The sequence below is a fragment of the Cinclus cinclus genome, chromosome 3, assembly GCF_963662255.1.
Source record: "Cinclus cinclus chromosome 3, bCinCin1.1, whole genome shotgun sequence".
Taxonomy (NCBI): domain Eukaryota; kingdom Metazoa; phylum Chordata; class Aves; order Passeriformes; family Cinclidae; genus Cinclus; species Cinclus cinclus.
In genome coordinates, this window is record NC_085048.1 from 54666044 (window position 1) to 54809630 (window position 143587).

The window sequence follows — 143587 nt, forward strand, 5'->3', positions numbered from 1 at the left end:
CATCTGTTAATAATGCCATAAATAAATTCTCTAAGTAGACATTTTTCTGTTTTGCTATTGTCCTGCAAAACTGCAATGTGGGTAACAGGCAGATCCCCTCTGTAACCTGGCTCAGATTAATGAAAGATGGGGATTTATTTTTCTTTCATGACATTACATTTAATTCCCAGTAGATTTTGAGCTAAACATATCTATGCAATTTAGGGGTTTACACCAACAGGAAATAAAGTGTTTGTATTCCCAACACCATTATTTTTGTTTGCTGTATTAATTCATTTATCCTCCTGTATAGGGGAGTTCTTCTGGTGACTTAAGGTAGACACAAGTAAAGTTGTGCCTCATTAATTCCATGTTGGGCTTAAATACTGATTGAAGAGAGTTACTATTATTATTAATTATTATTTATTAAATTATTTATTATTTAATTGCTTTTATTCCTCTGGGCTACCTTTACTAAAGCAACAACAGCAAAAGACAAGCTCAAATTTTGTCAAAGAATTGTTTTCTCCTGTTGGCAACTGAGGAAGTCCAAAGGTTATGGGACGCACTCTTTTTCAGTGATTCCTCTCTGACAGACAGCTTTTAGTCTGTATGCTATGAGCAGCCAGTGTTTAAGGAAACTGACTTTTCCTTTACCTATGGGAAAGAAAAAGTCAAGACATCTAGGAGCAGCCTGTGGAGTTCCCATTGTCTAAGTTACTTGTGGATCCAGTTTCTTAAGAAATGAAAAATGAAAAGAAAAGAAAAGAAAAGAAAAGAAAAGAAAAGAAAAGAAAAGAAAAGAAAAGAAAAGAAAAGAAAAGAAAAGAAAAGAAAAGAAAAGAAAAGAAAAGAAAAGAAAAGAAAAGAATGAAAACAGCCTTTGTTTTAAAAGCTGTTGCATAATCATTTCATAGAAAGATTTTCAATTACCCATGCAGCTAGTTGGATTTAAAGTGGCAGCATGAAGGTGAAAAGATTTTATTAAAAAATCTACAAAGTAGGAAATTAAATGCACCTGGTTATGCAAGACCATGTAACATTATGCAAGACTCAGTAAACAGTATGGGAATTGAATTTCACAGAATCACAGAATTATTGAGGTTGAAAGGGTATGTTCTGTCCCATCATCCAGATGTCCCAACATCCCATCAATGAAGATGTTGAACCGGATTGAATCTAACATTAATCCTTAGGGTAGATCACTAGCTGCTGGCCTTCAATTAAACTTCATGCCAATGATCAACACCCTCTGGGCCTGACCAGCTTCCAATCCACTTCACTGTCTTCTTATCCAACCCATACTTTATTACCTTCTTTGTAAAAATCTTACGAGAGACAGTGGTGAAAGCCTTCCTGAAGACTAGGTAGAAAATAACTGCTCTTCCTTTGTCTGCCAGGCCAGTCATTTCATCATAGAAATTAATAAACTTTATGTCTAATGAAAACAGATTAGTGAAAAAGTGCTTACAGGTAGGCAGAGTATTTTTCTGAATTAAGTTTTCAAGTGCAGTGTGCGGAAGTAGCATCATAGACAACAAAGATGATCAGAAAATCTGCAGAAATAGAAGAATTTTCTAGAACACTGTGTCTAGTGTTTGACTGTATCCAGTATTTTCTCCCTTGTTGAATGGATATTAATGCATTGCAGAGGACAGAGAGTGCACAATGTGCACTGCCTTGATTGATTTAAGAAAAGTCATATACGTTGTGTAAATAAAAATATTTACACATTTTGACAGCTCTTTTTTTTCTGTTTGAAGACTACACCAATGTATTTTTTTTAATCTAGCAGTTTAAAATAGTCCATTTTGGAGTGGCTCTTTCTTTTCTGAGGTTTCTGGAAGGGTTCTGCTTGGGCAGTTGGTGCTCCTCCTTTTTTTCCCATCCTCCTGCCTCTGGTATCTGATGGACCATGAGATTTAGACACAGGTGGCACCACCATGCATGAGGTGCTATACCAAAACATGAGGCACTAAGGCAGGATACAGGCAGCAGTTCAGGACTCTGAAAGTTGCTGTTAGTTTTGTACAAAACATAGAAAGTAAGTGACATTGCAAACGGTGCTCCCTGGTGACAAAAGGAACAGATGCAAGTTTACTGGTGAAACAGAGCCTTTCATCATGCTGGATTAACTGCTTTACACAAGTTTTTGGGAAGTTAAAACATCTGAAATCACCCACAGGGGAATAATTTGTTTTGCAAAAGGTAGTCATCTGGGAAGTGTTTAACAAGGTCACTAATTAAATGTGTTGATAAGGAATTTGACAATACCCTTTGCACTTCACTTGCATTGTGATTCTTTGAGATTGCAGTAAGGTATATTCTGCTCCACCAGACCTAACTCATAATCTGATTGGACAACAGCATGAGACATTTTTCTTATGCTTTCCTAATTTATTAATGTCTTGGGTTCAAACAGAGTCGCTGTGGCCTCATTAACACCTCTCATGTGCACATCACCCTCCCAGTGGGAAATAGCCTTACTCTGTCTGTGATTAGAGCTAATGAGAGAAAGTAGCCTGGGACTTCATTACAGTCACTGTGCTAGAGAAGGCTCTCTGTAAATAGAAGGCGAGGAGGCTCTTTGGGAAAGTGCCACCTTTAGGTAATAGGATATCAGAGTAAAAATGTTATTTCTGAAACTTTCTGAGTTGAGCCATGCACAAAGCTGGCTTATATTTTATATATTTTATATATTTTATATTTTATCTTATATTTATTAAGAGCAAGAAGGACAGCCTTCCAGGTGTAGGTGAAGGTCACCAGCAACTGGTATGTGGAAACTGGAAATGAAACAGATAATGGTGGACATGCAGGTACAATGTTTGGATGCCCTCTCTATTGGTTTCGGCTGAGAAAGGGTTAATTTTCTCTATAGAAATTTGTGTGGTGTTGTGTTTTGGATTTGTGATTAAAACAATGTTGATAACTCGCACACAACCCTGGTTTAAGCTAAGACTGAGCAGTGCTTGCACATTATTAAGGACTTCTCTTTGAATAGCCAAGGGTGCTCAACAGTTTGGGAAAGGACATCTGAACCCAGCTGACCAGAGATACTCCACACCATATGATGACGTGCTCAGCAAAACCTTGGGGGAAGAAAGAGGAACTGGAGTGATGAGAATTACAGTGTTTGCTTTCCCAAGAAACCATTACACATGGTGGAGTCCTGCTTTCCTCGAAATGGCTGAAGATCTGCTTTGCAGCTGGGAAGTAGTGATAAATTCCTTAATTTGCTTTACTTACATGCATGGCGTTTGCTCTACTTATTAGATTGTCTTTATCAGCATTTTTTCTCACTTCAGGAGTGTGGCTCTGGTTTCTATGGGTTTATAACAATTAGCTTTGCAGGAGGGTCTAAGCACTGTCTTCAGGGACATGCTTTATTTGAACTACAGTCTGTCCTGCATGCAAGTTTGGATCCTCCTTATTCACAAACTTCTCCTGTGACCAGAAAACAATACCTGAGAGATACCACAACAGATTACGAAAAGAAAATTTCCAACTGTAAACTCTGATAGAGCTGGAATTGTCTGGAAACACAGTAATGTTTCCAGATTTTCAGGGAGATACAGCTTTAAGAAAGTAACACTGAGTGTGAGAATACTGGTCATGAATAGTTCTGCATCCAGCTGAGGACCCGTTACCAATGGTGTCCCTCAGGGCTGTGTGCTGGGGCCAGTCCTGTTCAATATTTTTATTGATGACATGGATGAAGGTATTGAGTCTTTCATTAGTAAATTTGCAGATGACACTAAGCTGGGAGTGTGTGTCCATCTGTTGGAAGGCAGGAGGGCTCTGCAGAGACATCTGGAATGGTTGGATGGATGGGCAGAGTCCAATAAGATGAAGTTTAATAAATCCAAGTGCTGAGTCCTGCATTTTGGCCACAATAACCCCCTGCAGCGTTACAGGCTGGGGATGGTGTGGCTGGACAGTGCCCAGGCAGAAAGGGACCTGGGGGTGCTGGTCCACAGCTCACTGAACATGAGCCAGCACTGTGCCCTGGTGGCCAAGGAGGCCAAGGGCATGGTGTGGCCAGCAGGAGCAGGGAGGTCATTCTTCCCCTGTACTTGGCACTGGTGAGGTCACACCTTGAGTGCTGTGTCCAGTTCTGTCCCCTCAGTTTGGGAAGGACATTGAGACCCTTGAGCACATCCAGAGGAGGCAACAAGGCTGGTGAGGGACTTGGGACACAAACCCTGTGAGGAATGGCTGAGGGAGCTGGGGCTGTTCAGCCTGGAGAAAAGGAGTCTCAGGGGTATCCTTATCACTCTCTACAGCTCCCTGAAAGGTGTCTGTAGTCAGGTGGGGTTGGTCTCTTCCACCAGGCAGCAACTGGCAGAACCAGAGGACACAGTCTTAAGCTATGCCAAGGGAAATACAGGTTGGATATTAGGAAAAAGTTTTTTACAGAAAGAGTGATCAAGTACTGGAATGGAACATACAGGGAGATGGTGGAGTCACCATCCACTATCCAATAAATTGGATGTGGCACTCAGTGCCATGGTTTAGTTGAGGTGTTAGGGCATGGGCTGAACCCAATGATCTTAAAGGTCTCTTCCAACCTAGTGACTCTGTGAATATTAACGACAGCAGGGCCAGACTCGCTGGAGATGAAGGAAGAAAATAATTACTCATTATTTATCAGAAAGACTTTTTTAAAATCTTGCTTTATTTTGTGAGATTAAGCATTAAAGTAGTCATATTGTCATTAGCAGGAATCCACAGTAGAAGTGCTGATGTGGTATATGTTTCATTGTTTCTTTTTATGTAATTTTTAGGAGGGCAAACTTTACCAAGTGGCAGTTAAACAGTAAAATACACAATTTCACATCCTGATACTTTGCCCTGCTGAAATGTGTCATTATTTAACTCCTAAGTTTTTCAGCACAGACTGCTTCAGTGTTCTACAAAGTACAGAAAACAAAGACAAGATACAGATATGATGCACTTCTACAGGGAACATGAAGGGAGGACATACTACTGAGTATAGCTCTTACTATCATCAATTTCTCTCCATGTTCTCTTCTCAGATACTGATCATTTCCTGCCCACTCCCAGTACTGTTCCTTCATGATCCAGCTGAGTTCAGCCACAGGATTTCTTCACAGTTCTCTATATGTTTTCCTCAAAAGCTCTTACAGCAATGGCAGAAGACAAAACAACAACATGTTCAAGCTAAAAATCTTCTCTAAGATGCAAAGTAGCAAATAACATTTTACATCTAAATACTCATTAGAAAGACATAATTTTCTGGAATTCTCAGGTGCAATGCAGCTTTTTTGAATTGCTTTTCACTTCATACTTCATATTTTTTTTCTTGCCTTTGATCTTGTTAAGCATGCTTTTGATCTCATTAAGCAGCAAAGCCTTTAAGTGACAAACTCGTAAGTGACAAATACTAGTTGAAATGGAAACAGAAAGAGAAGCACAACTTTTCTCTGCCTCACCTTCCCTCCATGGAGTGTGCTGGTATGGCTGGTTATTGGCCTATTTTGAGCTCCGCACACATATGGAAGGGGAAGGACAAAACTTAGACAGCTTTGGGTTATTAGCCAAGGATACCAAGAAATTCAAAGGAAAAGGTTTTTCTGCTCTTTCTAGATGAGAACACAAATATGTAATATAAACACACCTTGTACAAGAAATTAATCTGTTGTGTCAGAATACTTTTTTAATTATGAAGATCAGGGATACAAACTGCTATAAGTTTTTAAAATGGAAGTCTTGCTCTTCTGTAAATTGCAAATGAACATATAATGAAGATATAATCAAAACACCACATACAAAACTCAATCTGGAACAAAAGGACATGTAAGGCATAATGATTGCTTATCTTGTTGAACAAAATTTGGTTAATAGGCAAATAGGCATTTCCTTCCTTCACAGCTCATACATCTGGGAGTTCAGCCTCCAGGCAAAAGTTCAAAGCTGTGAATCCAACCATTTAAAACACATTAGTCTGAAAACAAACGAGTCCTGGAAGAGTCCTGTTGGAAAATTTTTCCAAACAGAATAATCTTCAATGCCCTGCGAAACCACATGTAAAAAAATGCATAAACAATTGGGTTAAGTGTGGAATTTAAATAGCCAAACCAAACCAAAGCATCAATGAGAACAGGAGGTATCACATAATTCATAAATGGATTGGTAGCTGTAAAGAAGAAGAATGGAGTCCAGCAGATGAGAAACACTCCCATTATGATGCCTAAAGTCTTAGCAGCTTTCCTTTCTCTGCAGAATGAAATGTGGTGCTTCGTTTCAAATTGCATTTTTTTTCTGCTAATTGCATTGATGGATCTTGCCTGCTTCTTGGCTACAGAGTATATTTTCCTATAGATGTACAACATAACAAATCCAGGGATATAAAAAGACACTGTGGAGGCCACAATACCTGAAGTTTCACTAAAAATGAGAAAGCATCCTCCTGCACAGTGGACATGATTATAAATCTTTTCTGCCCCTCTCAAGTTTAGGTCTAGAAAGATCATCCCAAAAGCAAAAGCAGCAGGGACCATCCAGCTTATACACACCATGACCATGATGACGAAAGCATTTATCTTTGATTTGTATCTTAAAGGGTCACACACAGCATAGTAACGGTCGACAGATATGAAGGAAAGATGGAAGATAGAAGCTGTGCTCAGCATAATGTCAGTGCTTGTGTGGATCTTGCAGAAGAACTCTCCAAAAAACCAGCAGTGCTCAACAGAGCGCACCATACTGCAAGGCATGACGAAGAATCCCAGCAGGAAGTCTACGGTAGCCATTGAAAGTATCAGGAAATTTGTAGGCGTGTGGAGCTGCTTGAAATGTGATATCGAGATGATAACTGTCAGATTTCCAACCACTGTGGCCAGAATAATGCTAACCATGAAGATGTACATGGAAATACGGATACTATTTGACCAGCTGCTCCTTATGCAAGTGCCATTTATGGATTCACAGCACAATTGCATCCTTACTGAGGTCTCAAATACACCCAGATATGCAGCACAGGTACTGTTTTTTCTAATTCTGAGGTACGTTTATGACTGATTTTCCATTTTCTAGATGGGGAGAGCTGTAGACAGGAAAATAAAAGGGCATTGTAAACACCTCCATTTGGTTGGATGTGTAGGAAATTCACATCCCTTTATTTATGAAGAATGAAAGTATTTTGTAATTACATTTAACAGAATAACAATTTTATTATCTGACTTCCCTGGAAATGAGAATCTCCTTTGATTAAATAAACTGCATAAGGGAGTGTCCTCACACCAAGACAGCAGTGACTCTGAGAGGCTTGCACTGGGCAGTGCCTTGCCCAGTGGGCAGATGAGAAGCTCTTTTCAATATTTCCTGTCTCCATTTTCAGTCCTAGTCTTCTTCATCAGTATTGGCTGGAGTCCTATATCTCCACTTTGCTCTTGAAAATCAGTAACTTTAAATTCTGAAGCTCCCTCAGCTTCTTTTTTGCATACATAAATCTAAAACCTACAAGTCTTAAACAGAAGGCTAAAGTTGAGAAGTCCATGCGTGACCACTCCTCCAGCCCTATCCTGATAGTGATGAGTGGACAGATCAGGTTTTACTGGGAAATCCTTGCAAGCTCTAGCTGTAAATAGAGATACAAGGAAAATATCTAAGAGAAGAAAAAAACTTTTCTGCCCTTTTGCTGACAAAACAAAATGGAAGAATCTGACTAATCTAAAATATTATCTGCTGTATAAGCAAATGTTCTTTTCTGTCAAGCTCTAGTTTTTGTCAGTGCTAGTAGTTTAGCATTACTCTGAGTATTGATTATATTAATCTGTTTCATAGCTAAGGCAAAAATATGGAGAGAAACATTGTCAGAACATAGGTTTAGTTTGCATCTACGGACACAAATATCACTGTCCTCTTGTGCAGGCAGCTGCATGCCCCTTTTGCAAGTTGCTCTTTTTATGAAAACTTTTAATGAAAGTACTTAAGCACTTAGCCAGCAGTATTTATTTTTGAAAAATCTGTTTTTCTATTAAATTATATAAAGATAGTGCTATTGTGAAAAATAAGTATCATTAGCATATGCTGTTCACTAGCGCTATCATTATGGTATAAAATGGTTGTCATAAAAAAAAAATACTGACATGACAATTCAGCCAGTACTGATTTAACCCACTTTCTTTGGGATTTAGTTGCCACTGGTTATTCTGGATAGAACACAGCAAAAAGACCACCCCAATTTCTTTCCCATACTAAACCAAATGTTATTACAAGTACACCATGGCACTAGAAAGTAATGAATATAGACAAAAAAACTACAGCCAGCAAAACCTAGACAGCTACATCTAGAGTGATTTTGCAAGTAGGGCCAGGCAGTGGCACCCAAGTGCCGGGGACAAGGTTCACCCAAGGCACTCTCAGGAGTGGGGGACATATGGAGTCTGACTATATTTATGTACTGTTTGGGGTGCTTTTCACTTCCCGTTTTGTCTGCCTACTAACATTTAACACCATCTCTGCTCTTTTTCACCTCATTTTAATTATAATTTCATATACCTTTTCCTTCTATTTTTGTCAGTCTTTTGTCATGTTTCTTTTCCTGCCTGTCATTCCTTCTTTCAGCATGTTTACACCCAAGGCAGAGAAAGCACAGCTAGATGAATATTTATTAATTCAAATTTTCAATTTTCACAGTAGAAATAATTAACCACCAATTTAATTATATCCACTGGGCTTCATTATAAAAGTTCTAAGCCAATTAAGATTGTAAATATGTATCACATAGATATTGAACTTCATTTGTTCTGTATAGAAGTATAAATAAACTAAACAACTGTGGTAAAACATTAAATCTATTAAATAAATCAAAAAGAATTAACATGTTATCTCTAGTTTTCCTTAAGATTTAAATTATTAATAACTTCTCTGTTGTTTTCTGATAAACTGTTTAGTCTAAAGAAGTATGATCTGCCCTGAAAACAGGTTTTCTTTAAAAAAAAAATCAGGGAAGTTTTTTTGTATTTATTTTAAAAGAAAGTAGAAAACTCCAGCCAAAGGATGGAGCAAACTGAGATCAAGTGCATGGCTTTGTGTTACATGGAAACTAAATAAATCAAAACACATGTAGCAAACTGCTCAAGTGAGATGAACTCTAAAGAAGTTTTCAAGAAGAAAGCAGAATGCTTTCCTTCCATACACAGTGGCAAAGGTTAAAATGTAGTAAGATGAAAATAGAAAGAAGCATACTCTTAAAAATCTCTTACCTTTCTCACTTCATGCTGGGTGGAAATCTGCTCTTGGCACTCATTTGCTTTCTGCTGGTTGAGTTGCACTTCTTCCTTTTAATGACCATCTCAAAAGGCAGCTGATCCTCTTCACCACCATTACAGTTCTGGGTAACAAATTTTGAGAGAGCAGGCTTCTAATCCACAGCTGGAGGATCCTCCAGAAACCCCCATGTATTCCTGGGGGATGCTGATGTGATGAACAGCATTCTGGGGAGTTTGACTCAGTGGCAGCTGTTGATGCAAATAGCAGCTCACACTGTTTATTTTGTCACCCACATAGAGAACAAAATCGTGGCTGTAGCACTCATACTTGTTTAATTGGCCTTATGATTTGAAGTACGTTTACTTGTTTGGTTAAATGTTACAGTCATACTGTGAGTGGCCCAGTATTATTTAAGCAAAGAACAAAACACACCATGTAGTCTACCTCCTGTAAGCTTTTAAAATATAGCAAAATACAGAAGTACGGGTTGGTTACATTTCCTTGGAAAGGTATAATGTAGACAGAGTGACATGTTGTGTATTTCCCAGCCTAGTTATGATTACTGAACAAACAGGTTTAATCTAGCAGCTCATCAGCTAACAGCTATTTGCAAGATACCACTATCGAAAAAGAGTTTTATGTAAACACCTACTATTGGCTGTACCAGAGTCACAGATGAAGAGCATCAAAGTTTTGTTCCACAAAAGACAATGCAGCCTTTTAAAACACTGCTGAATGTAAGAGAGCATTATTGTGATGACCGTCAGCTAAAGCCCAGCTAAGCTGGGTGCCTCAAGGGCAAATGCAACAAGGTGGGTTAAGATACTACTTCTTGCAAATTCTTCTGATGACCTGAGTTAGCTACTTTATTATGTTATGTGCACAAAAATCAAAAAAGGGGTGCATACAAATCAGTTATTTTATTTTATTTTGAATCTGCTCTCATTGAAAGATGGGTTTTGCACTACAAGGTTCTCCTTGATATAGCAAGAGAGTTTAGCAACTAAAAAAAGTGCAGAAACAATGAGAAAGAAACCACTGGAGAGTGTTGGGAGGATATATTGAGGAGTCTGGTCCAATCCTTCAGCGCTGGGGAAAAGTGAAAAAAGACATATTAGGTCCTAGGTACTGGTCTGTGAAAGTGGCCTTCACCCTTCTGACATGCTGTGTGCTTCCTCAGAGACAGGCATTTCTCTGTTAGGAGTGAAGGTTTAGGCCTTGGTAATTACTGTCTTGACACATGTAGATTTTATAGGAAGGCAAAATTTGGGGGAACAAACCCATGTCACATTACTCTGTACAACTCGTTGTCATAAAGAAGTCTGGCAGCCAGCTCATTATGGGCACGCAGTCCAAGGCCATCCATGCATGCACACAGTGCTCACCCACCACACTCTATGCTCTCTCCCTTGAGTAACACAGGGCCAAAAATCGAGGGCATTTTCTGGAATGGTAGCTCCAGAGGCAGCTCCCTGGTGGCAATCTGCACACCTCTGGGGGAACCCCTGGGGCTGGTGAGCCTTCCCCTGCCCTGAGCAGGTCTGCCCTGCTGCATGGGGCAGGCAGCAGCCAGCCATGGAGTGTGGGTTTGGCTTTGCCTCCTCTTGTGCCCAGGCTGTGTGTCTGGTCAGGCAGAGCATCCCTCCATCTCCTGGCTTGCAGTAGAATTGTACAGCAAGACCCACACACATTGGAAAGGAGTGAACCACAGATCTAGGAGGAGCTGTGAGCATGGGAAAGGGACTATTTAACGGTGTGTTGGCTGAAATGAAAGCAATGCAAGAGGCTTGGTATATCAAGATAATTAAGTAATTAAGCAGGCCAAATTGTCAACTAATTTAGAGTGAGAGGTACACTGTAGTAGCAATCTTTCACTTTGTTGGTGCAGATGCTTCAAATAGGCATTTTCTTGTGCCTTAATGCTGATGTGGATCATGAAAATGTTCCCAGACTTGCTACTTAAAATATCAAAGAGAAACATGTCAAACTGTTTTTGCAACAACGGAAAGCACTTATAAATTGTCAATGTTTAGCAGTCTTTTGAATCCATAGTACAGTAAAGCAGTTATGCACCAAAATTCAAAGCAAAAAAAAAATCTACTTTTCTACTTCTTGTTTTGGCTTTTTTGTCTCTAAAAAAATTATATTTCTGCAATAAGTAGTTTTCGGAGTTTTGGAAAGCCATGAAAGAGAGATGTCACAATGCCTAGAATACTGTGGATCATCTATTCTCTTTTTGTTTGTCTTTAAAACTTAAAATAATTCAAATGGAAAACAGCACAGAAGGGAATGGACACAGCACTTTTTTCAGACATAATTGAAAAATGTGTTGAAAAGTTATCATGTCCTTCTTACACAAAACTGTGGAAAGGACACTGGAAATGGGGAAGGACAGAAAAGGACTTGAGAATGAGAACTGTGGAAAAACCAGGAAAGCACTGGTTTCTACTGTGATTCGTTTAGCTTGCATTTCTGTGAGTACTGTTTGGTCAATCAGCAAAGTTTCTCATTTTAACGCAGTTAATTTTAAAAACTGTTTCCTTGTTAGGGGAACCATGGATTTATAAATACTGGAGGCTGAGGTGATCCTGAAGAGGGGTTTTGAAAGTGTGTAACGCCACTCACTTTTATGAAGTTTACAGAAAAAAAAAAAAGCACAATATTAAAAAAAAATCCTTTTAAGTTTCCATACATGTGCTTGAAATCTAGGGGTCAATGGCCAAATTCCCAACAAGCTATTAGTACAAAATAATTATTTCTTTATAGGAGTCAAACAAGATCTATCAACTACTTATCTGAATGCTACTTCTGCAAACCTGCTGCAATTCCACTGAAGACAGCCTGAAATTAGCCCAGATTTCTACCAGAGGAATTTGGAGAACAGATGAGATGATTGAGCTCTAGGCATTTTCCCATGGTTTCTTTTCCTAGTTTTCAGTGGAAAACATCCCTTTTCCTTGCCAAATAAAGCCAGATGTTTATACAAAGTAATGCAATGTTTGTGCTCTTTCTGCAAGTATACGCTTAGGATAAGGACTATAAATCTAAACTCCAACATAAATGCAAATCTCTGGAATGTACAGCAGAGTAAGAGATTCCAAGAAAATAGTGTTTTAATAGCAAAGCAAAACACGTCCATCCAAAGCCAAGAAACTATCTCTGCACAGGGTGAGGGATTCTACGTATTTGGTAGTCTCAGTAAGTAATGCCATAACATGGTCCATTGCCTTCACTCTGCAGCAAATCTCTCAGGGCTCCCGAGGGCAGGAGCAGCCCCTTGCCTCTCACTCCAGCAGGGCAAGTGAATCCTTGCAGCAGCTGCACAGAGCAGAGGCACAGCGGGGCAGGTCCCTTGTGCTTTGCCAGTGCTTCTCTGCACCCATAAATCCAACAGGAACAAACTGCAGTTACTGACTGTGATTACTTTCTTGATAATCTGCCGGCCTCTGAACACCACCTCCAAAAAGAAGGCAAACACAGAGGAGGGAGGGAGGCACTGAACAGTGAAAAGGTATGATGCCATTCTGCATCCTTATGGCCCTCTAATAACTCCCCAGAAAGGAAAGAACCTTACTCTGAATTCACAGCTGTGTGTGAAAAGAGCATTGCCCCCTAGCTACGTTTCTCTTTCAGCCATTGGTAATGAATGGCTTTTCAAATAATGCTTTAAATCGTACTTACTGCTGTTGGTGCTATTGCTGTTCACTACAGAAAGAACTGTGCAGAAAAACAACTATTATCTTCAGTGCTAACCGGAGGAGATTCACCTTTGAAAGAAAATTATATCCCAGAGCAGCATATTAGCAGCTCACTGTATTCCAGACTGCATGACTCGGAGATGATAAGGCACTGAAGTCACTTCCTCATCACCAACCAGCACAGGCTTCAGATCCAGCGTGGGACTGACTCATCCCACACCAATTCTCCCAACTAAGTGGCCGCATGCTTGGTCTGACTGGTTCACAACCTGCTGGGAAAATCTCATCAACAGGATGATGTAAACCTTAAATATCCAGGAAGGATAAGCGTGTAATAAATCTATTCTGACACAAGCCACTTGCATATGCAAAGATGAAGCAGTTTGAAGTAAGCTAAAGCCAGGCTGCTCTCATGAAAAGAAGGATGCAAAGTGGAGGAAATTTTTCTTATGGTCAAGGAACAGACAGAGCTAATAGCACTGAACTGTTTTTAAGATTGCCCACTATTTCACTTCCTCCTTTCAATTTTGTGTAATGTTGTGTAATGCTGTCAACATTACAACACTTGCAAATATTTTTTACAATTTTATTTGCCTATCTCAGACTGGATATTTTCCAAAAACTCTAAACACAATACCTTGACAGTGTCTGACAACAAGACTGATTAAAAGATACTGTTTCCTTCTAATGAAAAACTTTGCTAGCTCTTTATTTATGATGCTCTGGTGTTTATATGACATGCTTTGTAGCAGTGACTTCAGAGCTGTTGCACTCCTATTTATATTTTCCTATTTATACTTTTACAATACCAGAGAACTGCACCTGCAGGCCATTGACGGCATCCAGCATCTTCAAACAATAGTTTTAGTATTGTTGTGGAACCCAAAAAGGAGCATCCTTCCAGGAAAACAGTAACCCCAGAGAAAAGAACTGACCCATTTTGTGTGTGTCAGTTGGTGGGCTGCATTGCTGGAGAGCCTTTCAGCTCCTGCTCCCCAGAGGTTTCTCTGAGCCTGTAGCAGGACCTGTGGGGCTCAGCCTGCAACTTCTCCCCTGAGTATTTGGGGTTGGGATAAGCTTGGGACTTAGGAAAGTATGGCATTGGCAAGGTGCCACAAAGGACATGAGGCTGAAGAAGAAGGACAGGTCATGGTGAAATGAAAGTCTTGGAATGTCACATTCTGATCTGGAAGTGTGGCTAGTCTACTGGAGGGCACTGAGAGCTAAAATTGCTAATAAAGACTTATATGTCAATAAATTATGTCCTCTAGCTTGCCTTCTCATGGACTGTTCTCTGTTCCTTTCACAAATGCTGGATTTGACTACAGCAGACACATGCTATTTCCCCAGAACTATTGATATGACTGTTTCTAGTAGACCATTTGCAAGCCCAACAGTCTGCAGATGCCAGTGCTAATGCACTGTGGGCCATTTTTAAGGAGGCAACCTGCCAGGGCCATCTTTTGCTTCTGCAGTCATTTCTAGCTACAGGAAGCAGCAATGCTATGCATGAACATCAGTGGTACCCCGACCCCGCAGAAACAGCAACACAACTTGTGCAGAAATTACCAGCATCAGAGGCTGTACCCTTTCTTGCTGACCCTCTGCCCAGGAAGACATGGGGCAGCCCATTTATTTCACTGGAAAAGCTTTATTTATCTTGTCAGTAGGTGCTGTGTATCAATTGAATATTGGGTCACTGAAGAGGTAAGGGTGCGCTGAAGTCGATTTGAACTTGATTTATAACTTGTTATTGAGTTCTCACTGACTAACTAGCTCCTGCCAATACCCATGACACTGAGAAGGAACAGATGGCAACAGGAGGCTCAGCTGTTTAAATGTTCCTCTACCAGTTTACATAACATTTTGTCCATGCAGGTGAGAACTGGTGAAGAGAAAGCATCTCCCTCTTCTCCTCCCTCCACTTTTTAGCCTCTGTAGTTCATTTTGTTCTTATCTTCAGATGTTACCAATTCTCCCTTCCACTTGCAAATGTTTGCAAGTCATCAAGATCTAATGATGAGCCATGGCAAATCAGGGAGGAACACAGGTCACTTCCTTGGTGACAGAAGGGACAACGATGTATAAGAAAAGGCTCAGCAGAAAACAACTAGCATTGTTAGATTCCCTTAGCAAAATACAGGAGTGGTTGCATTAAGTGTTACACAACCCTCAAGTTTTCCTCCGGTTTTTGATTAGTCTCATGCTGAATTTGGAAGAATTCCTGTAAACAGAGGTTAATGTCAACATGAACAAACAATTAAAAGGCCTAGTGTATCATTAAATATAATCTCATAAACTCTTCAACAAAATAAATGTTTAAGTTCATTGCTAGGTAATGATGATTGATTAAACTTAAGCTTTTATATACACACAATCCTCATATATACAGCTATCTGATACTCTTAAGGTACAGCTAATTGACACTAGTTATGAAAAGACCACACATAATTTTTTACTCACACCTGCCAAAAACTTTCTGTCTTTCAGTCTAGCTACCAGGAAGTACCTCATTGTCTATTAATGGCCTTGTTTTCATAGTTCACTCTTCCCTCCTGTATCTCAGTGTATTTTATTTATTCTTAGGCAAGAATAATTCTTCTTTTTTAAAAAATGTCCCCATGATTGAATTACAATGTGTTTTCACACACAGTAATATTTGTTTATAATAGCTATTGCAGCCAACTTGGCACAAGAACATCTCTGAGAAAATTGGAGACAACCACTTAACAAGAAGGGGATGGGAAGAAAATAAAGGTTTGTACATATTTTGGATCAATTTTTGTATGCTTTGTCAGCTGAGTGACCAACTAAGGCACTGGGAATTTCACAGGATCAGTGCACCTGACTTTTTTTTTTTTCAGGACGGGAACTGTATCAGTCACTATCTCTGAGCTCTGAAAGTTGTGACTTTCAACCACCTAAACCCAGTCAAGTTGTGTGAGACCTTCCATGCAGAGGGAACTGAAAAAACCCACAGATTATGACTATTTGAGTTCAAAGCTAAGTGTAGAACTGTTCTGTTTCTGCAGATGCACAATCAGTAGATGCAAACTGATGTAACCACCACTGATTTTAGTGGTAGTACAGCAAACTCACTGCACTCATTTGATTTTATGGGACCTCAATGAAAAGTCAAGATTTCTGGCTCCTAGTGGAGACGAAAGGAAAGGAAGAGAGAGGTTTAGGTATTGTATAGCAGCACTTAGCCAGCACAGGAATAAATGCTATATGGAAAATTTAGCAAGGTCTCTAAAATATATGGGAGAGTATATCCTAGAGTCTGTAAGTAACATGGTAATGGCACAGGCCTAGAGTTCACTGCACATTCTTTGCTCAATGTAATGGAAACTGTCTGTCAGTATTATACTTTGTCTAAGAATTTCATAAATGTTGCATAATAAACTCATCCATAAATTTGACAAGAAAGTCTTGCCTGAACCACCATGCCCCCCCCCCCCCCCCCCCCGCAATGAATTTTCCTTAGAAAGCCCTAACACTAGAACTTAATAGACCTTTTTCAGTGTTCAAAAATTAATCTCAGATGGCTGGAAAACACATCAAGCTGAATTGAAGAATAGAAAAATAACCATCTTGTAAAAAACTGACCTTAATGTTTGCATGTATTTTACTTTGATAAGTTCAAATGTGTCTCATACTCCTAATACTCATTTAGAAGTAAATGTCTGAAACTGCTGTTACAAAAGTCATCTCTTGCTCTTGAAGACAATCTCAAAGGTATTCATTTTTTTTTTAGTTTTATGTTATTATGTTTTTCATTACATAAACTGGGTGACCAACTGTATGCAAATATTCAATCTCCCTTTTTTCTGAAAGGGCATTTCCTAAGAATGACTATATGTTTGACATTAAAATCTATCCCTGCTTTGTATACTCCCTGCTAATCTTGCATCCTGACACTATCACAGCTCCCAGACTATGAGTTCATCAATTAACTTTAACATTAGCAGCAGCAAATGAAGATAGATAAAGTTAAAATCATGCAGTTACAATGCATTTCCTGTATTGTGTATATTTGTAGTAGAAACTCCCTACTGTCATGAGAATATCTGAACATTGATTATTTCCCTTGAAACTTTATAGTAATGAGTGGCTACAAGAAGTATTTTAATACTTTCACAGCTGCTAATTTATTTTTTTTTCCAGAATAAAAGAGAAAGTACTGTCAGTATGCAAAGTTTCTGTTTCACCAATCAGCTGTGCCTGATTCATAGATAGACAACACTTGGTAATGTTGTCATGCTCATCTGTGGCTTCAGTAGGACGTGGTGTCCACAGTGTTAAAAGTATAATTTTTAGAAGGTGTACTATAATTACTTCTTTGTTGGGGCTCCATGACATCTCATGGTCCATCACAAGCCACAGAGAAGCATTACTGTATTAGCTGTGGTAAACCTTGTTATAACTTCTGCTCTCTTTATTGACCTACGCAGGCTATTTCTCTTTTTCAGCTTTGCCGCCCTTATGGTGGTCAGTGGCATTGCAAACACTGTCTGGATGAAGTAGGGTTATAATTCAATTGTTGGTTAATTAGAAATTATGCAGTTCAAATTCAGGTCATTGCCATTCTGTCTGTCACTCACTATATCTGCCCTGATTCAAGGTGCCTAGGAATGGTATCCCATAATGTCAGTAATGCACCCATGATAACATGAGTTGTTCATAAACATTTAGCTTTGAATTACTTGGTCTAAAAGTTGCATGACCTCTGATTGTACCTCAACGTACCACATTATTTAATGCATGACTTGAGATGTAATTATATGTACAAGGACATGATTGAAGAGTCCTCCTCTCTTTAAAACTCCAGATTATTAAGATGTTGTTTCCCTGTTTTTTTCCCGAGGCCTCCTTACTTTGATTCAATATGTAAAATAAAGTACATTAGATTTTATTCCAAATTTCCCCAAAATTGTTATGTTTTACTTAAGTTAGTGGCAAGGTTTGGATCATATTTGTTTAAATGGAGTATTTTTCTGCCTTGATCTGAAGTCTTGCATCAATAATATCTATTATAAACTTGTTTTTCTTTCAGTGTGGTTAGAAACACTGTGAACAGGTGGGTCTTGTTTGCTTTGGCCAGCATCAAGGTGTAAGAAAGAAATATTGATGTATGAAGAGCACACTTTTCCAGCTCAGAGAGGGATGGGTCTCATTAAGATACCATCTGTAGTAGTGTTAGAGGTGAGGTCATTGACATGAATTGCTTATAAATTAATTTGACTTTTCTCCTCTGGCACATCTGTTCCAGAGTCAGTAAATGCTGCTGCTGGTAAAGATAAATGCCATTTGTTGCATCGGGCATTCATAACCTCTCTGCTTCTCTATTCTGAATGTTTCTGTAATTTGCATCATTTGAAATTTCCTTTTATTACAAAACCTTGCATTTCCTTAAATGAACTTTGTCTAGTCACTTGTGACCACCAGCCACTGAGGTGAAGATCTTGCCTGGTTTTTGCAACCCCTCCAGGGAATCCTCTCCCAAAAGCAGGGTTCATGCTTCTTGTGTATGGAAATGATGGTGCTATTCTGAGGCTGCTGCAACAGTCCACACAACTTCATCCTCTGCTTGTTCAAATTCTTGTTTTGTCATCTGAAATGGGGAAGGGCTTAATAAACTCCTCAGTAGTTCATTGTATGGCACCCTTGGAACCCTCTCAAGGAGAGGAAAGCTGTGCAGCACATCTCAAAAACTGCAGGTCAGCCGTTTTTCAAATTTGCTTTTAGTGTCATTTTGAAAGAATACTGGACTTCTGCACTGCTAATGGATGAGATACGAAAGTCCTTTCCTGATATCCTATATTTAACTCACAATATTTATTGTATCCTACCTGTGTCCAGCTCTGACAACCCAAGACAGTCAGCTCTGCATGTATGTGGGAAGTACCCGAAACTTCAGAAATGCCAGTAAGCAGTACATGAGAGATTTTTGTGTTCAGTTGTGAGGTGCTGAACAAGGAACCAGCAAGCACGATTTAGAATCCCTGTCTGTTTTGATAAACTGCTCCCAAGTGGGACAGTTTCCCAAGGAAATAGTTCAGCCATTTTATTTCCTGGATTAAAAAACTCCCAGAAAGTCTCCCTAAAGTTGCACACTGAGAAGCTGCAGCACAGGGAAAAACAGAAATCATCTGATTTCAACAACTTTTGGATAACATACATAGATGTGCGTGGGGTGGGAAGCCACAGTGTTCCTTCCATGCCACATTTAGCACAGATCAGTGCTAAGCATGGTGCAGGCTGTAAGAATGGCAGTAGATGCAAAATGTTATGAGATAAGTGTGGAGGCAGGGATACAGGCAAATTTGATGCAAATGAAGCTCATTTGCTCCATAACGTGATAGACAGAAAGGAGGCCCAGGGCTGCCAAGTTTGATATATCATTGCTAGAAATCCAAAATAAGGCCCATTTCTCATGCTACAGGGTGAGATGTGCTTCAGGTGCTATAAGATTGCCTATTTCATATGTCTTAACAGTTTTGGAGAGATTATCCATATACCCAGAAGCCAACACCTGGCTGGGTTGTGGAGGACCATATTCTCTCTCTAAGACTGAACCTAAGATAATTTCAAATCTGGTTTTCTCTTTATTGTACCTTGGTCAAAATGGGGCCAAGGTTCATTGAGTGTTAAGTAGGCCCAGTTGATTGGGCTGTAAGGCTGAAAAATGCAGAAACTTAATGATTATACAGTCTGAAAACAGGAAGGGGCAAAAGGGACAGAAAGGCTTTATTGGAGAGAATTCATTCCTCAACAAAATGACAAACCACATTTCATAGATTTTGGTATCAGTCTTTTTTTCTACTGTAATCATAACAATCCATATGATATCTTGGGGGAAACAAAATTTCTTATTAAAAGGTTCCTGTGACAGATCATGCACACTAAAAAATAATTGCACTGGCTGAAGCATTGTTAAAAAGGCATGCACAGTAGAATGAACACATCACTTTCTCCCAAATAAGCCCAACTGCCACAGCTGCTGAGCAGAAGTACAATATTGCAGAACAGGAATCATACAGGGCAACTGCTATGGCTCAGGAAGAAACTCCCTTCCTGTCTCTGGTGAGTCTGTAACTCCTAAGAGGAAGTTAGGGGAAGTTAGTGAGGGGAAGTTCGCAGAGGATGTGGCGGGTCCTTCTCATAAAGCCTCCCAAAAAGCGTTGCTGTTACGAGCGGTTTCGACGTGCCATGCTTGCTTTTCAAACGCCCATCACGTAGCACCTGGTGGAAAAGAGAAAGAATGGTACTAATAGTCAACTAACAGAGTAGAAATATTGCATAGTACAGAAAAAATAGACCTTAGATGCTGAATATTTTCATGCAACACTTTTCAAAACAGTCATGATAGTGAAAGAACACAGAATTCTCTCTGGCTCTGCCATAGCCTCTCCATTATAGCCTTCCCACATTTCCTTGGACCCAGAAGTCCTTAAACCTTCCTCTGTCTTTGGAAAAAAGATCATTTTCTGCACCTCATAAGAAGGTGAGAGTGAAAATAATTAATTTGTAAGGTTATCTTTAGTTACTCATACAAGGCAATGAAGGTTATATACTCATCTAGGACATACTTGAAGCATTTTTTGATTTATAGACCATCAAAACAAACTTCAGATGGAAAAAGAGAATTTCAAGCTACTGGTCATATGTAGCTGTTCTTAGTCACTTTTTACATATCAATTTGAAATCACCATTCACCAACTGTGAACACCTGTAACAATGGGGTTATTTTGCCTCTGTGAAAAAAGGTAAGCATGTATTTGTTAATACAACCTATTGTTTTAAAATTAGACCACAGTCATATTTTCAGCATACCAATAAATTATTTGATGTGCCTATTTTTCATAAATGTCATTCGAAAACAAGTATGAAGGGTGAACAATGCTTTTCAATTTCATGCTTTGTTTCCTCCAGAAGTTTTCAAGTCTTTCTCACTATCTTCATTGTTTCTTGTAAGCTGTTAAATACTTCTTCCAAATCAATTAGGATTTCATCTAGTTTGTTTCATGAAACTAATCTAAGGTTAATGAATAAAAATCATCTTTTGGCAAAAATAAAAGATGAATATCCAATTAAAAAAACAAACCCCATAAACTGCTCAAAAATCACCTTTAACATTCTTAACTGCATAGAATCTCTGCTCTTATGCATGATACTTCTAAGTAATTTTTCTTGTTTGGACAATTTCTCAGAGTATTTTGTTTCATTTTTTCCTAAAATGCCATCATGAGAAAAATAGCTCCTTGAAAGCTGTGGTTTATTCATTTGTGACCTGAAGTGGGAAGGCAGATTTGCTGAAGAAAACACTGAAGAGATTTCCAGGTCCAGGACTGGTATGTTCTCATCAGTAAGGATTTATTCAATCCACCTGCTTAAATCTGTCCCCTTGGGTTACAGTCTGCAGAACCAAAGAAAGTGGTTCTTGGCTGGGACTTTGCTGCAAGATCAGTTTTCAGCACCACATGGTGAAAAACCTTGCAACAAAGAGCTCCAGGGTGTCCCATTACCTCGAACTCCCCAGGGGCCAGCTGCACCCCGCTGTACAACACTTCTGGGAAGACGTAGCTGGTGCCAAATGTGCCACTGAGGGAGAACATCTCAAACTTGGTCTGAGCCGTCTCCACAGGCTGCCCACACGTGCTCAGGTTCGTGCTTGGGCATTTGAGCAGAGTGCAGATCTGTGGGGAGGAGGAGATAGAAAGGCAAAACACCACTAAGCTTTCAGCAACCATGAGCTGGATTTGACAGCAAGAAAATCCAGGATGCAGTAATGGACATATGTTTTTAGGTGGTTGACATGTAGCCACATTCACCTCTAAAAGTGGAATTACCTGCCAATGGTATTTTATGAGAGAACCATGAAGCCCATCAAATGCACCCAGGACGTAAACTTCATCTCTCCTCTCGTCTGACATCTGGTAGACCAGATGACAGCAAAGGTCTCCTTGGCAAACAGTGTAATTTCCATCCTTGTGCCTGAGTTCACTGAAAGTGAATATATCCCTCCGGACAGCTCCCAAGAAAGTGTCGTTTTCTCCAGGAAATTTCCCGATGCTTGTGGCATACGAACTCCAGTTGATGGCAGGAGGGTAGGTGGGGGAAAGACGGGGGCGTGTGCTCAGCTCTGCTAGCAGGAGACGTCCCTCCTCGGTGGCACTGTCGTAGTGGTAAGCAGCAGGTCCTTCTGGCGTGAACAGCCCACTGCCTGCCAAGGACACCACCAGCCCTCCTTCAGCCAGCACCACACAGCACGGCTTGGCAGGGCCACCAGCCACCCCCACACCACACTGGCATTGTTTTTAAATGATACTCACTTCGTTCAACACGTTACTAAGAGTTTTGGAATAATTTTAAAGCACAGAACAGCTGAAATACCCATCCTAGTGCTAAAACTTAGGTTCATTTGAAAATAAATCATGGCTCTTGGAGTGGCATATTTGACAAAGGAGGCAGTCACGGGGGTAGTTATGTTTCACTGAAAGAAACACAGGGCTGTGGCCTGAACTCAGCTCAGTCTATTTAGGGCAGGCAAAAATGTTCCTTCATAGTTTCCACTTTGCTTCAGGGGAGAGTAACAGATGCAGCTACGTCCTTTTCTCAGTTAAGAGGAAAAAAAAAGGCAATAAAAATATATATTCAGAACAAAGCAAAACATAATACCTCTAGGTCTTCAGCAGCCCCCCCAAAAAAGAGAATGTTTTATTCAGTATACAAGTGTACTGAATAAAAGAAACTTTATACAGCATACAATTTGGTTTTGCACTATTAGGTACTGATTAAAACATTTTTTTCTCCATTTAACTGCTGAATGAATTTTAAACAGAAAATCCTGCCTCTAGATCAGAGACTGAAAATTTAAGTGAAACTCTGTGCTATTTTTGAAATAAAATTTCACTTTTAAGTTATCAAAAATTACTGTCTTGGGATTTCTATTTTTACCTTTTTCAGAGCATTCAACATTTTCTTGCCTGAAATTTTTGCCTGCTTCTGAATCTGGGAATAATTTCCCTGTTCCTGAATGCAACTCACCTGTCATTGCCGTGCTGGTGTTGTGAGTATTTGCTGAAAGTAAATTAACACGCATGCCCATAGCCCAGGCAGAGTGGAACTCAATTGCAGTCAGAAAGGGCAGGACATTCATCCAAGCTGTTGGGAAGAGCATGGTGTCCACCTGCATCTTGCTCACCAGGACCACGGCAGGCTCATAGAAAAGGATGTCAAAGCAAGTGAAAATGCCAAACTTCCCAAAAGGAGTCTCAAAGGTGACAGCTTCTGGCTCTTTCGGGTAATTAAACTGAGTTTCACCTCTAAACAGATTGTACTGCAATTGAAGAAAATGGCATATTGGAAACTGAAAATAAGGCAAGATTATGAACAGCTCTTGCATCTGAGATACACCTTAATGCAAAATTGGAAGTAGAGGTACCTGAGCTGGCTGGCACAGCTAATTTGTACCCATCCAGCTGAATCTCCCCTGCAAAAATGGGGTAGGTCTGCCCTATCTAACTCCTGAAAGCAATGCCCATCCAGTATTAGTTGTTAAACTCCAAGACCAAGGGCCAAGATGTTCCCTGCAAAAGCACTGTCTAAATTGGCTGTGAAGGTATCAAGAAAAAGCTAATGTTCACTGAGTATGGAAAATTCTGTCATTGCTGCTTTACCATTTACTGTCATAAATGTAGCCCTCAAGTGTTTGGCAGCTGGCATGTACTCTGCAGCTGCAGTGCTCCTGGGAATAATTTGCCTAAATGGTCAAGTTATTGCTTGGTTTTCCTTCTGCCCATATGATCATCAAATCATCTTGGATTGGTTATCACTTTATAATAATGTAAAATTATTGCATAAACCATCTGATACTGGCACCAGATAACTGAAAAAAATTATTGATAATAAATTAGAGGTTGATGCTGAAGCACCTCCTTACCTTGTGGTAACGAGCCACCAGTTTCCCCTGTGTGTCAAAGACGACGTCCGTATTGTACTGGTAGCGACCGTCCCTGGGGCACTTGGGATCGCTGGAGTCACACGGCTTCTTGTCCCCGATATTGGCAACCACATAGATGGAGTTATTTCTGGCCATGCAGCTGAGTCGTTCCTGTACTGGTGCTGGACCAAATCTATTCCATTTTTAGTGCAAGAAAAAAAAAATCTTTTAGAAGTTTAAGTGCCCATGTAGAAGAAATGCATTCAGAATTATTACTCTATTAACTGCACATCCCCAGATGCTGAAAAATAATAGATCAAATTATAGTTTCTGTTTATTTTCTTCACTGTTTATAGCATCGTTTTAAATTGCCAGTCTCTTTTAGCTTTAAAAAATGGTCTTCCTGTGTTTCTGTACCCTTTACAATGTTATTTTCTGTGTAGACAGAATTCCCAGCTAATGTGCATACAAAGATGTGGAGAGTTTCACAAAGCAAAGACAAGAATAAATCAGTGCAGATACATAAATCTTAAAAAGCTTAAAAGCAAACTATCAAGCAGCTCTAAGCCCTGGTTCAGAAGACAATTTTAGCCTTTTTTAATAATCATTGTCTGTAAGCCTTTAATAAAAAGTGGGCACAGCATTCACAGAACTGAGGACTCCTGAAATCTAGCTTCATAAGGTCTCAGAAGAGAGCATAAAAGCTTAGCTTAGACACGAATTTGGTCTTTTTGGTGTCCCCAGTTGACACACATTGGTACCACCTCTGTGTGTAACACAGCAGACTGTGCAAGTAGCTGCATTTCCTAAAGATATTTCTTTCAGATCTAGATTAGTATTTTGTGCAATTTGGTTTAGAAATCACTCAGCCACCTGAACTGAGGACTGATTTAACATGCATGAATAATATTACCTAACATGATAATAAATTAGCTTCTACTTACAGAAGGTTTTCACAAGTGATCTGAATTGATAAAGTTGTATGTGTCTTTAATTATTTTGCCTACAAGTCCTCATTTTTGTCCTTTTGCAAGTAAAGATGTCTCAATGCTTTTTATCTGACATATTCCCATTGCCATTTAATTAAGAATTCTTTTTGATGCATCTCATTTCTACAGTACATGTGATTTTTTTATAAATAATTAGCAGTTCTTAGTACTTTAGTGTGAGCTGCTCAGGACTCCATCAGGTAATAGGCTGAAAGCACATAAACCTCTGCAGAAGGAATCACCTTGAGGGGTCAGTGCAGGGAATCCAATTCACCACTGGATCAGGGATATCCTCCAGGTAGGGGTAGATGGATTCTCTTGTGAATCGCCAGCCATAGATGCCATCTTCAGGAGTCACAATGATGTGGGCACCCTGTCACAACAGGCTCCATTTAAAGCTCACCCATCAACAGACATCCAGGAGGGTCAGCAGGAAACGGTGATGGACAACCCTCAAGGTACCCCTCATACCTGCTGGGCAGCTTCCTTGATGGCCCCTTCCAAGACATCCATGTTTTTGTTCATCAGGGCCAAGGCATCACTGGGAGAAACGGGCTGGTCGGTGGGATCTGGCAGGATGACGGCGTGCTCATAGACGGCTGCCATGAAGGTGTTGGAGGCGAGAGCCTGAAGGGCTGTGAGTGCAAACACCACAGCAGGCAGGAGAGCCTGGGAAGGGAGCATGGCTGCAGCCTCCCAGATCCTGGAGCAGCATGGGGAATATAAACCAGAGAGAAAGAAGAGGAGTAAAGACTAATAAATTTCCTTTGGAAATAATCTTCTGTTGAGTAATCTGAGAAGATTTCTGCCAAAAAGTCAAACAATCTTTACTTGGAATATGATCTTGTTTCCAACGTGAAGTGTTTTAAATAAAAGTAGAACAAAAGGCCAAGAGAGCTTGTCAAAACCCATGTTAATCTACATGGGGTCCATTGGAAGGAGCACTTGCACATTTCACTTGTACATCCCTCTCCAGGCTTTTAAACCCATCTTGGGGCAAGCCCAGACTTCCCTGGTTAGGATACACTCCCCCATATCACCTTACTGCACGTGGCTGCCATCAGTGAAAACTTCAGCCAATGCTGAAGACAGACCACCTGTGTGGGGTACAGTTCTCTTGCTCCAGAGAGCAGATAATTCAGTGATGTTTAAGAGACATGTGGTCCCTCCATACCTCCTGCTTTTGGCCAATGGCTTATTATAGTTCAAGTGGGTACCTTGAGAGTGTCCTCCCCACTGGGCTCACACTGCAATATAAACTATCCCTTGAATTCTGCTGACCTCTCTGCCTAGAGCTAACAGACTTGCTTGTTCTGTGAGAAAGAATTCAACAACACAATTTTCTTTTATGATGGTCCTTTCAAAAGGAGGTCTTTGTACCATAGGCAATTTGAAATTTCTCACGGAAAGCAGCAGTTTTTCCTCATGGAAAGAAATTTTTAGCACAGTACTTTGTAAAGATAATACTACTACTATAGTTTCAGATGATGTCTAGAAAAACCTTAGTTAGGACCTGTGCTGTATCAGTGAGGGTAAACAAACATAACCTGACTCATTATTTACCACTCAGCAAGAAACCAAAGAACCCTTCTTCCACCTTGCAAAATCTTCCTCTTCACTATGTAGTGTCACCCAAAAGAATGATTCTTCTCCATGAGAACCAAGGCCTCCTCAGGAAAAGCCAACACTTCAAGTCTGTGATTCTAAAATGTCATTGTGCTCACAGATGGCTGTAACATCTGTGTCCTGGCCACAGTTCTTCAGAGGAGACAGCACCAAAAGCACAGCAGAAGCACAAGTTTTAGGAAGTCCCATGTCTGGAGCCTGAAGTCACCCAAGAGGAGGCCACAGGCAGGCAAAGGCAGGGGACTTTAAAAAGAGTAAGTCTTGCACAAAACCTAGAAATTCCCCAAGGTGTCTGAAAGCTGACACCCATCTAGCGCCGGCACTGAGCAATTCTGCCTCACAGCACCTGTGACAAGGAAGTCACTGAGAAGTCACCACTGTGCTTGCAGCTGAAGAAACATGTTACTTACCAGATAAACAAAAAAATCACTCATAGTATTGCTGTAGTAACACAGTTCAAGGCAAGCCTCGGTTCCAGAAGGAAAACAACTTTGGGAAATCTCAGTAGAGATCAGCATGGACACATTCTTACCCTAAGTCAAGAGCGTGTGGTGCAGGCATGGCTGGGGGAGGCAGGTGGCCAGGTCCTAGCATGGATAATACCTGTGCCAGCCCAGCTCAGCACAGCACAGCTCAGAGTTGCAGTGACTTTGGGGGCTGCTGCACGTCCTGTGGGGAGCTGCTGGGCAGGCTGGTTGTCTGAGCAAAGCCATCAGCACACCCACCACTCAAGAACCAAGCTCCAAAATCTCTGGTCCCCAAAGGTCTCTGTAGGAAGACCGTCGTGAATAGGAGACACACTTTCTAGATTTTGCCTGCTTTCTTATGTCCACAGATCACTCAGCAGAAATCTTGAAGCTAAAGCTGCACGTGAACAAAAACAACTTGTATCTGGAACCCAAGTTTCTTACCTTCTTCGGTCAGACTGACTCAGAAGTCAGGTAATGAACAGGCTTTTTTCTGCACTGCCCTCGAAGAAGTGTTATCCTGGTTTGAAAAGACAGGTATTTACTAAGAAAGGCAGAAGCCTCCCTTTGAAATTAAGAGGGTGATCGTTCCTCCCTACAAATTATAATTTTGGAGTTAAGGAAGGTCTCGGGCAAAGATATGGGGATAGGAATAGCAGTTCTTTACTAATATATCTAACAAGACAAACCACCCCACTCCAAAAAAAGAAACAAAACAAAAAAACAAAAAACAACAAAACCAAACCAAACCAAACCAAAAAGAAAAAAAAAACAACAAAAAAAACACCACAAACACAAACCAGCAGCTATGAAATTAGCCACAAACAGAACAGTAACTCAGTCCCAGTGTTTTTTGGCTGCAGGCACCTTTTCCCTGAGCTGCAGTTCCCGGTGCTGGGGGCGGGCAGGTCCCGCAGAGCTGCAGGAGGGCTGGGGGTGATGGCAGCGCTGTCCCAGGGGGAGAGAGAGATGGAGAGAGAGCTCTCCGCTCACAGTGTGGGTCCCGGTGATCAGTAGAGTGCTGGATGGTGGCAGGAGAAGCCGAGAGTTCGACAGCAGTGAGGATGGCTCCCGACGCTGGGATGGCAGGGATGGGACACAGACGGCGATCGTCCTTCTCGTCCGAACTCCGCGGGGGAAATGGGGGACGAGCCAGAGCCTTTCACTTTCGCATTCTCTTCTGGCTGTTTGAATCTCGCGGAGTTTCCCTCTTCTCTCCCCCTGCCCCCTTCCCCCTGCCATTAGGGCCTAATCAACAGGTATCTTAGCATGACAGTGAGGAAAAATTCCACAGAGGGAAAAAGGAAAAAAGACCAGCCCCCGACAAGTGTTTGTTGTTGTCGGTGGTTACACGCAGCCGTGTCTTTATACAGAGTGAGTTGGTATGTGGGTAATGGGTGGACTTGCATAGGATTACTTTCTGTACACTTGACTCATTTCTCACAATAAGACATTTCACAATGACAAATGTTATGCAATCTCTGTAGCAAAAAGAATTCAGTGTCATTATGGCTTCTCTCAGTCTTCTGTACAAAAATACTCAATATACAAATATACCTTAACCAAACCACAATGGCCTTGAACCAAATCCTGGATTCAAGATACTCACCACTTTCTGGGTTGAGATCCTACGCTACCTGCACACACATTCCATTATCCAGAGCACTGGAATCAGCAGTGAACAAACCTGAAGAAGCCACCTCTCAGATTTGAGACTGGCCGCACACTCCGGCTGAATCCTTTCTGCAAGATGAAACCTTCCTACATGCCGTAACATCCCTTAAATCCAGATCCTTTCCTTGGGAGAGAGTTGTGGTATCACCTACCAGGTTCCCTGGGGACAAGTACAGTGTCTGCACTGAGTTTGTACCTATGGGAAGAGGACCACACTGGATAATCCCTTGCTGGACTGAGATCAGTCTGTGGTCACACAGTAACTGACTCAAACAGTGAACAATGTTATAAGACAGTGTGGCATTAGCAGCAATAATGTTGAGCTTCCATGAGTCAGAGTACATTGTCTGAGGCTTTTAATAAACATGTCATTATGTGAGACAAGTCACTGTTATGTCACATGTGAGTATCTATTTACATTTGGAAACAAAAATGGTCATATGGTGCACAGCAGCAGTAAACAGTGCTGAAGTTTGGAGAATATTTGCACTACCAGTGTCTCACCAGCTCCTGGAAAGTACATGGTATTGAGGACCTTGAAAGCATCATGGTGAGGCACTGGGTCCTGCACTTGGGTCACAGCAACTCCAGGCAGTGCTACAGGCTGGGGGAGGAGTGGCTCGAGAACTGTTTGGCAGAAATGGACTCGGGAGTGCTGGCTGACAGCTGGCTCAGTATGAGCCAGCAGCATGCCCAGGTGGCCAAGAAAGTCAGTGGCACCTGGGCCTGTATCAAGAGCAGTGTGGCCAGCGAGGAAGTGATCATCCACTGTACCCAGTACTGGTGAGACTGCACCCTGAGTGCTGTGTTCCATTCTAGAACTCTCACTTTAACAAGGACATTGAGGTGCTGGAGCCTGTCCAGAGAAGGGCAACAAGGCTCCTGAAAGGTCTAGAAAACATGTATTATGAGGAACAGCTGAAGGAGCTGGATTTGTTTTGTCTGAAGAAGAGGAAGCTCACGGGAAACCTCATCACTCTCTACAACTCCCTGGAAGGAGTTTCCAGTAAGGTGAGGGCCAGTCTCTCCTGCTGTGCCTGCAATGAGAGGACTAGAGGTAATGGCCTTAAACTGGGACAGAGGAAATTCAGATTAGATATTACAAACATTTTTTTTTAGCTGTTCAGGTGGTCAGGCATTGGAATAGGTTGTGAAAGGAGGTAGTGGAGTCCCAGAGATGTTTAAGAGGGGTCTGGATCTGGCACTGCATGATGGTTTAGTGGTTATGGGGTTGCAGAAGCAATGCCAAGTTTTCAGCTGGACTGGATGATCTGAAAGGTCTCTTCCAGCCCTGAAGATTCTATGATTCTATGGTGAGACCAGGAATGGTAGCAGTATGGGGAAAAGAAAGGAAAAATTACATGAACAGATGTCCCTGGCTACTCCTAAGAACACAGCCACAGAACATGCACATCTTGATACACTGATTTGCTGAAAGAAGGTCACTAAGGTCCAGCAGCATCAACAAAACACAGGTCACCTGGGAGAAGAGAAAGAAAAAATGAACAGTGTCATCTCACCAGGACTAGCTGGCCTGAAATAGAATTCTAAATCCTAAATTCCTAAAGAAAATTCATCTGCAGGCAGCACCACCCAGCATTAACAAGAAGGAGCAAAGGGCAAAGCTTATTTCCCATACATAGGTGTTAAATGACTAGAAAGAAACTAAGAAGATGAGAGGGAGGAGCTGCTATGAGATACCAGTGACTTCTTTACAGGTTGCAGTAAAAATGTTGTCACTGAGTAGAATCCAGTGCAGTCAGATGTCATCAAGCTGTTTTTCAGAACTAACAACCAGAATAATTTGAGGTTTCAATTCCAAGTTTTTTTTCAGAGAGGTTTGATGTGAATAATGATTCAAATCATGTTCTGACCAAAAAGTGGTGGCAGATTTTGTTTCAGGAGGGGTTTTTTGACTGGAGTCCTTGTTCAGCTTCCATGATGCACTGTGCTGCCATTTCCTACATGATATGCAACAATGGCATAAAGGATATAAAACAAAAGCAACAGAAATAGGTAAAAAAAAGGTCTAATTGTGGTAAAAGAACAGACTGGCACATATCAGCACAACCTGTATTCCAGACACAAAGAAATACTGAGCATGAGACCTGCCACAAATCACAACTTTCACTGCTTTATTTACTGGTCCCAGAAGAATCTGCAATGAAAAAATATGCAATTCTCTTTTAAAAAGAATGTATACTCTGGACTACAATTCAGGTTTTCTGAGGGATGGAAAAATAAAAATCCACCAAACAGAGAAAAACATTTACTGTTTTGAACTAATAAAATGTTAGTAATCTTATGACATAGAAAGAGTTTCTTCCCAATAAATGGTAGCAATAAGATAATACTGCCACATTTTTACTAAACCAAAACGAGTTTTTGCAACTGGAAATGAGAAACATAATCGGGATTCTTGTTGTAGATGATGCTGTATCTCATTTGGACATAACAATACCAGTGTAGAGCTTCAGTTACGGAAATATCATGGAGAGACCTGTTAGTTGTTGGTCTTGTTTCAGATGATCTCTTTCATATCACCATCCAGAAAGTATCACAGTAATGACTGGTTTCATTGGTTTTTTCTTACTTCTCAAGCATCCATCATACAGGATCTGCTTGGAAAATGTGAAACAAGGAGTTTAATAGAGGAGTACTTATATAAACACAATAAGAGCTCAGAAAAATATGACAAAACAGGAAGAAGGTACATCAGGCCATATGTCTCACTGAAACTAGTGAATTCATTAAAATGAATTCAATAGCTCTGATTAATCACAATGAGCAGATTCACTTTGGCTGCTTTGAGACAGTTCATTCCATTGCTATCCTGCAGAGGACCTAGAAGGACAAAGCTCCAGGGTGTCTTAAAAACCTCTTTACTCTAGTATCTTAATATTCCTCAATTCCTGTGTTGTCAGTATATGCAGCTTGCTTCTGAGTTTCTCTACACCAAAGAAATTGCATGAGCATCTCACTGTGCTTAGATATCATGCACCCAGCATGCCAGCAACAGAACTGTCCCTTGAGTTTATCCCAGCGTCTCTGCCAGTCACTTCTGTTTCACTGGGCGTCACTTTCCAGCAGCCTCCCACCAGAAAATATCCATCTGGACAGAATTTTTCCTCTGAAAGAAGGCATGTAAGTACGTCATAGCCTGAAGCAGAAGAGCAGGCTATGTCACCAGGTGCAGTAGCATGCCTGCTCCTCTGCACACCTTTCTGTCCCCACGAACACGCTGACTATGGGGAGCCTTCACTTTTAATCTTCAACTCATTTCAAACCCATTTGTTGCTATGACATTCTCTGTTTTTTGACTTTCTAGTATTTGCAGTTTTCTCCTTTGGAACAGGCTATCTGAGCAGTGGGAAGCAGAAGAGGCTGTCTGCTTTCAGCTACAGCAGACTATCACTACAGAGCTGGTTCACAAAAGACAGACCTGTGGATGAATGCAGATACCACAGAGCTCTCTCAGAGAGTAGTGCTGACTGAGGGTCTCAGTCATTAGGAACATTGATTTTTACCTGGGGATGTTCATCCCTAAGGACTTCTCTACACACATTACTAGATCCAGCATGCTCATTTAGTAGCCTTAAACAGAAGCCTTTTAAAAGCTGTCGTAGAGATGTCAATGCTAGCTGAACGAATGCAACTTTGAAGCCTTCCGCCTTCTCTGCCTCACTTCTGTTACCAAACGAAAGAGTGGTTGAGTCACATTAAGCACAATCAGACATCAGTGTGGAGGAGGAAATAGCAAATGCTCCCTTGCTGAGCACTAGTGAGGACGTCAGCCAGAAAGGTGACTGCCCTGCCAGGGCTGAATTTACAAGTGCGGTGCCAGGGGAATGCCCCGCAGAATTCCAGTCCCGCTGGCGGGACGAGGTGCAGCGGAGCGATCCCCGCTCGCCTCCGGACCAGCAGGCGCCGCTCCCAACTTCCTGCGGAGCCGGGAGCAGGAGCCAGGAGCCAGGAGCCAGGAGCTGACGCTGCTCCTTAAACAAACAAATCCGCCGGACAAACTGGAGAAAACTGCAGCGGTCCGGCCGGTTCGCGGCCGCGGACAGGGGAAGGGGACGCTCATCCAGAGCTCGGCCTGCTTTGCGCACCTCTCCCCTCCCGATCCGCTCTTCCCATCCCTGTGCTGCACCCGCCCCATCTCCGCTACTGCCCGACGCTGGGGGCTGCCTGAGGACTCACCTTGTGAGCGGGATGCAATTCGGTGCTAAATCAGCTTAGCTGTAGGCGGAGTCTGTCACGCTGAGGTCCGGCTTCTGTTCTTGTGCCTGGCGAGAGCCCGGTGAGGAAGACTACTGCGCGTTCCAAGGGTTAAGCTTTCCTGGAGCAGGCGGTGTGAAAGGTCACTCCGGCAGCCACGCAATCGCTGCCGAGCACCGAGTGCATGAGAGCGGCACTCAGGAAGTCAGAAGGCGCTCGCTTCTGGCAAGAGCACATAGTTATGTTACCTGTGCCGTGACAGGACACCTTTCCCTAGGGCGCAGAGAGAAATTTAAAGATACACTGCTTTTCCTCCCCCAAAAGTAGAATGTTTGCCATTACCTCTATTATAGGAATTGTAGAGGGTTTCAGTTTGATGCTTTGTTGGGGGTTGGTTTCTTTCCCTTTTTCCCTCTGTGGAATTTTCCCCATTGTCATGCTAAGATACCTGTTGACTGGGTCCTGGTGACAAGGGGGAGGGGACGGGAGGGAAGAAGCAAGCCCCGCGAGATTCAAAGAGCCAGAAGAGGAAGCGGAAGGCTGGGCCTCGGCCCATTTCCCCTGCGGAGTTCGGACGAGAAGGACGATCGCCGTCTGTGTCCCATCCCTGCGTCGGGAAACCACCATCGGACCCTGCCCTGCTCCCTTCTCGCTGTGAACTACCACCATCCAGCACTCTACTGATCACCGGGACCGACACCGTGAGCGGAGAGCTCTCTCTCCATCTCTCTCTCCCCCTGGGACAGCGCTGCCATCACCCCCAGCCCTCCTGCGGCTCTGCGGGACCTGCCCGCCCCCAGCACCGGGAACTGCAGCTCAGGGAAAAGGTGCCTGCAGCCAAAAAACACTGGGACTGAGTTACTGTTCTGTTTGTGGGTAATTTCATAGCTGTTGTTGTTCTTGTTTGTCTTGTTAGATATACTAGTAAAGAACTGTTATTCCTACCCCCATATCATTGCCTGAGAGCTCTCTTAATTCCAAAATTATAATAATCGGAAGAATCACAATTTTTTTTCAGTCCAAGGGAAAGCTTCTGCTTTCCTTGGCAAACACCTGTCTTTCAAACCAAGACATGCTTTCAGATACTAAAATCTAATTTTTTACACATTCCCGTTGTTAAAAACACCCAGTGTGGTTTGCCTCCTATGAGTCTCTATTTTTTTAATGATGTTGGTCGGATTAAGTGTAAACAATGTTTGTGCTTCAAAACGAATCTGCAGAACGAATAGCAGAATTAGGCACACTTAGGCATCTTAGCTGGGAACACGAAGTAACCCAGTAGTGCACTTGCCTAAGAAGTAGAGTGCGCAGGGCACACATCTGCACACGTGCCAGCGTGTCCCACCTGCTCCAGCTGTGCACTCCCCTCACCCAAAAGCTGTGGCACAATCCCGACTCTCCTCGCCCTGGCACGAGCAACCATTCCATGGGCAGACAGACCTGCTCTGGAGAAATTGCTCCTTTCGAGCATTTGTGATACAAAGAGTTATCAACAATTCTGTGCTAGGGAGATTTTCCACATCGTAAGAAAAATGTGGCCAGAAAGATTAGACCACCCTCAGGAAGTACCTATGATGGTATGGCATTAGAATATGTTGAGTTGAAGAGATGTTTTTTGAAGGAATGTGTTTTAGGCTTTGTTTTCCTTTTCAAAGGAAATGAGAATCTTCAAAGCTTCTGGTAATCTCATGTTTACAAAAGTGCCTGTTCAGAAATGGGGTGGGAACAGTGTTGTGGAAATGGCTGCTAATACTCCAACTAAGATTTCAAATAATTAAAAACTAGCTTTTATTGGGGCAGAACTCACTGAATCCTACACCACTAAAGTCAAAGGAATTTATTTTCTATTGTTCCCAGTGGTAAGGCCAAGCCGATGCCAACCAAAGCTGTCATATAAAAACACATACACAACAGTCCAGCAGTGTATTGATTTTTGCTGCAAAGCCAAGTCAATAAATCAATGTGCAGTGACTGTGCTGCTAGATAAGGCAACTTGAGAAGCAGAATGCCATTTTAATTATGAATATTAGTATTAATTACCATTATTTCTAGTTAATTAGTGTTACAGAAACAAGCAGATGAAAGCTTGAAGGATCTGCAGTGCTATCATGGTGAAGCTTGATGTGTCTGTGGAGGGTCCTTTTCATACCACCTCCCAAAGAGTGTTACACTCAAGACTGGCTTTGATGTAGTATTTTGATTTATCAGACGTCCATCAGTTATCACCTAGTTATGAAAAAGTTAAAGAAACAGGAGCATCATCAGAGCAGTACTGTTGCATGGCAAACACAAAATAGTATATTCATTCATTCATTCATTCAATCTCAATTGGAGCTGGCAGGAAGTCTGAGAAAAACTACATTTTTGTCATGAGGGAGATCTTATTCTAGAGGATTTGGAAGAACAGGGCAGAAGAGAATTGGCAAGGTGGACCTACTATATGCATAAAACTAGGAAAATCCAGCAGAACTAAAGCTGCCTTGAACTCGAGGCAGAGGACAGAGGATGCTGATAACAACTGATAACTGATAACAAGTGTGTCTTGTAGTGGCTTTTTGACCACTGATGTCTGACAAATCACAAGGGTGTCCCATTACCTCGAACTCCCCAGGGGCCAGCTGCACCCCGCTGTACAACACTTCTGGGAAGACGTAGCTGGTGCCAAATGTGCCACTGAGGGAGAACATCTCAAACTTGGTCTGAGCCGTCTCCACAGGCTGCCCACACGCGCTCAGGTTCGTGCTTGGGCACTTGAGCAGAGTGCAGATCTGTGGGGAGGAGGAGACAACAGTGTATTTAGCAAGATGATAACACTGATAGGAAAGCCTTGTGCATCCAAATCTAATGTATGTCAGAGCAGGTGAGAATCACGCGTTATTTTTTGTAATCCTTTGGCAACTCCTTTTCAGTTGTAGCATATTTTTTCACCCCCTGATCTGATTAGAAGTATTCCAGACCTGCATTGCCTAAGCTTTTTAATTCTATAAAGATATTGTCTCTGACATAAGTGCAGCCAGGCCACCTTATTTCATCTCCGAAGCCCGATCCTGTCCCTTCCACCAATCCTTTCTATCACCAGATCCTTTATTTGAACGTTTCTTTCCCACATGTCTTAGGTAGATGAGTTTGTGAATGGAAATTTTAGGCAAATGAAATGAAGTCCTCCACATAGGTACGCTGAACAAGTGCACATCCAGGTCCTCTTACTGCTAATTGTACATGTTGCTAACAGTACTTCATTAGATGGCCTGGTAGTCCTGGAAGTCTGAGCTTGATGCTCCTACCCAAATACAGGCCAAGGAGATGAAATTAACATATTTTGTTACATATTTAGTTTTGTGTTAGTAGTTGCAGCACATAGAGGAAAATAAGAATCACAGTTTTGTTTGCCTTTTGTCATGAGTGTTAATTATCCAGCTGATAAAAGTTTATGGTCTTCATGAGGAAAAATGAAATAGGGCTAGTACCCCTCTGATTCAAGAATGATTTGAAGGATGATGTCTGGTGTCACTAACAGGTAATGGAGTTTTTCTACATGTCTGGTATTGGGGGGTAGAAGCATATGTGCAAAAAAATCATCAAATATGGTTTTGTGTTGAAATGTAAATAAGCAGAAAAATAAGGAATATGTTGTGAGGAAATGAAAAAATACTGAGGTAAAAAGGAAGAGTAGAAATTCCTGTACTCTCTTGAACTGTCAATACTAGCAGAGGCTATCTGGCAACTTCCACAACCACTGAAATAAATTTTACAACCAAGCTCACCAAGAACTGAATTAGTCAAGCTACCTTCCTAGAAGTATTAGATGAGCTGTCTGCTGGATAACACCTACCCTCATATCTGAGAGTCGACACCAGCTGGAAAAAAAAGGCCTTGCTGACAGACAGAAGTAACTAAAAAAGTGTATCTCCTGGCACAATAACTTAATTATGAAGGCAAACTATGTTTTCAAATATGACTTTAAGCAAATTCAGTGAGGATGCAACTCACTGTCTTCCCAAATATTTGATTAAAAGAGAGGAAGAGAGAATATTTCCACTAAAAGCCATGAGCCATTTAAGTAAGCTTCCTTGCTGTGATTTGGATAATGACAAAAAATTAACGTCTCTGTGACCCTAACTTATCAGAGCATCTCATGAAGATGGCTATGATCAACTAATTTTTAACAGCAACTCTTTGATAAAGATACAGTGAGACCACATCTGGAGTACTGTGCCCAGGCTCCTCAGTAAAAGAAAGGAGAGGAGCCACCTGGACAATGTCCAGCTGAGGCCCCAAAGATGATGAGGAGTCTGGAGCATCTCTCTTATGAGGAGACACTGCAGGAGCTGGGCCTGTTAAGTCTAGAGAAAACTGAGAGCAGTCTCATCAATACATATAAATGTGTGGCAAGAAGATGGTGCCAGACTCTTTTCAGTGGTGCCCGGCAACAGGATGAGGACCAATGGCCATAAAAGCACAAGAAATTTCATATCAACATGAGGAAGAACTTTTTTACATTAAGGGTGGCAGAGCATCAGAACAGGTTGCCCAAGGAGGTCTTGAATTCTCCCTCTCTGGACACACTCAAAACCCACCCAGATGCATTTCTGTGTAATCTGCTCTAGGTGACCTTGCCTTGGCAGGGGGATTGGACTATATGATCTTCAGATATCCCTTTCAAACCTAACTATTCTGTGAGTCTGTAATATGGAGGAGATTCAGAACACTTACTGCAGATATTCACAGAAGAGAACCTAAATTTAGGCAATATGGCGCACCACCAAAAATAGTGAGTGCACTTTGGGCATTTAAAGGAGGTTTAGAAACTGCTCTACTGCATTTGTTGGATTTGAAAGCAAATAGGCTTGGAAGTTTTAGCAACTCCTTTCCATTACTAACAAACAGGTCACTAGGACTCCAGCATTGAAGAGTCATTGTCTTCTCTTTTTCCACCACAGAGTTGAAGGTTTCTCCCTGTAAATAAGCTCCAAAGAATTACCTGCAGATAGTACTGTCCTTCAATAACATGAAGGCCATCAAAAGCACCCAGGACATAAACTTCATCATCTCTTTTCTCTGCCATATTGTATGTCAAGTGACAGCAGAGGCCTTTTTGGCAGACAGTGAGATTACCCCCAGGCTTAGTGAGCTCTGTGAAAGTAAAGGGGTCTTCAAAGACGATTCCTGTGAATTCATGGTCATTCTGTGAGAATCTTCCAACACTCAAAGCATATGAGTTCCAGCTGACAGCAGGTGGGGCAGCAGGAGAAAGACGAGGGTGCACATCTAGTTCAGCAATGAGGAGGTGACCATCTTCAGTTTTCATGTTGTAGGAGTATGTTCTGGCTCCAGCTGGTGCATAAATGCCACTCCCTGAGGAGAGCACGACAGTCAGTCCAAGAGGAATTTAAAAAATCATGTTGTCCTTCTAAGTGTCTCTATGGAGAGCTTACCCACTATTCTACACAGATTACAGTAATTTTAGTTTCATCAAAGGTGACCATTAGCAACTCGGTACACAGAGCTCACTCATGCTTTGGCAAAGAATAGCATTTATTCCCTTAGATGAGGTCTGCTCAGTGTAGCCAAAGGCAGGGGATGTTTGGTTGTCATGTTATGTTGTTATGTTATGTTATGTTATGATTATATTTATGGCCTCCTCAGTTCTCTTTTCTCTTGTATGCAATAGAGTTGATAATTATTTTTTTTGCAGCTGGTTGATGTGAAAGGACCATCTACTGATTGAGATGATCCAAAACACAACATAGGCAAGTATCACAGGCCTGTCCTGGTGAACAGAAGACAGCAATTGCCCAGCCCCCTTCACACTGGCTGAGAACTCCTCCCCTCGTGGATGATTCACATCTGACCAGCACCAAGCAACAGAGAGAAATCAAAGGTCTGTCACACCCATCACTGCAGAAGCCCATCAGGCACTTCAAACGAAAAGTCCCAAAACAGTACTGTGGTTGCACAGCTCAGTGAAGATATGGGTCTAACTGAAACATACTATTCCATAAGCTGAGCTCTAAAAAAATCAATGCTACATTCTAAAATTAAGATGTGGACTTCTTAGCATTATTACTACAACAGGCCTGAACATGTGTTTTTAATGGTTTCCCATAACAATGTTAAATACAGCTATACAAATAAGTCTCTCATTTGGCAGAATAAATGTAGCCACATATATGGTTTACAAGCATATTTACAAGCATATTTGGCATTCAATCATAGTCTTAGAAGTGGAGAGGAAAAGAGTTTTAAAAACCTCAAAAATTTCTATTCAAGTATGAGGGCAGTAACCTACTACTTGTTTGGAGCCATTAAAAGAAAAAATAATCCTAAGAAGCTAGGGCAAAGAAAACACTACAACTTTTGTTTTGTCTTGTATGAAACCAATAGGAACAGGATCCATCAGCTTTAAAATCTGGAGGCTAGTCTCTTAACCTTCCAGATAAATATATTATATTCCTCTGCAAAATCACTTTGTAGAACTGGGAATAAGAGATTTGTGATTATAAAGATTTTTGCACAGAGTGAAAATTAAGTTACCTGTCATTTCCATGCTGGTATTATGAGTATTGGCAGCTAAGACATTGACACGCATGCCCATGGCCCAAGCAGAGTGAAACTGAACTGCAGTGAGAAAGGGCAAGACATTCATCCAAGCTGTTGGGAAAAGCATGGTGTCCACCTGCATCTTGCTCACCAGGACCACGGCAGGCTCATAGAAAAGGATGTCAAAGCAAGTGAAAATGCCAAACTTCCCAAAAGGAGTCTCAAAGGTGACAGCTTCTGGCTCTTTCGGGTAATTGAACTGACGACTTTCTTCTTCAAAGAGATTATACTGTAGGGGAAGGAAAATAGAGAGACCAGTTAGAGGCAATTACTAACCATATGTCTTGGAGTCATTCCCTAAAGCTGTTCAGAATGTCGAGAGAAAATTTTTGACCTTTGTTGGAAGCCCTCACAGGTAGGAAATCGGGCTAAAATTGTATGATCGTTGTACCCAAAATATGGAACACATATTACATGTTGTCCTGGCATCTAGCTAGGAAAGCAGCCAGCTGCCTTCAGGTCTGTTGGTGTCATCTGCATAAGAATAATCTCTCCACCCTCCCCACCTAGTTTATGTTTCTGGTGACCTAAATGCAACCAGAAGAGAAATAGTGATGTAAGAGAAGCATAGGGGATCTGAAGCCAAGAGACAAAATTGGTGACCTTGGTGTGGAGATGCCCAGAAGCACTGGAAGTACAGAGCACCAGCATGAAGCATAAGACAGTATTTGGGAGACTGCAGAGTAGAAAATAAAGGCTGTGCTGATGGGGGAAAGGCAGATGATCTCAGCCAACAGAAGACCTGAAGTTTGTGAAATTCTCAGCTTTCCAACATTTTCCTTCTTCCTTCACATATGTATTTATTAATGTCCTGGTGGTCTGAAAGTAAACATGGACACCAAGCCAGAAAAGAGTTCAGGTTTACTTAACCTGTAATCCAGCACCTGGGCCATGGCAGGCTGGGGGACAGACTTGCATTATCACTGTTTACTCACCCAGTTTGCTCACAAGGAGATATCTTGGCATTGTCGCTAAACAATCAGATGAAATACTGGGCCCAAAGTGCATTAAATAAACTGACTTCATTCTACCCACATTGCCATGATATCTGGCACGATTCATAAACAGCTTTGATGGAACTTGCAAGTAGGCACATAATACTGAAAGAGGAACTTCCATTAGGTGCAAATGTTTCAATATCCTTATCTCTTTTTACACCCATTTTAGATCCATCGTTTTGTCCAAATAATTCCCATTGTGCAAAAACTGTGCCAAAACAGCATCAGAAAAAAAATGTCCAGCCTCTCTGAAATCAGACTGCTCATGTACGATGAAATAGAGATGAGCATTGAAATCCTGGAACATGAAGTGGTAGTCTGGTGAAAAGCTGGCACTGAAAACTGAAGCTGCTCAAGCAGCAGAATTTACAGTAGTAGCAAGCTAATGAACTGAGGAAGTCAACCAAAACCATATGCCACTAAATTGCACCAGAGCAATAATTTTTCATTCCAGTCTGTTTTGAGAACCATGACAGCAAGCACAAATTTGGCATTGATGCTTCATAGCAAGAGAGATATTCTTTTACATTATAAAGAAAAGCAAAACTCTGCCAGTGGACAATACCTGGCATCGAATACTGTTCCCAAACTGAGACAGTTTAGAAGTAGTGGAAAATTAGTTCCTGTCTCTCCAAGGCCACCTTACCTTGTGGTAACGAGCCACCAGTTTCCCCTGTGTGTCAAAGACGACGTCCGTATTGTACTGGTAGCGACCGTCCCTGGGGCACTTGGGATCGCTGGAGTCACACGGCTTCTTGTCCCCGATATTGGCAACCACATAGATGGAGTTATTTCTGGCCATGCAGCTGAGTCGTTCCTGCACTGGTGCTGGACCAAATCTAATGCATTTTAGGGAAGGAGTAAAAAAAAAAATTAACAAAACCTGAGCTATCAGTGGTGTCCATTTCCAGAGTGCTTGAGGTCACACCAGCAGCATCTCCAATCCTGCAGCCATAGCAGGGTAGGCAGATACAGAGTTGCGGCAGTGCTTCCTCATATTGCTTCCTGCACCTTGGAGGTCCTGGAGATCTCCCACTGGCCTCTGCAGGTACATGCCTGCCAGTCCCCTTCAGCACCTGAAACATGATCTGCAGTAAACAGATAATTTGTGGGCTGGGAAAGGGCAGGAGAGCAATCTCTGGGCAGAGGAAGACACTAGTTTGGTGTCACACAAGCAAATATTTTACCATCAGGCATACTGGCACTTGAGGACTGCAGCTCTGGGCCCTTAACATGCTAAGCAGAGTTGAGCTTTGGGATAGTGCAGATGATATGGTCAAGGCAATTCAGCAATTCATTTCCTCCCGTAGACAGGAGCACACAGACCTGTAACCATGGCATGAAGAGCAGTGGGCTATTAATTTCGAGATATGACATGGCCCATGTGCCAGAAACTGGCAGCACCTCTGAAGCACCCATACCAGGCCACGAAGAGAGCAGCCATCCTCCTTTGTAGTGTGGCAATGCCTACAGCTTTGCAAGGTGTGTGTGGGCCACATAAGGAGGACCTTCATGCAAGATACACATACAAGCACTAGGAATAAGGCATGTCAGACACTGATGGCAAGTATTGTATTCTCAAAAGCTACTAGTGAAACCCCTGATTTGGAACAGTGAGGAGGCACTGACATCACCTCTGGTAAACTTGTGTGATGCACTAGAATAAAGACCTGCTTAGACACAGTGCCACCCCACACTCCACCTTCAATGAAAGACCGCCTATTTTAGCTACTTATTATCTCAGCAGTTGTGTATGAATACTTATATCTCACTCCCAATTGTAACTCTTCTTGGAAGCATTGAGTTATTATATCCTCACAGATATAATAACCTGCTCCTCATCAAACAAGTGCAGAAAGCTGTGACAAAAAGGGCAGACCACCACTGTAATTCCACAGCTGTACACTTACTGCTTGCTGTAGAGTCTGAAGTCCAGAGCTCAGCTCTAGTTTAGTTTGTCATTGCTGGAACATGCTGCTTGAATGACAGATCATGTTCTACAGCACAGAGACTCTAGCAATTCAGACTTTATCTTACCTTAATTGTGGAAAACCAAGATTAAAAATTCCTGGGTTTTTATCATTTAAAAGCTTGAACTTAATTACTGACCTCTTTATCTCTTACTATCTGCTCAGAGAGTACTTCTTGGCTGTCAACAAGAATGGTTTGTGTGCTTTTGTTTCAACACATCATTTGTAAAAGACAAACCAAAGAAATACTAGTGTTCATAAGTTACAGTCAGTTCTATTTAAAATAGTGTGGAAGTACTGAAAGCAGAATGAGAAGCAAAATATTCTGGTACCAAAAAAGGACATTCCCTCAACTTCTAGTAACCCAAACTCTGTGTTGTTGTTTTAATTTCTCCTTAAAGTGTCTAATTTAAAAAAAATCTTAATGTTTCCCTCATCAATTAGTCATAGACATGGCTATATACCTAACCATTTAACTACATTCATACACAATTTTAATTAAAACTTATGTCAGAGTCATTAGCAGTTCTTGGTACTTTAGTGTGAGCTGCTCAGGACTCCATCAGGTAATAGGCTGAAAGCACATAAACCTCTGCAGAAGGAATCACCTTGAGGGGTCAGTGCAGGGAATCCAATTCACCACTGGATCAGGGATATCCTCCAGGTAGGGGTAGATGGATTCTCTTGTGAATCGCCAGCCATAGATGCCATCTTCAGGAGTCACAATGATGTGGGCACCCTGTCACAACAGGCCCCATTTAAAGCTCACCCATCAACAGACATCCAGGAGGGTCAGCAGGAAACGGTGATGGACAACCCTCAAGGTACCCCTCATACCTGCTGGGCAGCTTCCTTGATGGCCCCTTCCAAGACATCCATGTTTTTGTTCATCAGGGCCAAGGCATCACTGGGAGAAACGGGCTGGTCGGTGGGATCTGGCAGGATGACGGCGTGCTCATAGACGGCTGCCATGAAGGTGTTGGAGGCGAGAGCCTGAAGGGCTGTGAGTGCAAACACCACAGCAGGCAGGAGAGCCTGGGAAGGGAGCATGGCTGCAGCATCCCAGATCCTAGAGTGCTCTAGGCAAACAGTGCAGGTAAAGGAGAAGGGGGACAAAGTTTATTTTGAAAGTGGGAGGAATGAACTTCAGGTCTGTTAAAGCATTACCTTGGAACTAAGTATGAGATATAAGAAAGTATTGCAGTACACAGTAAGGATGTCGCAACTGAACAAACCTAAAATACTGGGAAATGACATGACTAATGGGGCCAGTAAAAAATAAGTCATTCAAAATATATCTGGAAAAAACAGTCCAATTATTGTTGTTATACTTTTCTCTGTCACAGATTACAGCAAGACTTTTACTATCTGTGTGGGCTCAGCACTGATACCCAGGTAGATATGGTCATCTGTGCAGCAACTCAGGTGAATTTTGAGTTGCAAGACTCAGGGCCTTAAAAACCTCTTTAGTATCTTAATATTCCTCAATTCCTGTGCTGTCAGTATATGCAGCTTGCTTCTGAGTTTCTCTACACCAAAGAAATTGCATGAGCATCTCACTGTGCTTAGATATCATGCACCCAGCATGCCAGCAACAGAACTGTCCCTTGAGTTTATCCCAGCGTCTCTGCCAGTCACTTCTGTTTCACTGGGCGTCACTTTCCAGCAGCCTCCCACCAGAAAATATCCATCTGGACAGAATTTTTCCTCTGAAAGAAGGCATGTAAGTACGTCATAGCCTGAAGCAGAAGAGCAGGCTATGTCACCAGGTGCAGTAGCATGCCTGCTCCTCTGCACACCTTTCTGTCCCCACGAACACGCTGACTATGGGGAGCCTTCACTTTTAATCTTCAACTCATTTCAAACCCATTTGTTGCTATGACATTCTCTGTTTTTTGACTTTCTAGTATTTGCAGTTTTCTCCTTTGGAACAGGCTATCTGAGCAGTGGGAAGCAGAAGAGGCTGTCTGCTTTCAGCTACAGCAGACTATCACTACAGAGCTGGTTCACAAAAGACAGACCTGTGGATGAATGCAGATACCACAGAGCTCTCTCAGAGAGTAGTGCTGACTGAGGGTCTCAGTCATTAGGAACATTGATTTTTATCTGGGGATGTTCATCCCTAAGGACTTCTCTACACACATTACTAGATCCAGCATGCTCATTTAGTAGCCTTAAACAGAAGCCTTTTAAAAGCTGTCGTAGAGATGTCAATGCTAGCTGAACGAATGCAACTTTGAAGCCTTCCGCCTTCTCTGCCTCACTTCTGTTACCAAACGAAAGAGTGGTTGAGTCACATTAAGCACAATCAGACATCAGTGTGGAGGAGGAAATAGCAAATGCTCCCTTGCTGAGCACTAGTGAGGACGTCAGCCAGAAAGGTGACTGCCCTGCCAGGGCTGAATTTACAAGTGCGGTGCCAGGGGAATGCCCCGCAGAATTCCAGTCCCGCTGGCGGGACGAGGTGCAGCGGAGCGATCCCCGCTCGCCTCCGGACCAGCAGGCGCCGCTCCCAACTTCCTGCGGAGCCGGGAGCAGGAGCCAGGAGCCAGGAGCCAGGAGCTGACGCTGCTCCTTAAACAAACAAATCCGCCGGACAAACTGGAGAAAACTGCAGCGGTCCGGCCGGTTCGCGGCCGCGGACAGGGGAAGGGGACGCTCATCCAGAGCTCGGCCTGCTTTGCGCACCTCTCCCCTCCCGATCCGCTCTTCCCATCCCTGTGCTGCACCCGCCCCATCTCCGCTACTGCCCGACGCTGGGGGCTGCCTGAGGACTCACCTTGTGAGCGGGATGCAATTCGGTGCTAAATCAGCTTAGCTGTAGGCGGAGTCTGTCACGCTGAGGTCCGGCTTCTGTTCTTGTGCCTGGCGAGAGCCCGGTGAGGAAGACTACTGCGCGTTCCAAGGGTTAAGCTTTCCTGGAGCAGGCGGTGTGAAAGGTCACTCCGGCAGCCACGCAATCGCTGCCGAGCACCGAGTGCATGAGAGCGGCACTCAGGAAGTCAGAAGGCGCTCGCTTCTGGCAAGAGCACATAGTTATGTTACCTGTGCCGTGACAGGACACTTTTCCCTAGGGCGCAGAGAGAAATTTAAAGATACACTGCTTTTCCTCCCCCAAAAGTAGAATGTTTGCCATTACCTCTATTATAGGAATTGTAGAGGGTTTCAGTTTGATGCTTTCAGATACTAAAATCTAATTTTTTACACATTCCCGTTGTTAAAAACACCCAGTGTGGTTTGCCTCCTATGAGTCTCTATTTTTTTTAATGATGTTGGTCGGATTAAGTGTAAACAATGTTTGTGCTTCAAAACGAATCTGCAGAACGAATAGCAGAATTAGGCACACTTAGGCATCTTAGCTGGGAACACGAAGTAACCCAGTAGTGCACTTGCCTAAGAAGTAGAGTGCGCAGGGCACACATCTGCACACGTGCCAGCGTGTCCCACCTGCTCCAGCTGTGCACTCCCCTCACCCAAAAGCTGTGGCACAATCCCGACTCTCCTCGCCCTGGCACGAGCAACCATTCCATGGGCAGACAGACCTGCTCTGGAGAAATTGCTCCTTTCGAGCATTTGTGATACAAAGAGTTATCAACAATTCTGTGCTAGGGAGATTTTCCACATCGTAAAAAAAATGTGGCCAGAAAGATTAGACTCCACCCTCAGGAAGTACCTACGATGGTATGGCATTAGAATATGTTGAGTTGAAGAGATGTTTTTTTGAAGGAATGTGTTTTAGGCTTTGTTTTCCTTTTCAAAGGAAATGAGAATCTTCAAAGCTTCTGGTAATCTCATGTTTACAAAAGTGCCTGTTCAGAAATGGGGTGGGAACAGTGTTGTGGAAATGGCTGCTAATACTCCAACTAAGATTTCAAATAATTAAAAACTAGCTTTTATTGGGGCAGAACTCACTGAATCCTACACCACTAAAGTCAAAGGAATTTATTTTCTATTGTTCCCAGTGGTAAGGCCAAGCCGATGCCAACCAAAGCTGTCATATAAAAACACATACACAACAGTCCAGCAGTGTATTGATTTTTGCTTCAAAGCCAAGTCAATAAATCAATGTGCAGTGACTATGCTGTTAGATAAGGCAACTTGAGAAGCAGAATGCCATTTTAATTATGAATATTAGTATTAATTACCGTTATGTGTATTAATTACCCTTATTTGTCCTGAATTGTCATTACAGTAATGAGCGGATGAAAGCTTGAAGGATCTGCAGTGCTATCATGGTGAAGCTTGATGTGTCTGTGGAGGGTCCTTTTCATACCACCTCCCAAAGAGTGTTACACTCAAGACTGGCTTTGATGTAGTATTTCTGTTTATCAGACATCCATTAGTTAGCAGCAGGTTATGAAAAATAAAATAAACAGGAGCATCATCAAAGCAGTACTGTTGCATGGCAAACACTAAATAATATATTCATTCATTTTTATCTAGTTGAGAGAGCTCCCATCTCAATGCAGCTAGCAGGAAGTCTGAGAAAAACTACATTTTTGTCATGAGGGAGATCTTGTTCTAGAGGATTTGGAAGAACAGGGCAGAAGAGAATTGGCAAGGTGGACTTACTATATGCATAAAACTAGGAAAATCCAGCAGAACTAAAGCTGCCTTGAACTTGAGGCAGAGGACAGAGGATGCTGATAACAACTGATAACTGATAACAAGTGTGTCTTGTAGTGGCTTTTTGACCACTGATGTCTGACAAATCACAAGGGTGTCCCATTACCTCGAACTCCCCAGGGGCCAGCTGCACCCCGCTGTACAACACTTCTGGGAAGACGTAGCTGGTGCCAAATGTGCCACTGAGGGAGAACATCTCAAACTTGGTCTGAGCCGTCTCCACAGGCTGCCCACACGCGCTCAGGTGTGCAGATCTGTGGGGAGGAGGAGACAGAAAGGCAAAAATCCACTGACGTTTCAGCAAGCATGGTGTTTGATAGCAAGGAAAGTTGTCATGATGAAATAATGATCAAGTACATCTATGCATTTTTTTATTATATACTCTGTATAATTCTCTATATTTTTCTATATAAATAGAAATTATTTGCAGCACACTAAAAAAAAGCCTAGGACCAATATTTTGAAGAATCAATACACCAATAAGACAAGTGAATACAAATATTATATCCATATTTAGATTCCTTACTTCAGATAACCAGATGGCAGATAATCACATCAGCACTATGGTGTAAACCACTGAGCAGGAAACAGCTCTCTTGTGACAAGAGCATCCCTATAAAGACAGGGAGAGACATGCATTCTTCTGGCCTTTTCGTACACATATACAGAAACCTGTTTAGAATCATAAAATCATTTAGGTTAGAAAGGACCTTTAAGATCATCAAGTTCAACTATTATCTAGCGCTGCTAAACCAAGCACTAAACCATGTCCCTAAGCACCAGGTCTACACATTCTTTAAATACCTTCAGGGATGGCAAATGAACGACTTCCCTGGGCAGCCTGTTCCAATGCTTGACAATCCTTTCAGTGAAGATATTTTTCCTAATAACCAGTTGAAACCTCCCTGGCACAACCTGAGGCCACTTCCTCATGTCCTGTCACTTGGGAGAAGTGATGGACCCTACCTGCACCTCGCCACAACCTCCTTTCAGGTAGTTGCAGGGAGAAATAAGGTCTCCCCTCAGCAATAAATCCTGACAAACCTACAACCTGCAAAACCTGAAGAGCAACTTCTGCAAGATGTATTGCAGATGTACAATCAGCATATAGAAGCATACATACTTATCTTGTCCTGTCCTTGCTGAAACTGCTGTGTAACCTCACCTTCAAGGGTGTTACAGAATAGGGTCAACCCAACGTCTACTCTTCCATAATTTATAACACAGAAAAGGAGATTAACACCCCTAATGAAGTCACAGTGCATCACGTAGAAAACAAATGTGTTGGGTTTTTTTTGGTGGTTTTTTTTGGGGGGGGGGGGCAAAAATTGCCTTGTGTTAATTGCCCCCCGTTAAAAAAAGAAAGCAAAAACCCAAAATGAAAGTAAAGAGAGTATTGCAGTCTTCCCACTGCTCAAATAAGAGCAGAAAATTCTTACCTGCAAATAATACTGTCCTTCAACATGTAGCCCTTCAAAGGCATCCAGGAGAAAAATTTAATCTTGCTGCTTCTCTACTATTTTGTAAGTCAGATGACAACAGAAGTCCTGCTGGCAAATGGCTCAATTTCCCTCAGATTCAGTGAGTTCCATGAAGAAGAGAACATGGTAAATGACCAAACTGAAAGAGAGTTTGTTTGATGGAAGCTGTTTGATCTGGCTGGAATACAATGTCCAGTTAACAGCAGCAGGAAAGTTAGGAGAGAAATGTGAGCATGAACTCAGTTCTGTCACCAAAAGGTGACCATTACCCATTTCAGTATTGTAGTAATATGCTCTTGGACCATCTGAGGCATAAATACCACTCCCTGCAAACACATAACAACAGAAATTTTGTAATCTGAAAGCAAATATATGGGACAGGTAAGCAGTATTCACTAATTATATATGTGCAAAATTCAGTTCTAACATTTACCAGACTGTTTTGAAACTAAATTGAGCCTTCACAGACTACAATCTTAACCTAATGACTTTTAGCCATCGATGGAAAGTAGATCAAACTCTGATATTTCATTTATTGTAAACGAGAAGATTAGTGCCCTGATTATATATGATTTAAACGGCTGAATTTGCATTCTTCTTTCAGTTTAACTGCACTAGAAATCAGTAATTCTGATTAAAATGGGTGGTAACACAGTCCAGTCAGAAAGTTCTGAAAGGAAAAGATATTACCAAAATTCACATCTTTGTGGAAGTACTTTACATAAATAAATCTTTAAAGCCCAGAGTAAAACCTCTTCATAAAGAATATTAGTTGTATGACATAGGGTCATCAACAACTGAGAACTAAAGGAGTGGGTCACATCTCCTTTTATTTGGATGGAAAAGTTTAGAGGTACATTTTAGCAGTAAGTTTCTCTCAATTCTGCAAACACATGCACATAAAATTTGTGCTTGACTTCTAGCATCTGCTCAAGAAAAATATACAGTGAAAAAAAAGCCTGCAAAGAAAATTCACGTGACACACAAGGTCTCAAGCCCAGAAGTACTATTTGCAGAACTCACAAGAACATTTCTCAGAGTTAGGGTTCCATCTAGTGGAGAAAATGAAGTTTGGGTCTTTACATGGCCAAAACACCAATAAAACACCAGAGTCAGAAGATGAAGAATAACACTCACAGATTTCCAGGACTGATTATTTAACAAAGACTACAGGTTTTGTAGTCAACTTAAGATTTTCCAAGTTCTTACATAGCACATTTTAATTTCCTTTATGTCAAGAACTTTACAAGTCCTTGTAAAGTTGTCCCAGTCCTGTTGACATGTCTAAAGCTGATGGGAATTTCTGCTCAGGTCAGCTGCACTACATAGATACAGATGTTGCCCATGAGAACAAGGATCACTTAGAGCACTCTCATGTTACCTGTCATACCTAAAGTGGAGTTGTGCATATTTGCTGAAAGGAAGTTGACACCCACTCCCATGGCCCACACTGAGTGAAACTGGATGGCTGACAAGCAGTAGAAGGGTGTTCATCCAAGCAGTTGGGAACAGAATGCTGTCAACCTGAAATGTGCTTGCCAAGACCACAACTGGGGCATGGTAGTGTATGTCCATGCAAGTGGAAATGCCAAACTAGCCAAAGGATATATTGAAAGTCACAAGTCCTGGATCTCTGGGGTAATTAATTAAACTGTTTCTCTGTCACTAAAAGGTTGTAATGCTCATGGAAAAGAAAAAAATGGAGAAAAGAAAATCCTAGAAAATAAATCAAACCATTTGAGTTAAATGAACATTGAATCATTCACATAAATACAAGTAATGGAGAAAATGTTTTGTGAAATCGGTTTATGTTAATTTCAAATAGGAGAACTTATGCCACTGCGAGAGAAGTCAGCCACAAATATCTGTTGCTTCTGATTTATACCAGTAAAAGGGATTTGTATTCAGTTAAAAAGAGTTTATTTAGGATGTTAATGTTTAAATGTCTTACGTGTCACTTCCTACTGAGATGCAGTAAAAATAGAGGGCTTGTTGAGCTTTACTTCTCATTTACTTGCTTTTAAATTAGAATAGTGTGAGTACCCTCTGACAATTGGTCTATTATGACTCTATAAATGTAGAAATACATTTAAGCCCAGGAAGCAGCTTCTTTTTCACATCTTTAATCTCCTGAGAATCATGTACTTCCTGAACATTGTAAAATTCTCTTGTGATAACAAGCCACCAGTTTCCCATCAAAAGCTATATTAGTATTGCACTGATAGTGGTACATTTGGGCATTTGGGCATTTGGGTCACTGGAATTACATGGTTTCTTGTCTCCCATATTTGCAACCACATGTCTGGCATTCCTTGCCAGACAGCTCAGTCTTTCAAGAACAGGTGAGGGAGCAAATTTAATCAGGAGGGAAGAAAGAAAGAAAACATCAAAACAATTTAATCGAAAAAAATTTCCAGTGTTAAGACTACAGATCATCAGACTGATAGATCTAGTCATCTACAAGGAGACTGTTGCTTTCTGTTACTTGACAGAAGACAGCAGATTTGTGTTTCAGAATTTAGCAACTGAAATGCTCCCATCACATCACATTAACTGAGAAATGCAGGGGCTTCCTTGCAGTGGAAGCAAATATTCACACCTTCAAGTCTGTTCTGCTGCCAGCCTGTGGCACAGTGCTGAAGTTACACCCACACATGGGCTAGTATCAGCCTATTCTGCTTCAGCTCTCCATGCGGCTGGTATGCTGAAGTCGCTTGGGATTTGTCTCTTATGAGGCGTGTTTTCTTATCTGTCTGCTTACTGCAGCTCTAAAAAAATGGTGCAATTTATTAAGCAAAATAACAGAATAAAAAGGCTACCATATCATGATTCAAAAATCTTAAGTTTTATATTGTGCAGTATATTCTTTCAGTAGTTGCTGTTATTTTATTCACAAATATTCCTAATAATTCTGTATCTTAAACATTTTCTACAACATGCATAGAATTCCTTACTGGAACATAGATTCTGTGTGTTTGTTTTTCTATTAAACAAATCTCTGCTTTCCTGGTATACCAACTCAAATAGGAAAAATTACACTGAGAAAAAATGGCAGAGAAAAATGATGAAGAAAGTTGTCTGAAGCTATTTATGGCAACTACATGATGTCCTAACTTGGCTTCATTTCACAGAACTTTTTCCAAGACATTCAAAACTATCAACAACCGCCCCTAGCTGTCTTTCCCTTCAGACTGCTCCTCCATGTATAACAGGGATGATATCTTTCAGTATGAGCACACAGAATCCAGTCCACCTGGGTCTGGGATATCCTTAAGATAAGGGTATATTGTTTCCCTTGTGAAGACCCATCCGTCAATGCTGTCTTCGGGAGTCACAATGATATGGCACCCTGGTACCAACATACAAACACCATTCAGACAAAAATGGTCAGTGTTTACTCAAACAAATGTCTCTAGTGAGCTCATAATATCTGTCTAGCTGCTTCCTTGATGGCTGCTTCCAAAATGGCAGTATTTTTCTCCATCAGCATCAAGGCCTCCTCAGGAGAAACAGGCACTTCAGTGTCCTTGCTCATTGTGCTCATAGACAGCTGCAACATCTGTGTCCAGGGCACAAGCCCCCAGAGCAGACAGCACCAAAAGCACAGCAGAGGCACAAGTTTTAGGAAGCCCCATGTATGGAGCCTGAAGTCACCCAAGGCAAGGCCACAGGCGAGCAAAGGCACTGGGCTTTAAAAAGAGTAAGTCCTGCACAAAACCTGGGAATTCATTCCTCAGGGTGGCTGCAAGCTTACACCCAAAGATATAATGACCCTGCCTGGAAAGTCTCACAATATCAAAGCCAAGAGAGCTGCCAGTGTTGAGCAGTTCTACCTTATACCATGGCAGGGAAGTCCGCACTGAGCTGCAGCCAAAGAAATGCATCACCTGCCAGACTTGTGAGTCAGCCAGGCTGTAGTGACAGAGCTTGAGGCAAGCCTGGGTCCCAGCAGGAAAACAACCTTAGAAAATCCCAGCAGAAACCACCACTGCCCAAACCTAAGGGTACAAGCATGGCTATGCAAGGCAGGCAGGCAGATGATCCCAAGCTCAGTGCTGCTGCACTGGGCTCCTGCTCAGGGCTACCCTGGTCCAGCCAATTGTAGTCTGGCTATACCAGGCACAGTCTCTGCCAGTCACAGCTTCTGCAGCTGTGTCAGTAGTGGCAGGTTGGTATTTAGACCTGCCACTGCATGAGACAAGCACAGCACTAACCAGGGGGGTGGCTTAGCTTCTCACAGAAGCCCTCACTGCTCTGTTAGAGGGGTTGGTTATGCCTGTCTAGTTTCTACTGGTGGTCTGGTGAAGTTCATACATTGTAGGGCAGCTCAGTTATTTCAGTGACATTTGTGCTCTTTTTGGACTTCTGGCCGCTCACAAGTCCTAACAGCACACACCAGGTTAATAAACAAATTGCACAAAATGTCTACATGTCTACAAAATGCCTCATGTCTATAGATCTGTATCTTGCATCCAACTCTAGTCCTCTCAGATCCTTCTCACTTGGTTCATCACCAGCACTGGCATGGTCAGCATTTCCTCATAAGGTGAGGTGCACATTCCTGGTTTCAGTAAAGTCTAACATCTGATAAAAAAAGGAAAGGCATCTATTAACAAGATGTTCCATGGAGAAGCCTGCCCTTTGGCACCCTGAAGTTTCACAGCTCATTTGGGTACCACAGCAGTTATTCTTTCTTGTCCAAAAGAGTTCTGGCAGAGAAAGAAGTATTTCTTAAGCAAAATCCAGGAACTATTCACAAAAGAAACTGACTGGAAGTTGCTGGGACAGACGACTTTTCTTATTTTTGAGAAAAAAGCCACCACAGCCGAACCCCTAAAAGCCAACTATGGGCTCAGTGGTAAATTAAAAGACTTTTGCCACAACCAAGGTCAAGAAATCTAGTGTGAGTTCGTCAGTAGTGTCCTTGTCTCAGTTCATCTTGAGTATCTTTAGATGAGTAACTGTAAGAAGTGAAGAAACATTTTCTTTTGTCCCATAGTAGCCCTAGACTGCTGATAAGTTTGCTGTTGCAGAAGCAAATAGTACAAATATTCTGGCTAGCATTTATTGGCAAAACAAATCCTCACAATCACCAAGCTGAGTCTTCATAGATAATACAAACATGCATTTATCTCTTGTGTATGTACAGCAATATATACACCAGATGCCAAGTTTCCCCCGGGACTGAAGATCAGTTTTTTCTGTGCAGACATAGCAAATTTTCATTATTTCTGCATCTCATTTTCAGGCACTCTCAGGATAACACAAGTGCTGGTAGACAAGAAGTATTTTAGACTCTTGTTGTCTAAGAAAGTTTATAAAACTTAGGAAAAAAGTTGTTTTATTGAAAACAATATTGCGCATAGTCCTTTATAATTTCAAATTCTGTTTTGAGAAGATAATGAACTTCCTTGAAAAAAGTACAGAAAATCATGGTAGCAAAATATTACCCAAGAATAATGCACAGCATACAGAAGTATGGAAACCAAACATTTGAAAACACATCATTTTCACATACAGTAGGGCACTGTACATGGAACACAATTAAACAGGCTGACAGCTGAGGGTTACTCATCATTTAGGAGAACTTCCAAAAGAAAGGCAGTCAATGTTTAGTGTTTCAAAACAGTAGTGCCTCTAAAATTAAACCACAACAGGTTGTTCACTAATGGATGATGTCCCAGCTCCAGAATAATGAAGCACTGTTAAGTGCTTCAGTCATCTCAATAGTAGGTTAAACCACAACAGCAGAGAACTGAAAGTATGTCTGGCTACGTTTCATTGCCCATCAGACAAGTCCTTTCTTCATTAGCATCAGGAAGATTTTGCAGGCTGGAACTGGAACTGTTTGCATAAGGAAAAGAACAGGAGAGATATCAGAGATTTTATATTCTCTAGATACTTCTATGTGATACCAATATAATAAGCACACTACATGCTAAGAGCTACATGGATCACTGGTTTTGGTTCCCTACTACTGCACAGAACCATGTATTGTTCATTCCCATGATCATACAATGGTTCAGATTGAAAGGGACCTGTAGAGGTCAGCTAGTCCAGCTACCCTGCCATGGGTAAGAACATCTTAACTAGACCAAGCTGCTCAGAGCCATGTCCACCCTGGGTCCTGAATGTTTCCAGGGACGAGGCATCCACTACCTCTCTGGGCAACCTAGTCCAGTGTTTCACTACTCTCACTGTAAAAATTTTTTCATCATATCTAGTCTGAATCTATTATCTTTTAGTTGTTGGTTAGGATACTAAGGCAAGATTGTTGGTGAAGACACTAAGGCACTCTCTCCCAAGGCAAACCCCTGAGGGAAACCACTCGTCACCAATCTGTGTCTGGACATGGAGCCATTGCCACTGCTATCTGCTGTGACCATCCAACCAATTCCAGCTCACAGACATCCTGCTGGAGGAACCACCACTAGGGTTTGCCCATTAATGCCATGGTCCTGCTGCTTGTATAGAATAGACACTGCCAGGTTTAGCTGTCTGTTTAGGTCACTAGGGATTCAGGAAACCATACAGACAAATCATTTAAGCAATGTTTTTATTGCTTGTCTTATCATTCATTATTTGGTTGCTAGTGAGGAAAAAATGCAAGCACAGATTTCAAAGGTTTGCTTTATATGACTGCATGAAAAATAAAGAATAAATATTTCAACATACCTTTTCCTTGTTGCCTCAATTATATAAAATATTCCAGTTGCAAGACCCTTTGAGGAAAGAGTGAGTTACAATTGTAGTAATTTTATAACAACCTTATGCAATAGCTCATAACTGCAATAGATATAAAAAAGTGTGCAATTACTTACACTTAACAGTGGCCATCCTCCTTGGATGGCTGCAGCCCACTCAAAACCCAGCTCTTCATTTAGGAATCCTCCCAGAATTGGACCTACAAATGCCCTGCACCAAATCAAAATCAGGTATTGGTATCCCTAGCATAAAGGATTACATACCACATTCTCAGAGAACTGTTTTATCAGGTTTTGTGGCCTTCCTTCATAGACTCTCACCTTTGACAACAAAGAGATTTTCTTCCAGAGACCTAACTTTCCTAAAATCCACAATAAGTATGAATCTATTGTTTGCCAAGGCCCCAATAAATCTAATTATCTCCTCATCTGGAAATAGGATCCACATCAGAAAGCTGAATGCAATCTTTTTCAGTAGAGAGACCCCATTAAGGACCATGCTCTAAGAAAACATCTACGCTGATCAGTTCTATCATAAGAGAAATTCAAAGTCACATCCCTCAAAACAAAGTTCCAGACAAAGGTCTGATGAAAATAAGCAGGTGGGGAGGCACAATGTGACAGACATAGTCACTGCAAGGTTGAGCTGTGTGTAACTGCCCTGCACCTTCATGCCTGTCTCAAACTGCAGGTTTTAAAGGTTATACAGCTGCTGTCTCTTTATGAAAGGTCTTACAACATATAGTGTCTCATGACAGAAAGGGACAAAACTGTGTAAAACTAGAAAGATGTCTGGAAGCAAATTAAATTATAAAACCAAGCTTGAAAGCAGCATAAACTTCATACTACCTGTGTCTGTACTGAACCCTATACCAAATAAACAGGACTGCTAGACAGCTGGATTTTGGAAAAACGATGGTGCAACTCTGTGCCACTGAAACATACCTGCAGCCAAAGAGGACTACAAGGACAGATAAAAATTTCCTGTAAGGGGCTGCCAATAGGGGCACTCTGTCACTTCCCACTGAGTGACAGCTCTGAAGGGTCACTCAGCCAGTAGCACCTTTCACTTATTTCAGGGATGACGACCCTGAGTTATAAACACACTGTATAGAGTTACAGAGTTACAGACACACTCTGCTAAGCTATACAAATATAGACCTTAAAGAATTGCTGTGGCTTAAGAAGAAGATCGCTTCTATACTAAGCTATCCCATACAAAAGGAGGAAACTTGGAAAATGGAAAAAGGAAAACAGAATTAGCCAGGAGCAGATATCTAGCTCACTCCATCTGGGTGGACTTAGCTTTGTAAAAAATTAAGGTCTACACCTCTCTGTACTGAGCATTAGGTATTTTAGTGAAAAGAGAAATGACCACAGAAAAGGGCAAGCAACATCCACTTTAATCATTGCAGTTTTTTGATATGCAGAGCAGTATGTTTCAATAAAGACAAGTTCAGAGCATTGTCAAAACAAAAGTTTTACCTTTTGCTGGGTAAAAAGCTTTGTTTTAACATGCCTACCAGGTATCTGTGAAGAAAGAAACTTTTGAATCAAGGTCAACACAGTGACAGCCAGGTTTCCATGTGGCAATAGTGTGAAACAGTTGAACTCTCATAGCTTACAAAAAGGGGTACACTTACCCAAGGGACCACATGGCATTGAAGAGCCCAGATACCAGTCCCAGAAGACTCAGACCTTCTTCAAATCCATTCTCACTGCAGAAAGACAGACCAGCTAGAGTAGTACAATACATACTGTCTCAGTCTGTAGCCTTTCCCTATAGACATCCCCCCCTCATTTACACACCACATAAATAGTTAAAAAGTGAAAGTGTACAGTAGAATGTCTGTTTACCCAGTACTTCCTTCTTTGCTGCCTCTCTGGAGGATTGCAGTGCTACTCCTCATCTCTGATTTCTCCCAAGTAAGATCACACCATCGCACCAATTCTCCATGTTTCATATGGCAAGTGTGAAACTGTGACAGGGGGCTTTTTGGAAGCAAATACCTTGTTCCAAAAGGAACACACTAATAAGAGTAAATCAAGACCCTTCTAGGTCATTACTGAGGTACACATTTACAAAGCTATACTGGGAGGATAATGACTGAGGTGCTCAGTCAGAAAAAACTAAGACAATAGAGTAGTGCATTTAAGTGTTACTATCTGCCTTTGCCTCAAAAAGGGGCAAAAAAGCCACACTTCATATTCACCCCTGAAAAACAATTGCAGGCTCCTAGTGTCAGTAAAATGAAAGAAGGGTTGGACTGAGTTACTTACTATGCACATTGCAGGATCTCTGGAAACACTGGGATAGCACTCATGCCAAGGGAAAAGCCAATCAAAACCAACACTAGCACAAACATCCACAGCTGACTGAAAGAGAGACATTTACAAGAAGTTAGCTGCTGAAGACTCTTTCCAGTAAGGACTCCATTAGACTGAAGGCTATTATATCAGCTCTCCCTGACTGATCAGAAAACTATGTGTCATGAAGCCAATACTAATACTTGAAAAATCCATTTCTGTGCTTTAGAAAAAAGACTTTGTAAAAGAATATGAAAAACCCATGCTCAAATTATGTATTTTCTTCTCAAATGCAATTCATTTTATGAGGTGCATATAAGGAAGAGGTAGACAAATGAGGTGAACTGGGAAATGCCTATGTGCAATCACCAGACTTGGTTTGTTGCAAAAGTGAAGGATTTTGAAGTTAAAATTTTGTAGCCTAATATATTACAACAGAATAGACTTAGCTAAATAATTTTGAATACTTTACTAATTTATTTTTCTCCCCAGCTCAAATCTGTGATCTAAATTTGACACCGCACCAGTTTCAAATCTATGATCTTTAAAAATTAGCAACCTAGGAAGAGTTCTATGCACTAACAAGTCTATTTAACAGGGAATCTAACCTAGGACAAAAGGACTGTGTAATTGTTTTGTAAATGTAGTAGAGTGTTCTGCTGTGAATTAATTTGAAAAATATGACATTATAGCATTCAGGTGCAACAGACATCGTCTTTACTTTGCTAGTGAAAACAAAGCTATAATCTGTCACTTTTCTCAGCAAGCTGTATACAAAGAGAAATAAAATCAGTACTGCTGCATAGCCATGCAAATAAATACCATAGTTCAAAAACACTGATGAAATAGAAAAATTTGGAAAATAAGACAGAATGAGAATTTTGTTTTGCTGAACTGGAAATGCAACATAACTGTGAGGGAACGAGAATAAAAAGCAACATTCTTCCTACCATACACATTAACATGAACACAGTAACAGTAAAAAGCAAAAGAAAAGTATCTATTTTATGAAACTGTAAAGTCTCCATTTTCAGAGGCTGTCACTGCTTTACATTCACTACACATCAAAAAGCCACCATGTTTCATGGTCAAAGGTAGAAGTTAAAAACCAAATCTATTTCATGGTCAGAGCTGCTAATTACAGACTTATAGACATACATGATTATGGTTGAAGACATCACAAAACGGGACAGGCTCAAGTGGAGGCAGTACCTTTCAATGTGCAGTACAGGAGCAGGTCCTAGCATAAAAAGGCACACTGCTGCCATTAAGTCTCCAAGTATCAGCAGCCACTTCCTGATATACTGTGCATGAAAAGAAAAAGCTATGCAATTTCAAATTGGGAATTTGTCATGTACATCAAGAAACAATAAATTCTTGTTTCCTCACCCCAGATGCAATCACTGGCAGCAGTGGCTTACTACAGAGATTTTAGAATACTCATCAGTAGTCCTTCTCGGTTAGCAAAGTATTTTAGGTCTTAAATTTTCTTTAATATAAGAAACACCCTGTAGCATTTCATTATGATCTTTATAAGTTCCTTCCAACCCAGGCCATTCTGATTCTACATAATTCTCATGTACAAAGGGAATTACTAGTTTGTGTCAGGAAAAAAAGTGTTAGAAAACTGTCACTGTCCTTCAGGCACGGCATTCAAAGTATAGGTTTCCTTTATCAATTAGCACTGGCTGTTGGACAGGCAGTTTTAGGTATACCACTGTCAAAGTCTCTTTCTATGGTGCTGTTTAGAAGTAAAGGACCAGGCTAAAGGATGGGCAGCCCACTGTGCTGATCTGATTTCAGTATTACACTTTTTAAGAGCTAAAGTCAATACAGCTAACCAGAACATGTTTTCTCAAAAGTTAATAAAATTAGACGTGGTTAAAAGCATGGGTAACTGGGACATGTTTTCCCACTCTCTATTGCATATTGCTTGTAAAAAGATCGTGCTTAGTCCACTATAAAAGCTCAGCACACTTCAGCTGCTTGTCTGATTTCCTTTAGTGACTTGGACATTCTTAAATTACCCTGGACCTTGCAAAAGAGACCTCCCACGTGGCAGTAACAGGTGCACATGCAAGATCTTGAAAGGCAGGTCAAGACCAGACCTATATCCCTTGTTTCATCCATTGTCCTTCACCTTTAGGCAAATGCACAGAGTGCTTTAGTAACCCCGCACAAACAGTAGGGTAGGACTCACCGGCAGTTTGTCGCTTAAGAGTCCAAGGAGGGGAGAAGACAGGGAGTATGAGAGTGCCAAACCAAGGAACACCAAGCCCACATAACCAGCTGGGAGTTTGAACTATGGAAAGGAAGACAAATAAAAGAAAAAACCAAGACAAACCATATATGCTACATTAATTGAAAGACAATCCAAGAACTATATATTAAGTCAAAATATTGAAATGCACAATTTTAAGTATTTTACTGATACCATACAGAGGTTTTTCAAGTACTTGAAATCATCCACAGAGCTTCAGTTTCACTGCTTTCACCAACACTTTTTAAGCATGGAGTGGTGGAAACACCTGACACAACTGTACTCATATAAAGCCTAAACAAGGTCAGGAGGAAACATTATGCTATGTCCCCTACACCAGCATGTAAGATTCTAACATTCTAACAATCTGACACACTTGAAATAGACGCTTTAGACAGTGAAACTTATAGGGATTTAGTCTCTACCTCTCCAATCTTTAGTATGATTTGCATTAGAAAAGCCTAAGTACTGTACACATCCATTGTTAATCAGCACATCTTAAAAGTAAGTAGCGCCATAAAACTCAGTTCCAGCTTTTTAACATGATTTTTATGAGAAGGAATAAGAGGTTTTTTGCTAACACCCTGAGGCCTACATTTTCCTTATACAGACACATATTTCTGCTTTGAAACAAAATGTGTAATAAATCAAAAACATCTTAGTTTGTCAAGTGTGTGCCTTAAGTAAGAGTTAGAATGTATTCCAAGATGTTTCATATGGTATAGACTACATAAATATTTACTATTTCCTTGCCATATGTATTTGCATACATGAGAACAGCTATAATTTAGTGGTTAGAACACCTGCCAAGAGGGTCACAGCCCTTTAACAGCAAGTATCTGTATGAGCACAGGGAAAGCAGAAGAGCCATACAAGCACAGATTCTACAGTGGGATAATTTCAGAGCCCTCCTGGGAGATAGAAGATGTACATTCACATCTCCACTGATGAAAGAGGCTAGCATCAAGTCCCCTGCACCCTGGACAAGAGCTCGAAGTACAGACCAGGCAGACAAAAAGTAGCACAGCCATCTGTGAAACACTATTCCTTGGAAAATCAATTAATAAATAAAGCCCTCAAAGACCCTTGATTAATTGGACCTAGGAACAAAATCTTAAAGGGGTTCACATCAAGAGATATAACACTGTCAGTGACTGCAGCAGCTTCCAAGAATTTAATTTCGGGGAGGAAGGAAGAAGTCCCTTTTTTACAAAAGCAGTTTCTATGCCCTATTCAGAGACAGTACTTTGCAGCTGAAAGACATTTAAATGGAGAAAGCCTATTTTAAAAGGCCTTACATTTCTTCATTCTCAAAGTTACCAAGACCCAGCAGGAAGAGATGGTGCAATGGATATTATCAGTACTCTGGAAATCAAGTTATTTCGAATTCATACAACTAACAATTAAGTAAGGTACTGTTAATTGGATGAAACTCAATTTTGTTAAGGATATTTACATTTATAACCAGGTACTTACTATTTATTAAGTCAATACTTCACTGGATGTTAGAAGGACTTACCTTCTTTAGGATAAATAGAGACATTGTGGGATCCAAAAAACCCAAGCATGCACTTAGAGAAAATATAGTGAGACAGAGTATTAAGACTTTTGGCAGAAGAATGAGCTTCCAAAAGGATTCCTTCCTAGGAGTCGAATCTGTTTCAATAAAAGAGGGGGGGAAACTGCATTATTTTCTGCAGCATAAGCTCATGATTGGTCTTCTTGCTCTAGAAAATAAATAGTACTTCCCTTTTTTTAGTCCTCTTACTCCTGTTGCACAACAGATGAAAGTCAGTAGCTGATTATTACGTGCTATACTATTTTTATAGTAAGTGAAGAAAAGGTACAATTTTGATTCCTGTAAATACCCAACTTTAAAGAACTAAAGCATACTCCAATTATGTGAAAAAAGTATTTGCTTCTCTGCTAGCAGTTATACAATTAAATCCTCATGGATATGTCTTAGCTTGATACATTAATACATATATAAGCAATTCATAGCCAACAAAAGAAACATTTATCTTACATGAGAGTAAGATAAAAAGATTGCTATTTATCAATTGAGATCTATCCAAGTTTTTTAGCAACTAATTGTACTTCAACATGTTCAATTTGTACTCTGGAAAACTTCTTTCAGATGTCATGGTTATGTGGGAATTTTAAGTCAGGCCTCTTCCAGATGGTGTTTCTCCTATAATACCTGAATGTGGTCTCAAAGTATACAAAGAACTAAAAGTTCAAGCATTAGCATAAACCAGCTCAGAGCTAACATTTATGTAACATACTTCCAAATTGACAGCGATATCATGACAATTTCAGAGCTTGGGGAGGTCAGGGAAGAAAGTCAGCAGTAGCAACATATCACATATAATCACTGTAAGTTTCTTTTAAAAGCCAATATACTTGAACTTATCCTTTAATATGAAAAACATGGAATATAAAAAAATATTAAAGCAATTCAAAGTTAATAGCAGTTTTTTTCTCTAGAAAAGAATAAAAGAATTGTAACTTTACAATTACAGTCTTGCATGAGGACATATCTTTAAGCTAGTTTCCTGTCCAAGCAGGACCATCTAAAATTTAATAAATTTAAATTACCTCCAACACATCAATAAACCCCTCCTTTATGAACTTTAACATTCTTTCAGGTTAATTAGATCCTGCCTTGTTCAGTACAAATAAACACTTCTTTTTCTCCCACTAATTATCTTTCTCCTCCACTGTTAACTCCTCAAACATGCCGAGTTCTCCTATTTTAGGCAAAATCTGTCTCCAGCTTTTCTTCAAGTAGCTACAATGACAAACCTATAGGAAGCAGACACAACTGGTCCTTTATGAGCCCTAAATCTAAGAAAAAGGAAAAAAAATAAATTTTAGTCCACTTCCATACAAAGTTCCTCGTGTTTGCAGAAATGGGCATGAGGAGTTGTATTAATTCCAGGCCATCTCATGAATTTAGGTTAGCATTAAACATGGGCCTGATCAAGATGATCAGCTAATTCAAGTGGAGTTTTGCCCTCTGACTTGGATCAGACTCCAGAAGTTGACACTTTTTAAAAGACACTTAAGAACATGAGAAGTTAAGGTGAGTGAAGGAAGCAGGTAGAAGGATGCTTACCATATTTTGGCAATATGCACATATTCACAGGCACCAAAGCCAACACTATGCATCCCAGCGTGATAAAAGGGACCTCATAACCAAATGATTGATACAAAAAGCCACCCAAAGGTGGGCCCAGCACTAGTCCGAGTCCTGTAAAAATTTCAAGGCTGCCCTAAAGAATGAAAAAGCAAGCAGAAATGAAGTATGTTGAGAAAATACAATGCAACAATACAAAGCAAGCCATGTGTCTGAGGAGCAGCACAACACATTCAGGATAGTGAAAAGCAAGACACTGCATCACTAGGACAAGAGCTACTAGTGACCTTCACAGCGTGGGACTGCACAAGGAATTCCGAAGTTATGGGTGTGACAGCCATGACCTCTTTTGCTTCACTACAGGGAACCACCTGTACTCAGCATTCACAACTCTGCTTCCTCCTAACAGATCTCAGTCTTGAGGCAAGGCAAATGCTCCAGTGGCAGAAAGCATCCACAGGACAACACAGGCTGAAGGGATTACCTCTCCTACCTGCCATTACACTCCAGCCTGAGGGAAAGGATCTAAACAAACCTACTCAGATGGGACATTCTCTCATGGGATGAAGTACATGAGCAAAGTTAATGCTTTCTCTTAATAAACAACTGTTTGGATGTACTCCTAGGGGTAGAAAGAAATAATGGAACTGCAATGGGGAGAACTCAAGATTGTTTTGGATATAATTTAATAATCTGGTATCTCTTATAAGATATAAATTCATAAAAGGACAGTAATAGAGATATATCTTGTGCTACAATGTCATAGTTACCACCATCAACATCTGTCTCAACACTTGATTAATCAATGCTTAGACCACCAGTAAGAGCTGGTTGTAATAACTGTTTACAGATAAAAGTTTTGATAACTTTCAGAACCCAGAAAGATACTCCAGGGAATCATCTACATCTTTAATTTTACTGATACAAGTCAGAGTAGTCAAATGTCCTGAAAGCAGGCAGAAAGGAAAAGCCAAGTTCTTTATACTAGGTCAGTCTAGGGTTGCAACTGTTTTCTTTCCTAGCAAAGAAAATAACTAGTAACAACATATGACTAGTAAATTACAAAATTATCAGATAGATTTGAGACATTCTGAAAAACTATGACTATGTAGAATGGCCATTAACATCACTGCATCCAGATGATGGTTTTACTTTTGTTGCTCAACAACCATAAAAAATATTTTATTTGTGAGACTTTGGTTCAAGTAGTCTACATGATCTGGGGCTGTACATAATTTAACCCTTCTAATGATGAGAGGGCATGGGGGGAAAGCTGAGACATTGCAGTAGTACAGATCAGAGGACAAGATAAACCTGATACTGTAAGAGAAGTGAGATTGCTTTAAGTTCTGAAGTCCATACCTCCTCCCACAGAGGGATCACATGACAGATGCTCGACTTCCCACTTCAACAAGGCTAATGTGCCTATATTTAATAACTTCGCCATATACCCTCTAGGGTACCCAACAAGTAAAAGCAAGGCTGAAAAGTGGTACCAAAATGGTAAGGAGAGGAAAGGTGCTTTTCAGCATCTGGCACTATCAAGAAGGGCAATAGAGAGCAAGGCTAAAAAAGCCTCATCCACTCCTTCAGGCTTTAATTTTACCCTAGGATGCACCTTGCTCAAACAATCAGCACTTTCTTTTACCTTCTACCTCAGAGCTCACAGTAATGAGAACTCTCCATCATGTCTATTTAAGGACATTTAATCTACATGAATAAATATGAAGAGGTTTTATTGTCATGCAGAACAAGACACTAGAGTATACAATATGGTAAAAAGACAAACATTTAGAAGTCATCTGTCTTTTTACAGCACCCTTTCTAGATTTTAAACAAAGGTAGGTACCAAGCCACAGCAGTGCCACATTTCTGATTCTGGTCTTGGGATGACCTTCCCCAACACATACAATTTTCAGCCATGTGTCATGGATACTGTGCTGTCATAAAATAATTTCTTGTCAATTGTGATTATAAAACTAAGTCCCTTTAAGTCAACGTTACTGTACTTACCTATTTAAATTACATTTTAAAATTTGCAAATAGGAAACCTTAACCTTAATGACTGAATAAATCCAAAACATGATTACAATATATAAATTGCTCTCTAATGAAAAAGTCAGCTAATCACTGAATAATCATAGAACTTAGTAGGTTTTTTCTAGTTAGAAAGACATATTCTTACAGATATATATTTATTTATAGAAGTGATTAAACAGAAATAATTAAACAAAATTACTAAAAATTTAATAAAAGCAGCAACTTTTCTAATTTTACTTAATGTTCTTAAATAAGTTCTCAACATTTGTTCACTCATTAAAATTTAACCCAGTTACTTCTGAAAATGAAAATGTATTGAAAAATAGACAGAGAAAGCAGCATTTTATTAAGCACAAAACTCTTCTTTAACACCTTAAAACCCCAACTGAACAAGGGTAATATCTCTGGCTGAAATGAATTGCTGATGATCAAGCACTGCCCTCCAGATTTCAAGAAATTCTAGCTCTCATCTTTTCATACATAACTTTTATCAACAGATTAGAAAAATTAAGCCAAAAATGTTTCAGTTTTGCATCTTTCATTTAAATCAACACGATTTGAATTAATGCATCATTTTTTTAATCAATTCACACGGATCCTTCCTATCCAGGTAGAAGTAGTCACTAAAAGCTGTACTAATATTTTATTAGTGTTTTGTCTTGATTTTCACTGAAGAGATAACTACTGCCATTAATGGTCAGCTGTCTTCAAAGCACAAGCAACTAATATACACTGCTTAATTTATATCTAACCAGAGTTATGCTAAGGTCTAAACTCATTCTAGGACTGTGATTCTAGATTACAAACGAAATATTGCATGATTATTTCAAATAAGCCTGCATATAAGACAACAGATTTTCTACTCTTGATTTTAGGCCTCCCCCTGGCAACTGGTCATATTGCTGGCACTCAGCTGTAACACTGCTTTGTGAACTTACCAGGACAGTAGCTATATTAGTGGGAAATGCTTTTGCAAGGATTGAGAACGATGCTGTAATTGCTGCTGCAAAGCTTATTGCATCCATTGCTCTTACTAAAAAGCAGAAACTGATGAACATTGGTCCACTTGGCACCTTGTCAAGCATTCTGGAAAAGAAAAATCCCAACAGTAAATTGGACCTCTCTCAGGATGGAAGAAGCCATCTACTAAGGCCCTAGAGCACAAATTCTTGCTCATTAAAAGACATTGTTACAAGACACTCAATGCTTTCTATAACCACTATCCTGGTTTAGGGCAAATTTGGGAGGAAACTTCTAAAGCGGTTTTTTTAGAAAGAAGATTCAAGCAGCCCTTTCCCCTACTGGTTTGGGGAAAGATTTCCTTGGAGAAAAGTGGAAAAAAACTGTTTATTTAACAAGCAAAGTATTCACAAGCATAAAAAATATGAATAATATTAAACAATAAAACTTCTTGCTGTTTTGAAGCAATGTTAAACTCAGAAAGACCCTGTCGTGGGGCGTAGCTTGGATCACTCAGTCTCTCCTTTGCAGGAAAATGCCACGTCCCAGCCCCGGTGAGCCACAGGTGTGAGCTCCTGATATTCTTCTGGGTTTTCAGTCCAGAGCAGAGCTGGTCAGTTCCAAGAAAAAGAACAGCCACAGTATGGGGAACTTTTTTGCTTTAGCTAATTAAAATCTAATTAGAAATAAAGGAGAGCTCTTTTGTGTTGTCTGTGCTGCAGACAACACAGTCTATGGGAAGGAATGTGTGGGAGCAAGTGCAGTTCTCTGAAAACAAACTGCGTATTTTTTCTTTCCTCATTTCGCTCTCAGAACCAGTCTTAAAGGTGCAGAACTTACTATCTGGTATAAACAGAACAGATGATTGGGGATACAAAGCATCATAAAGTCACTCTAGGACAACCACTTATCTTTGAACCACATCAGTGAAATCATTCAAACTCTACCAAACTATTTATGGCAGCTTTCTCCTTTCCCCTTTGCTTGGCAGTGAAAAAAAACATGCAACCTGTGAAAAACTCCAACCCCACCTTTGTCGTATCTCATAGCTTTTCCAAGCATCTGTGCAGGAAGTCTGATGCAATGTGTTAGAACCAACTAATAAGAGATTCCTTTGTTGTTAATAAAGCATTTATTTTGCTAAAATTAGTGACTTAGCCTCTCCACCTGCTAGGCAAAGCTTCTCATTTAAGCCAAATATTTTTAAGGATTAAAACATTATGCAGAAATTGTTTTCTTATTGCTGCACTTTGACAGGCTTCTCACTGTCTGTGAACTACTACTTAAGCAGACAGAACCTACCTCCTCTTCTTTCAAAGTGGCAAACAGACTCTGAAACCTAGTGAAAGGGAGCAATGTTCATTCTGCTTTATAAGAGGTACATAAAGATGCAAGAAGTTAGATGACCTAACCAACACATAAAAGATGCCCAAGAGTTTCTATTTTTGTTTTGTGTCCATCTTTTCATATGGATGAAAATGATCAGAAGACAAATGCAATAAAACCAAGCAACAGAAATTACTTACCCAAACAGAATGGTCACACATCCTGAAACAAACATCCCCGCCACAAACATGAATTTTGCTCCAATTTGTGAAAGCTGTAAAAAACCCACCATTTTTACATGTTAGTGTTTCAAGGAAAAATCAAAAATTTTCAATGTAAGTTACTGTTAAGAAATCAAAAAATGATAGGAACTTTATAGCACCTGTAGCTAAAAGACTGGGAAACACTGCTTCTGCTGGTGTGCCTTCATTCAATAATGAACCAAAAAATACTCTGAACAGTTAAGTGACTTAACTCAGTTTTAGAAAGATAAGAAACTGCTGCAGGTAACTAGTCCACAGCAGCATGCTGCAGCTTCTGCAGGGCAGAAGTTTACAGCAGCATTCCTCATTATAAACAAGCAAAAAATTTGTTTCCAAACCTCCCCTCCAGCACTATCACTAAGGCAAGGCCAGCAATACCCATCAGCAATACCCAATACCCCATAGCATCTGGCTAGTGAGAGTCAATGCAAGCTGATTTTTAAGCAAATTTATGACAAACCTTAAGAGCACAAAGCTTTGGCATGAGAAGCATGGTACTTTGAGGCCTTCCCACTCATCACCAGGGAAGGATCCCACCTTCCTTCATTTCAGACTCTCTCACAAGAGTAAAGGATGATGGGAGGCATGCCATAAAGCAAAACTCAATCTTGCAACAAAGTACGCTGAGCTTCTAATTCCATGCTGCAACTTCCCCTAAAGTCAATAGGTATTTCAGACTCCTTTTTGTTCAGGCCTGAACAGACATTGCCTTTTAGACATTATTACTAAAGCCCATATTTTGCTGAGTTTCACTGAAACCCTCAGGATCTCTGATTGCTGTACTGTCTAGGCTTATTGATGGTCAGTTCAGCTGTCTGCAGTGAGGATGGCAGACTCACTCTCTCCCCTGTAAAGTACTTGGTAAGGCTTGTGCCATAGTTGAATGCTGCTACAGGCACCAAGACTTGGACTTAGTAATGGTACTTATGTGACACTTTATGAGCCACCTCAGCACCAGAGAAAAGCACTCACCACAGGGTTAGCAAAGAGGCTGCTCAGCCAAAGACAGAGCCGGCATTGACTCTGCAGAAAACCCAGCTTAGGGAATGATCCTGAGCAGCCCTAGCAAATAACGCATGGACAGCAGTGCTTCAGTACATAAACAAATATTTACAAAATTTATTTGTGATTTCTTCAATATGATAAAAGTCTGTGGGAAGGCTCAAGTTACAAGAGCTGGAGACATATATCTCATATTACTATAGAATGAAGTTGAAGAGTAAACTGAGTTAAGCAGCAGAGTTGTAAGAGGAGAAAATGTAAAAAAAACAAAACAAAACAAAACAAAACAACAACAAATAAAAAAACATACAAGAAAAGAAGAAGAGCTGTAGCTAACTTAAGAAGAAAACAAAAGAAAAACAAAATATCTTAAGAATGTCACCAAAACCAAACAACATAGAAGTAACTGCAACAAATAAAATTAGGAGGTGGGAGAAAGGCCATAGAAAGCAGAATTGATCATCAGATTACTCTAAACAAAACAGAACAGTTAACTAGAGAAACAAAACAGTTACATGCCAGTTGCCCTATGCTACTCTCAGGAACAGCAGGAGAGAACTGACAAGACTTAGATCACATTCAGATTGACTGTGAGACTCCAGTTACTGCCAAGAGAAAACTGCAGGAGCACTACTGAAAGGAAATCTCTTTTCTCAGGCTTGCAGAACTGTCTTCATGTCCCAACCTGTGTCATCACAGAAAAAAGCTATAGCTTCAATAATACTTACATAATTTCCCAATATTAAAGAAGTCACGAAATTGAACAAAGCAAAACATCCAAAAATCAGGCCAACAATTGTGTTACTGGCACCCTTTTTTTCTGCCTGCAAAAAAGATCACAACCATGTAAAGACACAGTCAAATTCTTGAGGTGAATAACATTCATGCCTTGCACGTTTAAATCTTTTTTATTGTCTATTAATGCAGTTAGAAATCAATTTCTTTTCTCAAAGGCAGTAGGGGCTCATAAGGTAACAATACAATTTAAATACATGTTGCACTTCTAATACGTCATCAAGGGAAAAGCAATGTTAATTTGTCAGTGAATTAAATTTTTGTTATTTTCTGAAATGGCAGACAGACTATATAAAGGTGGCTTCAATTGGTATGCAATGGCACTAGCTACAAAACTTTGATCCCTTGCACAGTGAGAGGGCAGTAAACAGAGATATCTGTTATCTTCACTGTGACATGCCACCCCATAAAAAGCACCAGACAATTTTTTACTTATTTAGCTGGCCAAATACACTCACTTAGGCACAAGCATACACAGGAATATTTAGACAAAAAGAGTATTTCTTTGTAAATACTTGGTAACGAGAAAAATAGATTTCTGCTACAAAGGCACCATGACCATCTTTTTCATCCTATATTTAAACACTGTATTCATTCAACATAAGCAGAGATTTTGTCGTCTCCCCCCCCCCCCTCCACCTTCCTAGGTCAGGAAGCTAGCACAGTTAATGATGGCTGAGAATGAGTTAACAGAGGAAGCTATAAATGAAAAGTCATTGAGTGGCTAGGGCACAGAAATGCAAGTCAGGACATTGGCAGAGTTTAATCTCGGCTCTACAAGACTACTATGCAACACCGAGCAAAAAGTCATTTCAATTCTTCAAGAATCCATTTTTACTTCTATCTCATCTCATTAGCTTGCTGTCTCCTCTGTAGACATAAGGAAGATCAACCCATGGACAAGATCCAGGTCACCATTTTGTGCTACACCAGCCTCATACTATCACTGAACTCGCACAACTGAAAAGTCTTAACTCGGAGCTTACAGCCAGCCATAAATGTCACATGGAGTTCAAGATACTTCCAGAAGTTTCAACATGCAAAAAAGTAATGAAGAGAGTAGCTAAGTTGTTTGTTTACCTCTGAAGGGAAAAAGGGTCCCAGGATTGAGTAGCATATCATTGAACTGAAATTTATAGAAGCTGTTGCAACTAATGTAAAAAGCTGATCTCTGGTAAGCCGCCTTGATTCCTCACCAGCTGCTTCTGACACGCCATCATCTAAAAATACAAAATAAAAACAGAGCATTTCAAGCTGACAGAGGGAAACCGCTTACAGACCAGGTCGGAAAATTAAAACCCACACGAAACTTGTACCCTTCCCGGCTCTGAGAACGGAGTCGAGCCGTGCTGCGTTTTGTCCCGTGCAGGAGGGCAGAGCCGGCCGCGGTGCAGGTGCAGGTGCCGGTGCCGGCAGCCGCCCCTCAGTCCGCCCCGGAGGCGCTGGGGCTCCAGCCGGAGCTCCCCGCTGCCCCTCAGCGGCACAGCCCCGGTGAGAGTCCCGGCCCTCTCCCTGCGCTCCCGATCCCGCTCCCGGCCCAGCCGCTGCCCCGGCCCGGAACGCGGGGTGCTCCGCCTCGCACCTGGGGGCTGCTCGCCGCCCGCCGCCCGGCTGCCCATGGGGCCGCAGCGGCTCCTCCGGCCGCGCTTGTGGGCTCAGCGAGCACCGGGGCTGGCGCCAGCTCGGCCGCCGGCACTGAGCATGCCCGGCCTGCGGGAGCGACCGCCGCGTCCCGGGCCCCGAGCCGCCGGCAGGACTGCCCGCACGGGCCGGGAGAGCGCCGGGCTTGACACAAGCCTGCCGGCTGCCGGGGCGCGCTGCACGCCTGGCCCGGGGCATGCACACCTAGCGCAGGGAATACACACCTGGCCCGGGGCATGCACACCTAGCGCAGGGAATGCACACCTGGCCCGGGGCATGCACACCTAGCGCAGGGAATACACACCTGGCCCGGGGCATGCACACCCAGCGCAGAGAATGCACACCTGGCCCGGGGCATGCACACCTAGCGCAGAGAATGCACACCTGGCCCGGGGCATGCACACCCAGCGCAGAGAATACACACCTGGCCCGGGGCATGCACACCTAGCGCAGAGAATGCACACCTGGCCCGGGGCATTCACGATACATTAATAATATTGGTAGACCAAGCAAGATCACCGATTATTACACAGCCTCCATCAAGTTGCTGGATTCATGACACAGGGGCTTAAAGACAACGTTTCTGCTAGAATTAATAGCTGTAGACTGACCAGGAGTAAATTCAAGCTGGAGATGAGGAAGAGGTGGAATAATCAGTGCATTTTTTGCAAGGTCCTATATGCAGGGCGGGAAAGTGAGGAAGATGAGGTGTGAGCTGAAGAAAACTTCCTAACATAATAAGAGACAGACCACCTGTTGCTTGGACAGAAAAAAACAGTAATTACATCTTAAAAGCACTATTTTAAATAAGCTATCAGTATTCCATCTAGCCACCAGTTACAAAATTAAGACGCTTAAAAAGGACATTTCAGAACAAATGTTGCAATGTATCTAACTTTAGAATCTCACATTCTACATTACAGGAAAAAACAGAACCACTTTCTTATCACAAGAATAGGAAACTTAAAAGCTATTAAGCACCGACAGAGCAAAACAGCAACATGTTCTTTTGCTGAAACCTATTTTGAGAATATATTTTGTGTGGCATATATTATGGCTGTTTAAAAGTCCCTAAAAACTACCTTGAACTTTTCCTGTCTGGCTCCAGAAAAAGACAGAAACATAAATCCTTTCCATAGATACTGCCTCTTAAGCAGTGTTATCGCCCAAGGGAAAAAAATAATAAAGGAAGAACACTTGCAAGTCATCATGAGTTCACAAAAGGATAATAACAAAAGATAACAAAGGCATGGTATATTCAAAGTATGACACACAAATAGAGTGAATAAGAGAAACTTATAGAGAAAGAATAAAATTGTGGCAAGAGAATAAAACATTCATTTTTGTGGCTGGATATGCAATCAATTATCTTCAGGAGATAAAACAGTTCTTATTCCAACTACTTGCTCTTTCCAGTCTAGACATTTAACTCCACAGCTTCCAACTGCTTTCAAACTCCAATCCTTCTTTCATTAATAATTACATATGAGTAATCCAACAAAGCCTATAGAGTCAGATTTCCATGAAGTCAATGTTCACAGAAGGCTGAATTGTGGGAAATAGAAGCGATACATTACTCCAGTACTGAAACATGGCTGTGAACATCCTTGCTTACTGCTCATTATTGCCAGAAAAAACTTGTTGATAGAACATGTGATTGGGCAAAGAATCAGAAGAGCTAAAGTTAGAAAACCTGTGCATTGAGATAAAGACAGTCTAACTGGTGAAGGAAGAGCCATGCATGCAAGCAAAGCAAAACAAGGAATTTCCTCACCAGTTCCATGGGCAGGCAAGTGTTCAGCAATCTCCAGGAAAGCAGGGCTCCATCACATGTAACCATTACTTGGGAAGGCAAATGCCATCACTCTAAATGTCCCCCACTTTCTTCTTCTTCCCCCAGCTCTACATATGGTGAACATGACACCAAACAGTATGGGATATCCCTGTGGTCAGTTGGAGTCAGCTGTCCCAGCAGAATCCTCTCCCAGCTCCTTGTGCATCCCCAGCTTCCTCACTGTTGCAGTGGGCTGAGAAGCAGAAAAGGCCTTGGCTCTTTGCAAGCACTGCCAAGCAGAAACAAACATCCCCATGTTATCAACACTGTTTACAGCACAAATCCCAAACACAGCCTTATACCAGCTACTGTGAGGACAAATAACACTACGCCAGCCAAAACCAGTACGGCTACAAATACTTGCTAACCTTTGAACCACGACCTGTTACCAGCCTATTACAACAGTTTATCAAATATAATAAAAAATACATATTTTAAAAGCACACAAGCCTTTCTTGCTTATGTCACACCTGCAGCAACTTTAATAACATGTATTTTTTCTTTCAAATCCCAAATTGTATGTAGACTTCAAGGCTTAGAGCACTAGTTCTCTATAAATACTGGGCATAGAGTCAAATTCATGATTTATGTCCACAAGGTAAAAAACATATGAAGGATAATTGCATTAAGAGTAGCTTCCTTCATGGATATCCAGGACATTATGAAATGCTCAGCACATGTGGGAATACATATTCCTTATTATTGCTCTGTATAGTTGTAGAGACCTTAGAAAAACTTGCTTTGCAATCAAGGAAATCCTTAGTGTATATTTACATCATATTATTTTTTTTTTTGTCAGCAGCTGCACAATGATATTGGGAAATAGTTTAAAATTACTTTAATACGACCACAGGATAACCACATCTTTTAGCGTCTCATGTAAAATCTGTGGAAGGCAACATAAACCAGCAAACTCTTTTGTTCAGTTATCATGAATGAAGGCCTTAGTTAATTTCAAGTTGGTATTGAAATACCATAGCTTGTCCTCTCTCTGAAACTCCAGAAGGATCTCTCCATAATTTCTCCAAGCACTTGAAATTTGACCCAGACATCTCTTGCATGTAGGTGGCTGTTCTTTTCTACATCTGGAGGCGCTTGGAAATACACATCTCTTCCCCTCTGGGCTGGTGAGCAGAACTTCTGTGGATGTAGAACAAGAAGGCATCCAGCTTGATTTTCCACAAGACTGAGAAATCATTTCTGTTTCGCAAGGAAAATGAGATAACTCTATCCTATGACATTTATTTATTGCATGCGCCCGTGTTTTGTATTTCTAGAGATAGATATGAGATAAAAGTAAGTTTTTGCAAGGATTGTTCAGGACTGAAATTCAGAACTTACTATTCAGAGTTTAGCAGTGTCATGGACTTCTCTTGGGAGTTTGCAATAGCTGATACTTTCATTTGCCTACATGGCTGCCTCACCAACTGTGCCACTGTCTAAACTGCCATTACTAATTTCTTGAGTCTCCACAAGTTACAGTATGGCACTTAAATTACCCCTGAAGTCTGACATTTTGAAGAAGATATGGTTTGTGATTGCCAGGGTGAGTACAAGGGGAAGATAAATGTTACCAGAGCAAGAGACAAGGCGAGATGATGGGGAAAAGGAGCAGGAAGAGGATGGCTGAGATAAGTGAACCATTATAGCCTCACTGCAGTACTGGTCTTCTGAAAAAGTCCCTAATTTCAGTTCCCATTTTGATCAGAGTGGAAAAAGAAAGGAAGGCTCCCAGCCTGGAAAGGGAGACAGTTGGGGAGAATCAAGGAATTGGATGGCAAGCACAAAGGGTAGTAGCTAACCAAAGGATTTTTAAATATATGCAGCGAGATGGTGAGTCCAAATGGATCACTCAGAACAGCAGGTTGGAGAGAATCAAAATTCTTGAATGTCATGTGACAGCAGCTTGTCTACCTCTCCCCAAATTCAAGTTTATAGGTAGCATGTTATGCTGTTTGTAATATATCCAAATTTTGAGAGGACTGAGTTCCTCTGCTGGAGCTGGCTGCTCAGTGAAGCTGCAGGTCAGAGTCTGCACTGACACCGCCTCAGCCTTTTAGAACCCAGGCAGGATCCTGCCCTGCATCTGGCAGCTCCTCATTTTCTAGCATTCTCATTACACCACTCGCCCAGCCTCAAGTGCACTAGAAGTACTTTTAGCACAGGACTGCAATCCTTGGCATAAACATGTAATTCCCCATGGCTGTATGCCAGCAGTTGAACTGCAGGGTGCTCAATGAACATAATTCCAAGGGAAAATGCAGAGTTTAAGAAACTAGTTACTGCTTCCAGGAATATGGACAGAAAGGTAGAGTAGGGGGAGTAGTACCAACAGAATGCAGAATGCCCACATGAACACTGAACTCACACTGTGCAATGAAGCAGACCTTCAGACAGGATCACATGCTTTCATTTGTTATTAGACAAAAATAACAGACTCATACTAGGCTATACCAACATTTCCACACAGAGTTCAGTGCCAATGAAAACCTCCTCTCCAAACATACATAACTTTTATCTCAGCACAGCTTTGTTTTCTTTCAACTGTTCTAGGAAAATGGCTTTTTAGTGTTCTGCTGCTAGAATATTAGACTATACTTTTGACTGTTTTTATCATTTTTGCCGTAATACAGAGCTTTCAGATGTGCATACTTCCACCTCCTGGGCTGAATGGATATAGCACTTCCTGGAGATGCTGATGTGTCTTAGGCTGCATACAGACTTCTTATCCTTTCAAGATCTTTAAGGGAGATAATGGTATATTGCTCCACTCAGTACAAAACCTACTCTATAGATTAGGTGCCTTTGGGGGTTTTAAGGGGCACAAGAAGATTAAGTGATGGGTGGATATAAGGAAAAACATTTTCCCCTGAAGAGATGGGGGAAAAGTGGCCAGTATTATTTGTGTGTGCTTGCACGCTTTCTGAGCAGTACAAAGAAAATTACATGGTTCCACTTCTTGTGGAGGAAGAAGGGAAGAACCCAGGACCACATGTCTCACAGGAGCTGCTAAATTAGAATATCTGTGTTGGGACTGCAGTGGTTGCAACAAAGGGGTATTGCAACAGGAGATGCAGTTCAGAGTTTCAAGCAATATATGGCAGCATTGGATGTGCCAAATGCTGTCAGTCTCAGAGGCTGCCCGTGTTAGCAGTTGCAGTGTCGTTCCTATCCACTTTGTCCTTGGTAGCTCAGGTTGCAGGGAGAGGACAGCCCCCATGCTGTGCTTCTCTCTCCATGACTTGCTCAGAGGTTGGCTTCTGCCCTTTCTGCCCTCTGTAGTATAAATGTACATGACTGCCTAGAGTTGACATGAGCTGTGTCTCACAGCTGGAGCATGGAAGTGCTGCAGCTCCCAGCCAGGCTTTCCCCTGGGCAGGCTCTGAAAGGTTGTGCTGCCTGAGGGGGTCATGTGGGGTGGCTTCAAGACAGCTGAGCAGGTTCCACTTTTCCCCTCTGTCCTGGTCTGCCCTACCCAGCTCCAGTGAGTGAGTCGCTTTGTGCAAGGTTCTCTTCCCTAGCTGTATTTAGCCTACATCCTACTGCTTGGCAACACCAGGAAGACCAGAAGATGATAAAAAAAAAGTGGTGGACAATGCTGGCGACAAATGCGTTTGGTTGTACTTGCCACAAACCATGACTACTGGTATTTGCCATCTATTTCTCTTATATTTTGTCACTGTGTACTTTTTACAAAGATGGTGACGTGTAGTCAGTCAAATCATCCAGTCTGAAGCAGCTGGGATGGACAAAGCCCTGTGTCAGACTGGCAGAACCCGAGCAAAGAACGCGCTGCAGTGAGGTGGCCATGCTGCACTCGCCATCAGCTGAATCACCTGTGCGTGTGCGAAGGGAACAGGGCTGAGCAGTGCAACTTAGGAGGTTTCCAATCCAGAGCTCAGAATTGTGACCTGCTGGCAGAGAGGGGATTTAGGGTGTTTTCCCCATGCTCCCCATCTCTTGGCTGCCAGCAACACAGGGACTGTGCCAGGTGAAGCCAGAGCGCTTTGGCAGCACCAGGTGCACTTCCAACCCTAGGGAAGAAGCCCAGGTGACCCCTGGCTGGTGATCCACTCCTAAGTGATTCCTGTCCAGCTGTCTCAGTTAGTTTTCCCCTCCAAGGCTGCTCCCCCAAATCAAATCAATACTTAAGCACTTAAAAGTGTTTTTTTTTTTCATTAAAAGAACAATATTTCTTTTTATGGGACCTCTTGGGTGATAGTTTTTCTCCGGAATCTTAATTTGCATCATTCTTTCCCCGGAAAACAGCAGACCAACTTTCTTGTGAGGCTTCACTTAATACTCATTGAGGAAAGGCCTCTGCTGTGACCGATGGGGTCAGTCATTAATAACAGCAGAGCTATCTCCCGTAGAGTATTTGTTTGAAAAAATTTGCAGTTATTTCTTACAGCTATTCCGTTTCATCCTTTAATTTCTGTTTCAGACCACTTGCGAACTCTTGGTTTAAAACCGACACAAATCTCCTCCCGCGGACACGTGGTGCGCAAGCCGAACATCAGGCACCGCGCCGGGCAGCCCCGGCGCGCGCGCACGCGCAGGCCGGGGGTCCTGTGGCGCTTTAAGAGCGCGTTCCGCTGGAAACGCCCCCTCTCTGTGCAGCGGCGCGCGGCGGTGCCGGGTGAGTGTCCGCCATGGTGCCGGGGCCCGGCCGGGCGGGATCCCCCCGGCCCTCGGGACATCGCGGCGGGAGCGGGCCGGGCGGGGGCCCCGGGGCGGCCGGCGCCGCTCACCGGGGCGGCCTGTGTCTGTATTTGCAGTAGGAACCCAGGCGGGGACCGCACCCACCGAGAGCGCCATGGCCGAGGAAGGGTGAGCAGGGCCGGGGCCGTCGCGGGCGGCGGGCGGAGGGGCCGGGTCGCTGCCTTGCGAGTCAGGCTTGGGAACCCTGGCTGTGCCGTGTGTGCAGGCTCCGGCGCGGTGCTGCTGTGTGCTTCTGCAGGCTGTAGGCTGGGAGATGGGCGCGGGGTCCGCCTGGCGGGGCCGCTGTGTGCATGGCGTCTTCTCCTCCCTAAAGGAGCATGGAGGCAGCATGGCCCGGTTGTTAGCCAGGAGGATTTAATGCCTTCGCTTCTTTCAAGTTCGTCCTTCATAGCTTCTTCCTTTGGCTTAGTTATTTTAACTTCCTTTTCTTCTGTACTTCTTTAATGGCCGGATGCTTGCAGGTGAAAGGGAAGCTTTTGCTTTTAGTTAAGAGTTGTTGGCACGATCAGAACATTGTGTGTCTTCCCTTTAGCATTACTGCTGGAGGTGTAATGGATGTTAACACCGCTCTGCAAGAAGTGCTGAAGACCGCACTTATCCACGATGGCCTTGCTCGCGGTATCCGTGAAGCAGCCAAAGCCTTGGACAAGTAAGTGTGGTGTCACCAGTTTCGCTACTGTGATTAGTAAAACTGTGTGAGACCTTGTGATGAGGTATGTTAAGCACCTGCAGGGGCCATTTTGTCCAGGTGTTCAGTTTAAAAACTATGCAAGACTATAGTTTTCTACCAGTAATTTTGTCTTTTGTAACCTCTGGTTTGGGCCCTTTAAGTGGAATCTTAAAATACAGAAGCTAAACTTCAATAACAGCAGTATCTGGTGTATTAGGTTCTGTCATTTTGAAGCCCCAGTCTCATCAAGTGTTCATGTGGGTGTATGGGTTTTGTTAAGAAAATGGAATGCTGCTTCCTCTATGTAGCTATGAAAGTCTGGGTCTCAAGAACCTTATGTTTTAAGAAGTAATAAGTATTCTCAGAACTTCAGAAGATTTTAATCGGATTAATAGGTATTTCATACTTTTCCTGGAAGAGTTTATTTCATTTTTATGAACAATATTTAAATACATAGCTTTCTTATATTTTTTGGCTGTCTTGTTTTTGTACGTTGCAACAATAAATTCATTGTCAACGTACAATATCGAAACGTTGAACTTAATGTGCTAGTCATTGGGTAATCACTTATGGTCTTCTGTAGGTCAAAGTACATCTGTATATATAGGTATACATACACACTTGTGTATGTGTTCATATGCAAATCCATATTTGCTTTGCCTTGCTGTCTTGCCTTGCAAGAAAAAATCTGCTTAAATGTGAAGCTACAGTGTTTGGGTGATGACTTCCCAGTTAGTCGGATACCCCTACACTCGTTCTGTGAGTGATAACTGGTGTCTGACAAACCTGTATGCAGAAACCTCTGAGGCAAGGCACTGAACAAGGGCAGAGAGATACAACTTAGGTGACTGACAGCCAATTTGTATGAGTTCGAGTTCAGTGACAGCTTTATGAGCTGTGTGTTAAAAGGATGTGTGTATGAGGTTTGTACACATTTGTGTGTGATGGTTCTTGCTTGGAAATGTTTCTGGCATTCTGGTGATACTCCTGGTGAAGAAGGTCTTTCTGGGGAAAACTGACTTTGTTTGCGGGGGTTGCATTGTATTAGGTGAAGCATAGAAGACCTACTCAGCTCTCTCTGTTGTCAGGTATCCCTTTGGTATCTTAACATTGTACCACAGTATACAAAGATCCTAATTAGAATTGGGGCCCCGTCATAACAGCTTCTCTGAACGTAAGTGGAAAAGATTGTTCTGAAGAACTTGTAACACCTTGACATGGAAGTACAAGCTTTTAGTAATTACAATTCTAATGTTAAATTACTATAATCTGTGGTAAATAAGAAAAACTTAGTTGTTACTTTGTAACAATGACAGTTCTAGAGGGGACCTGGTGTTTATCCAGTCATCAGAAGTTTTTCCAATGGCTGAGAATTTTAGTGGCATTTTAGAAGCTTTCAAAGCAGGAATATCTGAGGATAAAGCTAAGAATGAAGAGCCTGTAATGTATATATAGAAAATGTAAAAAGTGAAAAATTATGGCAAAAGTATATTTAGTATTTCAAAAGCCTGTTGTGTCTCATAACCAGAAGTTTAAACTTAAAAAGTGGTGCTCTAGAAATGCATGTGTTGAATTCATTAATTTTTTGTTTTGATTATCAAATTCCAATTAGTGTCTGAAGTAATGCATCTGTGAGTTTTTTTTTTTTAGACGCCAAGCCCATCTCTGTGTTCTGGCTTCAAACTGTGATGAACCCACATATGTAAAATTAGTTGAAGCACTCTGTGCAGAACATCAGATCAACTTAATAAAGGTGAGAGTCAAGTTGAGACAGAAGTTTGGAACAGTTAGGCTGCTTGTTTCAGCATGTAGAGAGCTGAACCTTTAGAACACTGCTGTAATTCTGTGTATGGCTTACCTAGGCAGAATTTGCCTTAGCAGATTGCTCTAGTTGTGTGTGATTGCCATTTTTCCACAGTACAAAACCTGTGGATGTAAATCACGAGGGTTGTGGATTGGTTATTTTGCACAGTTAAAGTAAATTCTGGTGTGCTGCATAATAATAAATTAAATTATTGGTGGGAGTGGAGGGCAGGAGGAGCATTAGCATTCCTGTGACTCCAGGGAGGCTCAAGCTGTACGATGATGATACTTTGGCTCCCTCTGCTGATGCCTATGAGGAAAGCAGCCATCCGTTACCCAATGCTTCTGACAGTACAGCAGCTTCTGGGCTGGAGCCAGGTGTGCCAGAAATGGCAAATTCTAATGTGATGTGATGCTCTGCACAGGTTGATGACAACAAGAAGCTGGGCGAATGGGTGGGTCTCTGCAAGATTGACAGAGAAGGAAAACCTCGCAAAGTGGTGGGCTGCAGTTGTGTGGTTGTCAAAGTAAGGTTGCTAATTATGTCTTGTCTCTTTACTTCTGAAAGCAACCAAAAGTTGCTTTAGATAAAGAACTGTTAAATACAGCTCCTAAATTTTATTTTTTTAAGCAGCTTTATATTGTTGATGGTGAACATTAGCTGCTTTACTGTTTCATAGTCCCTGTCATGTTCGTTTACTCACGTATATTTTGTGAGTTGGTGGTTGTGTCCTCGAAGTATCTATGCCTACCTGCCAATAATCATTGAAAGGAAAGCCTACCTAGAAGACAGGAAGCTTTGCTAGAGAAAAAAAAGCCAGTTCAGTGTGTCCGCTCAACTTGAAAATGTTTTGCGGAGCTTATTTCACAAGAACACTGGCAAAGTAAAGCCACAGTACGAGCCTTGAAGACTTCGTGGTCTCTGAGGTCCCAAGAGATGGCTACATCTTCACAATCAAGTCTAGTGCCTTCTGCATGCATTTTCATAGTTGCTATTTTTTCCACATATTTTACTTGAGCTTCTTTAAGCAACAGAAGCTTTTGTTTGCATCCCTTGCAAACAAATTGCATTGTTAATGGGTGTTACATTTGAATGAAATAACAAAAAAATATTAGAACAGTCTTATAAAAGAACAGGGGGAAAAGTGGCAAATTGCTCGAGCTTACTTGTGTGGAATTTTGGGAATTCCTTGTGAAAAAGTGTCAGAATCTCATTTGTGCTTGTAAAAACAGTTTGTAAAATTTAGGATCAGTCTGTAGGTTAATAATGGGTTATTTTGTGTTCCAGGATTATGGCAAGGAATCTCAGGCCAAAGATGTCATCGAAGAGTACTTCAAGTGCAAGAAATGAATGACAAATAAAAATTTTGAACCAGTCTAGTGCATTTGTGGTTAATGACTTGGTGCCTGTGGAACAGTTCTTTGAGTTGCAAAGGATAGCATCAGAAGATGTAAAAACTTGGCAAATGTTGGTGTAGTTTATTAGGTATTTTTCATAGTGTTAGTTTGCTAAAAAGATCATGGGGATCCCTGCCATTCATGTTTCAGAGTATTTCTGTTTCCTGTTCCTACCCCAGAAGTCGCCAGCAAGAACATGGCACAGATTCAAGTTGCAATAATGCAGACAGTTAAATACTATCTTGGCTTGGTAGTGCTTTTCGTCTGTATTTCTAGTGTTCTGAGTAACTTGTCTAAAAGTATTGCTGCCTCTGAGAAAAATTTGGGTCCCTCTGCTGAGACAAATGAGAATGGCCTTGTTTCTCAAGTCTTCTGAGATGTTGCAGGATTTCTGTAAATGTTTTCTTAATTTATCCAGGATACTTAAAGGACACAAGATGTGTTTTACTTCTTCCTCTGCCTCAAATTGTGGGTGATAACATCTGCTAACTAGCACTGTCATGCACTTGTAGCTCTCAGTAGGGTAGCCAAGTAGAGTTCTCACTTGCTCAGATAAGGCAGTATTAAATGAAAAGTTAGTTTCTGTAGTAGTAAATTGATGTTCAGAACTTGTTTGTTTTTTGGAAGCAAGATATTCATACTGGAAGGTATGATTTGTTCTCTCCCTCCTGCAAATTGTTTTGTGTCATAAACTTTCTGCAGCGTAGCTCTTAAATGAGTCATAAAGGAATTGCACTGTTATGCTCATATATAAGGTATGAATGTGAATGTGGGGCTGAGCACCTGTGGCTGAGGAGATGGGAATGTTGCTGTTTCCAGGCTCTTCAACTTGAATTTTCATTATACTTTTTAAGCCCTCTTCTGCTATCCCTAGCCAAAAGTGTAAGAGCAAAGGCAGGCATGTTCTCCAGCTGGGCTCAGATGCACTTTTCTTACAGCTCTTCTTGTGGCTCTTGAAGGGTCACTTAGTTTTGGCCCTGTCCAAGCTTTGTATAGCTAGATCTGGGTGGGTGATTTGGGTTGTTGAAAAGTTTTCTGCAGTGACATTTTCAGGTGTACTCAATAAAGGCACCTGTTCAAATCGGTGAGGTATGTATCCTTTTGCTAAGCTTAATGTATATTCTCAGGAAACAGACCTTAAGGTAGTGGAGCTTGTCCAAAGGAGGATGGCTAATCTTGTGAAGGGTCTGGAGCCAGTTAGGAAGCTGGGGTTTTTTAGTGTGGAGGAGGTGTGGGGGGAGACCATGCCACTCTACAACCGTATGAAAGGAAGTTGTAATTGAGGTCTCTTCTCCAACGTAGCAAGTTACAGGTTAAGATAAAAATGGCCCGGGGAAGTTTAGACTGGAAATGAGGCCATCAGGAAATGCCTGATTATTAGGCATTAGGTTATAAGGAAATGTGGTCAGGCATTGGAGCAGGCAGCCCAGGGAACTGGTGGAATCAGCAGTCCTGGAGACAGTTAAAAAGACTTGTAGATGTGACACTTAAGAAAATGGTTAAGTGGTGGGCTTGGCAGTGTTTCATTTGCAATTGGACTCCACGATCTTCCCCAATTTAATTTATTCCATTATATAATTCTATGTGTGAAGCCTGCAACCAAGGTGAGAAGAGTGCAGCCCACACAAACTATGTAGGTTTGCAAAATAATAATACGTTTCAATTTGGTGTGAGAAAACCTCAAAATATTTTGTGCTTGATTTATACCACTGCAATGGTGACATTAGCAGTAGCTGGGTTATTACATTTCCTCTGAATAGTTATGAAGAGATTCAAGTTAAGGGAGCTGTAGTTTACAACCCAGTTTGTTCAGCATTGTTTCTCTTGCTGCAGTGGAATTACACCTCAGTAAACATTCAGAAATGTTTCTTTTTTTTTGTGTCACAATTTTCCATAGCAATGAATGTTAATACTAGGGAATTACATCCTTTCATGCCAAGTTTTTTCATTGGAATACAATCAAACGTTTTTTGAAAGAAGGAATTAGGTTGAAATCTAAATTTTATCAAAATGCTTAGGTGTCAAATTAGGGCTTTTTTGGGAAATGAAACTTTACAAACACTGATCTTTGAGCCTATGCAAGGCAAGCATTGGAGAGCTGATAAAGTTTGCTTTATGCTTTTTTATTGTCCCTAGGGTTTAGTTTATTTTCAAAAATTTCTTGAGAACCAAATTCCACCCAAGGATTTGATTCACCTTGATATTTAGTAAAAGTTTATTTTTCTAAATTGGCTGAGGCCAAGAAGTGATTCCTAGTCCATCATACTGTATCACTTAGTAAATGCTTCTGAGGCCTCTGCAGACTAAAGAGAGCCAATATCTCCATGCTTTCTTGATCAAGGGTATTGTTTGACTGTAGAAGATGTAGTGATTTTGGTATGTCCTGCAGGGTTTCAGATAAGAGTTTTGGAGAAGTAGGCTTATTACTGGTCTCCAGAATGGGTGTGGTTAGACAGCACTAAACATTGGAATGGAAATCAAAGACTTCAGAGTTAGGATTCCAGGACGGACCCTGACTTTACTGCTATTCTTATTTAATGTCACTTGCATGTTTTCCTTTTAAAACTGGGATAACACTGAATGGTTTTCCCAATGATGTATGTTTTGTGGCTTTTGGTTGGCAAAACATCAGATTTTTTTTCCCCTTAACTAGAATAGTGGGCTTGAGTGGTTTTGTATGGAAGGGTAGGTGTTTTCAGGCGTTGTTTCACCATGAAGTTGAAAGCTAATGAAGTGCTTTGAAGAAATTCTGGTAAGTCATTGTGGAAGTATCAAGAACAGACTTCCAGACAGCTTTGGAGAACATCCTATGAAATAATAATAAAGTTTTGAAACCAGTTAAGCTCATTTTCTTTTAGAACCATGTATGTGTCTTCTGGGCCACTACTGTTTTTTTCTGTCTGTTATGTGTTTTGCTGTAGGTCACAGAAGCTCGAGTATCTGCACAGCAGCAGCACCACCACATTTTGCAGAGTTCTGTGGAACTGTGGAGTCATGGGCCTGACTGCAGCCCCTGTAGAATTGGTTTTACTGGACCTCCCCTCTTTCCCATGAGAATGCATATTTCACTGTTTCAGCCCCTTGGAGTCTGGGATATTGGCACAGCTACTTTACTGTTTCTGGTTGCGAGGGGGTGTGTGTGCGCTTCTAGTGTGTGAGCCTGAGAGCTCACTTGAAGGTAATTTCGTTTTAGGACAGCTTGCTCACAGCAGGGTCCCGTTGTCATGTGCTGGTAGCTTTGTACTAGCACAAGTGTTGGAGCATCAGTGCTTGTCAGCAGCAAATCTGCTGTGCAAGCCCTTCTGTGGGCTTCAGCCATTAATTTGGAGAGCACTGTTTACTTTGTCTACTTTGCCAAGAGAAGAGGATATGTTCCTGTCCTGTTCAATGCATTAAGCATTTTATGAAGGGTGAGAACCAATCCCACATACAGAAAGAATATTTAATAATAAGCCACAAAATATGCTATTAAAAGTTAGACAAGGCCCCAATATTTTCTGTTTAATAACATTTCTGGTTTAGAATTGCCTCTACCTGTCTGATTTTGTTCCTTGTTTGCTTTGGAAAACCTGTCTATGCCAGCTGCCAGCCAGTGGTCCTCATGTGTCTATTCCTGTAGCTGGTGCAAGAATTGTCCCTGAAACCCGCTCTCTTTTCTGGAGACTTTGCAAAGGTCTCTCATCCAAGGATGAGATGGAACTTTGAACATATATCTATTTGTCAGCCTCGAACATCTCTTGGAAATTATGTGTTTGGGATAGGAAGCCTTAGTAGGATTTGTAATTTGTATTAGACTGTTGCCTGGAAAACAGAACAGATCTTCCCTAGCAACATTGGAGTCGTAGCATAAATGCAAACCTCTACTTGAAAGCTTTCAGGTACACAATTTGACAAAAACTGCATGTACTGCAGTAATTCTACAATTTTTATAAGGTTAATTGTTTAGTATGCCTACCACATATTGTCCAGTTTAAAGGTCGGTTGTGTAATAATTACCAGGGTCCTGCCCCACTGGAAGCAGCCCGGGGGCTTCTTTGCCCCAATTCTGTAATCTCTAGTCCAGATTCTGGTTGGAAAACAGAACATGCTTGTATTTGGTTCTCTCTTTGGAATAAGACTAAATAATATTTTAGGAAGGTGTTTAGGAGGTTAGCTTATTGTTCCTAAGTGTAGGGAAAGAAGACTGGAATATTACTAGGAGTCACAGCCATGCATCAGTGATCTACAAAGCTACAAATATATGAAAAATACAAAAAGCTAAAGAGCTTAGGCATCAAGACCATTGAACCAGATCGCAGATGTTAGGTGAGAACAGATGTGGTTTGTATTTTTCAGCCTAAAGGAAAGCAGAAGTAATGACAAATTACTTTTTCAATGTTTTTAGACATGTAAGTAAATCCACAAAACTGTTTTCACCCATTGGTCAACAAGCAAATGTTTGTTTTGAGATTCCCTAATCCATTGAGCAGATTAAGTGGTTAGTATGTGTTGTATGCAATGATCTCACGTGCATTTATGATTTCTTGGTGCACTGGCATTATTTTTGTATGAAAGTCCACCAAAAAAGCCCCTAAGTCCACATCAACTGCTTCATGTACCTGATCTCATCTAAATTATTATACAGTCTTTTACAGAAGTATATCACCATACATCTGAACTTTGTGATTTGTTGCCATGCTTCCTCCTTTTCATTCTGAAAGTTTCCAGGTTGTGTTACATTATATAAACTAATGGAAACTAATCTGAAAATCACTTTGTCTTAAGGAGCTTTTTCCCTCTTCTCCAATTCAAAAGCAATTAGGGGAAATTTTTTATAGTTTGTAAGCAAAAGTATTTAAAATGTTTTCACTGAGACCTCTGAGCAACAGAATGAGACTATGAGCAACACATTACATGAAATGGGGATACTTTAAGTAATAATGCTTTAAAAAAATTACAAACACAATTTGGATTGTACCTGATGGGTTTGTTTAAAAAGTTCTTTTATTGATATCTAGTGTTTCATACTGTTGAAGATTAATAGGCACAAAAGAGTTGTATGAAAAATATATTTACATGGGAGAAAATGTTTAGGTACAAATCAACCTAGCTTGTCCTGTAGCTCAGTCAGTGTCAGGAATCTGTTTGTCTTTGCTGTAGTCTAAGGTAAGGTAAGTTTTACACTTTGAAGCAGAGCAGTAATGTTAGTATATAACTCTAGAGTTAGTATAGAGTTAGTGTTCTAAAGTATACTAATGTGTAAGCAGACAGATACTATTTTCCAAAAGTGATGAAAAAGACATTTATGTCAATGCCTGGCATGCCAGGCTCCTGCCCTATAAAATTTGCAATCGAGTTGTGAAATTGAAAAAAAGTATGTTATGTGGATGTGCAGAAAAATGTTTATTAAATAGGTGGTTTTCATAAAAAAAAAAAATCATCATACTTCCAGTATGCTTTTTTTCCTCCCCTTCTCACCTGAGTGGTTCTAAGACATTTTCTGCAATGGAAGAGTTCAAGTCCCTGTTAAAATAAGCTTTGTATTTTGAGGAAGGAAAAAAAGCCATGACCCCAAAGTAACCTTTTGTATTGATTGTATTGTTAGCAGCCAGTGTGTTGGATAACAAAATACAGATGCTTAGGACAGGTTTAGGAAGGCAAATGGGGGGAAAAACCCAAAAGGTTTCTAGTTTTAAGACTATGTGTTTAAGGGAATTGAGGTCATGTTTTGTAGAACTCCTCCACTAAAAAAATGAAACACCCTTAGATATCCATATATATAAAAGTGTTCATATGTCAATAGAGCTATGGTATATGTTCCTTTTCATTCATTTATTTGAATGGACAAAATTCAAGTAACACCCTTCATCTTTGCTGTTTTCAGAGCAGCAAAATAGAATATTTGTCAGCGGGCATACAAGAAGTGCCTTCACAAGCACAGAACTTGGCAAGCTACTGTACTTGGAAAAAACATGTAAATTCAAATCCTGTTTCTGCAGAGGCTGACTTCCATCACTCCAAATAAAAATCTCAGCTGGTTCTGACTATTCCCTCATGATTATCTGCCAGTTGTTTTTCAGCATGACAGCTTTTACACTTTCTTTTAAAACCTCCATGTCTTGTTCCCTTTTTGATCATTGTGAACAGCATCATCGTCTGACCCTCAAGCCCATATGCATATCCTTTTTAGATGAAAATTATTGGAAATGTATGTGCCTTCTACTTTTGATTGTGTGAAAACACCCCTACTGTTTGGGCATGAATTTTGATTTTTTTTTTTCTGACATTGAAAAGAGTCAAATTGGTCAAAATGGTTAGCAGCAGGTGGAGGGAAGAGCAGCACTTGGAAGAGGTGGAGTCAATGAGAAGAGCTGGCAGTGAGCCTCGACATGACCCTCTCTCACCTTTGATTTCTTGCCAATAAAAATCCATAAAATGAGTGGCAAAGTATAGGGAGAGCAACTGTCAAGGGACAGAAGAGAGGAAGAGCAAAGATGCATGCATGCTATTTTAAAGGTAGATTGCAAAGCTCTAGATAGTATTGGGTGGGAAAGAAAGGCTGTGTGTGCCATCCTCTTCAAGTCTCCTGGCATGTGTGTTGTATTTAAACATGCAGTCATCTGCTACTGTTTCTACAGTTGTCTCAGGAAATTCGAAGGCAAACCAGCAGATTCTAAGAATGATCCAAGGCTCTACTGGGATGAAGGCCGCGGTGTATAAAATAAACCAAACAACAAAACCAAAAACACCACCAAGCACCTACCCCCCCCCCCCCGCCCCCCTCCCGCCTCAGCAGATCAAAATGAAGACTGTGGTTTGGTTTTATGGTTAAAAATAGCGATGAATATTTGTCTGCGTGAAGGTGGTTAAGTCACATGGAAATGTTCATTAACCGTGTGTTTTCATTCCATGGATGCGCCAGCTTGCTAGTGCTTTGTTCTTTAACCATGACATATGCTCACACACGTAGACATTTTGTTTTAAGCACAGAAAGCTACCAAGCGTCCTTTATTCCTGAAAAAGGGATTTTCGAAGACTCAGAGTGGGAGGTCCGCACGGACGGCTGGCCTGCATCTTATGAGCTGTAATTTCCCAAGGTGTGGAATGGGGATCCCCCAAACCCCGTTCTGCTTGTCCCGGGTGCCAGTGCCGGGGCTGGCGCGGGCGGCGCTTCCCCGGCGCGGCAGGAGGTGGCAGCCGAGCCGCGGGGGGAGGGATCCCGGGCGGCGGGAGCAGGTGCCGGCCGCCCTCATCCCGGCGGGATGGCAGCGCAGGAAGCTAGCGTGGAATGGGAGTCTTTAACGCCTTCCAGCGCTGTCGGTTTCTATGCCCGCGTCGCAGCTTTGTAAAAACCCCAGCACGTCAGATGTCGGGGCTTTTACGGTGTGTAGAAATGTGTTTGCTAAAGCCAAGGACTTTGTTGCGCAGCTGCGACACCTTTAATTTGATTTTGCGGGAGCTGTACCACACAGAGCAAGCGCTCTTGTCTGCTTCCCTTCACAGGGGTAGTTAATGGACGAGCTAACAGGTTTGGGGGATGTGGTCAAGAATCCGGTTGTTTGGAAGTTGACTTCATATGTTGTATGTAAGTAGTGCCATCCGTCGGACCAAAGAACACGGCTGTCAAATACATAAAGGAGCAGCGCAGACTTGAGAAAAGAGCCAAGATAGGTGAAGGTCCTCCCCCCGGTGACTCAAGTGTCTGATGTATTACAGTGTTCAAAGCATTTCAGTATGCTTACATTGTATTCACACATATGCAATATATTTGAAACATTCCTACCGAGGAGATTGTGGTAAAAACTGTAGCGTGCAGCTTGCTGGCTTTCATTGTAAAGTAATATAATCTCCACATGTGCGAAGGCCGGTGCAGTATTTTATTTTTTGCTTACCCTGGGGAATGTGATATTAAATTTATCAGCTGAAGTATTTGAATGAGAACTCATAAATATTTTCTGAGGTGCATCAGTGGCACACATAGGGAGGGGGAAGACGTGCAGCACTGAGTGAAGAGGAAGTTGTTCATACTTTCCATCCTCCACTGTCACATAAGAGCTATGCCTTGCCCTTCAGATGGGAAACTGGTAAAGTTTCTTGGTGATTGAAAACAAGTCTTAAATTGTGGAGAATTTGTTAGTCAGTGATTTTTTCTGGTAATTATTAACTCTGTAGTACATGGTCTGCAGGTGTTGTTCACATTGGATACAGAGCTTGGGAAGAGAGGAGAGGGCTCCCCAAAAGAAAGGTTCTGTTCTGAGACATTTCAAACACACAGGAAGACTGTTGGCTTGCCTGCTTCACCTGACACGCTGTGATTGTAGAGATTCTGGATGGACAAGCTGCTACCAAATCTAGGAGGAGTTTGCACACTACCTTTTGTGTAGTTGTAAATCTTCCAGGGCTTAAGCAAGCATCTCTGCATGGCATTATCCTGTTGCTGTGTGATCTACCCTCCTGTTTGGAGTTAATTCAAGCATCTCCAAAACAATTCTGTGGTGCTTGAGAATTGTCCGAGCCATACTGAATTAGCAGTTCTCTGTCACCATTGACTCCATGTGTACCTGCAGCTAAAATTTGCCCGTATCAGGAATGGTACTGAGAACATGATCAAAGATGACATTTTGCCAATGTAGAAAATTTTTGCCTCCACACCTTGAGTATTCCATACAACTGGTCTCTGCATCTCAAGAAGACCACATTTTTTTCTCAAAAGAAAAGAAAAAAAAAGAAAAAAAAGGACATCTACATTTGCTGCAAAAAAGTAATAGCAGGCTTATGGTTTCACTCCAGTTTGGAGAGAAAGCTGAAGAGGGATGCAGCTGATTTATGGCATCAAGAAGGCAGTGCAGAAGATGAGTGCTAAACTTGTGTACCAAATCCTACAGTACTGGATCGGAGAACATGTATTGAAACTGATTGGATGTAATTTAAAACAGGTTTTTAGAAGTGCCTTTCTTCAAAGCCTGTAATAAACTTCTGAAACTGGCTGTTGCAAGAAAAGTGTGAAGTCAGAACACATCAAGAGTTTCAAAATAGATTAGACAAATTAATGGATAAAAGGTGCAAACCAGATCCTATTGGGAAGGCAGTGATATTCCCTCTAACATCTGCAATCTAACAGCAGGATGCAGAAGGAGCATGAGGATTAGACTCCAGGTAGTGCCTTGTTTCATGTGCTCTCCTTAAGCCACCTCTGCAACAGCCACTGTGGGAGACAGAAGTCTGGGTGATAGACATTGGTTTCACCACATGGGGCATTTCTGATAGAAAAAGATTAGATGGGCATGCCCTCAGGAGTGCTAAAAGAACTCAAATTGCTGCCTAAAGCTTCTTGTTTCAAGGTCACAGACTTAAAAAGGTACAAAAGAAATCAGCACTTGCAGAGAAAGCAAGTCAAGAGGGGGTAGCTGCTACAATCCTTTGGAAGTCGGGAGGCAAGATTTTTAGGAATCTGGTCGATTAGCAGCCAGCTCAAAGGTGAAGACTAGCAGACTGAGAATGGCTCAGAAGTGAAAGAAGTAAATAACCTTTTTTTCTGTTATCATCTGAATTGAGAATATGAGAATAATGAATATACCTATCCAGTTAGCTCTCTAGCTTTACTTTACTGAGATTCTTTCTTTCTGAGCTTGTTTTGGTTTTGCAGTGGATGTACCTTCTGTGCCAATGTCATCCAGGGAATTACATTGCTCTTGGATCTACTTATCTGCTACTGGCTGAAGTTGGTCCAGGGCTGAAGCTGTGATGAGTTCTCTACTGCCCTCCAAGTATGTTACTTTTGTGCACCAGGATGGGGTATTTCCAAAAGGAGTTGAAAGTTGTATTTGTCCAGCCCATGGTGTCTTTAGTCACTCAGCTCTGCCCTTATTAGATGTATTCTCTCTCTATAATATTTAATCCACCAGAAAAGACGAACTGGCACTTTATTTTTGGTATAAATGTGAGGAAGATCTTGGCACTTCAGAAGACATTTCTTCCTTTGATCTAAAATAGCCTGTGTGCACTGACTTCTCTGGCACACTGCAATGTTCACCAGTTCACTTAAGTTTTCCTGAGAGGAACAGAATTTTGAAGGTGGTGAAAGGGTGAACGGGGCAAGAATTTATTTGGTTTTTTTTCTTTTAGCTGTTGTTGGCCTGAGATCTGAGAAATAAAGCTAAATTTGTAAGGACTGTATTTTAAAATATTTGCCAGTTGTTCCAGATAATAAAATAGGGATTTTTGTCCAGAGGAGAAGAAATGAAAATAAATAAACATGGATCTTTTTCACCTAATTTATGACCTGCAAATAGGGTTCCTCCTCAAACCGCATGATTAAATTTCTCCAGTCAAAAGGGACCATTTTGATTACATCTTCTATCAATAAAAAGTCATGAAAACTTTTTTTTTAATAAGAGAAAAGAAATCCAACAATATCAGGTGGCTGTGGTTTAGATTGTTTTGCCATTTCTACCAGGAATTTGACCGTATTACAGGCAATATATAAATTATAGCTCCTCACCTTTAACATCACTGTCAAATTTAGTTTAATGGACATTGCCTTTACTCATACCAACTTTATACATGGTAGAGATGGAAAGTTTTTTTTTTGTATAGGCGTGATATTACTTGCTGTTACTGATGCTGGTTAAGGCGCAGCTTTGGTTTCTGACCTTGTAGAAGTTTCAAGAAGGATTAGAAAGATTTGTTTAAAATGTTGCGTTTGATAAACATTTTTGAAGCCCAGTCTTCTTTTAGAAATACTTCGTGGCATAAGTGCTTTTGGAGGATAGTTGATTCCCAAAGGAAAAGGTGCAGGAGTTCTGTGTTAAGATCACTGTTCAAACTTATTATTCCAGACGCAGAAATGTGTTTTCACTAACCTGAGAGTGTGATAAGCTGAAGGAGAAGTTGCACAGCTTAGGCATTTGGCAGTGCTTCCACTGGAGCTGCTGTTCAGGGGTAGTGATGGAGGATCATGAGGTGAGGTGTTCTTTCAAGTCTTATCATGTCTCAGCTACTTTACAATCTCTGGAGGGTCCCAGGCAGAGTTTCTACAAGCTGCGCCTTAGTGTTCAGCAAATAGTACATGTGCTGCAGATGTTTCAGGCTATCACCTGAAGTTTGTGATAACTACACACATGCTATTTTGGATGATCTCAATAGGCCATCTAGTATCTTATTTCTGAGGCATTTTTGCTGCAAGAAGCAATAAATTCAATTCTGTCATCATTAGGCAGGTGTTTATAAGTACTGCAAGGCTTTAATCTCTCTCCAGGGAGAAAAATACTTCAGGGGCCCATTCTACAACTTGGCATTTGCTTTGCATCTCTGGCATGTTCCCATTTCTGTCTATGCCAGGAGAGCAAGCATGGTTTTATGGCTAGGACACAAGTCTTGAATAGTTTCCCAGCTTTGCCAGTGACTGTTATGAAGTGTAGAGCATATCTGTCCCTCAAATCACCAGCTACAAAGAGTGAGGATAGCATGGCTTTTTATATCTGACGTGTTTCTTCTACATAGCTTTAGGACACAGACTATGTTGTGTTAGATTCATGTATTATGGCTCCAAAATTTGTACAAAAAGTCACCATCTACTGCTAATAATAAAGCAGAAGTTTAATTTCATTTAATCAGAATATTTGATAACTCGACCTCCAAATGACTTTGCTTGCCATCATCCTGTACTTTAATAGTCATATGATGTGCCAACAAAAGATTCATGGTTGTGATGTGACTACTGCAGTGTTTGGATTTGGGAGAGTGCCAGTGTGTACCAGGTCTGGTTTCCTAAAACAGGTTTATGTAGATGGCGAGCAAATTTATGACTGGATCATGAATTAATTTTCTTCAAACCTACAAAGGTTTATCTATGCAATGTCTCCCTGTTCCCTGTAGTCTCACATCCTCCATCTCCAAGGAGCCATTTTTTTCTGGCTGTAATCATTCCTGGATCTGAAGACAGTTTACACCATCTGAAAGGCCTGGAAAACCTGAAGTCCACTCACTCATACATGTTGAGCAGTCACTAGTGAAATTTTGTGCTGAAATATTTTGAAAATTATTTGGGTAACTATGAGAAAACTCATAAAACAAAGAACGCAGTGAAAAAAAAATGCCTCGAAGAAGCTTTGAATAGATTGCATAGAAGTCCAGTAGCTCTCATTCCTGGAAAATTACCTCAGGGAAGAAAAGAATAGCATTTTTAAAGTTTTGGGCCCGGGGAGAAAAGTCACAAAGAAATTCAGAATGTTCTCTCAAGAAAATTTTAATGCGCCACATTGACTTTGAACAGCCCACACATAAAGGCAATGTTAAAACAATCATCTCAAGAAACTGTGGTGAACTAAAAAAATAAATAAACATTTCCAAGTAAACTTCCCATATTTAGAAGAATATGGTAGAATAGCATTAAGGCAAACAGGAAGACTATGAGAAACACAAACAAATCCTTAAACCTTTAAATATGAGCTAATTTGATGTATACATAAAGTCATGACAACTGCTGCCATTTGCATCAAGCAGTTAATATTTGCTTTTAACTGTAATTTTTTTTCAATTAATTAAGATAATATTCTCTGTTTTACTCATGAGAACATTTATAAATTCATCATATTATAAACTATAGCCTGTAGTTAACCTTCAGAAATCTGTGTTGATGCAAAGAAGAAATTTCTACATTGTTATTTTACAGCTTTTAATTTGTCTATTTCACAAAAAATACACCAAAATCTATTTTTCTTTTTTCCTGGTCAGTCTAGGAAAATTAAACTGTTTCCTTTCCTAGCTCCCCCACTGTGTATTTTTGCACACATGTAAGTGCAGATGTGCATACATGTTTACCTCTCACAAGAAGGTAATGTACTTGTAAACATTCATGTTATCTTTACCCACTTCTCTCTTGACTTTAATAATAATTATGCCAGTATCACACTCCCTTGTGCTTAAAACACTGAAGTCCTTAAGTACTCTTAAATGTGCAGTACAGTATCTTAATTTGTTGTATTTTTATTCCAGCAAACAAATATCCACTCTATTATTTTTTTCCTGTAGTAAGTAGAAAGTTTCTGTAATAGTGATTTCAATTGGTTTATCTTCTGAACTAATCCAGCATTTTCTGTCCATCTGTGTAGGTTGTCTCCCTAGTCCTGCTAAAGTTGGAACTGTGCAGTGTAAATGTTGAAATCTTGAAGCGAGAACTAGGGCTGGCAAAGAGATCTGTAGTTTAGTGTGTGCAAACCTGGACTGGGAATGGGGAGAAAGAAGTTTGGTCCTGCTTTGTCCAAGCAATTTTTTGAGTCCAAGCAATTTCTTGAGTCTTTGCTTTTTTTTTTCCCCATAACTCTCTGAAGTAAAATGCAGAAGCAGTCCATGGTACAAAATACCAGGAAGGCTATTGCGTTTCTTCTGGTAGGTCCCTCACCTCTCCCTTGGTGTCTCTGTTTATGACTTCAAGGCTGGTTTGTCAAACCTATGTGTCTACAAGGTGTGGTAAGCACCCCTGACTCTTGTTATGGCCAATGGAAAACACAAATGGAGTCACTTTATCTCATCTTAAGTCAGATATTTAAACGATGAGTGACATGAGGCATCTATTCCTCCAGAACTGCAAGGGCAGCCTTTGAAGACTGGTCCAGGTGCCTACATACCTCTGGTGCATGGACCCTCATGGTACTGTGAACAAGGACACCTCAGACCAGTGCTCAGTCAGAGTACCCCAGTCAAGCAGGCCCGACTTAATATTTTACAGGAAAAGGCCTGAGCTGAACAACCTTTTCTTTCCTCGCTCCATGGTTTCATCTGCTGGAATCTGACTAGCAGCCACTAGTATTTGTTTGTTCTCCAAATTCGGTAAGAATAGGGAGGATTTCCCTTCCAAAACCCTCCAAAAATCCCAACAAACCATCAACAAAACCTTGTGAATCTCCACATAGAAAGAAGTGGATTTTAAAGGAAGAACTAGCAAGTACACACTTGGTCCCTTTGTTCTTATTGGCTTCAGTGAAAGGTGATATGGAAACTCTTAAATCAGGTCTGGAGATTATTAAGTCCTAGAAATGAAGTTATTTGGAACGGAAACATCTAACACAAGAGACGATCCTTGCCAACTTTTCCACAGCATGTCTATTCAGAATAGTATATTTTAAGAAGTTATTGTTAAAAAGGTGTTTTCTTCTCTCTAAATTACTCTGAAAGACATAGACACACTTATTTCTTCCCTTCTTCAATAATAAAGAATCAGAATCACATGCCCATCCTTTGTACATATTAGCTGCTGGGACTTAGCATTGTATTTAGCAATATATAATATGGGCAAATCCACAGATGTATCTAACCGTAAGAAACACCAAAATTTTACCTTCACAAACTGTAGGAAACCAAGTGATTCTACCAAACATGAAACAGATAAGCTCTAAACTCTTTTCTCTCCAGATCAGTGCCAAGATCAGCACAGTATGGGCAAGATGCATCTTTGTTCATGAAGGAAAGAAGGAGGAAGGAGTTAGAGGGGGTTTTCTGTATGGCTGTGTCCCTTCCAGGGGACACCACGTTCTAGATGTTCTTGGCAGCTCCAGCTACAAATTGCCCAAAAATTCTGATAGATGTACTATGCCTGACCTGGAATCTGAGTTACCCAGTCTTAGCTGTCTGCTTCCTGATTAATTTTTTCCAGATTATTTAACTTGCAACTCCTGAAGTAAAGAAATTATTAGTAGCTGCATTACCCATAGTGATTCTACCAATAATGTTTGGCATATTTCTGGTTCAGCTATTGAAAAAATGCTTAGGGTTCCTCATTCTAGGATAAAACTAAGGTTCAGAAACAAATACCAAAAATCTTATCAATGGCGTTTTCTTCAAATCCATTGAAATTAACTGCAGGGCCATGTTTCCCCTTGGAGCAGGAAATCACTCAGCTGAAAGTATCATAAACCAGTACATAGCTGTCAAGTGTTTTTCCAGAAATTTTTCAGTACTCATCAGAAAACAGTATCACAACTTATATGCACTAATTTTCACTCTTTTGCATGTCTATGTAGTGTAACTTCCATTAATATGTGTCGTGGTTTAACTCCAGCTGCCAACAAAGTACCCCACAGCTGCTCCCTGACTTAGAGTGAGCACTGCACAGCACCAACACAGCATCAGTGTGTTACCAGCATTGTTCTCATCGTAATTCCTAAACACGGCACCCTACCAGCTACTGAGAAGAAAATTAACTCTATCTATTTAACCTAGAGCTAAGTGCCCTTACATTTACAAAAGGGATTCTGTAAAAATGACCCCGTGGTCTCCCAATCTTTTCTTTCAGTGGTTTCAGATCAAATTTACCTACTTCAAGTATTATTTTAAAAAACTAATGGTATCATTCGCTGATCCTACATTGACTCACATTGTGTTCTTTCTCTGTTGCATTTATAATGAGGATGACTTCATTATTTCACTGACAATGTTATTAATAATGTGCAAGAGGGAACAGAGACTGGCCCTTCAAGCCTTTCTATCTTGCCTTCACAGGAATTGTTGTAAACTGTTAAGAAAGGAAAAATTTGTACTGTTTAGTCAAATGTGGAGATATTTCTGAATGAGAAAGACAGAACCTAGTGGGAAGGAACCAGACACTAAGCTTTTCTGACCATTGTCGTTTTTGAAGACTAATGAGAAATTAGTAAGTGAAAGGATTTAGGCATCTTAAATCACTGCAAAACTAGATTCATTGGTGTTTGTCTTCTGTTTTCTTCCGTCTTATCTCCAGAGAACCTCTGTGGGAGGAACCTGCAACCCTAAATCCCACCCCAGATATTTGTGTGTTGCTGTTGGATGTTGCCAGGATCCATGAGAAGGCTGCTTCACCACATGTCACATCTGTATTGCTTCAGCCCCCCCCACTCCCCCATCAATGCTGGAACTGTTTGCTGGCCATTGTGTGGCTTCCCCAGGATTAGGAGGTTTGTCTAGATTTGAACATTTTGCACATACAACTTTGTCAACTAAGAGCATCAGAAGAGAAGAAAGGAAACATGCTACTAATTAAACCATCAGTTCTGGTCAATGTTCTTATAGAAGCAAAAAGCTCTCTTGAGAGGTGTAACTTCTGTTTTATGGGTAGCTGGTTTAAACACTACTAGAAAATATCTCTTGCCAGTATGCACTACATCTCCACCCAGAGACTTTGTTGTGAAAGCTATGCCTGCAAAGATTTTGTACTATGGAGAAGGTTCTAGCCATAGGGTGGAAGTGCCATTATGTTGAAAGTGAAACTTCAGTTTTCCTAGTCTGTAGTGGAGTCTGAAACTTGAAATGGGGATAAACAATCAAATGTACCCCAGTATTTCCTAACATTTTAAACAATAGCTTGGCCTTTGGAGCAGATGCTTTGTAAATATTGCCTCTGCCTGGAAGCTTCTCATCACCTGCAGAGCCTCCAGAGAATGGTCCAATGTATAGGCTTCAGCAGAATAACTTCCACTGAGTCTTTGGGCAGTTTTATCCTCTGTGTTCTTTCGCTAATTCTGCTGACTGGAGATGGTGTGAGCGCATGTACTCTCTTGCAGTGTTCAAGAGTTCCTGTGTGTGAATAGAGGGAATGTCTGGGAGCAGCAGCAAAGCACCTGAGGCTGATGTGTGGGTGTTGTTGAGCTGCAGCTCAGTAAAGCCAGCAGTAGGAAGGGGAACAATTATGGAATAGTTTGTGTTGGAAGGGATTTTTAAGTTCTTCTAGTCCAATAAATGCAGCTGCATTCCATCCTGTGTGCCCTGTGCCTGGGGGCTACTGTGACCCATCCCTGTGATTTTCCTGCTGGTGGTGCTTGGTTCAAAATGCAAAATATGAAAATTAAGTGCAGGGATGTTAGAGATAATAACCTTTCCACAGAGAGCAGCAGGCAGAAACAGCAGGACATCAGATGTGACTGTGCCTCCGGTCATCTGTCAGGCAGTGTTGGCCATTCCAGTGGTTTGTATAAGTGGAAGAGTTCATATCAGAAATATTTCCCTTCCATACAGCCTAGAACATCTGGGCTTTGCTGAAGTCATTAAGTAAAATTATTTCATTGTGAACTAATGCCAATTAGCAGAGTGAAGCCATGCTAGAAACAGGCTGCACAACTGAAATTTTTAAAACCCATGGTGATCCAGACAAACTGTGAGTAAAGTGCAGAAGAATAAAAGCTCCTATTTACACAGGTTTAACACATTTACTTGAGGACAAGAGGGAGATGTCTTAACAAAAGCTTCATTTTCAGGGCAATGGATACATGGATTAGCTGATCTATTAATTACAATAGAATAGAAGGAAAATTTTACTTTTCCCAGGATTTTTAAACCACCCTTAGCACTGCCACAACTATCACCAGTAGTGACTGGGAATTATAGAAAAAAAAAGGTGAACTTGCAGTTTTTCCCTATTTGTATCTGTTTGACTCAGTTTAGACTATGAAATTACTAGACTTGTCTGGTTCACTTTTCTTCATGGGCAGTGCAATGTTCTGGCTTTCATATCCTATAAAAGTAGTGATGCCACAAAATTGCCAAGGAAATGCTTTGGTCCCTCAGCATAGATATAATTAAATCCAACTAAAGTATTTTCATTGCCTGAGATGAGGAATCTAAAAAAAACCCCAAAAAACTAGACCAGCCACTCAGGTAATAATAGGAGTATAATTTTCAATACCTTATTTATCAGACTGTTGGTGAGAATTTTCAATTGAATTTTTAAATAATTTCTTTAATAAAACATGCAATCATTATCATATGGTATAATGCCTATAACCAGCTCTACCTAACAGGTTTGTAATCCTATTGGGCTGCTGTAATGGCGTGAACCACAAAAGCAAAACCCAAGTGGTTTATCAATGTCAACAAACTCCCAGATGGAATTACAGTCTTATATACACCATTTAGCTGTATGCTATTCATTACAACATATGACAAAAATTATGCTTCTATTAAAAATGCACAGATGAGAATATGTGTTGTTGAAGAGGGATTGTTTAAAATGCAGAAGGCATCTTTTGCTGCAAAGCAGTCTCATTTACCATGCAATGCCTTTTCAGGCATATGTGGAGAATGATGGGGAATTAGGTTCCAGTCTTGAAAGAAATAAGGTGCCTTAGGCTCAGTAGAATATTTCTGGTTTTGTCTTTTCATATGCACTTTTCTTGTGCTGTCCATGTTCGGTGGAATCTGGCCACCCTCAGAGAAAGCAGGAGCTGGAGCATGGCAATGAGAAGCTTTGAGAAATAAACCACGAGGTGCTGGCTTTGGAAGTTCTTTGGAACCCACTGGGACTTCATAACTGAATGGAGGCAGTCCTTGGATGTTGTAAGGATCATTAATTTGTAAAATTTCAAAACCAGTCAAATAGTACGGATTCCAAAGTTCAATGTGTGGTTTGTGTAGACTTGTTCATCATTTTTGCAGATATGCTCAGGTGTAAAAAAATTTTCCCATCTTAATATGAAATTGCAGTGGAAAGCTGTGCCATGAGACCAAAATGAAGCTAAATAGTAGCAAGTAAAAGTGTTTTCTGTCTATGAGCTATCTTGGGAACCCCCAAAGTGTTTGAAGAGATCCTCAGTTCTTCAAGCAGCGCTCATCTATTATTGAAGTAGATGGACTCTCCAGTATTTGTCACTCTAATGGTTACATGGGCAAAGAGGAGAGGCAGAAGCAGAAAAGGTTGAATGGGGGAAGTGGTTTTCTATGCCCTAGGACCCTCCAGAGAGACATCAGTTCTGTGGATGGCCGATCCACCAAGAGGGACAGCAGCTCTGGGGCTGACCAGGAGAGTTTAGCAGGTCACTCCAGAGAAGCTGTAAGGCAGGCTCTGTGAGAACAATGTGCTCCTGTAGGTTTAATTCCCTGATGCAATATCAGAAATAGGGTGAGAGCACTGTAGGATAGTGCTTTCAGTAATCTGCATTCCTCCATCCTAGGGAACTGAGGCATGCCAGCATGGAGCTGGCTTCTCCAGGTGTGCTTTATGCAGGAACAACAATGGTGGAAACCAATAGGATACATGTGCAGGCTCAAGAGGGAAAACATTCCTTTACACTCCATGCCTCAGCTGGCAGATGCTTGCTGCAGATTTCTGTGGCATGCTTAGTGTGGAAGACATGTCTGGAGACATAAATCCTGTCTGCATGGCCCATGTGACACATACATGTTGTGGTTTAAACCCAGATGACAACTAGACATCACTCAGCAGCTCACTCAGTGAGGAGAATGGGGGACAGTAAAAGTGAGACTTTTTTTTTTTTGGTGGATTGAGATAAAGACAGTTTAATGAGAGAAAAAAAAGGAGAAAATAACAACAACAAAAATATATGAAGCAAGTGATGCACAATGCAATTCTTTACTGCTCGCTGATAGATGCCCAGCCAGTCCCTGAGCAGCAGCCCCTGCCCAGTTTCCTCCCAGTAAGCATGATGCCATATGGTATGGGATACCCCTTTGGCCAGTTGGTGTCAGCTGTCCTGTCTGTGTTCCCTCACACCTTCCTGTGCCCCTCCAGCATTCTTGCTGGCAGAGCATAGGATGGTGGAATAACTTTGTATAAACAGTACTTAGAAGCGACTGAAAATATTAGTGAATTATCAATGTTATTCTCATGCTAAATTCATAACACATCTCTGTACCAGCTACTGGGAAAAAAATTACCTCTATCCCAGCCAAAACGAAGATAATGCGTATCCCCAGCTGGCTGTTCACAAATGCTGCCATCACTGGCCAGGGCAGCATCTCTGAATTGTTGACAGAGCATTGGTCTCATAACTTACTTTTCTTCAGAGCTGGGCATACATGGAGGTTACTTTCAAACATATTGAACCTAGCTTAGCAGAGAGAAAGTAGGGAATGTCTCGGGTTGTCACTCATGGGTCACAATAACTGGGTAGCATCAACTGCATGAAGGACAAGCTCCAGCTGCCTACAAATGGACAGGGTAGAAATAAAATTCATTTGCAAGACAGCAAGAGATTTTAAGGGCAAAGACTAGGAAATTAGATTGAGCTGGGCAGAAATATTTTCTTTCAGTTAACATCTTGGATATTCTTTGTTTTAGTAAAGCAGATTTCATCCCAGTGTCTCCTCAGACCTAGACCCCTCTATCTTTCATGTTTTCCTCAAGTACAAATCCAAAGCTTTGTTTTAAGAAAAAAATAAAAATGCAAAAATTTTCCTGTAAGGTTTATGTTTTGTATTTTTCATATTGTTCATATTCTGTAATTCCATGAGATGTCAGTAGTAACATGTTTCAAGATAGTAGAAATACCACCATAATATGTAATTGTTGGAAGATTTCATACTCTATTTTTATAATAGAAAGATCCTGCTTTATAGAGGAACAAGCATGAAAATATAAAACCAGAAATGAAATTTAAAATGAAATCTCAATTTTCTGAGCAACATTAGCTGTTTTTCAAGACAAATGCCAGAAAAGCAGAGCATTTTTGCAAATCTCTTGTTTATTAAATTCAGAAAATAATTGGTTGGAAAAAGAGAACCTGAAAATCTTTGCAAAATTCATTTTACTGTCCTCAACAATTTTCACAAGGAGACTAAAAGCAAGAAAACCAGGCATGACATTACCCTCTGACCCCTTCCCTAATCTCTCTGTGCTCTTTCTCTATATCTGAAATTGGGTCGTGGGTTTTCCTGAGTGAGCTAGAAGTGGCAGGTAAGAGGGTTAAATAAGCTTCTTAAACTATTTCCATCCTGCCAATGCTCTGTCTTAAAATCCCTGAATTACTCACCAGCACAACTGTTTATTTCATTATTAAAATTAGGCTACAGGGCTCTCCCTTCTCCCACCCACGCATGATATTCATGGAAGGAGAACTACTCCCACACAATTACAAGGTCTACTATTAAGTGTGAACTTCATATTTAATTGTAATTGCTAGCAAAATATAATTTAACAGCGAAGTATGCTGAATTTGTAACAAAGTACCCCTTTTATTTGAGCAGGAATATGGATGCTGCCCAAATGTGTACGCATGGTTCCAATTAAGTTAAGGAATGTTTAATGTAAAACTCAACTTGATGAAAATAACTAAAGTTCCTGACAAACCAATAAATTTGAGTTCAGAAAGCTCTGCATATACTGTACAGTCAGGGAGGGGCAACACCCACTGGGTCATCAATTTTGGTGCAGTCTTCCTGTTCGTTTATGCTAAAATAATACCATGTAGTTAATTCAATTTCTTCCCAGCTGTAAACATAGAGAGGAATGCTGGATGCAGATCTAGTTGAGGATGGAGGGGGGGGCTGGGCTGATTCATTAACGTCTGTGCAATTTCCAGGCTGAAATGCTAAGAAATTTAAACCCAGCATCGCTTTCCCTCTTTTCCCTCTTTTACCCCTTTCTTCTTTCTTCTTTTCTTTCTTCTTTCTTCTTCTCCTCCTCCTTGTTGCTCTTTCTTTTCCTCTTCTTTTTTTTGGTGGCTACACCAACAGTTTAGAAAATCTGAGTGCTCATTGATGGAGACCTGAACACATGGTTAGCTGTAGGAGCTACCAAGGATGCTGGGTATGCTGCAGGGAAATTTTCAGCAGATCTCTCAGTGAGTGCTGTTCTTAGTCCTCTTGTTACTGGCAGGTCCCACCTCAAGGTTTGTTGAAGCTCATGGTAATGTGGTCCAATTTTGATCCTGGACATAGCTATGGAAAATCAGCTGAGTTCAGAGTGTGACCTTCTACCTAATATAAGTTTTGGGTTGGATTGGTGGTTTGTTCTTTTTTCAGTAGAATTTCTGAATTACAAAAATAAAGCTGTTGTGGTTAGTAAGCTTGTATACACAAAGGAGTAAATTGATGGTGGCCCATTCTTTCAATGTTGACATTGTAAATAAAGCATGCAGTTCTTGGGAGTCCTGCCTTCTGAAAGGGGAGAGCTTCAGGGCTATAAAAGCTGCAAAAATCCCCAAAGAACTGGAGTCAAGGAATGCTGGTTATACCCCAGCAATGAGAGTTGCTGTGTGTGGTAAACAAAATAATAAATTTTTTAGCTATCATACATAAATCTTCCACAAGAACCAGGGAAGATCATTTGTCTGTGGCGAGTTCAAAAAGAAGGCAATAGTTAAGAAATATTTACCTTTTCACTGCTGCTGTTACCAGGCTGTACCTCACTTTTCTCCACAGGTGCGTCTGCAGATAGCCCAGGGTCAGGTTTCCAGGTGTAGCTGCATGCCCAAAGGGTTTCACCAGCGGCTAGAGCAAGGTCTGTAGAAGGGACCAACTCTGGGCTACCTCAGGTGACCCCATTGTGCCCGAACAGTGCAAGAGGACGACATGCTGGGAAACCACCTGTGCTGGTGGAGGTTTCCTCATCATCCTCTAAATCACTCATCTATGTTCTGCCTAATGTTCTATTTTTCATTGCAAAATTAATCTTATATACTCAATTCCCTCCTCATGCTCTTTCTACTGAAGCTCTGAGCTCCTCAGCTGTGTTTTCCATGCCTAAAAGGATAATGCCTGTTCCATGTTCTAAGCCAGGCCATGACATACCCCTCTGAAATGCATTAAAAATTATCTCAGTTAACATGAATTTCTCTCTAATGCTGCTCACTCTTTGTGTGCTACGTCTCATTAATTCATCTGGCATATTTTCTTATTCTTAATTTGCATTTTCCTCTTTACCTACTGAGAGATCTGTTTACACTTTAATTGGGGTGGGCCAAGTTGCTCTTGCCCTCCTAAAGCCAAAATAAGAGCAGACTTTAAAAGAAGACTTTGTAAGTACCTGTGTTTGCTAGAAATATTTAGCTTCCGAGTCTTGTGACCAGAGCAGATCATTCATTTGAGCAGAATACAATGGACTTTTATTTACCATTATGGGAAATACAATCTCTCAGATCCTGAGAGCATCATTTGGTAGCTGAGGCTTGAGGGTCAGTTCAAAGTTATTGCTAGCTGTCTCCTACTCCTTTTTCCCCTTTTCTGCCTGGTCTTCTGACAAGAGACTGCTTCAGTCAGCATTTAAGCACCCTTTTAAAAGCTAAGAAAGTTATTTTTGCCAATTTTTCTCCTTACTTTACAAATTCGAATGCTCCCTCTAAGGTAATTTTGAAATACAGTGACAGAAATATGTTCTAAATAACCAGCAGTGACCCAGAGGATCTAATATGTATTTAAAACTATCAAGATATATTGTTCAATTTTCCCAGAAGTGTAAAAATGAATAACTGTAAACCTGGCATGCTTATATTAATCTCTATAGGATATTACAGTTTGCACTCAAGACCTGAAGTATTTTTTTCAGTGACAGCACTAGTTGGTTTGCATCTTTTCCATTTCTTCTATGCTAGACAGGTCCATGAACAAGCCATGTGCTATTTTCTTGTTGTACAAAGACAACAACAAGGCAATATTGCAGAGGGAGAATAAACTGCATTTTTATTTTCTAATTTTCATATACTACCAACAAATTCTATTTGCATAAGATATTTCTACACTTTGGAAGATGCTTTTCGTTGATATGGCAGAACTTTAAATTGGTACTTAAGGATTAGCGTGATATTTTTGTCTGTCTTTATCCCAGAGTATAAACTTTCTCTTGGCACTGGGCAAAGTGGAGTTTGATAACCAGGTGCAACTTCACACTTCAGCATCTGTGCTTAGGCGCATCTATAGAGATACTGAAGGCTGTGCTTGGGACTCGTGGGTCTTTAACTTGTGGAACAGGGGCTTTGACTCCCTGTGGGTGTCCTACGTGGTGGGTACCTGATCCAGGTTATGACATTATCATTTATGTGTCTGCGACAAGCAGGCAGTGTTTTCTTCTCTTTGGGGTTTCCAAATACCTGGAATATTGGAGCAGGAGAAACCATATCTTTCAAGAGCTTATTTTTATGGAATATATTATGAAAAGGGATACTTAGGAAATGGCGAGTCACCCGTATGCTTATTAAAATGACCTTAAGGTCAGATTCTGCCACTGTTAATCAGAAGAGCTGTACCTTACTCCTTGAGCTTTCCTATTGGGTTCCTTGGGATTACTTTAGGAATTCAGGTACTACCTGATGGGACGAAAGTGGCTCCTAATAAGCAAGCAGATGTAATTCAACATGTATTCATTTTTACCTTCTATTTCAGCTAGATAAAAATATTTAATATGCAAGTTATTTTCTTTTGAAAATCCTTACTTCACAGAGATGAAACTTTATGTAGAAATTATTTATATAATTTTGATAAATATTTTAATGTACTTATTTTTGTAATGTGAAGTCATCTTTCTTGAAAATATACTCCTAGATTAGAAGCTGTCCAATATTTTATTTTCAAAAAGTATGCAATAAAAGGAAAATAATTTTGTTGTGATGTCTCCTTGAAATCCTGCAAGTTTCACAAATATATTTTCCAGGGTTTGTTTGTGTTTCTTTTTAATTTAAATTTTATCAGGCCAAATAGCTTGATTTTAGAAGAACTGGGCAGTACTTAATGGTCTTTCTGAACTGACGATTAGTGAACAATGACCTTATTCAATATTGTAATATTGTAATAGCTACATGAAACAGAATGGAGCCATGTTGTAGTTTAGGAATGGAATTCCCCAATTTAGTGCTCCCACTGGTTGTCCCCAAACCTTGTGCCCTCTCCTTCCCCTGCAGCAGGACAGAGAGAAGAACTGAAGGTACAAAACCTGACAACCACAGTCTGAGAGAAGAACAATTTTCTGGAAACAGCAATGACATGAGAAAACAAACAACAACAGAACAAATACTAATGACAGAGGGTACAGGAAAGAGAAGAAATATCACACAGGTAACTTCCAACAATACCTGGCTGCTCTCTACCCCATGCTATGCCAGCTCAGAAGAGAGCCCGTCCCCCGTCCTCAAAAATGACATGAAGTAGTAACGAATAACTTCTGCGTCTTGGTCATGTCCCCTCCTGCCTACTGCAAAAACTACCCCAGTTCTGGCCTGAACCCAGACAGGCTTCTGTACAATTCTGAACATAAATGGGAAACTCACCTATGAAGAATTATTTGTACTTCTGCAAAATAAGGTGATGAGAACTTATTTACACTTTTTATACACTGGGAAAAATGAATGCCAGAATTGTTTTTTTTTTCTCCTTGCTGGAGAAGAAAACAAATCTGGCTAAGGTTTCCTTCTAATAAATAAGTTCTTTTCAGCCAGACACAAACCACTTCTTTGGGCATTTGCAAGAACATTCTTAGCTTTGAGAGTTAGTTCAGGTTGTTGGACTTGAACTCAAGGACTGGAGCACTACAAGAAGGTATTTTACTAATAAAAGCTTTCATTTTTCAAAGTAATAAAGGGTTGTTGTTTGTGGGACTTTGGGGCTTTTTTGTTGTGTTTTTTTGTTGTTGTTGTTTTATTTTTAATAAGCCATCAAGTTAAAAAATTGTCAGATACAAGGAAATTCTGTGATACACAGCTTGCAGTGCAGATGTGTAGTCCTTTTAGAGTATTTCAGAGCCTGGAAAGGATTTATGCCCTGTGCTAGTCCTTCCTGTGCTTGCAGGCAAGCGTAATGCTGTCTAGTCTAATGGTGAAATTGTTCACATGAAACACCAAAACTAGATTTTAAAAACAGCTTAATAATGACTTAACTGCATTGAGGTGTGCACTATGCAAATGTATTTCAGAGGAATCAAGCATCAGTATTTAACTCAGAAAACACATAATTCAATGTATTGTCCTGTGTCCTGTTTTCCTATGTTCTGCAGTTACTGAGATGTTTCTTTTTAACGTCTCTGTGATGAAAGCAATCATTATTATAGAAAATAAAACTTAAAATAAATGTAGGTCTGAACGATATCTTAAGAAAAGCCAGTACTTTTGCTTCTTTTCTTGGGCCAAACTCTGCCTTAAGAATATGAATGTAAGTGTCAGTGATTTTTGCAAGTTTCCTGGATATAAGGGTAAAAAATCTGGTGGACTCTTTAAGTAACCAAGAATAATTATATCTTATTTAAGAATAAATATCATCTGTTTTCTTTAACTAAATGCAAAATATTTCCCTCAAATAGAAGTAGAGATAAAGAAGTTTCTCGTTGGGATTTTGAGCATAGTTAATGTGAGCCATTAACACGGCAACTTTAATGCTGAAAATATATCTAGACTCTTTCGACAATATTTCTGAATAATTAGTACCTTCAAAGGAGGATGTGATTCTTAACATGTTATATGTAAAAGGAAAAAGATTTAGTTGTTTGCATTTAAGAAATCATGAGGAGGAAAATTCTGCATTTTTTTTTTTTTGACAGCACAAAATTATTATTGTGCATGTAGAAATAGTTTTGTCCAATGGAAGTTGAACATATTACTGAAGGCAGTATTATTTCCCTAGAAAATAATTTTTACAGTAATCTCTCAGCCTCTTGAGATGTATTTTTTCTCCAATTTTAAATCTTGGTGTTTTACTTTCTGATCCACTGGTATAATGTCACATATCTTTTAAGTAATTTCTTTCTATTGCAGGTATGGCAGATCTTTTAAATGCTTATAATTTATGTTTTCCTTTCAAATAGCCAGTATTCAAGTTATACTGATTTTGCTCTTTATCTTCTTTGGCTAAACATGATCATAACAAATCTACAACTTCACTTTCCAATCTTAAGACAGCATCTGGAGACCATGGCCACAGGTGGTGGTCCTGAAGCACCAGTGCGATGCCAACATAAACCAAGGTGCTCTGGAGACTTTGCAGACAGAGCACAAAATGCTGAGACAGACACTAATGCAGGGAATATCAGAAGAGCAGGAGAAATGCTGGTCAGCTCTCAGGGCTTAAGAACGGAGGACTTAGGAAAGACCCCTCCTGGGCCAAGCGTTGAGCAGCAGTTTTCTGTGTTGTCTAAGGGTGTGCTTTCCTTCACTTGGGTCATCTGTGATGGGCTTCTGAACAAGGGCCCAAATTTGAACCAATTGCAAAAAGCTTTCCCTGGTGTAAGGGGTTAAGCCTCAAGACATTCCCCAGAATGGAGAAATCCCTTCTATTTTGTCTCAGTGTATAGAATCTCTTTTTCCTCAGACAGACTGTCCCTGAGTCTCTCTTTTCATAGTTTGTGTTGGCTGGAAGCAAAAGTCTATTATATTTAAATTTACTTGCATTATACTTGTGACTATTATATTTCTTAATTTTAAAAATATCATAAACATTTCCAGTGCTGAGGGCACATAAGCCCACACTGGCCTAATGTCCTGGTGAGACATGGTCACAGTTTGGGACTGTCATCTTCTCCCTATCACCTTGTGCCTCCTGCCTTGGTGGCTTCACACTCTCATTTGCTTTTTTAATTGCCATGTTATACTTCACCCCCATATTCACTTTTTTTGCTATAAAATCAGCCTGAGCCCTCATGCTGTGTCTCCAAGGGCCGTTCAGAGTTGCAATTGCACTGGAAAGAGTAACATCTTTCTTAAAATACAGAAGAAAATTTTTTATTTTGCTTTTTCAGGACTATTTTTTTTGCATATTCTAAGCTCTGTCTCATTTTACCTTACTTTTGCTTCTGTGCTTATTATTTATTTATTTATTTATTTGTTTGCTTTTTATTGCTAGCTAAACCAGGTGAACATCTTTGGCTTTATCACTTTTCTGCACTTTGTAGTGTGCATTGCTTCTTGTATCTCTGTCTTGGATTTGTTACTTGTGACTCTATTTCTGTGGTTTTCCTGTTCTCTTTGTTATGGAATAAAAAATGTATTTATGCATTAGCTGCCTTGCTGTCATCCTTGGTTGTACAAAGTTAGGTTAGGTTGTTGTCTTGAGCCTTTTTCTTATAATATAATACATTATTTTAAAGAAACACAAGTTTATGATCTAATCTTTTTCTCACAATTTTTCTTACAGCATTACTTACCTGTGAAAACTAATTTTTTTTCTGATTGATCAATCCTATTTGTGAAATGTAAACTTATTTTAAGTCAACTTCTCATTTTTAGTTTTGTAACCAATTTATTCATAGGAACGCATCTTAAAGTTAAGGTTTACATTATTGCTGAACTTTAAGGCTGTAGAAAAACTTTAAAATAACCCTACTGCTTCACAGAAAAGTTTTCTTACACGGAAAAGAAAGAAAAAGTTTGCACTTTGGGATTCCAGAACAATTTAGATAGATACAGATTTTCCTTTTCGGGTCTGTTAGTAGGTGCAATGGCTCTTTCTCCTCACCAACCAAGAGAGTGATGCTTCTGGAGAGGAATTCAAACCCCTAATTCGTTGATGTTTGAAAGGGTTTGGTGTGGGTTTGGATGAGTCCATATTTCAAGGAATGTGCATGAAGTTTGAGGAGCACATCATCTGTCACTGAAATCCATTATTTTGCTCACATTTCTTCTACCCAGTGCTGAAAGAATGAAGACAAAGTTGATGTTATGCTCAAGTCAAATCCCTACTGTAGATATCCCGCCCTTGGCTTCTACTTTCCTAATATTTGATACCAATCAAATACAGTTTTTTAAAGGATATAATTAGCTGTACAGTATTAAACAATACAACACTGTGATGATTACAACTTTAATAAACTAGGAACAGAAGAGGTTATGAATTTGTTTTTCTGTCTGGTAACTGGGTGCTTAAGCTCAAATTCAGGAAAGAATTTCTACAGAAAATCAAGCTTACAGCATGCTTAATGTCAGTCACAGGTCTGCACCACATTAAGGCATGTTTCAAAGAAAAAAAAATTACACATGGCCATAGGTGTTTTTAAAAAGGGGGACGTCAAACATAAATATGAGAGGGGAATTATGCAAGAAATCAGGAGAAGATCTGTGTGCTGGTGTAGGAGTGTACCCAGGATATGTCTTTGGTGAAGGGCAGTTCCCTTGTTTTCCCAGGATTTTCGCTGTGCAGACCCATAGTGCCACTCAGGCAGCACCATCATGAGAAAGTCAACTAGGAATGTGGCAAGCAAAAGGGAAGAAATGTATAGCAAAAATTTTTTTTACCAGTCAACTGTAGTACGCTAAACAGAATGTAGCGCAGTTGTTCCGCTAACTGGGCAGTCAAGTTAGAGATGCAATCTGTAATACCTTGTTTTCTAACAAGTGTTTCCACCTTTTTTCCCCTTCAGTTGAGTTGCCATCAAGAACATTTTGATTAGTTTGTCATCAAACTTATTTACAGTATTCTATGTCTGTAGTCAATTTATGAGTAGTTCTTGGCACACTTCAAAGAGATGTAATGGCTGTGCAGTGTGTATGGTGTATTTCTGTTTCCTGACTGAATGAGAGGAATGAGATTTCCACTGCAAATATTTTTTGTAGGGCTTCAAAATTTGCTTTTCCTGAGTATCTAAAAATATTTAGAATACCGTTTCCATGAGAATTCTTGTTTCTGTGAACTCAAAGTCAACATGGTTGAAATGAAGAGTTTAAAATTTTAAAGGAAAAATAAAGTGCTTCTTTTTCAGTGCAATCATTCAGCTTGACCTGAAAGTCACTTTAATCCTAGTTCTAAGGTTTCATAGGGAAGTACACAGCCACAGGCACGTTCACACATTACTTGTGTTCATGGAAGCATTAAGTGAATTTCCAAAGTCCTGTCTCAGCACATGCTACATTCAGTGGGAAGAATTCTTTAAAAGTCTCTCTCACTGTTGGATCCCTGGTCCTTGTGGCTTCATATCAAGACTCATGAAGGAAAAGGGAGTACCTAAATTTCAGGTGGATAAGCAGTTATAACGCTGACACTGTGGTGCAAGTATAATTTCATCAGACTGGAGGAAACAAAGTAGTGTTGGGGCTGACTACCAAATTGCAGTTTTTCAAATTGTGGGAAGAAGAACTAAGCAGTGGTTGTCAAATTTCTGTAAGTGGAAACACCTTTCCTATTTATATTCCTATAAATAATGCTACCAGCAAGAGGTAGCCCCTAACATTTCTGATTGACATAAAAACAACCAACAACTTCACCTTCACAGGAATCTCTTAAAGTACGTAGGAAAACACCACCTTTCACCTCTTTAATCAAAGACAGTTTTTCTAAAATGCCTCTGAACACAGATATCCCCACCCAGCTAAACCCAAACTGCCCCTGCAACAGAAGGGGGTGGATATGCTGGATGCAGAGCAGATTAGATCAACCCTGTCGTGCTCCTGTCAGTCACTGTGCGTCCTGAAACCAAAAGAAACCTGCGGCACTTCAGTGAACTAAACCAGCATCTCCCCTGTCTGCTTGCTAGCAGTGGTCAAGATTGCCTTTCTCTTGGGCCAGTTTATTTGGATCTTGGATTTATTTGGATCTGTCTGGCTCTGTAAGTGATGGACTAGAGCAAAAGGATCTAAAGTACAGGCCCAGCCTGGCTAGGTTTCTAGGGATTTTACAACTGAATTTTTTTGTTTTACTTGTACAACATTTCCAAGAAATGCTTTACTATGTATATGTATGTATATATATGTGTGTGTATATATATGTGTGTGTGTGTGTATATATATATATATATTTAGCATAACTGTCTGTCAATTTTCATGGCAAAAAAAGTATTTGGGAACTGGAGAATAGTAATAGTAGAGTTGTTTTTATGGAATAACCCTGCACTATTCTAAGCCAAACCCTTTTATTAAAGTTTTATGAAAATCCTCCCTCATTTTTACATTCCAGTTGAGTCTATTAGCTTTTCAGGTTTTGATGATCTAGCAGGTATAAGCACTTCTCACATTAAATTCAGTGTTGACAAAGGAAATTCACTAGCAAAGGTTTCATTAACTGGGGATTATACTGAAACCTTTTCCCAGAATTGCCAGTAAATGGAGCGGTAATCAAAATTTTGGCCTTAAATTCAAGTGCAACTAATATAATTCTGTGTTTGGTTTAAAACTACCTGTGGTTATTTTCTCATTTTTGCAATATTCAACATTATTCCATCTGAACTCTTGGACAACATTGTTTCTACGGTGAAAAAGCAAACTTAAATCTCATGTATGAATGAAGCCTGCTTTTAACTTCTGCTTCCAATGAGTGCTGTGGAAAAAGGATCCCATTCCTGCAAAGAGGGAGAATTAACAAGTTCCCTCAAATGATGCTGCAGGTATTGGACAGCACTGCTCAGCCAGGGCTTGTTCCTGGAGAGAAGGTCCTGAGCTGGGACACCTTCAGTGTGTCAGCACAGCTCAGGGGCGAGGAGGTGCCTTCCCTGTGCTGGTCAGAGTTTATGGTGGGGCACAACCCTGAGGGTGCCTTTGGTGCCAGGGGCTTTGCAGTTGCCCACATCATCCAGGTATTCTGGCCTGGGACAGCCCAGCACTATGGCAGGCAGTAGGAGTTTTGCCACTGAAGTAAGCAGTTTGGCAGTCTTGCTGACCTCAGTACAAAATAATGTAATACCCTTCCCTGGGTCCCTCTTCCAGCATTAAAATTACCTAGTAAAATCTCCTGTTTTATTCTCTCCAGGTATGTGAAGAGGCTACAGCATCTGCTGGCTTCATCAGTAAAGAAAATATGCAAATGTACAGACCCTTTAGGTGGATGCTGGAGTCTAAGTTCGCTTGTGCACTAAAGAGACCTTTTTCACTATGTTTCTAGGAAAAAAGTTCCAGTGACTGATTAGGGGACTGAAGGAAGCATTTGGAGCCCTGTGACAGTGCTGCAGACCCTGGTGCCTGCCCAAGGAGAGAACCATGTTCTGGAAAGGCAGTAAGAGCATGATCTAACTCTCCTAAACTCAGTGGGAATCTCTCCAAGGATCTAATAGGTTTAGGGTTTACAACACAGTCTGTTAAGATGAAGTTTTGAAACTACCTGAGGGAGCTGAGTATAGTTTTCTACTAAAATTAATAGAAACTGGATATTTAAATTCCTTGGATGTCTTTGAAAGCCTTACCTCTAAGTAGCATATAAAGATCTACTGTAACTTCCATTGCACCTAATTTACAATTTATAGTTAAGATGATGTAAACTCTGGAGTTTGTTTCAAAATGCAGCTCATTTATTTACAGCTCCCTAAGCTAAGCCACTGTTTAGTGCTCTATGAGAAGAAACCAAATATTTTGTAGTAGTCACAATTGGTGTTTAATCCAAGTTAAGAAGAATATAATATCTCATGAGGAGAACTGAGATAGAATCATAAATCTGAAGTTGTTTCGGTTGTGTTTTTGAAAAAGAGTTTGAACTCATATCACCCCAGCCTCCTTAATGGTTTTACATAAACAATGAAGTGCCTCAAGAAAATCACCAGTGGCTCTTCTGTCAACAGAGAGCTTCATTTTCTCCCACAGATTAGGGTGGTCTGAAGCTATCAGCAGCTGATCTAACAGAGTAAATCTGAAACAAATTGCTGTTGCTATAATCTTTCCTTGACGTGAGGTGCTGCAGAGGAGAGAAACCAAGTATTGTTGCATGACTAAACTGGCTTGGCTGGTTATTCCTTACAGTGTATTGAAAAGTGTTAGGTTCTCTGCAATTCCTAGCCTGCCTATCTATCTATCTATCTATCTATCTATCTATCTATCTATCTATCTATCTATCTTATTTAAAATTTGGTTGAAGTATATTTCTTCACCCCCAGAATAATGTAAGGAAAATCATTTCTAGTACTTTGAGCTTAAAAGAGGGAGTGGTGGTGGATTTCTGCCCTTCCCACAAGAATACCCTGCAGGGGGTATCATCCTTGATGGTGCTTTTCTCCTCATCTTGGTACCTATTCTCTTCTCTTTCCCCTTTGTGTGCGCATTTGCCTCTGTGGCTGACAAGCTAGTTGAAGTGGTTTGGAGTTTTTCATTCTGTTGGAGGAAACGCTACCAGTGGAAAAGAGGGTTCCCCTCTTACATCTTGTGTGATATCAAAAGGAGCTGTGTGAATTCGATTGATGTTTTTTCTCCTAGCAAAACAAAAGAGTTGAAATATTAAAGCCTAATTGCACCCAAGGATAAAAATTAAAATATCCTTACAGGAATTCAGGTTGCTGAGGAAGTCGGGTCTAGCTCAGATGCAAGTAAGATTTGCATTAAAACTTAAATAACCAGCGAGTATAATATTTCCTGAAGTTTCACCCATCATGCTACTGGTTTCTGCAGGGAGAGAAGCATAACCTTCCCTTGCTACGTCTCCAGAAAAGTAAAGAGTATTGTTAAGAAATTTGTCATATCACAGGTTCCTAATTAGAGGGGCTTGGGAAGCTGGCAAGTTTGCAGACTTCATCAAACAGGCTGCAAAGCCCCAAGGAAGAAAAATGTTGAGGGAAATCTGCAAATTATGTAGATGCAGACTGTCCTGCATCCTTGGATCACTGGGTTGTAGAATGGTATCTCAAGGAGGGCAGAGAAGGTAGCACGAGCTGCATGTACTGAGTCCCAGAGCTGTCAGGAGTGTGGCTGAAGGAATTGCAGCATGGTGCTCTAGGTTCACTCTCCTGCTTGCAGAAGGTAGTGAAAAGTAGGAGAATTGTTTATCAGTAGATAAACCTGCTGGATCTGGGAAAACAAAGTGGTGATGTGTGGTGAGAGCAGCCTCACTGCAAGGTGAATGGGGCTGGGGCTCCACCAGGAGAGAATGAGTGAAATGTGGTCTTTCTGAAGAGACTTCCCCTCTCAAGGGCTTCTCTGCTGTGTGAGGGTCATGTATCTTCCTCTGCTCTTGGCTTGAGGGTATCAGCTGGTCACTGTGACCTAATGACAGCAAAGGGAAGGAGAATTCCCTCTATCCTAGCCCTCAGTTGGCAGAGGAGTACGCGTAAAGATGAATTTCCCTCCACCTTGACAAATTCTCCAAATGCTAAACCCCAAAGGTATTATGATTGGGATCTCTTTTAATTGCTCCCACTGAAGCTGTTGTGTTCCTAATGCAATAATTACACCACTAATGGTGGTGATCATCACTCAGGTTAACTCACTAGAGGTCTCCCCTTTCCCAGCTGTTTATCCCAACATCTGACCTTGAAGCTAGAGCTCTGATGGTCCCTTTTTTCAATGGCTAATTAATTGCTTCATGCAATGAAAATGTCAAGTGAAGTTTGAGGAGGACAGACAGGATGGACCATAACCCTGGATAATGTGGAGCCAGGTAGAAACAGAACTAGAACAACTTTCCCATACCACGCAGTTTTCTAACCAGAAGTGATGAGAGGTGAGGCAGCAGCTGTACCAGGTTATCTGTGCTGTGCAGGTACTAACTTGAGGTGTGCTCTGAGACCTTCTAGTGGGTCAGATCCTGCAGAGTGGTCCAGCCATGGATTAGTCATGTTCAGGAGTGAAACTACCCAGATTTAGATTAGGGACTGAAAGCCATTTTGACTATAACAAGAGAATACAGAAGTCTGGCTATTAGTTAGACAAACTATTCCTTTACAATAATTTTATTTTGTTAAAGTACTAGAAAGGACTACATTTTCAGTTGAAAAACATGACCTGAAACTGAGCTAATCCAGTTAACACCTATTTCACAGAAATGCCACCCACCAAGAGTTTTACTGGACAAGATCAAGAATCATTTTTTCAGTGCACACATTAACTATAATGGCAGGTTCTTAGCAATTTTATTCTCTTTCAGTGATTACTTAACTTTGATCACATACTGAATGCCCTGAAAATCTCAGATGTGGCTCAACCATCTGGCATTATATTATGTATTTTAAAAGGTGTATTTAAGACCTTCTGTGGCTGGAATAACACTTCTGTGGAGCTAATGCTCTCATCTGTGTTCCAAATCCATCACATTATTTTCTTATGAGGCCAGAGCTACCATCACTAATTAGGCCTTTTATTTTGTTTTACTAGATTATCTGGTTTTTAACTTTAAGATCTCCTTGGCCAAAAAACAACTTGGATGAAGTTATCTGAGTAAATCCATGCCAGCTTTCAGACAAAACTAGCAGAGTTGATTTAAAATTACCACCTTTCCAAAATGTCAAAAGCAAAGTTTTCCTTCTTTCCCAAGAGCCATGAACACCAGTTTAAATGCTGGAAGCCAGACCTCATCATAGCCATTTTGCTCTTTTGCCAGTTTTTTTGTGTAACTGTAAAAGGAAACTGTTACATTATGAAGGTTTGATTACATGCAATTTCCAGACTTTGACATTGTGTTAGGATGATGTGATCTTGCAGGAAGCAAATGGAGACCATGATGTTCAGTTTCCTCCTTGTGTATATTAGTGGAAAGGCAGGTATTAGTCTGAATCAATGCCTTTACATTCTCATATCCTTACATTTTAGAGAAATAGTTATGTTTCTTGGTGTATTCTGTGAAGGAGGCAAGTGCAGATACAAATGTAAATGTGAAAATAATGAATCAGAAAAACACATATACTGGGTGAAAACAAGCACATAATGAGCTACAAAACATTTTATTTTTTCCATCCTGGATGTTATTAACAGTGGCAGGTAAAGTTCAACAGGTTTGGGAATTGCATTTGGCTCAGCTGGTTCAGACTTCCCTGTAATTTCCTTAAAACGATGAACAGAATCTATATGTTGGGTTGCTTGTACAATTTCTTCATCACTATCTCCTTGAGAGTCACCCCATCCTTCCTCCTGGGTTTAGAATCTCTCCACCAGAATTTCATGTTATACTTTCACACCAGAGGGTATGAAAGTTTCTTTGAAGAGATATCTCAAAAACTAAAATATAAACATTAGAATTTTTGTGTCACAAGTACATATTTTCTGATATTCTCACCACTGGCACTGCCTGCTGTAGGTCACTTCCACCCTTCTGGTAGAATATACACCTTATCTGTGGTGGGGAAAATGGGGGCACCCACTGAGCTTGCCTGTTGTTCTGCCTTGGATCCTTTCTGCTTTGAAACTCTTCTGGAAACAACAGAGAAGATACAGATCTAGTTCTTCTTTATGAGTGTCCTGGTTTTGAGAACCCTTTTTTTTTGTCCAGCATTTATCTTGGACTGATATTCCCCACCAATGCTAAGCACTGAATGGAACCTAAAGGTGCTTTGAAATGATAGTTTCTACAATATTTTAAAATTCTAGGCATGGATTAGCACTGTTAGCAATTTCCTTTTGTGATTTTGAACAAAAGAAACAATACTTGCTTTGCTTTGTACTGTGGTTCTTGCCATTCAAGTGCATGAGCTTTGCCCAAGGCCACCTACCAAGCAGTCAGGATAAGCCCAAGTTGAGATCCCAGCTCAGACTCAGTGATGTGGCTGGCACAGAAGCCAAGCTTTCTATGTCTTCTATTGAAAAGGGCTTTTTTTTGTGTGTGTCTGGGACCTTGATTGCAGCCACCACAAACTGTGCTCCAAAATGAGCTACATTTTCTGAGTGTTGGTACCTTCCTGTCCTAGAGGGCTGTTGGAGCCTATTGAAGCATTCCCTCAGATTTTGGAAGGATCAAAATTTTTTGGTCCTGATTTGCACACCGTAGGAAATAATCTGAATCCTCTTCATGCTTTCCTCAAATGCTAGCTTGTGAATTTACAAGCTTGAGCATGGCAGAGAAATAAAAATAAATTCTTAGAAAGTTTTTTTTCCATGCGCAGTGCAGCTGAACTGTATTGTGAACCATAGCTCAACCATCACATCTCCAAAACAATGGAATAGTTTATTTTCCTTTACAGCAGTGGTTTGGCCTTCAAATTTTGGATGAACTCTGGGATATTATTGAAATCTCCCATTTTTAACTACTGAAGCAAATGGGAGAGAAGGCTGGTCTGTGAACACCACTAGCTCTGTGCTGAGAAAAAAATACTACTCTGACAATATGTTAAGTGTATTTTTTTCCTTTACCAGATGCATGTTTTGTTTTGCTTGATGCAACATGCTTCAAGCATGCTCCATTTTTATAGAAAGCAAATTTTTTTTTTTTTTACGGATTAGGGTATCTCTTAGTAAATAATGCATTTGCCATTCCTGCTTAGCATTACATAATTATTCTCTTAAATAAAAACCTGTCTGTTATTGAACTTGCAAATATCCTTAAAAAAGTTGTATTTCAGAATCACATTTTCTTCAGCATCCAAAAGTACCCTAGAGAAAGATAACTGATCTTAAAAAAATAAAAAGAAAGAAAGCAGACCTCTGCCAAATATTTCCCAGTCATGCTAAAAGCCTCAAAAAGAAAGAAAGAAAGAGAGAGGCCAGGATGTTGCACTTGCCACAGTAAGAAAGCTGAAAAACCAAACAAACTTACAATTATGGCAGAGTTTTCATCAAGAAAGATTCCTTGTATGAAGTATGGGTAAGATTTCTTTTCTATATAAACCTGCCGGAAGAAGCTCTCTTGATTTTAGTAGTTTTCACAGATCTGCACATGTTCTTTGTCCCACGGGAGCTACAGGTATTGGACATGTTAGTATGTCTATGCAAAAGCTTAGAAAAGGACTAAATTGCAATGGATAAATTCACTCTCGTTAAACTGAAACTGGTGATTGCAAAAAGATTAATGCTGTGAAAAAGGTCTGCTTTCACATGGCCATGGAAGGCCTAGCTTTTAGCATACTCAATAATTTTGTGTATCTTGGTTCTTGATTTAAGGTCTTTGGAGCCCAACAGAATAGGCCTGAAAAGCTCTTAGAAGAAGAGTGTCAGAAAGGGCCCATCTCACAGAGGGACTTTGAGCTCTTTCCCAGGTAGGGAGGAGGAGCTACCTGGGAGCTGAGGCCCCAAGGCACTGAGCTGGTCCTGCTTCTCCATTAAGGGCATGTCAGGCAGAAACTGGTAGCAGGAAGGAACGATGGTGGCATAAGTTACCACTCCCAATTCCAACTGCCTCTGAAGTGGATGGGCACTTTGGATGAAAATCTCAAGGAAAATCCATTTAGAGCTATATAGAAGGATTTATGTCTTTGTGTCATAGGTAATTTATGCATTATCTGTAACGTTTGTGCAAGATGATTGTAATTTCCTAAGCTAAAAATCTGACAAACATTTTAAACAAGTCTTTAAAACTTCCCAAATCTTTTTTTTTAACATTCTATCAGAGATCAGTAAATAAGCAGAGTACTTAAAAATTAAACAAAACCCATACCCAGAGCTTAATTACTACAAAACGCAGAACTAAAAACATGTAGCAAACTGTAAACATAAAGCTGTGTCAAATGCAAAGTAAAACCCTCTTTTAAAATGCCCATGTCACAGAAGACTGCAGTGTTTTAAACAAGGTTCCTTTCCTGTCAATTTTTGCAATTCTAATATTCTTAAGGATTTATGTTGACGTTCATTAGATTCTATTTCTTTAATTAGCTGAAGCATCTACTAAAGATATGCATGCAAAAAAAATCAGTTGTGAAATTTAAATCACCATATCTTGTTGCTTAGACTTTTCTGCTATTTTAATATACAGTTAAGAAAAACATAGCAAGTTTTTGTTTGTAGAGAATATTGTATTCCATTGCAGCAGGCATAGTTTCCCTTACTGTGGGAGTAAAATGGTCATTAATTTAGTTGCTCTTCAAAGCAAGATTTATGAAATATGCTTTCCTTAACCTTCTAAGCATGTGTAGCTGTTCCCTGAAATATTTTTGTCAACATTTGCACTGAAGATATTAATCACAACAAAATATTTACACTTTTTAATGTAAATGTGACACAAAGGGGACATGCCAGCCAGCTATTCCTCTAACTAGCTGTATTAAGCAGCTAGGAAAAATGAAGCAGGAGTTGTATGAGGACTGATCTAGTAGTGGCACTTATTACTGAATCTGATGCACTGAATAAAATAACTTTTTGTGTCATGTTGTCCCAGCACTTGACAATATTGGAGCTGATGGATATTTTTCCCATTGCCTTGTACCTTAGAGGGTACAAGTGTTCTCACCAAAATAACTCAAGGAAGACATTTGAAGCACTGTGGTCAGGCCTGTTATCCTGACTTGTGTTACAGTCTCAACTTCATACCTTTACATTTATAGCACAGATTTCAACAATAAAGGCAGGTGGGGGGGGTTCGGTGGGGAGAATTATTGAATGTGGGTTGAGAGAGAAGTTAAATGTGAGATTATGGGAATGGCATCCACTGACTGCAGAAGGTTTGGAAAGCAGAATATGGAGAGATCATGCTTCAGTAAAACATCACCAAGGAAAGTGGCTAGAACAAGGTAGAACAAGCCAAGCAGGCCTAAATTGGAAAATAGTGTGAAGCTAAATGGCCTGAATTTGTTAGCTACTATCTGGAAATTTTGGAGGTCTGTTTTCCTGTTTTTAGCTCTATTATGGTTTTGTTTTGTTGTTTTTTTCCCATGCAAGGAACATTCTAAAAAGTCTAGGAAGAGGCAACTGAAGTATTATGGAATCAGTCTCATTAAAGAAGGTTATAACAGATGGACATGCAGTGATCTTTGTTTTTTGCTCTTTTTTTTCCCCACTTCCTTTTTCTTCCTCAAACGATGAACTGTAATCGAGTTATTGCCTGACCAACATGGAAATGAGTACATTTGAAATTAATGAATAAAATCCTTAATCTTTAAATAGGGTTATTATGTACTAACTCTGAGATTTTATCACTGAATAATCAGATTTTAGTCTTCACCAACACCCACCATGTCATGCTCATGGCAGAGCAATCTAGAGCCTTGCATCAACAAAGAGAGAGAGAGAGAACCTAACTCATAGCTGCCCTTGCAGCTAAAAATAACTGTGCTGTCACATGACATTTTTTTGGCAGGGAGCTGGAAAATTTTATTTTGCAAGACAAGCTGGTGGCACTGTATTTGCATGGCTCAAAACCACTTTGCAGAGACCACCCTCTCTTTCTTTCCACAGACTCCCTCTCTACAGCAGACTTTGCCAAGGAATCTGGATTTGTTCCCCAGAGAGTCTTTGAGCAGAGATTTCTTCTGGTGGCACCACTGGCCTTTCCCATAAGGATAAGCTAGCTGAAATTTTCCTCAAAGGGTGGCTTCCAATGGAGGAAACCTTTCCAAGAACAGTAAACACACCAAATTCTTGCCCATTGCATCAAGACTCCTACTTCAGGAAACACTGGGACAGTAAGGCTGATTTCAGTGTGTCACATGTGATTGCACAACATAAGACAGTACAAAAATGTGAGACAACTAGACAACAAAATGCTGGCTGTGAATCAAACATGTAAAGCACCTATTTTCAGTTCCACCATCTGCTATTGGTTTGCACAGTGTCTTTCCCAGCTGAAAACACAAGGCAGTTTGGCACAAAAGGAGAATTCCTCTGGCTGGTCACACACTGAAAGATACACATTTTTTCCCCCTCTTGTGACTAGCCCATCTCTTTATATTTTTTTCCCATAATGAAATAGGCTGGTTTGTTCAAGTAAATCATGATAAACTAAAAAGCAAACTGCTAGGAAAAATATTCTCTAGCATCCTAGCAGGCGAAATAGTGGTATTGTACTCTCTCCTTCAAAATAAACAGGAAAAGATTTGCAACTGATTTACATAGATTAGCTGAAACTTTTCTGCTGAAAATTTTTCAGCGGTGACCCTTTTTCAGTTGCTGGATAATCTCTGAGATCATTACCATCTTTAACTGGTAAACAGCAAAATGTCAGAATAAGTAATAAATTCTTTTAGTTTTCAAATATTGATGAAAAAAATGGTCAAATGGTCATTTTGGGGTATTTAATGTGGAAAACAGCAAAACAAAACAAAACAAATAACCTCCAAGTTTTTCTGTGGAGGCAATGTGTCCCCCAACCATTTGCTATTTGAGGTTCCTATCACTCTTTGGAATAAATGGATTATTCCTTTAGAGCCCTGATTTGAAGAGAGGGAGCCTATCTGAAATTCCTTTTTAATAAAGATCAAAAGCACTTGGACATTTGCTGCTTTATTCCCTGAATAAGATGTTTTTGAGTTAAAACCCTATCTCCCTTGACATCACTGGGGCCATGATTTTACCCCAGCAATTATTCTAAACGTATTACTCATTTAATAAGCATACCACACTAATTCTCTACTGTTTCCGTATGAGCATCTCCCAATGCCAATGTAAACCCTCTGCACAAAGCTACATTAAAGCAATATTTATGGCTGAGATCTTAACACAAAAGTCAGGAAACTCAGAGTTATGGTTCCCCCAGCCAACCATAACCAGGGGTAGCTTTAGTGTTTTGCATTACTATGTCTATACTCCACAATGTATGTCCAAATACCATGACTGAGTTATAGCTGCTGTGGGAACTATAGCTTTGGATTTCAGTATATTTTTGCATTTAAATTCTCTACCCAGGTTATGAACAATTGTGAAAATTATGGCTGCAGCACAGGTTAGTGTATCCAGTTTGCTGTTCTTGCCTACTGCTGAGGCTGCCATGGGAGAGTGGTAAGCTCTCCCTGTGGTGTGGATGATGGGAAGCCTGAAGGTCTCTTTCACTTTGACAAACAAAATACTTTGGCTGCACTCATAAAGTATATAAGGATTAGCTTTTCTGCAAGCTTTGTATCATTCAGCAGATACTCTGGAAGAGAGCAAGGGAGCTAATAGGATTTGACAGAGATTACTTAGCAGGATTCTAATGCTAATATCCAATTAACTTGGTCAGAGACAGGGAGTAATAAGCTGCTTTTCTGTACATTTTATACTGTGTTAGGAAAATGCTGTATCATCACTTCAAGGGAAATGGGACTGTTTTCACCAACTGTCCTCAGCAACAAACAGACTGAGATGTGAAAAAAAGAAAGTTTGTACAGCAGGAAGCCCTAACCAAAATTACTCACAGTGGTGTGAGATACTGTGCCCTATGCAACAAAACCTCTTAGCTCACATCTGCTGCTGTTCTAAGGCAACTTTCCCTGTAACCTACTGCATAGTTAGCGTGCAGTTTATTTAAATAATTTCTTTGGGCTTAAATATTCTGCAGTAAGGACTAAAAATAGATTTAATAGGTTGACAATAATTGGAATTTGATGGAGAGGTTTGCAGTAAATTGCAGATAATTTTTGTAATGTTTCTCAAAGATCATGGAATTGAACTCTGCGTTTAGAAAGTGAGCTGACTCAGGAATGGGTCATGGCTTGAATCCCAAAGAGGAGCAGAGGAAGCCAGAAGGCCCTCACACTGTGCCAGTGATGGGCTGGAACTCACTATTCCAGACACACAGAGAACCAAATAGCTGGCAGATGGCTGCTGGCATTTGTCTATCATAAACCCTGGAGGAAAAGTAATTACTTAGGCATGTGTTTTGTCAGGTGAGAAGTCCACAAACAGAACCATGTTAGGCTGTATTTCTTGGGGTGTTGCAGCCTCATCTACATTTGGACTGCGACCACAATTTGTAATTCTTAGTGAACACGGCCACTTTTCTAAGGCAAGCTATAATCTTGTCTGCTGGGAAACATCCAACCAAAGCAGAGCATGATAAGTGGAAAGAGAACTTCGTGCCTACTAGCAGCCACTCCAAATCATCACCTTTGTTTGCTTTCAGATGTTATCAGCATCCAACTGCAAGGATGAATGAAGTGATACATCTGGCTCACTGACCAAAACATGAGGACTGTTTTCCCCTGCTCTTAACAGATGCCAGCATCAGCACACAGCTGAACTGGCCATTCCATAAACTAATCCCCCTTGAACATGGCTGCTGATATGTTCATACCTCATGCTTATGTGTCTCAGCTTTTCATTTTATGTACTGAATTGTTTGGATAAGGTCAATATATACAGCAGTAACATTCCCTCTGACTACACAAGACCAGCTGCTCCTGCCCCATATTTCAACCAGCTTCCCACTCCATCTAAATATAGCAATGATATAATTGGATTGCATAGGAGCAAAACTGATCGTTTTGAGGTCAGAGAATGGACATAATTTGCTTTGTGAGTGTATATTTCTTCAGTGTATTTTGCAGCAATTCTAAGCAGGTTTCAGGCCAAGTCTCTCCACAGAGGGTTTTAGCATGACCAGAAGAGCAGTACATTACTGCAGACGAGTTTAGTGTGTTGTTCCCCTGTACACCTCAGTGCAGTGTGTGTGCAGTGCAATGTCTCAGTGAGCAAACCTTTGGGGACAAACCTTTTGTCTGCATGTAGCCAGTAGCTTGGAAAAAAAAGCAGAACTAAGCAAAGCTTATTAAAAACCTGGAGAAAGGGAAAAACCCCAAAGAAAGCTATTTTTAGCTCTGTATAAGGAACATTTTAAGTATTCTAAACATATTTATTGGAAAGAGATTGAATTATAAACATATGGATGCTATAGTATTTTGCAAAAGGTCTGCTGAACTCTTGGATAAGCTGAGAAACAATAATTTTGGACTTTTAAGAATAGTGAAAATGAATTAAAATTGCCTACCAAGCTAAAAATTAATACAGATGTATAGTATAACTCTTACAATTGGATTGTTATCTCATTCTTACCAGTTCACAAATATGTGAAGACAAAATTCTAGTATCACAGAACTTATCAAGCAAGCTGGACTTAGGTGCAAACAAAATTTTCAGTGTTCTGTTGCCCAAAAGAGATGTTTTTATGTTGCTATGGGAGCATGTTATTAGGCTTTGGGTTAAAATTTAGTTATCTAGCACATTGCTTATTTAGATTACAATTTTAAAGTAATTTCCTACAGATCCTTTGAATTCTGGGTATCTCCTGATGCTGGTTTATGTGAACCACTGATTTTGGTTTTGGATTTTAAAGAAGAAGGTGCTGGTTTTGGCTGTATCAATCATAAAACGGGGTTCTGTGATGGGGACTAAAATTAGGACCAAGAAAGGCACGGATCAGCTAGTACATAAAACTTGATGTAACTAGCTTGATGTACACAAGCCTCTGCCCCATCTTTTTCCATGATTTTCATTTACATGTGTGGAGTGTTTTGCATACTGTGACCTCTCAATTAACGTTATTTATATCTCAGTAAACTACCATGCTACTTTTCCAGATGTCCTAATCCTTTATGTAAATGCACTTATTAAACCCAGCCACCAGGCTCAGTGAAACTTGCCAAATCCACTTCGTCTGGACTTACACACTCCATAGACTAAGCTTTATTTGCATAAACTTGTTCTGTAAGTGTAATCTTACTTATCATCTGAAGAGTTAAAGTTTCACTAATGTAAATCCTTGACAAATCAAGCACAGATGTAACTGCCCTCAGGCTCAGCCTGTAGATTCACTGCCACCCTTTGTATCCTCCTTCCTCCTACCTCTCCACCTACCTCCCCACCCTGCGTTTTGTTGTTGTTGTTTTTTAGTACTAATAGTAATTTAGAACTGTTCAGGTAGTTGCAGGTAGCAAACAAGTCACTGGAAATTAATCATTTAGGCTTTTCCCTTTAGATGAAACTGCCTCACAAAATAGTGTTGGCCTGTAATTCTGGGTGTCTGTTTTTACCACCTGGAAAAATTTGCTCTGTTTGTCCCCAGGTGCCAGGCAGATTGTTGCAGTTTGCCAGGCGATGTTCCAGATAAGGAGCTGAGCTCGATAAATGCTTAATGTAAGCTGGCAAATTCCATAAAGCATCCAAGGAAAATTCAATCAGATGGCAGCAGGGAGGTGGTGGTGGGGTAACTCCCAAAAAACACGAGAAGTAAGTAACAATGGGATGAGGAGACGATTCTTCATATTCCTTTGTCTGTGATAAATGAAAGTTCCCTTCCAGTCATAAAAACAGTAGATTGGAAACCAAAATAAAATCTGCCAGCCTTCAAACCTTTTATGAAAATGAGGAAAATGTTATTTTTGAATTCAGAGGGTGTTGGCATACACTGGGTTTGTTTCTGATTACTTCAAGTTCTGAATATGTTTCCTTTGCTGGTACCCAGTTGCTATTTATTTGGCTTTAGTCTTTGATCTCCCTTATGCTGGCACATCATAAAAAACATATTCCTGTTTGAATTCTATATTATGCAGTTAGTCTTTGCTCGTTATGTTTGCCTGGCTGGTTGTACATATAGAATAAGACTCTCTTTGTTTTTGATAGACTCCAGGTGTTTATCACTCTAACTTACTAATGGATTTGACCACAGAATATACATGCAAGAAGAAGACTGAAAAACTAATGGCAAAATCACTGGTTTGATAATTCAATGGCCTCCTATACTATAACCACAGGAACTACACACATGCATGCATGCACGCACACAGGGTGAGTTTTGTAAAATCAAGGTTCCTTCACTTATCCGGTTTTCTTGAAGTGAATTTTTCATTCTGGAAATTAGGTTTTGCTTCAGATTAATTTGCCAGTCTGAGTCTTCTTTGAAAACTTTTTGAATTTAGGCCCTGCTTATTGAATTCCACATGATAGTGCATTTGAGGAATTTCCTGTATCTAGCTGAGGTGCTGGAATTCCTACAACTTTCCTAATCCTCCCTTGTAATTCCAAGGAAAGGGAGCATTCCTATCATCCTGTCAGGCATTGACAGCTCCAGCTAACTTGTTTAATCTGCATTGCAATAGCTTCAGAGCTGCCTATATAAACTTAGTATCTCAGGTGAGGAGCCAAAGCTTTTTATCACTTGTTAACCACACTGCTTTACCGGCACCAAAAATTATTTCTTTCCTCCTCCGTTCCCTCCCCCCCCCCCCCCCCCCCCATTTTCCTGGTTAATCCAAATTTTGTAGTGGGAAATTATAAATATTTCCAATTAAAAAAAATTCTTATTCCTGTACATATTGTCAAATTATAATTACCTGTTTAAGTGCAAAGGTCTGTGAAGGAACTTGGCTTTAACTCTTACCTGAGGTCTGTTAAAACTGCTGCAAAATACACTGCAATGAAAGCTAATTTGAATTTATCCTTCAAAGAGGTTGCACACAAATCATATCCCTTTAGTGCTCAGAATCTTTCCCTTTGTATGAATTATTTGATTATTTAACATTTTAAAAGTAAATCTCAGATTAGCTCATTGATTAAGTTTAATGACTGAGTCCCTTAAGATACGCAAAATTTATCTTGGTTTCACTTAAACAGAGTTTAAAATACTGAAGCTGCATAGGTATAATTTGTATGTGCCTATACCCACAGGTGAAATCACATTCATCTGAACCTTGTTTTAGTTAGAATTATAGGTGGATCATATCATTAGTAAGTGATTTCACTGAGTTATAAGAGGCAATCCAAGCATTCCTCACAGTTTAATTTTCCTATTTTTTTATATTGTTTGTTGATTTCCATACTATAAAATGCCATAGGGATGCCATTTCCGTCAAAATGTGTTGCTGTAGTTACCAGTTTCATCTAAAAACCCCACAATTTATAGTATATACCTAAGCACTTTGAATTTTGCATTGAGCTCAAGATAGTTTTCTAAGCTTGAAAGCAGAGAGAGAATAATCTAGAGGACAGATTTATCACAGTGAGGTTCAGAATCACCCCATTTACACCTGCTAAATATTAAACACTGATGTTTTGTTAATTTTATCTTTGGCTGCAGGAGAGGTTTCTCACAGAGGTCAAACATGCTTGCTGTGTTGGGTACTTGCTCTGTCACCATGCTAATGCAGGGGTTTAGCTAACATCCATGGGCTTGTCAAGCTTTTTCCATTGGGAGAAGGAACTGATGTGGCAATTCAGCATATTAACAAGGAATGCATGCAAACCCTGTTTTGAGGAGGGTAAGGAAAATAAATTGCAACAGTTTTCTTGCAAATAATTTGTAGGACTCTTTTCACTGGATCTCAAATATTTGACTGTGACAAATGCCCTTCTGCCTCCCAAAACAGCCATTTTGCTGCAAAGTAGACTCCTGCTTCCCAAATTGTGATCTGATTCCAAGTCTGAGTCCAAGTTTGAGTCCAGGTCCCAGGCCCCTCCTGGGGTAGTGCTTTGGTTTTGGACAGGTCCTGGTGATCTTCTCTCAAACAGTGACTGCCATTAGTTCCAGCAACTCATATAGCAAATGAGTTTAGTTCCCTGGCCATGAAAGAAGTCTGATTACCCTCTGGCTCTTCTGCTATCTGTGGATCAGGTACAGCTGAAGGCAGCTATTGTCATTTGCAAAAGATTGGAAAAGGGAAGGGCAAGAACCAGGGCAGTAAAGGAAAAGGCAACGAGAAGATTTAGCCCCTTGAGGGAATGGAGCAGTGACAACAGCTCTTAGGTCCACGTGATCCAAAACCAAATAATGCATAGAAGAAGGCAGAGCAATGAGGCATAAAAGGAAAATAAAAAGGACTTACCTGTTTGGTTTTACATTGCTTCAAAATACTTCTTTTGTTGCTCATGGGAAGAAATGAAAAAGCAACAATACCAGTTGCTTTTATACAATACACTACAGAATGCTATCAATTCCTGCTTATTTTCCTCCCTACCATGACAGTTTAATTTAAAGGGGAAAATCTAATTTCCTGTGCCGATTATATATCCAGTTAATTCCAGATTCTCAAGTAACGGTTAAAATTCCTGACAATTAACAGAGGAGGCACAGCTCTGCTAATATAACTTAAACACATTCTCATTGAATCTCTGAATAATTTAGGTTGGAAGGAACCTCCAGAGATCTCCTGATCCAGATCCCCATCTCAAAGCAAGGCCAGCTTAGACTGTGTTGCTCAGAACTTTATCCAGTCAAGCTCTGGTATCTCCACGATCAGAAATCCCATACTTTCTCTGGGCCTCTGTTTCAGTGTTTAATCACCGTCATGGCAAAGCTATTTTCCTAATATCTCATCACATTTTTTTTTCATATGACAAGTGCTGTTTGTCCCCTTCCTTACTGATGAGCACCAGCTCTGGGGATAGCCTGGTTCTGTCTTCTCTACACCCTCCCATTAGGCAGCTGCAGCAGTAAGTTCCCCATCCCCACGCTGAACAAGCCCAGCTCCCTGAGCTCCTTCCTGGGGCTCCAGCCTGGACCATCCCACCAGCTCTTCACTGGCCTTACTGCAGTACATCCCTGTCTTTCTTGTAGTTGGGAGCCCAGAGCTGGACACAGGACTCCACTGTAGGCTATTGCTGATAACTAAATTTACTGGCTCGGAGATGGGGTGTGAACGCTGTATTGTATCCCTGCAGAGGTCATAATGTATTACACTCTGTGATAATTTCCACAGAAAGGAAACTCAGGGCTTATAGATTTTATGGATCTGTGGACCATTTCTGTAGGTATATCATCTGGTGGTATTTAACCTGGACAGGGACTCCTCATATCAGAGTGGGCCAGTGAAGAATTCAGTCTCCTCCTTATGGGTATGCATTTCATAAATATCAATGTGGACAGTTTTTGAAAATGCACTGCTAAGTCTCGTTAAGGTAGGCATCAGCTAGTCTCTATTAAAGACTTAACAGTTATTCCCCTGAAAAAATTGTCATTTTAAGCTCTTTTTTAGTTGCTCTGTTTTCTTCCCTATGAGAGTGGTGAGTTACTTGAACATGCTGCCCAAAGAAGCAGTGGTTCCAAGGCCAGGCTGGAGGGCTTTGAACAACCTGGTCCAGTGGAAGATGTCCCTACCCATGGTAGGGAAGTTGGAACTAGATGGGTTTTAAGCAGGCACTCTCCTGCCTTACCCAAACCATTCTATGATTCTTCAGAAGTAGATCAGAGAAAGCATCAGCGCTAAGTATTATTCCAATAACTATTTTAGTGAAAAAAAATTCTTCATAGTTTGAAAGGAAGAAAAAAAAAAGCTGTATATGTCCAGTTTTACATATAACAGGCATAATTTACAAGGGAGTGTTTACTGCTGGCTATCACTATCACACTTAAGTACTTCTCTAAAGCTGTGTGACCCTGGCTGTATTTATGTTCTAGGTGGTATGTGTATGTCACAGATGCCCTGTGACATCTGATACGTACCAGGGTTTCCAACAGTGCCAGCTGCTTATCATTCTTGTTCCTCCTGTCATTTGAAGAGGTGGTTATGGAGAACCTGTAGGCAAATTAGAACAGCAGATGAATGCTTATGTCAGTGATGCAATCAAAGTGAATTAGTTATGTGTCCTGAACAAGTAGAAACCACCCAACTCTATATGCAGTACTGATAGAAAAAGGTATTTTAGTTATGAACTTTAAGGCAAAAAAGTTTTTTGGGTAGTCTTTTCAAGAGCAAAGTCTCAAGAGCACAGGAAGTCTCAGGAGCTCAAGATCCTGTCAAAATACAAGTGATCAAGCATGTATTGTTGCTTTTTAATTTCCAGGAGTTATACAGCTTTGTCCCTTGTCTATCTTCAGAGTCAACTTTTTAAAATAATACTGAAATGAGACATCTGAGAAGGAAGTCCTTATTATAATATTTCTTACAGAGTAAGATATAGTAATGTATAATATTACTTACAGAGTAGAAATCCCAACCTGTGAATAAAAGTATGGCCCTTATAAACTCCAGTGGCCTATTTTGGCTAAACACTTTTGGGTATCCTTTGGTTTTAATTTGTGACTCTAGGAATGCACCCCTTGTATCCCCACTGCTGGTGGGTAGCTCAGGAGCTGAACCCGGACTGACAATAGGCGAGCTTTGCTCATGTCTCCTGCAGAGGTCACCCAGAGTTTGGTTTGATATTTACTGTTTCTGTAACTAACCTTTACACCTCAAAGTGCTTCTAACACTGATAATAAAACAGACACGTGGGCAACTCAGTTCTTGGGCTGAAAATGGCATCTTGGTATGTTTGGCAATTGTGACATGCAAACCTGAAATACCTCAAGAAACATAAAAGCCAAGGGAATAGTTCTGATGAGCATTATTAGTGGACTGGCTGCTGTTCTTGCTTGCTGAGCTAGACAAAAGGGTGTGAAGTCCTTATGTCACACAACTGAAAGCTTGTGTGGTCATGTAAAGTAAACAGCAGAAAACCAAGGTATTTTAAGGGGGGCTGGAAGCTCATTAATTAGCTGTGAGCCTAACCCTGGTGACCCAGACTGCCTGTCCACAGCATGGTGGCTGTCAGTCCTGTCTGTCTCACCCCTTCCCAGCAGAAACTGCTACCAGCTGCAGCATCAAAGCGCCCTTGGAATTGCTGTCCTTCCCTGCTGCTCACTTCTCTCACTGCTGGTCGGAAGAGTGCTTAAGAGAGCTCTGGGGTCTCTGGTCCCAGGAGACCTTACCCCAAAGGGTGGCCCTTGGGACTGATGGGGGCCCTATCCTGCCTGGTATGCCAGTTTCAAGCACATTTCATCCTTCTTTTGGTTCTCTTCTGAAGAAAAATAAAAGCCTCTGCTGTGTTGGCTGTCAAAATCTGCAAAGTATCTTGGCCTCTTCTATAGGGTCTTCTGAGCAGCAAGGGGGGAAGCAGTGAGAGGATGTTTGTTTTTGAAAAAGGAAGAGGAAGCAGCAGTATTTGGCTGTAAGCACATCTGGGGGTGGGCAGAGTGGTAAAGCATGCAGGTTGTATTTCTCAGGGTCGAATGGCAACAAGACAGCAGTAGAAACAAGGCATTCTTTAGGGAAATAAAGAGCAGCAAAACTGAAAGCGTCCTTAGTGTAACATTTCAAGTTTATGAGGCATTTCCTCTTGCTGATGAATATGGATAATTTAACTTTTCTGCACATTGTTGTTAAAAATAACTGGAGTACAACTACAAATAGATGGCTGTTCTCCTGTCTGCAAATTCTAAACAAAAATGCAAAATTTAGCATTGGGTTCAGTGTCAGATCCCCTGTGAAGCCAATGGAAATGGTATATAGTTCACATGAATGTAAAATGTTGCCCACAATCTGGATTGCTAAACCACTAGGGTAAGTGGTAAGAAAACTTATTTATAGACATTTCAACGACATCTAGAAACCTTCTCCCGTGGCTGCATTTCCAAGCATCTTCATTTGCTTACTGTGCACTTTTCTGCAAATATAAGTTGTAATTGCACAAATCTTTTGGAAGGTCAGTTGTAGAAGAGTTGCAAACCAGTTTCTTTAGCAAAGCAACATACATTTGTCAACTAAATGAAAATATTTCATGGGAAAAAAAAGATTAAGAATGGCTAAATTACCTAATCCAAGAACTGGGGCAGCACAGTGGAACTGAAGTGACCAGTTGTTCTCCTGAAATCACAAGTTCATGATCACTGAATAAACCTTTGAATGTGTGCCAAGAATAAAACTTACTAAATTTTTTGGCCAAGCTGTTCAATACCAATTACCCAAATAAGCTTGGCAATAGTAACGTTTGATCTACACAAAGTCAGGATTAATTTGAGATATAATTTGGTTGAGCAGAATTATCACAAAAAAATCATGGAATACTTTGAGTTGGAAGGGACCCATAAGGATCCCTGGGTCTAATTCCTGAGTGAACGGCTCATTTAGGGGATTGGACCAACAACCTTGGCATTATTAGCACCATGCCCTAACCAACTGAGCTAATCTTTGGGCTGCCAGGCCAGCTCATCTAAAAATCTGTTCTGTCTTCAACCCCCACATCAGTGCATCAACTTACAAGACTCACCCTTAATATTCTTTTTGATGACAAGAGAATCTATTCTTTGTGCATTCTATTTTAAAGCATACTTCTTAGCCCTTCTGTTGTTTATACGACTCCTTTCCTAAATGACTTAGGAGAGGCAGATAATAGGATGAGGTGCAGGGGCTGCTTCAGTGCTGCCTCAGAGGATCTGGGGGCCAAGCTGCCAGGACAGGCTCTTTCTACCTCTGTTAGACTCTAGTGGGTTTAAGCAGATATTGAAGAGGAAAAAACCCATGGACATCCCATGCTTGGAGGGCTCCCCAGGCAGACTGGCCTATTTTTTGAACAGGTCCCAGTTTAGGATCAGTATTCAGATCCTCTTAAGCTTAAGGAAAAATACTTTTCAAAATTTAGAATTGATTTTAAAATATGACCATATGCTCAGAAAGCCAAGGGAGCAGAGGCAAGACTGGGCTAACACAAGCTGGAAATATCAAACAGAGTGCCTGTATTGTTGGATCACTTGGCTATTTAATCCCCAGTTATGGGGCAAGAAATCCCTATGCAACATGCAGGAGGGTTTGACAGGAAGTGAGACAGGAGAAAATGAATTGTTGCGTCTTGTGATATGCTGTATGCAAAAGTGAGCCAGGGGTGAAAGGGTATGATGACAAAGCTGTTGGCAATTTAAATCTTGGCTCAGGCATAAAATAAATACATTATTCCTGATAGTGAAATTGGATGGTGCTGTCATGGATTCATTTTGTCTTCCTGGTGTTTTTCTAGCCCCTTCTCTTTCATCTGACCTATGGCATTCGTATCTGCACGCCAACGTGTCAAAATATTCTTTGAATGTGTCAGGTTTGAGTGTACTTTAATTGCAACCCAGGCTGCATGCATTTTATCTGAACTCAACATCCAGATGCCATTATAGTCTGTGCATCTTGGAGGGTCATACCAGGCCTTCTAAAGATGGCATTGTCTGGGGTAGGTCTGCTTTGGGACATGGTACCACTCTTGCCCCAGCTTTTGCTCTCCTTTTGAGCGTGCAGGGCTGACCAGTGTTGCCAGGATGGTGGTACATGATTTTCATACAGCTAGGAACAGGGTCCTTAAACTTCACAAGAGGCAACATGAGCTCATAGAGTTAAAATTAAACCAAACCAAGGCAAACGAGAAATATTGCAGCAGTAACTGGATGTGTTGGGAACATTAATTTTCCATTTGTGTCTCCTGCATTTTTTCACTTTCATGATTTTCTTTTTCATGTGGTTTGCTTTCTCTTCTTTTTCCCTTATGGTTTTTACATGTTCTGAAACTGGCCCCTTTTGCCATGCTGTAGGTATTAGTGCAGGGGGTCTCTGACTGCTGGCCTGGCTGCTACTGCAGTGATGAAGATGGGGATTTCCTCCGGGTGCAGGAGGGATAACCTCTGTTTGCATGTGACTGACTCTGCTTGCTCCTTGCAACCTCCCTGCTTTTTCCAAGATGTTTCCTTTTTCAGTTTGCACCAGTGGATAGGGATAGAAAAGGAGCAGGTTGATACTTTTGTTTGGATAACTTTCTCCTGACACCCCCATTTACTTATCTAAAGCTTATCTGAAACTTTATGAGCTGGAAAGTCTCAAAATCAGATGTTCTTGGGAGTGGTTTACTGCTTTCTAGGCTTGGTGTGGGTGGACATACCACAGACACAGCTTGTCACACAGTGTTTTGGTAGCTCTAGCTCCTCACAGCTGCCTAGAGCTTGGCTACATAGGAAAAATTAAAGAAATGAAATATTGGTGGAATTTGGTAAGCAGTCTGGAGCACAGCCTGCAGCTTTGTGCTTGGCTCACTGCTGCTTTTCCAGGGGAAGGTGAGCCACCACTTTCCAGTGACCTGGGCCCTCACAGCTGCTCCCAGGACCTCTGCTCTGAACCCACAGTTTGAAGCCCAAGTGTGAAACAATTTCAACCCCATGCCTTATTTGTATTTGAATTCCTTATGGAATATTTATTGCAGGATTGTGGCTGTGTCTTGGTTTTCCATGGATCTTAATGGAGAGAAAAAAACCGTCTCAGCCATTTAACTAAAAATATGTGAAATGGGATTAGCCTGTACCTTGTAAAATTTTATTTTAAGGAACTAAGGCCCTGATCCAATCACAATGAGGTCAGTGGGACACTTTCCACTGATTCAGTGGGGCTTGGATATAGTCCTAAGACATTATTTTCAGAAACAAGGACTGTGAGAAACGAATCTAATATTAGAAATTTATTGTTTATAGTCTTTCTATAATTAAAATGGCCAGCTGCTGTTAAAAGGTTTCCTCTGAGCTGAATGTCTGCATACTAAATTTGAGTCTGAACCAAAATGAGAGATGTTGGCTCTTGACAACAAAGGCTTTCTGCACAGGGATCCAAGTGGGCTGGTGTCTCAGCTATCCTGTTCCACAAGGCACTGCGGCAAGACATTTGTTCAAGTTCTCTGGCCTCCTCCACAAACATGACAGAAGTCTGCAGTCAATGAGTAGATTAGGAAAAGCTGTTTACATATGACACTACCACAACAGGAATGCACGTAGCTGGTCGGATCCACACCTCATTTATGCTGTTCTTGGACAGACACTACTGAGCCTGCCCTGAAAGAAGTTTCTGCTTCTTTGCAGTCTTTAATGGCTTGAAATCTTGAATGACTGAGACATTTGCTGTCAACGCTAGGTGTGCGGACAGCCCAGACCTCCAGATGGATGGAGACCTGCTGGATGGGGAAGTGGCTCTTTGCAAATATCTTTAGTAAGTAAAAGGAACTGCATGGGTGTGCTGGGGCCATCTGTATGCTGGCCATCGGCTGAGGTAATTTTTCCTTTTATAGATGCTAAATAATGGGACAAAATTAGAATCTGCATCCACCATCTGTTTCATCCATGCATGAGATGGATGGTGCCTCCAGGTAGGAAGTGCAGCTTTTGGGACTGAAGTAGAAGATCCAAACTGGAAGACATAGAAGAAATGGAAAAATGTGGAAAAATTAAAAAGAAACTGATGAGAGCTGACCTTTCTTTTGGGATATGAAGATTGTCTTTGAGTGCTCAGGGTCACCCATTCCTCTGCAGGGAGCCAAAGCACATCCAGGGCAGCTGTCAAAAGACAGTCAACATGGCTGAGCATCCAAACACACCAAAATGCTGAGCACTGGTGGTGAGAAGTTGAGCTGAGCCACCTCAGAGCTGTTTCAGCAGGGCGTGGTCCCATTTTCCACGCAGGCTGCTGGGTACTGTCCTGAGAAGGTGAGGGAGGTTTCCCTTCCTGGCCATGGCCACCCAACACTGCCTTGTCTGGGACATCAGTGGGGGCAAGAAGAAGCTGTGATGATGACCTCACCAGCCAGCCACGGGAGCACTGCCCTAGGAGGTGGTAATCTCTCCTATGGAGCATTCACCCCTTCCCAAATGGCTGTTTAATTGTGCCCCCACCTCCCCTTTCCCTCCTGTAGAATCACGTCTGTGTAGACATGGACCCTTTGTTTCAATCCTTTCTTGGTGAGGTTACTTGTTCTTGAGTGCTCCTGGTGAGTTATGTACCTTCCTGAGTTCCTGCATGGGAGGCTCCAGCATGTGCCATTTAAGCGATTTTCACAAGAATGCTGGGAAGCTGAGTTGGTGCTTTTTGCTGCACAAGAGGGAAGGACCACTTCAAACACCAATCTTTTAAAAAAGTTACATTTCCTCCCATCTCAGAGCAGTCTGGATGATGTTGGGCAGGAATCAGATGTGCTTTATTTCCTTTATTCCTTGTATCCAGCTGCATGCTACAGTCAATACTTCTGTTACCACTTCTGTTAACACACTGGCTGAAGCCAAAATTTGATCTCACTCCAGCTTCACACCTGAATGCCTGAATCTGATGCAGTTTTATTGAAAGATATGGGATCTGTTGGACACACATTGGTATTGGTGAGCAGTCACTCACATACAGCCAGTCCTTCTGGAGTTAGTAATGGCTCACAGATTTGAATGGACTTCAACATTAAGCCATTAAGCATGGCTTTAATCTCTTTACCTTTTGAGCTTATGTCAAATATGTAATGCTTTGGATAGTCTAGAGAGCTGGCTTCAGTTTTAATAGATTTTCATATAAAATGGGCTATCCTCTATATTTGGTTGCTTTGGATAATTTTTTATAATAAATACTTGATATTTAGAGGTTTTTAAAAACTGAATTATTATTAGTATGGTGGTATCCAATGTTTTCTTAGTGCTCTACCATGACATCAAAAACCACAATTACAGTGTATTGCCTGATAACTATGTGTATTTTTACTGATGTAAAATGAATAAATGCAAAAATTTGCACTGAAAAAAGAGAAAATTTAACTTAATATCACCAAATTGGTCTTTCCCAATAGATACACTTAGCCCTGTTGCACCTAACTGATCCAACAACACATACACCAATAAATAGTAATCTCTTTCCCTTTAAGTTTCCCCTTATTTGTCATGCATCTGTGTGTGTAGTTGCCACTTGAGATGTAGAAATGCAATATTTAAATGTCTTTTTATTTTTATAAGGACCTTGTTTATATTCAGTGAAGACTTGCAGAGTGTTTAAACACCTCTCATCTTAGAACGGCTCTTGAGTGAGACTGACATTGGCCTACTATCCTTAGATTTAGGCCAAAGTTGTGTGGGTGCTTCACTCAGGTTGTGTAGAGGGGCTGTGGGGAAAATGCCAGCTCCATCTCTCTGTTCATCCAGTCACATAGCCACATCTTTTCCATGCGCTCACTTTACTGCTCATCCAACAGTGCTGGAGGAGTAAGACACAATGGAGGGATGGGTGAGGGAAAGCTGATTTTTAGCTGGATCCATTCCCCGGTTCAGCTCCCTGCAGAACCAAAAAAATTACTCACAGCTGCAAGGGCACAAGTTGCTTTGGGTAGATGAAAAAGGGGGAAGGGATCATCCCACCCACTGCCTTTCAACACAGCTCTGACAGGAATAAAATAATCATGGAACTTCAGCCACAGTCAAGCAAGCAGAATTACCTGCTGGGGCTTGGTTTGTGGGAGAACAGAAACAATAAAAGTTGAAAGGAAGCTATAGGGTTTGATGAGGTTTGTCTATGTTTGGCAAAGACTTTTTCCTTTCTTAGAGGTTCTTAGAAATGCCTTCAAAACATTCCAGGGTTGGTTTTGCTCCTTAAATACTCTTCAGTGTTTTATTTTAACAATGAAGAGCCAAATTCTTGCCTCAGATATGCACGCAAATACTCCCACACTAATCAGAAGCACTGTCTGCACATACCCTAAGTGCAGGAGGTTTCTCATTTGGTATGTGTTTTGCTTCTTAAGTAGTCAATTCTTAGCACAAACTTCCTCCTATTCCCACAAATTCACAAAAATTTTGTGTTTTTCCAGCATGGATTTGGGATCAGTTGGTCTCACCCTACAGGGAGCATGGACATATTTCATGAGAAGACTCAGTGTCTACAGAAAGACTGCCCACAAAGCACAGGGTGTATCAGGACAGTTAAAATGGGGAATCTGGTCCTCTGCTTTATGAGAAATGATGAAGAGGTAGGAAGAGCTGCACATAAGCATGGGATAAGGCATTAATTCACGGAAAAGAAATTGGTACATCATATTTGATTTAAAATACAAGGCCTGAAACAGTAATGTAGGTCTTTACACTCCTTGGTAAAACACTAGTGGACTTAAAAATAGGTTTTAAAAACTGAGCTGCTGTTTTGATTTATAAAACAAGTTAAACCAAACTTGACAATAAGGCATGTGCTTTAGATTTCCCTGGTTCGGGGCACTGTTTACTCTGGCAGATGTATCCTTAAGTGAAGCTTTTTTCCCCCCCTCAAAGCTGTTACATGGTAGACTGATGTTGGCTGACCCTGAAGCAAAAATTTGAAAACAGCACATTTATTTTCCTGCTAATGCTAAACACACATGCCATGCAGCATTTTTTTGGTCTAGATGGAAAATCTTCAAATCTGGACTATTTGTCCCTTTTACCCTGACTTTAATGTTTTCATGAACACAAAAATAACATAACAAATTCGGGTGACAGGAGCATGTGTGTTTTGCAGTGGGAGAGCAGCCAGTAATTTGCAGGCTGCAGGCTGGAAGGGCAGATGGGAAGAGCCAAAGGGGTCAGCCTGGTCCCATACTGTGTCAGTGACCATGGGTTCTCCTGCCTGCCTCAGCACCCAGAAAAGCTCACAGAGTGCTGCTGCCCAACTGGGCAAAATGTTAGCAGACCTATAAATTCCTTTCTCTTACTCTCCTTATAACACGGGCAAAATACCAGGCTGACAGTCATCTTTACTACTATTTGAACAATTCATTGGGAAAAAAAAAAAAAAAAAGAGTCCAACAACAAAATCCTGCAATATTGTTGGTATATACAGTTCTGAAGAAAGATGACTTCTTTGGAATAGTGGTATTGCTGTGATGCTCTGTATTGCTCTGTACCCCATGGTACAGAGGCTTTGTGGAGATTCCCTCTGTTTTAACAGCTTTCATGTATGTATAAATAAAACCAGCATACCTGCAGAGAGACAGCCAATCTTCAAGACACTGAGTTTTCTCTCACTGAAAACCAACTCAAAAGACCCCCTAAGTTGTGCTGGAGTCATCTGAGGGTGTCAGGGTGCATTGCCAGAAAAAAGGAGCAACATGAGCTTGCTGATTGAAGTTGCTAATGGAGCAGTGTTTTGGGTAAAACACTGAGGGTCTGTTCCATGCAATTTTTGAATGGATTTGACTGGAATGGACTTCAGCTAAATGGATTAAATTGTTAAACCAATTTAAGGAAGTCCATGTTCAGACATTAAAGAAGTTGTTTAAATTGGTGCCAATCCTCACATCAGTAAAGAGGGAAAAAAGATTTAAGAAAGAAGGACTTACAAGAGATCATTCCTCTTGATGAAATATCTAAATCTTTGCCAATGCTAACTGAAAGGAATGAATAAAAGTCCTCTGGAGAACTTTTAGCAATTAGTTCCTGTTTGCAAAGAATCTGGGTCTGTGTTGCTCTAGGGCACTCAGCACAGCAATTTTTTATGGTTTTTTTTTTTTTTATAAACTGGACTGCACCTCATTAGAGATGCCCAGCTGTATTTTTCTCTCTCTTTCACAGCCATACACATCACTTTTCATCCTGTCCTTTTCATCACCTACTGCTTCTTTAGCAAATAAAGCAAGTGAAAATAGCGCTCAAAGAAATCTCATCTGCATCTATCAGTTTTCTCCTGCTGTTTAGCAGCTGGAAACGCAGACTTAAAGCAGCACCATGAGACACAATGCTGTGGCCATCATCCTTGCAGGTATTCTGCAGCCATCAGTGGTGTGTGGACCACAGATCCAGGAACTCTGTTACATGCAATCTATAATTTTATTGTAGAGGGCCAGGCAGACTCTGCCTCCCTCTGAGCTGGTGAATTAGTTACCTTTAACCTACAAATTACATGGCTGTCTATTTGCAAGCAGCAAAATTAAAGTGACTCACACACTGTCATGCTACAGATTCTAGATTAAATTGATGCTACTATTTCAGAGCAAGTTCTGCTAATCCTCATTTAGGCAGACATATTCCTGTAGGTTATGGACAAAACCTGGAAGAGCCCTATTGATTGCTGTGGTTCTGAATGATGTAGACACTAAAACCTGTAGGACTGGTCGCACAACCATTCTGTAAGGACTGTGGCTGAGCTTTACTTTTTAAACCACATGTATCTTGTATTTTTCTCCTACAGGGCTGGCTGATAGAGATGCTCATAGGGTGGAAGTGCACTTCTGGGTCCCCTCAGAAGAGATAGCAGGAGTTAAAGCTACAGTCCACTGGGTCAACCATTCCCTAGGAGTGAACCATTACCGAAATGCCAGAAGGAAATGAAAGAGTGGAACCAGCATGGCAGAACCAGGCTGCCAGCCAGTGTAGGAAAAGAAACCAAACACCCGGCAAAAGACAATTCTGTTTTTCTGTTTCATTTTGTAATGATAAAATAAGGTTATAGTCAATAAACAATACAGATTGTGAATAGAATTTATCTTATTTTTTCTTTTAATAGCAAAATTCTCACTACTTGACTAGAATTTCAAGAGCTTCAGTGAAAGACTTGCTCTTAAAGGTATCAACTGAAGCAATATGAACTGGTGTCCTTGAATGCAGATGCGTGGCCTCTAAAAACAAGATATGAATAACTGTACCCTTTTGTTCTATAGCTTAACAACTTGGGATGTTAATGAGTACTCTTCAAAAGATTTCCCATCTTAATAGGCAAGAGGAGAGATCTATGTTAAAAAGTAGATTTTGTATTCAAAGTTGTCTGGTGTAGATGCAATTATATTCATATTAAAGTACATTTGTTGAAGTTCAGTAAGAATTAAATGTTTTCTCAATTTTTATATATTTCTGCAGTCATGTCTATTTATCTATCTATCTATCTGTATATATATGTATATATATGTATATATACATCCTTTGGATGTGTTTGTGTGTATATGTCTATGCGTATAAAAGATACATTGCTATATAAAACTCCTTTTATATTTTACTCTATTATGGGAAGTTTTTCCACACCAAATTTAACTCCTGTCCAAATAGAATAAGTTGATTAATTTTTGCATTGAGCTTATTTTCTTTTTTTACTCACTACATTTACAAATCAAATATGGCATACTGAAAATATTTTACATCCATATAATCAAAAAGGAGCCACCGTTTCATTTGGGGCCAATATAAAATGAGCTATCTTTGCTGTCTGGGTGATTGACCTCTACACAGCACAAGCAACGATTCTGCTGGCTTGTGCTCTTAATAAGTCCTCCAGTGAGACCTAATCAAAAACCAAATCTGTAATCTTTTTCCTCCGGTATTATAGTCATGATGCCTGGAAAAAAACACCTAAAATAAAATCTCCCACTCAGTGCTGGCTTTTAAAAATACTTTTTCCACACCAGCACTGCGAAAGGGGCAGAGCAGATGGAGAAGAGGAGAAGCCTGTAGAACATACACTGGTCAGACAAAGCACAAAGGAGAGTGTGAGTGCACCAACCTACTGCCAGGGGAGTCACACTGTGCTTGCCTCGGCAGCTGCCCCCAGAAATGATTCCTTGGGTTTCTGGGATGTGCTAAACACACTGGAGTTAGTATTATATGTAAGAGATGTGTAACAAACACAGCTCAGATAACAGTTTGTACTTGATGGTACCAGCCTGAAGAGATCATCTCACAACACCTGTGGAGATGCTGCCATCTCAGGCAGGGTTTCCTTTTGTTAACAATAAACCAGAAAAGAGTGTTTCCGTCACTCTGCTTGATTAACCTGAGTTTGCTGAACAACTTTATTAAAATAGTTTCTTTGGTATGCAATTTCATGGTACCAATGTTTGGAAAGGTGGTGATTCTTAGAGCAGTTCCTCTTGGTTATGGAGAATTCCAGCACACAGTGCCTATACATCAGGGAAATCCTGATGTTGCCATTCCTTCAATGAAGGACAGGAATTGAGTCTGAGATGCTCACAGTGAGTCCCTTGAAAACAAGGGCACTCATTTTTTTCCCTTGAGATGACAGCCTCACCAATAAATTTTCCTAATATACTTGGAGCAGTATGGATGCTGCTCCCTTAATTTCTGTGGAACTTAGCAAAAAAAAAAAAAAAGAATATAAAAGAATATTTATGCATGTTGCCAAAGCGTAGCATTGCCTTTTATTTGAAATGCCCTGTTTCTGTTCAAAAAACCTAAATTGTAATGGAAATATTTTCAGTTTTTAGCAGGAATCCTCTAAAAAAATCTAATTTATTTGGAGTAAAATACTGTCCTTTCTCACTCTCCTCCCCCTTCCGGCAGTGTTTTATTGAGGAGTTCAAACAAACAAAAATTCAGTTATTCACTCAGCTCTGTTGAATAGCAGAAGATTTCTTCTACCAAGCAGCAGAGCTCTCTGTCAGACCTTTGGCTGGTTATCTGAGGTAAGTGTCACTGTATTACCAGTACTTCATATTTAGTGCTGGCATTGCTTATTTTATTCCAAAGGATTTTCTTTTCCAAAGTAAATGACCAAGTTTAGCTAGACGAAAAATGTTATATTAACAATTTTAGTTATCCTAAAAATCAGCACTCAGGCTGGCTCTGAGGTGGAGCCTTGTGTTTACGTGTGTGTGTGTGGAGCTCACACCAATTTTTCCCTACCTATCTAGGATTGTGTTTGACAGGAATGATTTTTCCTTAGCCACTCCACTTTTTCAGGCATCTTATGGATTTGGGAGTACCTTACTCACATCTTTTCTGCCTCTGTTATTAACAGTAGAACAACTTAAAATAGTTGCTTTCATGCTCCCTTTCTACATAGAGAGGAGTGGTCCAGCCTTGCTTACTAAGGAGTGCATTTGCAGGGGACTCAGCCATCTCTTTCCCTGCTTGAGAGTGGTTCACTTATTTATTGTGTTTTTTATAATGTGCTCCTGGCTTTTACCTTCCTCCATCTCTAAAAATGCCTTCAAAACATTGTTCTAAAACCTTGCACATCATACATCTTAGCAAGCCATAATCACATCTGGTTTAGAGCCATGGCTGGCGGCAGCTATTCTTCTTACTGGCTTTAGAAGCTGAACATTCATCAGGGATTAAGACACTGTGAAGGGGGAACCAGCAGCTCTCTAGCACCTGGAAATTTCTAGGCACCCTTCTGACACAGGTGCATTACAGTTTGGGACACAGCAGTATCTTGGCTGTTTTACAATGTAAAGCTCTAACAGGAGTAATTGGATCTCCTTGAAGTGTAAGGCAGGGGACATTTAAGGACACAACTTTATGATTACTGATTTAGTTGTCTTGAAGGCAGAAAAAACCTTGGTAATAAGAAGTACAAGCTAGAATTAGAGAACAATATTCTTATTTTTCAGGAGAGTAACATCTCATCCAATGGTACTAGAATGTACCCATACACTGTAAAGTAAAACAATGCTGTTGATGATATTCCTTGAGTCATTTATAGGAGTAAGCCTTTCATCAATGTGTGGTTATAAAACATTACTTTTGATTGCAAAAGTGTATTTTGCTGGAATGGATAAGAGAAAAGGGAGATTAATTCACAATTACTTAGCAGTCAGTTTTTTGGGGAAAGAGT

The 143587-nt window shown here is 40.6% G+C and overlaps 5 protein-coding genes, 3 non-coding genes and 1 pseudogene across 10 annotated transcripts; 4 read left to right on the top strand and 5 right to left on the bottom strand.

The window, feature by feature from the left end:
- Positions 1-5942: 5942 nt before the first annotated feature.
- Positions 5943-7004, bottom strand: TAAR1 (trace amine associated receptor 1). The gene has a single exon (XM_062488820.1). The coding sequence runs from the start codon at positions 6942-6944 to the stop codon at positions 5943-5945; it is 1002 nt and encodes a 333-aa protein (XP_062344804.1). The 5' UTR covers positions 6945-7004.
- A 12675-nt stretch (positions 7005-19679) lies between these two features.
- On the bottom strand, positions 19680-28382 carry LOC134041829 (pantetheinase-like). 2 transcript variants are annotated; one of them, XM_062488822.1, is made up of 9 exons: positions 27812-28382; positions 27389-27464; positions 25323-25554; positions 25094-25224; positions 23863-24055; positions 22968-23259; positions 21770-22143; positions 21446-21616; positions 19680-20162 (listed from the first exon to the last, which is right to left on the bottom strand). In XM_062488822.1, the coding sequence occupies exons 3-9, from the start codon at positions 25533-25535 to the stop codon at positions 20040-20042; spliced, it is 1497 nt and encodes a 498-aa protein (XP_062344806.1). In that variant the 5' UTR covers positions 25536-25554; positions 27389-27464; positions 27812-28382; the 3' UTR covers positions 19680-20039. The 2 variants fall into 2 exon arrangements, with proteins under 2 accessions (XP_062344806.1, XP_062344805.1); XM_062488821.1 differs by having other exon boundaries at positions 27389-28382.
- A 6560-nt stretch (positions 28383-34942) lies between these two features.
- Positions 34943-43454, bottom strand: LOC134041830 (pantetheinase-like). Its single transcript, XM_062488823.1, has 7 exons — positions 43242-43454; positions 43013-43143; positions 41081-41273; positions 39371-39665; positions 37818-38191; positions 35434-35604; positions 34943-35062 (listed from the first exon to the last, which is right to left on the bottom strand). Exons 1-7 carry the CDS (start codon positions 43452-43454, stop codon positions 34943-34945), a joined length of 1497 nt encoding a protein of 498 aa, XP_062344807.1.
- A 3180-nt stretch (positions 43455-46634) lies between these two features.
- On the bottom strand, positions 46635-52046 carry LOC134041925 (pantetheinase-like; annotated as a pseudogene).
- Positions 52047-53572: 1526 nt separating this feature from the next.
- On the bottom strand, positions 53573-70934 carry SLC18B1 (solute carrier family 18 member B1). 2 transcript variants are annotated; one of them, XM_062489987.1, is made up of 14 exons: positions 70890-70934; positions 70388-70527; positions 69241-69336; positions 67448-67521; positions 65900-66047; positions 62901-63057; positions 61302-61438; positions 59723-59824; positions 58735-58826; positions 57496-57591; positions 56859-56933; positions 55333-55426; positions 55187-55233; positions 53573-54355 (listed from the first exon to the last, which is right to left on the bottom strand). In XM_062489987.1, exons 1-14 carry the CDS (start codon positions 70924-70926, stop codon positions 54283-54285), a joined length of 1368 nt encoding a protein of 455 aa, XP_062345971.1. In that variant the 5' UTR covers positions 70927-70934; the 3' UTR covers positions 53573-54282. The 2 variants fall into 2 exon arrangements, with proteins under 2 accessions (XP_062345971.1, XP_062345970.1); XM_062489986.1 differs by lacking the exon at positions 53573-54355 and having other exon boundaries at positions 54474-55233.
- A 6413-nt stretch (positions 70935-77347) lies between these two features.
- On the top strand, positions 77348-81357 carry RPS12 (ribosomal protein S12). The gene is made up of 6 exons (XM_062488825.1): positions 77348-77421; positions 77561-77612; positions 78037-78153; positions 79825-79927; positions 80403-80504; positions 81266-81357. The coding sequence occupies exons 2-6, from the start codon at positions 77599-77601 to the stop codon at positions 81326-81328; spliced, it is 399 nt and encodes a 132-aa protein (XP_062344809.1). The 5' UTR covers positions 77348-77421; positions 77561-77598; the 3' UTR covers positions 81329-81357.
- LOC134042840 (small nucleolar RNA SNORD101) lies at positions 78886-78960 on the top strand. The gene has a single exon (XR_009933105.1). It is a non-coding gene; the product is annotated as a small nucleolar RNA SNORD101 (small nucleolar RNA).
- Positions 80249-80335, top strand: LOC134042849 (small nucleolar RNA SNORD100). Its single transcript, XR_009933114.1, has one exon. It is a non-coding gene; the product is annotated as a small nucleolar RNA SNORD100 (small nucleolar RNA).
- Positions 80792-80926, top strand: LOC134042848 (small nucleolar RNA SNORA33). Its single transcript, XR_009933113.1, has one exon. It is a non-coding gene; the product is annotated as a small nucleolar RNA SNORA33 (small nucleolar RNA).
- Positions 81358-143587: the final 62230 nt, after the last annotated feature.

Excerpts from the sequence above, each read along its gene's own strand:
- LOC134041830 (XM_062488823.1), bottom strand. The coding sequence starts at position 43,454 with ATGCTCCCTTCCCAGGCTCTCCTGCCTGCTGTGGTGTTTGCACTCACA. Across the intron at positions 38,192-39,370 it reads TACCAGCATGGAAATGACAG|GGAGTGGCATTTATGCACCA; the intron begins GTAACTTAATTT and ends TGCTCTCCTCAG. Across the intron at positions 35,605-37,817 it reads AAGGACAGTACTATCTGCAG|ATCTGCACTCTGCTCAAGTG; the intron begins GTAATTCTTTGG and ends TCCTCCCCACAG.
- LOC134041829 (XM_062488822.1), bottom strand. The coding sequence starts at position 25,535 with ATGCTCCCTTCCCAGGCTCTCCTGCCTGCTGTGGTGTTTGCACTCACA. Across the intron at positions 24,056-25,093 it reads CCCTGCACTGACCCCTCAAG|ATTTGGTCCAGCACCAGTAC; the intron begins GTGATTCCTTCT and ends AAAATGGAATAG. Across the intron at positions 22,144-22,967 it reads CACCAGCACGGCAATGACAG|GCAGTGGGCTGTTCACGCCA; the intron begins GTGAGTTGCATT and ends TGTCCTTGGCAG.
- TAAR1 (XM_062488820.1), bottom strand. The coding sequence starts at position 6,944 with ATGCAATTGTGCTGTGAATCCATAAATGGCACTTGCATAAGGAGCAGC.
- SLC18B1 (XM_062489986.1), bottom strand. The coding sequence starts at position 70,926 with ATGGGCAGCCGGGCGGCGGGCGGCGAGCAGCCCCCAG. Across the intron at positions 66,048-67,447 it reads TGTGTGACCATTCTGTTTGG|AATGCTTGACAAGGTGCCAA; the intron begins GTAAGTAATTTC and ends TTTCTTTTCCAG. Across the intron at positions 56,934-57,495 it reads GAGATCCTGCAATGTGCATA|TGAGAATGGATTTGAAGAAG; the intron begins GTAAGTAACTCA and ends GTCTTTCTGCAG.
- RPS12 (XM_062488825.1), top strand. Across the intron at positions 78,154-79,824 it reads GCAGCCAAAGCCTTGGACAA|ACGCCAAGCCCATCTCTGTG; the intron begins GTAAGTGTGGTG and ends TTTTTTTTTTAG. Across the intron at positions 79,928-80,402 it reads ATCAGATCAACTTAATAAAG|GTTGATGACAACAAGAAGCT; the intron begins GTGAGAGTCAAG and ends TGCTCTGCACAG.